The sequence below is a fragment of the Dipteris shenzhenensis genome, chromosome 33 (assembly GCF_047967505.1).
Source record: "Dipteris shenzhenensis isolate YYH24624 ecotype China chromosome 33, Dip_SZ_1.0, whole genome shotgun sequence".
NCBI classification, from domain to species: Eukaryota; Viridiplantae; Streptophyta; class Polypodiopsida; order Gleicheniales; family Dipteridaceae; genus Dipteris; species Dipteris shenzhenensis.
The window spans coordinates 12,816,715-12,922,067 of NC_141628.1; the positions used below are offsets into that span (position 1 = coordinate 12,816,715).

The following is a 105,353-nucleotide window of genomic DNA, read 5'->3' on the forward strand; positions in this document are numbered from 1 at the left end:
TTCTACTTCTCGACTTTGAGAAGGCCTACGATCGCGTGGACTGGGCCTTTTTGGAGGGGACTCTGGAGCGGCTAGGTTTCCCCGCAGGATGGATTCAGAGTATCTCAGCTTTGTACAGGACAGCGTCTAGCAGGGTCATCATTGGAGGCAGGATGGGTGAGCGCTTTAGCCTGGAGAGATCAGTGCGTCAGGGTTGCCCCCTTGCTCCTTACCTGTTTCTTTTCTTCGCCGAGGCCATGACTTACTACCTTCGGGCGAGGTCTACCGGGATCCGGGGGGTTCGCCTTCCACTTCGGGAGGACACGGAGCTTCTGGACTCGGAGTACGCAGATGATACAGCCCTTTATGTCCAGGATGATGAGAGGATGCTAGAGAGGGTGCGGATGGCCTTGGAGGTCTTCTGCTCGGCCGCTGGTGCGAAAATCAACTGGAACAAGTCAGTTGGTTTTCTCACAGACCCTGGGGCATGTTCTCAGTGGGGGCGATTTCTGGGTTTCAGATGGATTCCACGAGGACAGACAACTAGATACCTTGGCTTCCAGGTTGGCCTAGACATCACGCCAGCTCAGCAGTTTCTCCCGGTGCTAGACTCCATCCGACGGAAGCTGGCTTTCTGGAGTACTGCTAAGCTGTCTCTTGCAGGTCGTGCCCTGGTAGTTAACCAGGTCCTTCTAGCCACGGCTTGGTATGTGGCTTCATGCTGGTGCTTCTCGAGATCCAGCGTGGCACAGCTCAGGAGGTTGGTTCGGAACTTCCTTTGGTCTGGGGAGGATGGTCTTAGAGATACCAGAGCCAGGGTTGCTTGGCAGACAGTCATTCTTCCGCAGGCAGAGGGTGGCCTGGGGGTTATCGATCCAGAGCTTCAGAGTCAGGCCTTGTTAGGCAAGCTTGTCATCCGCGGTTTGACCCCGGGGGGGCAGACGTGGAAGATGTTGCTTCAGCAGGGAATAGGCTCTTGTGTCCCGCGCCGAGGTGGAGAGTGGCCACCGTCCCTCAGGTGGATCTTCACTTCTGCCCCGCTCACTCAGCCCCGTTCTCCACTCGTTCGTAGCCTCCTCATGGTGTGGAGGCGGCTTTGTCTCAGTCTCATACAGTCCCAGCCCAGCTGTCAGGAGGAGATCGATCGCCAGCCGCTCGTCTGGAATGGGCAGGTCAGAGACGCCGAGGGCCTTCAGTTGGGGGAGAGATCACATATCAGGTGGGACGGCTGGATGAGGGGCCCAGCCCGGTCCCTTCTGGTTTGGAGGGATACGCACAGACATCTGGAGATGACCGATCTTGCAGTCGCAGCTGGAGGTGCACGTGGAGTCCAGGCGAGATGCACGGAGATTGACGGAGCGATCCCAGCCGCTTGGTTGGCTCCACCTGAGCCTCAGGTCCTCATGCCTGGACACACCCGTTGGCTGGGACAGTTCACCCCCCGTGGCATCCCACTGGTGGTCGCAGGACGTTTGGATGACTCCTCTATCGCCTTCTTTGCGGTTTCAGGGGATGGACGACTCAGGAGAGAGGATGCGCTCATCGACCCCCTACTCCCGTGGCAGAGGGTTAGGGTCGTAGGCCTTCTGGGGAAGGTCTGGCGTACCGACCCTAGTATCGAGCAGGACCAGTTGCAGCTTTGGCGTCTTTGGCTATGGGAGGGGCGGGCCTTGTCAGAGCTTGAGTGGGACCCAGGAGAGTGGTGGTGGCCAGAGATTGTGACAGGACAGGGGCCGACTTCCTTCTTCGCTTACAGCACGACTCTGGGCAGGCGAGTTCTTGGGAGGATGCAGAGCCGCCCCCCCACCCAGCGACCTAGCTGGTACGCACAGGGTATTTCCAGGTTCTTTTTGCAGGCATTCTGGAAGGCCTTGTGGGAGAGCTGGCGGCCGCAGAAGATCTCATACTTCCTGTGGCTTCTTGCCCACAAAGGTCTTCCAGTGGGGAGCTGGTTGAGGCAGATAGGCCAGGACGGTTGCTGTCAGATTTGCCATGCGGACGAGGAGTCACCAAAACACTGCCTGTGGAGCTGCACGCGCGCCCAGGAAGTGTGGAGGTGGACCTTCGGGCTTCTTACCCGCGCAGCACCAGAGCTAGGAGTGATCACTTGGGGCGCGTTCTGTTGGTGCAGCACCGCACCTGGTCTTCATCACTTGTTCGAGGCATGCCAGCAGGACCCCACCTTCCTTATCACACAGGGGACGTGGGGGCCGCTCGAGGGTATCCCACAGCACCTAGCAGAGGCTGATACAAGAGTTCGGGAGAGCCAGCCAGTCTGGGAGATTATCAGCAGCATTACAGGATGGCACATCTGGACCTCGCGCTGCTCGCAGATCCTCGGTGGTACTTCCTTATCGATTGCCCAGATCATGGCGGAGATTTGGAGTGAGATTATTCATACCCTCAGAGGCCAGTGGGACCAGATTCAGGGAGACTCCCGGGCTGGTCAGGAGAAGCGGAGACGCTTCCTCCAGGCTTGGGACACACAGAGCCTCTTCTTCGAGCAGACTACGCAGGGCCTTCGGTGGCACTACTCACCACCCCGATGGCTGTTCATTCACACTCAGCATATCCCTCCGTGAGAGTATGATTTATTATGCTACCTTTTAGGGCTGCGTCCGGTTTGTGAACGCAGCCCGTCAGCTATAAGCTGACCTCTTGTATTTTGTTCTCGAAGTAATATAATAAGCACTGTTTTTTCGGAAAAAAAAATATAATTTTCATTCAAAGTGTGTACACCACATGCAAAGAACCTTCCCACTAATAGAGGATGGAGGTGAGGACCTAAATATCATGTATAAGCTAAGAGCACTCACATGCGAGCCAAAAGTCTACAAGCTGTGTAGGCTTACAATCTATGCTATGAGCCAAGGGAGGCAGGTAAATTCGATATTACCACCATCAAGAATTAAGTTAAAATTCTATGATTTTCGTGGGTAAGTATCCTTTTCATCACAAATGTATACAAGGACAAGGATCAGTGAGGAGGATTTTTAAGACATCATGGTTGCTGAGTGGTCTTTTGATGGATCTAATGGAAATCCATCAACTTGACCTAGAAATACAATGAATACTAAACTGAGCAATAGCTATCAAGAAGGGAAATCTAGTTAAGCCAAAATGAAAAGGAAGTCAGTAGAGATAACAATGATGAAGAAGAAGTTGAAGTTTCCTTGAGACCCAAAAAATAGATAACAATGAAGAGGAAGAGGTGAAACTATCTTCGGGATAAAAGGCTTGCTAATGATTGAGTTCAAGATATTTATCCAAAAGCTAGGGATCCAAGGAAGATACAGACCCAATGGAAAATGGTGTAGCAAGTGCCACAATCCAAGGCAGATAGTGATAAAGCACCATTGAAAGTATGTGACATTTGTGTGAACGCATGACATGCCATCAAAGAGTCTTGGATAAGAACAAGAGAGCAATTGGAAATTGACTGCTAGGCATGGAAGAAGCTGGTTAATCTTTTGAAGAACATTCATGAAATAAGAAAGTAGACCTAGATGTGGAGTGTTGGGCCATCCTAACTAACATAGTGGAGACCCTAAATACCCAAGTAGTCACTAAATCTCAGAAGAAGGCTCCCCAATATCCCAAAGGAAACCTAGCAAGAATGATGCACTAGTTGGAAAGAGTAGCTACCAAGGTTCTTAAGGTGATAAAAGGCAAGGCTACTCCAATTGTGAAACTGCTTGAAGATATTCCTAAGGTGAGTCCAAAGATATTTGGGTTACGTAACCTTCATTCGATGGCAATCACCACGTAACCTATGTGGGAATAACCACATAGTATAGGTGAGCTTGAGAATGAGGAAGATGCAAGCAAGAACACAATGGCTCAGAACTCTTGAGAAGAGTTTAAAGCTTAAATGTTAGCTTCAACATTGATAATTGTTTTAGCTTGTCCTTGACTATCTAGATTTGTTCATTGCTACTTGAGAACAGCTCAAGGAGCAATTGCAGGTAGTGTCAGCCAACATGATTGATAGTTTCGTCACCATGCCTATTACCCAAACCCCACTAGTAGATGAGGCCATTCTAGTCATCTCAAAAGATACCAATGTTTGAGGAGTTGTTGTAGATGGAGGATTATGAATAAATATAATCTCCAGGTACTTGATGAAGAAACCATCTTCCCATTCCAAGTTGTTAGATTAGCGACTAGTCGATCCCAAGGGCATGCTCCAAGACATATGTCTCAGTGTTGATAGACTATACTACACAATCAATCTCATCATTATAGCTATGGAAGAGAATTCTTATCGCCTTCTACTTGGGAGGCTATGGTTGAAGAGACCAAAGTTCCAGATGATTGGGGAGCTTAGAGGATGACCATTTGGGTTGAGGACACTGCAATGTCAAGATACCTACTAACTCAAGAAGGATTTTGACTAGCAAATCAACCATTGCTAAACAAAAGGAGTTATATACTACCCTTTTTCTTTTAGGACTAGGAGAGTGGGAGGTAAAGGAAATCCCAAGTACTAGGGAGTTACAACCTACCCATTTCCCTTAAGGACTAGGAGGGTGAGAGCTAAAGAAGATTCCAACCACTACTAACTAAGGATTTGACACTCAAGTCGTCTTAGGAACTGAATATGGGAGCCAAGGAGGACCTTCACCCAACTAAGCTCAGCCAAGCACCTGAGCAAGTACTATAGCACTAAGCATGATATTTGTTCATTGCATATAAGATCTGTTATTGAAACCAAACAAACCTATGAGAAGCACCCCCAAGATTTCCTAATAATGAAAAAAAGAATCTATTCTCAAAATTGCTAGAAGCTTCTCCTAGAGTTGCACTCACCTAAAGTAGGAAACCGATAAAGCTATAAGATGCATGATGAATACTAACTATGCCAAGCAAGTAAATGTGGAATTAGACCAGCTCTTGCAAGCAGGGCTCATCTAGACAATCCATTAAAGCAATTGGTTATTTCCAATCCTTCCTATATCAAAAAAAGAACAGTATGTGGGGTTAAAGGTCACTGTGCCTTAACCCCAGTTATGTACAATACTCAAACACATATATAAATGAATGAAAAAGAAGATTAGGGTGGTTCTGCACCCACCAAACTTGTCTGGCTCTCTGTCTCTCTCTCTCCTTCCGTTCTTACTTCTGTTGAGAGCACTCTCAACTGGTATCAGAGCCCGAGTGATCTAGCTGAGCGTGCGTGAATGCTTTGAAGTTCAGCAGCTCTGTGGGAGGAAGGAGAAGCTCTGTGGGAAGCTTTGTGGGTGACTTTACTTGCATCCGAGTATGCAGAGACCTTGGAGAAACCTTTGGAAAAGTCACTTTGGCTTTACGAAGTGGTTTTGAGAGCGTGTTAAGAGCTTTCAAAGAAAAAGTCGTTTTTTGAGCTTTTCCCTGTTCCGTTCGATGATAGAGACTCCATATTGACTTGTAGAGGTAACTATTGCTTGCTTTTGGTGTCCACTTCACTTCAGAAGCTTGGAAACACCTTCATTCTTGAATCTGGGATCATTTCATTGGATTTCTGACTCACTATGTCAGTTCCTGCGTTTTTTGCCCGGGTGTTGGAACTCAAGTTTGGAGTAACCATTTGCAGATCTGTCAGTTCCGATGGACTCAGGAGGTCCTAAAACTTCTATGTTGCTCATCATTCGCACTCTGGTGGAGTTTACAAACAGCTCTGTTTCAAAAAACGTTTTTCAGTCCGTTGGACCCAGTGATTGAGACCACGGTTTCCAAAACCGTCTGTCCCATTGCGTTCCGGATGCCCAAAAACCCCTACCTATCAGTTCTTAAGTGATTCGATGGAGGATTTTCAGAGTTATAAATCTCTTTGTATTCGATTTCGTCTCTCTGTTATGCATTTTTCATACTAAGGTTTTGAAACCTTAGATTTATGCCACATGGCAGTGGATAAGTGTTGACTCCCATTTCTCACTCATCAGTTGGGATTTTGGAGTTCTGGCAGAAGAGAGATATTTGCAGATTTTCTTGCTGAGTCCGATTATGCAATGGCGCCCATGTTTTGAGGCATCTCAGGTTCTATTTTCAGTAGCGCTCATTACCGTGGGACTATGATTTCTTGAGCATACCTTATGCAGATCACTCTGGTTGCAGTTTGAGCAGTGTGCGCTCATTCGTGGTATGCATTGGGTTGCAGTGGATGATTTATAAGCCATTTGGATGCATTGCGGTCCTTGTTGGATGCGCTAATAGGCCCAAATTGCCTTGTGGGATGCTATTTTTTATGGACGCTTTGCACATGGATGCTATTTTATGCTGAGGGACAGCTTTGAAACATTGCAGGTGATGCACTGATAGTGCTATGCTCTCTTGGATGAGACATTATTGATGCATATGCCAGTGGACAGTGTTTATGCTTGAGTCATTTGGCACTTATTGGCATTTTCTTTTGGGCCAGATTTGCTCATATGGATGCATAGTATATGCACATGAGTCAGATGCATCTTTTGATGCTTTGAGCTTTGAGTTTTGGTGATATTTCACACTATTGTGGCATACACATTTGGGTGCACCTGGTATTTGGTGTGATTCTCTCTTGCAGGCACTAGCATTTGGGATTTTGTTTCATTTGTATCATGGCATCCTCTTCCATGTCTGAAAAGGAGTTTTTCAGCATTAAAAAGTTTGATGGGACAAACTTTTCTTTGTGGAAAGAACAAATAAGAGATGTGCTTATTCACAAGAAGCAGATTAAACCCTTGGCAGGTATTGAAGCTAAGCCTACGGATATGTCTGAGGATGATTGGAATGAGTTGGATGCATTAGCAAAGTCTACTATTAGACTTCATCTTGCAGAGTCAGTTTATTTCACAGTAGTAAATGAGCAGACTACAGAAGATTTGTGGAAGAAACTATGTGCCACTTATGAGAAGGAAACTGCCTCTAATAAAGTTTACCTCATGAAGAGGTTGTTTGAGCTACATATGAAGGAAGGGGTCTCCATTGCTTCTCACTTGAATGAATTCAATATTATTTTCAGCCAGCTTCACGCTCAGAAAATGAATTTTGATGCGGAGACTAAGGCAATATTTTTCTTATGTTCATTGCCATCCTCATGGGATACCTTCTGTACAGCTGTCAGTAACTTTGCACCTGGTGGAGTGCTGAAATTTGATGATGTTGTGGGTAGCTTGTTGGCCGAGAAGATTAGACGGAAGTCTATGGATGGCAACAAGCAGGATGCAGCCTTAAATGTGCAAAGGGGCAGATCACAGTTCAGGGGGAAATCCCAAGAAAGAGGGAAGTCTCGTAGCAAATCCAGGGCACGAAACATTGAGTGTTACCACTGTGGCAAGAAGGGCCATATGAAAAAGGATTGCTACAAGCTGAAAAGAGAGCAAAAGGATAAGAAAAAGAATGCAAATTGGGGTGCAAATCAAAAGGAAGAGAGTCCAAGGGAGGACAAAGGAAAAGTGAAGATCGAGGAGATCAATGCAGTCACACGTGATAGTGACAATGATGTTCTCTTCATGTCTATTTTATCTGCAGAGTTGCTTACCACTTCAGATGATGCATATTCCTAGGATTGGATTTTGGATTCTGGTGCTTCATTCCATGTTACTCCCCATAGGGAATGGTTCTCCACTTATGATAGTGGAAAGACAGGTTGTGTGCATCTTGGAAATGACTATGCATGTGACATAGTGGGAGCAGGTGACATAAAGTTTTCTTTTGCAAATGGGTCTGCATTTGTTTTGAAACATGTGAGACATGTGCCTAAGCTGACCAAGAGTCTTATTTCAGTGGGTCAGCTAGATGATGCTGGTTTTCACACCACTTTTGGCTTTCAAAGTTGGAAAATTCAAAAGGGCTCTATGCTTTTGGCCAGGGGTGCCAAGTGTGGGACTTTGTATCCCTTACATGTATCAGGGGTATTTGATCATGTTGTTGCAATAACCGAGCAGCCAAGCACTTCTTTATGGCATTGTAGGTTGGGGCACATGAGCCAGAATGGAATGAAACTCTTATGCCATTTGGGTTATGTACCGCATTTGAGTTTCTCTGATTTTGAATTTTGTGAGCATTGTCTCTATGGGAAGCAGACTAAATCAGCCCATAAAAGAAGGGGAAAGAAAGAGTTTGAAATGCTTGATTTGGTGCATTCAGACGTATGTGGTCCCATGCCTACACGGTCATTAGGCGAGGCTGAATACTATGTGACATTCATTGATGATGCAACTAGGAAAGTGTGGGCTTATGCTATAGCTCGAAAGAGTGATGTGTTCCAGGTATTTCAGAAATGGCTGGCCTTGGTTGAGAATCAGTCAGGTAGAACGCTTAAATGCCTACGGACTGACAATGGTGGAGAGTATCTCTCTCATGACTTTCAGCATTTCTGTGATACACATGGGATTAAGAGGGAGCTCACATCCCCTCGTACTCTTGAGCAAAATCCAGTTGCAGAAAAGATGAACCGTACCATTCAAGAAAGGTTGCAATGCATGCTTTCCAATGCAAGTCTTTCTGGTGGTTTTTGGGCTGAGGCAATGAAGACTACAGTGCATGTGATCAATAGATCACCTAGTAAGAGTTTGGATGGTGGTATTCCTGAAGAGGCATGGAGTGGCAAGAAGCCCTCTTACTCTCATTTGCGTATATTTGGGTGTGAGGCATATGCACATGTGCCAAAAGAGCTTCGAAAGAAGCTAGATCCTAAGTCTAGGAAATGCATCTTTCTGGGTTATGGTGAAAGTGGAGAGATGGGCTATCATCTCTGGGATCCAGAAGCAAAGAAGATCATACGCAGCCATGATGTGGTCTTCAATGAGAAGAAGATGCATAAGGCACCCATGAGGGATGTGGAAATGAGGAGAATCACTTTCCAGGATGTGAATCCACCTGCATATGTTGATAGGCAGCAAGCTGTCCATGCACCAAATGTGCAAGAAATTGTACCACCAAGTACTCCCACAGGTATACAATCAAGGGTAGATGATGGATCATCTATTGGTGGAAATGATGAGCCAAATGTGGCTGATATGCAAGTGGGACAGCAAGCTAAAATGCCCTTGAGAAGATCATCTAGAGTGTCTAGAGTGCCTGATAGGTTTGTTCCAGGGGTAGACTATGTGATGCTTACTGATTGCGGGGAGCCTTCTTGCTACAGAGAGGCTATGATGCATGAGGATCAACGCAAGTGGGAGTATGCTATGCAATCAGAGATGAGTTCACTTATGAAGAATAAGACTTGGGACTTGGTTTCTTTGCCACATGGAAAGAAAGCATTGCCATGTAAATGGGTCTACAAAATGAAGGTCACAGGTGATGATGTGCCTAGGTACAAGGATCGTTTGGTTGCTAAAGGGTTCAAGCAAGAGAAGGGTGTGGACTTTGATGAGATATTCTCTCCAGTTGTGAAGATGACCACACTTAGATGCATCCTTGGACTAGTGGCAGTAGAGGATATGGAGCTTATGCAAATGGATGTCAAGACAGCTTTCTTGCATGGGGATTTGCATGAGGAAATTTACATGGTGCAACCGGTAGGCTTTGAAGAAAAGGGCAAAGAGCATTTAGTTTGCAAGCTGAAGAAGAGTCTCTATGGTCTTAAGCAAGCGCCTAGAGAATGGTATCAGAAGTTTGATGCTTTCATTCGGTCCCAGGGTTTCAGAAGGAGTGAAATTGATCACTGCCTCTACACTAAAAGGGCTAAGGATAATAGCCTGATAATCTTGGCACTATATGTGGATGATATGCTATTGGCTAGCAAGAATACTTATGAGCTAGATGCATTAAAGGCCAAGTTGCATGAGGCCTTTGATATGAAGGATTTGGGACTTGCAGGTCATATTCTTGGTATGCGCATCACGCGTGATCGGAGTAGGAAACTCCTTTGGCTTTCACAAAAAGAGTATGTTACAAAAGTATTACAGCGTTTCAATATGGAGGGGGGGAAGGTAGTGAGTACTCCATTGCCTCCATATGTGAAACTGAGTCATACAGATAGTCCCAAATCAGATGAGGAAAGGGCCATGATGGCCAAGGTTCCTTATGCATCAGCAGTTGGGAGTCTTATGTATGCTATGATAGCTACTAGACCAGACATTGCATTTGCAGTGGGAGTTGTTAGCCGGTATATGGCTAATCCAGGAAAGAGGCATTGGGAGGCAGTTAAGTGCATCATGAGGTACATGAAGGGTACCAAGGAGATGTGCATTTGCTTTGGTAAAGGAGACATGCGTGTACTTGGGTACACAGATTCAGACTATGCAGGGCATGTGGATAGGGCATGTGGATAGTAGGAGATCCACTTCTGGTTATGTGTTCACCTTTGCACGTGGTGCAGTGTCGTGGATGTCTCGCGCACAGAAGTGCGTTGCTTTGTCTACCACAGAGGCTGAGTATGTTGCAGCCACAGAGGGTTGCAAGGAGGCTATATGGCTTGATCGGCTAGTGGGAGATTTGGGGATTCATACAGGTGTACCGACATTGCATAATGATTCCATGAGTGCTATTCAGCTAGCACGGAATCCGGTCTTTCATGCAAAGACCAAACACATTGAGGTCAGGTACCATTTCATCAGGGAGGTACTTGAGGACAAGCGCATAGAGCTTGTCAAGGTTCATACAGATGATAACCCTGCAGATATGCTGACGAAGAGTCTACCTAGTCAGCGGTTTGAGTATTGTCGTGTATTGATGGGCATTGGATAGTATGCTCACTGGTTGTTCTCCCTTAAAGGCACATTGTCCTTTAAGTGGGAGGTTGTGGGGTTAAAGGTCACTGTGCCTTAAACCCAGTTATGTACAATACTCAAACACATATATAAATGAATGAAAAAGAAGATTAGGGTGGTTCTGCACCCACCAAACTTGTCTGGCTCTCTGTCTCTCTCTCTCCTTCTTCCGTTCTTGCTTCCGTTGAGAGTACTCTCACAGTAAGCTTCAAGTCTATATAGATTATCAAAAGATTAATGTTGTGCTTGGCTCATTTCCAATACCCTCCATAGGTCAAATATTGGATGAGGTGGTAGGACACAATATATATTAGATGTCCATCATCATAGAAAACCAAGAAAATAGCATTTATGCCTAAATGGAAAGCCTAAACATGAAACATGATGTTTGTTGAGCTCAAACATGCGCATTAACCTTTCAACACTTCATGGTGGAAACTTTTCAAGAGTACCAACACCACAAAATCTGTTATCTTATTAGGGCACTATATATATATATATATAGAGAGAGAGAGAGAGAGAGAGTTGTGCCTTTTAGGAAAGTTTAGTTTTCCCTTTTGAGGGACCCAAAATCATGTAATGTGGATGCATATGCGATGGTAACTTATTTGTGTTTAAAGTGAAAGAAGGCCTTGCTAGGGGAAGTTAATAAATGTGAAATGGGGAGAAGAGGAGGTTGAGCAAGTGTTTGGTGAAGTATGTTTAAGGGCTGTTTGGTAAAGAGTAGGTGGTGAATTGTGTTTTAGGGAAGGGGTTGTGCCATTTATTAAATTAGGTAAAGGCATGTTTTTGTGAATGAGTTTAAAGATTTTAAGTGAAGCGCTTGCTAACAACATCAACAATGTGAACCCTAACCAATGTGCCAAATTTATGATTACCCAAAAGCATCAAGTTTCACAAGGTAGCTTTGACTTTATGTCCACGTAACAAACATGGCATGTGAAAGTCACATATCACGAAGATTGTTAAGCAATAGGCTCTATCGCATCTTTCCAACACATGTTGAGCCATATATGAGGACCACATTGGTGCATACGCTTATGCACAAGGATGTGATGGGTTGAGGGAATGGCAACTTGATTGTCTATGCCATGCATGCATTATGTTAAGATGGGATGGGGTAAGAGGGCAGCCACATGCTTGGCTACATGGATGATTGAAAGCCAAATGGTCGAATGGAGGCATGGCTTCATGGTCCTCTGCGATGGAGGGTCTTTTGAATATAAATAGAGGGTTAATCCCTTTGTTCCAATAATGGAGGGTTAATCCCTTTGTTGCAATGGTCCTCTACGATGGAGGGTCTTGTGAATATAAATAGAGGGTTAATCCCTTTGTTCCAATAATGGATAGAGCACACATAAGTGACAGTGCAAATCCTCCATTTGACCTCCATTGTTCCATTCTAGACATCCTCGAAGGTGTGGGTAGCTATTCACATTTTGGTGGGCAGTGTGTGCAACCACATGGCAAACATAGGCAACTGCCTTCCTTGCTTTGGTCCCTATGCATAGCTAAATCACCACATGGCAACTGCATGTTCATTCCCTCTCCTCCCACTTGCCAAGCAACTTGCACGTTCTCTCCTTTTTTTTAACCTCATTTTTGGGAGCTTTTAAATGTGGCATGCATAGAGAGTTCTAGAGAGAGAACAACATCGATCAATTATACTAGTAGGAGTCCCGCATGTTGCTGTGGCACAACATGATTGTACCTATTGGTAGGTTCTTAGCAAGTGGTGAAGGATGTACAAATTGAAGGAACAGTCTTAAATTATAGTTCACGTTATCTGGTAGAGGAAAGTATCACTATTGGCTTGTTAACTTAGTGGGCAATGCTCTTGAGTGTGATGGAAGTGGTCTTGGAAATCCCTAACGACACGCATGGTGATTCACTAGCGGGCGGTGTGTAGCCACGTGGCATGTGCATGTGGTCACCGTCCCTGTGCCACATCTAAATTGCCACATGGTAGCTGCGTGCTCATTCGCCTCTCCTTAAAAACCTCAGCTTTGTGAAGGTGACATGTATCGAGAGAGAGCGTTGAGTTCTAGAGCATAATGTCAACCAATTACCGTAGTGGGGACTCACACGTTGTTGCTTTCAATGAATCTTCACGAACCGAGGCTGCTCCGGATTGATCCTCAGGGCAGATGTGGAACAAAGCACGACGCTAGAAACTCTTGCCATCATGGTTCTCATCAAAGGTATGAAATACTCGTTGTAGAGTGTGTCGATTGGTTTTCGAGATGGGGAGGGAGGGGGAGATGGTGGGACGTGGGGAGGGGGCATGATTTAGCAAGGGGGGCGATAATGCTCTTTTTTTTTTTGTCAAGCAATTTTTGTAGACCTCAAACTGGGAGCTTTGTGAAGGTGACAAATGGAGAGAGGGAGCCAAGAGAGGGTGTAGTTCTAGAAAGAGAACAATGCCAAGTTACATATAATACAGATATAGAGATATAGTAAGTTGAGGATGTACCAAGGGTAAAGGGGCCGTGATTAATTAAAGTTAAGCAAGGAGGTTAGGAAGTAATGCAATAGGCCAAGGAGTCGGTAAAATAAAAGCAGACCACACAGAGGTTGAGGATGTACCAAGGTTGAAGGGGACAATGCGGGCCGTGATTAATTAAGAGTTAAGCACGGAGATTAGGAAGTAATGCAATCGGCCAAGCAGTCGGTAAAATAAAAGCAGACCACGTCCAAGCTCTCCTCCCTTTAAATTCACGCCACTTCAATCTCTTCTTCCTCACAAATCCTTGCAATCGGCCATCATCCTTTCGCTCATCGGTCCTCGCATCCACCATGGTATGTTTTTTTTTGCTTCTCACGGATTTCTCAGCTTCGAATTCCATCCTTCCTTTGCAGAATTTGGTTCATTCCATTTTTTTTCCTGTGCAGACCACCTCCAAACGCCTCGCCGATCGTAAGAGTGCCAAATTCCAGAAAAATGTCCTCAAACGTGGCTCCGTACCCGAGACTAGCATCAAGAAGAGCAACCCCTACCCCGTCGGGCCGATCGTGCTCGGTTTCTTCATCTTTGTGGTCATTGGTTCAGGTAAACATTCCACCGATCGGTCGCACCTTAACGAAATTGTGAAGATCTTTTACGTTTGATAAAGATTCTTCTCACGATACGACGCGATTCCTAGATTCGTGCACAACTTTCATGCAATATCCGGAAATGATGTCTTTCTTTGAAATTTGCAGCTCTACTGCAGATAATCAGGACAGCTTCCAGCGGAGGAATGGCATAAGAAGTTGCTCCCTCGGATGCTTTTGGAGAGGGATCCCTTTAACAGGGCAGACCGAAGCAAAGCTCTGGTTCTTGCACGAGTAGTGGTTTCATATCTCATGGAGGTGTTTACATTTTATCGGGAAAGATATCAAATGTATGATTTGGTCAAGCCATGTATAAGGCTTGATTCCTTATCCCTACTTTAGCGGGTTCCATGAAGCACAAGTCTAGTCGTTTAAATGTTCAGATCTTAACATATTATTTAGCTGTGGGAATCAACTTGTGCAGTGATATGGTTATAATGAAGGCTTTTTGGCTTTTGCCATGATTTGTTAACTTCCAGAGTTTACTGCATCTGGCATCACCTCATTTTGATGTAGACTGTATTTGAAGATGGATGGTAGATCGATAGATGGATGGATGGATAATTGTTTTGTGGGGCGGGAGAGGGGGGATACGTGCAGGTTGACGACAATTTTCTCCAAATGAGCTATATCTATTGTGGATGCAAAATGAGGTTTGAAATGGTCATTGTAGATTCTGATTCAGCTTTTAACGCCAGAATAAAATGTGCTGACTTTCTTTCAGTTATTAGTTTTTTCCTTGCAAGATGATGTAATCTTCACTGAGGATGTCTCTTAATGTTAACGCATCTCTTAATGTTAATGCAACGATGTGGATTGAAAGGAATTCTCGTTTGTAAATTGTAGCACAAGTTCTATGTGCTGCCCGTTTTACAGTTCATAAGGCTTTTTACTTGCAGCATCATTCAGCAGGGCGTCCTAGTTCCTGATTGCAAAACACCGGTCATATAACCAGAGGTTTTTCTTGGGGTCAATCGTATAACTTGAAGTGGTGCTGGGTCCATAGCTTGCTATCAAACACAGGCTACCTCAATCTATTGTGTAACTTGCAATAGCGTGGGAACATTGGACAAATTGTTGCAATGGATGACACCTTGGAAGTTGCAGGTCTTCTTTTGTGTATTGCCTGTTCTTTTAAATAGGTTTGTGCTGAAAACGCCCCATAACATCGTACATCCATGCAATATCAGCAATTGGCCTGGCCACTTAAGCATCAGTTGTGGCCTATTGGCTTTTCTGTATGTGAGCCCTTAACTTGATTTCCAATTTGCATTTCACTATGACTCTTGTTTGGTCTTAATATTCTTGTGCCCTCTAAGGTGCACTATTTGGGTTTTAATATGGTATTAGAAATTTGATAGCGAGCTTCTTGTGAAGAGATTATCGATTACGGAGATGCAGCATTCATGTGCATCCTTGCCAGGACCATATGGCATGACTGCAGCCATGCAAATTCTGGCGTGCCAACAGCAAGAGTCGCCAAGCATAAGGCTGCACCTGAAGGCAGCATGAAAGCGACCAGTGCGGCATTTGTAGCATCAGTTCAGAGCTACAGGAGCTGAGCTGCCACATCAGGTGGCAAGTTGACTAGCTCAGCAGCAGCCATTCACCGTTAGACTGGCAAAGTCAGCTGGTCTGCATACAAGGTCAGCTAGGCGCAGGCCTAGAAGATGGGCACATCTTGAGCCCATTCTACATCATCAGCCTTTGCAGCATTGATTAGAGGAGTTGCAGCCTTTAAGCCTTCCAGTCAGTTGGGCAGTGACTTTTGACTCAGCCATCTATGCAGTCTACGCTTGGCTTGAATTTCACAATGCATAAGATTCATCTATAACATTTTTGCCTTCGTCTCCTTCGACAATTAAATTCATGAACCATCATAGGGATGCATAGACACCACCAATCCGTGTCTTCAAAGTAAAAAGAAGCATTGTGGGCTCCAAGCTTCTATTGCAAGTTCTTTGACATATATGCACCATAGGGCTGCATGCGACTAAATGGGCTTTGCTCTTATAGCATCGCAAGCTTACAAACACACCTTTAAACCAACCTTGGATCTATGTGTAGTATGAACTAGGCCGACTAGCTACAATGTCTCTTTCATGGATGTGTCTGCCTCTAGTAGAAGCAAAAAATTTGCATGCATAAGCATACAACATCAAATGACAGACGACACATGCAAGAGTTAGAGCCACCGCACTCTAGTACTCAACCTTGGGCATGAGCGATTGCACCTAATTGAATACAACAACTCAGCAGTAGACACGTCAGATAGACATGCATGTTAGAACACATTTCCTAAGGAAGGTAAGCCACATGATGGACGGAGGCATTTATTCAAGGTATAAGGTGCAAGCATCAAAGGTAGACATTACAATTCCTTCTCTAAGGAGCATCAATATTTAAGGTTAGTGCATGTGACTTTTGATAACCAATGAAGATTGTGTGCACATGCGTGCATACACACTAATGGTTTCCTCAAGGGGACTTGCTGATTTTTTGCTAAAAGCAGGATTGAAAAGCCTTAGGGAGAGACTTAGGATGAAAAATGAAGTACTCTTCATTAGAGCACATTTGATAATTGTAGCTATGTTAGACACCTAGGATCACAAGGTAGCTTACTAAAATGTCATGCACAAATGGTGTTGCAAAAATTCCAATATATGAGCATTATAGGCATTTCCACAAAAAGAAACTTAAGATCAAGAATCGCTCAGTGTAATTGGGCAAAAGAAGTCATAGAGAAATGCAATAATGTGATTTTGAAAGAGTGCCTAGATGGCAACTTGCGATTTGTGCACCAAGGAAGAAGTCATATGGAAATGGTGTGGGATTTGGAGAGAATTTCAATTGGATTTAAAGTTTCAAACCAAAACATCTCAAGAGGATAGTGCTTGTTTTATTTGCTTCTCTGCTGTTGCCTATACGTGATGCATTCTCTTCCTATTAACCTGGTTGGATTTTGCTAATTTTTCGTTTAGCAAATCAATATCTCCCTTCATTGTGCCATGGAGAATACCTCCTTTGTTTCTTTCTGGTTTTATTTTCTTCGCATCTAATGTAAAACACTTGGATCCATGTCATCCTTTGTTGTCTCTAGCCCAAACTCCATTAAGCCAAGGGATTGGAAATTCTCCATCACATGGGCCATGACATTCACAACCCATAGTGGTATGCATTGTTGTATTGCTTAAGGTCTTTTATTGTGGCCCTTTTGAGGTTAGTTCATGGAATGGGTGGTATCCCATCTTCCTTGTATTGCTTAAGGTCTTTTGGTGTGGTCCTTTTGAGGTTATTTCATGGAATGGGTGGTATCCCATATTCATGATTGGGGATCCACGCTATCCATTAAATGCCTAGTGTAGTAGCTAGATGTTTCAATCTTGCTAAAGGGGATCCTACTAAATTGTGTCTACAACATACCTCAAAAACATTGAAGGAGAGGGGTAAGCTTAACCCACTAGGGTTTAAAATCCTTCAACTTAGAAGTTTGAAAAGCTCTCACTCGGCTTTCCTTGTTACCCTTCTTGGATTGGTTGCTTCCCCTTCCTATTGCTACACCTACACCTATCTTTCCTTTGTTTCTTTGGTTGCTTCTTATTCAAGTGCTGGATGTGTTGTAACTTTCTTGGATGGGTGTTCGCTAGGAAGGTCTTTGTGGTGATTTGGAAAACAATTCATCTAGGAGGTTTGGCATGTCAAGCATGTGCTTTGGTTTAATTCCTTCGTTTCCTCTTACAGGTGTTCTTCTACTCAACATGTCATCTACTTGTCCTTTTGTGGCTTCTTGACCTAGTCATTGATGTTTGCCATGACTAGCTTTGCCCAATTCACCCTTGCTCCTCGAATGCCTTAATTGCTTTTTGGATGAGTTGTCTCATGATGCAAGTGTCTAATGTTCGAAACTAAATTCATTGCTATCAATCTTGATTTCCTTACTCATGATGTAGCCTTAGCTTGCAGCTAAGATCCTTCAAGAAAAAATTGGTCGCACTCAACACTAGGTGGTTTTGCGAATTGTCATCTCTGTTTGAGAGCTTGAACATGCCACCACCTAGTCTTGTTCACCAAATTTTGCTTGCCTGCAACTTTGAATGATTTTGTGCCCGTGTAGATTGAGACCTTTCCAGGTTTAAGAGGTTATACATCTAGCGGGAACTCCGACTTCATATATATTGGCATTGCCTACTAGCTGGAGGATGAAGAATGGTTTCCATGTTAGCATCTTGAAGCCATTTAAAGGTGAACCGCCAGTGAGGCCTATTGAAGAAGAAGAACCAGAACTTGAAGACGGGGTAGAATTACTTGTTCTGGAACGAATACTATTCCATGAGGTCGAGATTACCAGGAATAGACAGAGATCTCGATATTTGGTAAAGTTTAAAGGATATCCTATGGAAGATGGTCAATGGTTCAACGAAGATCACTTGAAGGATTACCCTGCACTTGTTGAAGATTATTTGAAGAGGCACACAGATGAGGACATCTGCTTCTTTAAGCAAGAGGGCATGTCATGATACGATTATTTGTATTAGATCTTAGTGGATCATTCTAGGGAATCTCGTGATTACCCTATGGTTGTAACACTATAAATTGGCCAATTGGATATCATAAAATATGCAAGATGGTTCAGTCAAACACCTATTTCCAAGGCAATTCTTTGAACACCTTCAATCCCATTTCCTCCAGCTGTGGAATGGATGTTAGTGGCTAATTATATTCCAAAGAGGGCTATATGTCGATCCCTTTTGAGCCACAATTACCTCCCTATGACTACACATTAACTACCAGCTCATTGCCAATTAAGCTTGTGATCCTCCTCTCATGGTATCATGGCCATTTAATGTTCCTAGCTTTTAAGAATCTTGGCTAGATTTAGCACCTTCGTCCTTCATGATTGCTTCCCTTTGTCCCACTGAAATAGGTGCTCGTTAGTTGTGCCAATGCAGTTGATTCCTCAACCATAATGTACTGTGCTTCAAGCCAACACTCTTTAATCTTCATGCCATTCACTAGTTGTTTCAATTCCTTCCCCCCTAGATCTCTAAGAATGACTATCCTATTATTTTGACAATGCTTGATCTTGCATGTCTTGACACACACATTCAATGAAGATTTTGTTTCTTTGCCCCTAGCATGGTATTATAATTTAAGGCCAATATGCTTTCTACAAAGTTTTTCTTTTGATGTGTCAAAGAATAGCTCTGCAATTTGTCAATCTTTGTCAGTTCATCTAGCCTACTCCTCAATGCTTCCTTGTAACCATTTGTATGTTGAATAGATACCCTTAGGCTTTTGGTATGAGAAATTCCATTGGCACGACCGCCTCCTATCTAAATGCTAATTGAAAGATTGTATCCTTCATGGTGACCTTGAATGTTGTGTGATAACCTCATAAGGCAGTTTACATCTTATGATCCCAGTCATTGTGTTTTTTGTTCATGGCCTTTTGAAGGATTTTCTTAAGCATTTTGTTTAGACATGTGATGTATGCCAATAAGCGAGCAAACCAAAGTTTTAAGATCAGATGCCACTCAATCTCACATACCCACAAAAATCTTTTATGAATTTTGGCCACCCTCCCACTTGATGTGCCAACTCCACCATTCTCAAGGCTCTACCACAATTTCAATCCACATGATTTAAAATCTGGGCCATGGCTTAGTCTCTCCTTTGTTATGCACTTCCTCTTAGCCTTTGTTTTGCTCCTCACATCATCATTAGACACCTTTATTTTGGGGTTCAATATTAGGCTTTTCACGCACGTTCTCTCATCGCAAAAAAAATTCATCCTGGTAACCATGTGATGGAACAGGGTCAACACTCCTTGTTGAGAAATTATGGGAGAGAGGAAAATTGCACACAATATATACTACTTCTATAATGAACATGATAAAGGATATACATTGTTACCCGTTAGGGTTAGGGTTAGGTTTTGTCTCTATGCCCTTATAGTCCAATATTTTCAGCACCCCCTCTTCAATTGCACTACATTATAAGTAGAGGGAGCATATACAAGATATAATTTTGAATATTTTGGTGCATATGGTAGCAACCAAAAATGAAAATTAGAAAAGTTGAAAAGATTATAGTAGTATGTGTTGAGCACACATGACTATACAGTGATAGTCTTTACATTGAATACATCTTGTATAAATTATCCTTCACTTCCCCCCTCTTAAGTTGCAAATGGCAAAGACCAAGCTAATGTCAAAAGTGTGAGGATTTATCGAGGGAAAGTGGCTTGGTAAAGCTAAGTGTGATCTATACTTGTGTTGGATAGTCAACCGGGTCTTGCTAAGTACTTTTTCAGGAATGAATTGATAATGCAATTCAGAGTGTTTTGTTTTAGCATGAAGCACATCGTTCTTGACCGTTTGAATGCTTCACATATTGTTAGAATATATCACTATAGGTTCTCTAGAAAGAATCTCAATCTCTGATAGGATTCTTTGATCCAAATTACTTCACATGTAGCATTTGGTGGATATTCTATGCTCTTCTTCAGTGGTGGAAGACAAGGCCATTGTTGGTCGCTTCTTATTTTGCCATGAAAAAGTTGTAGAGCCAAGACTAAACCTACATCCAAACTAGTGGATCTTTTGTCATTTACACTACCTACCTAATCAACATTAGTGCATCCATAGAAGTGTAACTTAGACAAGGCAATCCTTAATCCATGTACCATGTAGGTGTCTATGTACTTTTTGTTGCAATGAGGTAAGGATTCTTGGGATTGTTTGGGATGATGGTAGTCAAATAGATCAAACTGCCAATGTGTTGTCTATATTGATGAGTATTAAAAGCCGGACAATTGTCAAGCTAAAAATTTGATGTTGCTTTCCATAGGAATTGGAAGTTGCTTGTAGTCATGTATGTGAAATGACCTAAGTGCCCTCTGTGTGTACTTGCCATGAGAAAGTATGATGCCTATTTCTATCCCAAGAAATCATGGATTTCTACCATATCCTTCATGTCAAACTCCAAGGTGACTTGACCTTTTTCTTTAAGATAAGATATCCATTGGACCAAGTGATAATTATATCATCAACATAAAATACTATAATAAATGTTTCTTTTATAGCTTATTTGATGTAGAGGGCAAGATCTGAATTTGATGCTTGAAAGAAAGATGCAAGAAAATGATGTTGAATCATTGCATTCCATGCACGGTATAATTGTTTCAAACCATAAAGAGATTTTTGTAGCTACTAACATCATACCCTAAAGGCTGTAGAGCTATGGCTAGCCTAACAATAGTCATCAAAAAATTGGTCCAAAGGCCTCTTCATAATCTGTTCCATTTGCTAGGCATATCCCTTGGCAAACAATCTAGCTTTCTACTTTTCAACTTCTCCCTCTGAGTTGTGCTTGAATATCCAAAGCAGTTTGCAACAATATGGGCTTTTTTCTCCATACAGAGGTCTGTCAAAGTACAACTCTGGATCTTGATAAGGGCATTACTCTCTTCATCCATTTGTATGTTTCCATTCTGGAGCTCGCACTATTTCTTAGAATGAGATCGGCTCGTCAAATACCATCACTTTGTCCATGAATGCAAAATTGCTTTTATAGGTCCATCTTTCAGATTCCTTTCAAGCATGAGTATCTCTTCAGAGATTTGTAATGGAACTCTTTTGGGGATATTAGTGATGACAATGGAAGTGGCTATATCCACCATACCGAGGACACCTTTGTTTTGAGTTATTACACTAGATTGCTCACTATCTGATAGCATAGGCAAGGAAATCCTTTGTATCATTGGAACTAATCACTGAGTGGGTACACAAACTAGTAGATTAATCAAAATATGATAAAGCCCCATCAACATCTCTAGAGCTAATCAATCTTTGCTTGGTCCATGTAACCTATATGTCTTGGATGCTTTAGCATACCCTATAAGGACACTCTTGATTGCCTTCACACATCAAGCTTGTGCCTAAGTTCATCTAGAACATGTGCATAGGAAAGATGCCCAAAGACTTTCAAGTGATTAACTAAGGGCTTAATTGTTGTGAATGCCTCTTCTTATGTCTTGTTCTACAACATAGTTGGGGGAATTCTTAAACAGTTGTATCTAATCAGGCAGTCTAGTCCTATTGTAGTTTGTAACTTTTCAATTGATTCTCCAATAACATTCTTGGACAAATTATTTGCATTAAAATGGCTCTCAAGAGCTCTCCATGCATTTAGATAGACATTTAACATTTGAGAATGGGTCTCAAATGGGTATTATAAGATCTTTAACATTGAAATTGGTAATATTCAATGGTAACTATGTCTTCTCATCCCAATCTATCTGTTTCTTTGCTATTTCTTGAAGCTAATCAAGTGTGCATGTAGTATTCAAGGCTGATGATGTGTCCTTTTGTGCTATGTGTCATGCTATATTTTTGTGTACTAATCTTTGCTATTGTTTGTGGGATACTGTGGTTGTTGCCTAATGAGCTATTTGCTACTGCTATTGTCTATGTTGCATCAATCTATCTACATGAGTTGCTTATGGGTATGTGCTACATGTTGCACTTGTCGTGCTATCTATTGTGTGCTGTGTGTCACACTTGTTATGCTATGTGTGTTTAACTCTCTTTCCATGTGTCAAATCTATGTCATCTATCCAGTCTATCCAAGGTAGGAGGTCTAGTTTAAGATATAATACATGTTCATGTAGGCAATAGGGATAGAGGGGATAGAATGATGGTAGCTTGAGGTGGGAAATGGGGGAACCTCACTATGGTTTGGATGTGGCTAGATATAGGTAGAGTAGCTAAGTGTGAAGGTTCTAGAGTGTGGTTAGCAGGTTGAGCTACGTAGATGAGGGTGACAAATATGGGCAAGCTCTATGAGAGATACAGATAAGGGGAAAGTAGCTAGAGAAGCATAAACAAGAATAGTAGTAGAGAGAGCTGCGAAACATAGGAGGCAAGCTTAGAGGCAAAGCTAGGAGCTTATTTGTGAAAGTTTGGGCACAGGGTCAACTGGCAAAGATTTCAAGACAACAATATGACAAAGAGTGGAGAAAAGGTGCTAAACATGAAATTTGTAGCGTTGGGTGATGTGGACATGACCAATTTGATAGGAATCAAGAGACCAAGTAGGTAGGAACCAAGATATAGAGATAGCTAGAGCCATGGAATGCATGACACGAAAATCTCAATGTATAAACCCAACAGATTGGAGGGGCACAAGGCAGATAAATTAGGAGGAACTCCTCCCATTCAATGTTGATGTAGACTATGAGAGCTTTCTACAACTCTGATGCGATATTGTTCCATTCCCTTCCCCTGAAAGACCATATTGTTCGATTCCCTTCAATGTGATCTAGACTATGAGAGCTTTCAGCAACTCTGATACCATATTGTTCCATTCCCTTCCCCTAGAAGACTTTGTCAAGTGACAGGACTTCAATACTCTCTTGGGTACGTTGACCAATAGTACACAAGAAACAAATGCACCTGTAAAACTTTGTGAGATTTATTATAAAAGATCACACTTACTTGTACAGCTCATCAAAGAGCTTCAAAGACTTTGATATTAACTGGCTATAAACTGGCTACTCAGTACACAAGAAACAAATGCACATGTAAAACTTTGCGAGATTTATTATAAAAGATCACACTTACTTGTACAGCTCATCAAAGAGCTTCAAAGACTTTGATATTAACTGGCTATAAACTGGCTACTCAAGGGATGGGTGTAGATATTGCATGCTTCCAATGATGGGGTTCATGTGCGTGCTTGACTTATAGTTCTCTCATTGCTCTAACTTGCCTTATGACTTTCCCTCACTATGTGACTATTTCACATTGCTACAACCTTGGGCTTCTCAACCTTGCTCTCACTACAATTCCTCCTCATTGCTTCAGTGTCTGTTGTATAAGCACTTCACCTTGTTGTGCAATTCATCCTCCTTGTCTAGCCTCCTAAGCACTTCGCATCTTGTCTCTTTGCTCTAAGCACCATCCCCAATTAGCACCAATTGTCCCATAGCCATGCCTACTTATCAAAAGCAAGAGCCCTCTCTGCATTATCCGAAGATTTGGTGGTCATTCCATGAGTTGGATTTAGCCCTTGGCTTAGAGCTACAGAATCATCCTAGAATCATATCCTGATTCATTGCTAGATTTGTCCATGATGCCTATAGAAATACTTGCCCTCTAGATCTAATCTAAGAATCCTTTTCTTTTGGATCAAATTTGGTCCCTATCTGGAATCTAATTTCAAACTACCTATCCACAATCTAGTCCTGGCTAGATCTCGCTTCATAGTGGAGTCCAAAATTGGCCTCTTGTTCATATTTGTACATCACGATGATATGTAAATATGGTTGTGGATCATGGATAGGATTTGGATTAGGAGAAGAGGACTTGGTTTCCTAATTAATGGTCGGTCACCCCCCTTGTATGGTATGGATCATCTTCGCCTTCTTTGATAAGGTTGGTCGCTAATACCAATCATTTGTCCGCTACTATCTTGTGGTCCTCGATCTCTTCTCTCCTTCCCTTCACCGTGATTATTCTCCTCACTCTTCACATGGTTTCTAACATGGTATCAGAGCCTAGTTGCTCTTCTCGATCCTTTACTTTATCTTGCCATTTGGTTCTTTAAAGGTTTACTTCAAGGCAGTTGTCTTGCTTGCAATAATTGACTGTTGGAGGTCATTTTTTAAGCTATTCTGGGAGGATACATTCATTCATTGCCACTATTCACCTTGTTCTTGAGTCTTTATATTGTTGCCGGATGAGTTTCAGAGAGTTTCTTAAGGAGTAACTAGTTGGTTGTAAATAAGCAATAGAATCTTGTCGATTAGTTACTCCACTGAAGAATTTGTAACTATAGGCATTATGCGACTCTTGCCTCTGAAGACTAGAATGTTGAAGGAGTTGTTTCTGTCACGGTCCTTTATTTCTAAATGTTGTTTATCGTCGGGCAAACGCTTTTTGGGAGTCTCTTCTCCATGACTTTGAGGTGCAAATGTCTGGGTTTTTTTTTGAATCAAGACTTGTTGTATCAAGACCTGAAGAGGCCTCTTTTTCTACTTATCAGTCAGAAGGATATTGTCTTACAAGGGATTCTCACTACTGTTGTGATCTAAGGACATCAATGGGAGGAGTTACATCATCGATATGTATTAGTTGAGGTGGTTTCTTATGTTGGGTTGCCGTCTCTAAAGGAGTCATCCCATTGTTTTCAATCTGTTGCACTAGTAGTCTTTTCCCTTCTTTGGGCACTTATTCTCTCTTAAGTATAACCGTTCTTGTGATTTCTTGGCACCGGGATCGAAAATTGCTCGTGTAGCAATAATACCACAGAGGGAAACTATGTATATTCTACTCTGGCAACAAGCCAGATGGCTTTGATTGGGATTCTTTGCTTAGGGCCAATGCACACGCACTAGAAAATGCATGGCTCACTCAAAAAACAACGCAAAGTGAAGTGCCTCCAATGTGCAAAATGGCACCTTCACTCTTGAAGATGCAATTTTCAACACTAGCACGCCTCTTTGGCCTTGGCCAACATTAGAAAAAAACAGATCTCATTTTGGGGCCTTTCAGGTTAGACAAAAAATAGAGATCCTCCAATGAGAGAGAGGCCAACGTTACATTTGACATGTTTTTCTTTTTTCTAAAAAATAAACTCTCTCTCTAGAGAAGCTCAACACACTGACATTTTGAAGTTCTCGCTCTTGTTTTCTAGTGTTATAAATGCTATACCAAATCCTGAAAGAGATTAACTGACATTTTGAAGTTCCCGCTCGAGCATTTTTTAGTGTCATAAATGTCTCTCCAGAGAAATCAAAATGACCAAAATAGGCACCTAACAGAAATATGCTTAAGAAAGCTATTTGGACACTTGGCCCCAGACCAAGTGTCCAAATCGCTTTCTTAAGCACACTCATGTCATGCACCTCACTTCCCAAATCGCTTTCTTAAGCACACTCATGTCATGCACCTATTCTGGTCGTTCTGAAACTTTAGGAGGCCAAATTTATTGATTCAAAGTTGTTTTGGGGGTTTTCGCCTGCTCTGAACACAATGGTGATGCCAAAACCACCAAATTCCACACCAAAATAGTAGAAAGCCATTTGGGTCCTTGGACATAGCATTTATGACACAATAAAAAATGCTCGAGTGAAAATTTCAAAATGTCAGTTTATTCTATGCTCACACAAAGCTCCCTATGAATTATTAAATGTTCACACTTTGATTTACGTCATTCATTAAGGTGGAGCTTCAACATCGCACCAAGGGAGCATTTCTAACCTCGTGTGCACTGCCCCTTATAGCAAGCCAAGATGGGTTTGCTTCCTCCATCCTATTTTGTGACATGGACGCCAATTCATTTTTTCTCTGCAGAAATTTGCCAAAGTTTGTGATAAGGTCTTAAAACCTTCCAATCATGGCAAACAGATTGATAACCCTAGATTAAAGTTTTTACTAATGTTTCCACCAAGGCTCCAATTTTTGTCAACCCTTAGGTTGACCAACCTAACTTTTTTGGCAACAACTAAAGAGTTGTTCTACCACTTAATTTTTTCTGACCTTTGCATTGTTTTCTCTAATTCTTTGGGACTTTATACCCTTTTCTAAGGTGTTTTTTAAAAGGGGTACTTTTTTCATTCTTTGGGCCCCTATGGCTCAAGGCTTTTCTATTGGCGGCTCAAGGCTTTTCTATTGGCGAGTGGTTTACATATGGCATGGAGGGGATGGGGGATAAGGTGAAAAAAAAGGGGGGGTTCCACCTATTCTATCGTGTCTTTGTGCTGCCCTACATCTAGGGAGATTCAGAGGTAGAGGGGCTTCCAAAGGTCCAGGGTGGACAGCGGTCACTGGATGCACCTGTGTCGCCTTTCGCCATCTCAATCGATGAGACTCTTTTCCCCTTCTCCCCCTTTCAAAAATACGGAGCAAGATTATCCAAATGTGGAAAAAACACCAACAATAGATCCACTTGATGTGACGGTTCTTCCCTTCATGACTGCCCATGACTAAAAGCAAAATTTTCTTGCTTGATAAGTAAATCAAACTGCTCAGGAAAAGGCTATAAATCAACTGAAACTTGGCCTTGTTGTACGCTTCAGTAACACAATTAACATCCTAAAAACTATCGCAATCCTTCACCTTTGTGTATCCTTTCCTCCTCTTTATCTGGCTTAGGATATTCCCTGGAAACTCTCTCAAAAGCTCTTACATGAACTTTACCAAGAAAATGAACTTTGGAGTTATAATAAGCTTAGTTGCAAGAAACGTCCAAAAAAGTTAGGAAACCCCGTTTCCTAACGTTTCCAAAATTGCAGCGTTTCCGAAACTTGGAAACGTTTTGGAAACGCCTAATCTACAAGTGTGGCAAAAGAAAGCCAACAAGGGCAAGTATTGACAAGAGATGATGGCAGGCTCTTGCATTATCATGGTGGGTTTAGAAGTAACACAAGACATGACTAATTTGTCAATGCACTATACGAATCGCATCTTCAAGGATCATCTGCTCCATGCCCTCCAAGAATCCAATTGCTCGCCTTGCGCACACGTCTAGCTTATATGGTGCATGTTTTGTTTGATTGCTAGTTTCTATATGTGAGCAGAAATATACTTTATTCAGCCTACCCTTGCCATTTCCTATTAAATCATGTGGCGTTTCAGAAACGTTTCAAAACTATCGCCTTTCCTGCATGGAAACCTTTTGTGCAACATAGATAATAAGAAACAGCAACGGAGTTAGCAGCAACACCATTCATGGACAGCATGTAGAGGATACAGAGCTTTTTCTCCCATACAACACAGGTTTAGCATGTCATTATGACGATAGGATACTTTCACTGCACTTTGTGCATTGTCCTTCAGATGAGAAGCACAGGAGTAGCTTACTCTGATTGAATTCCTGAGCCGATCAATGCCTCATCAAACATATTTATGAGAAGATATGCAGGCACCCTGTGCCCTTCCCTTATGGGTTCAACAGAGACAAAGATAATAACACTTCAAAGAATCCTGTTACATGCTGAACATACTTCCAGTACCATAGTCACTATGGAGTTTCGAGCAATCACTAGGTTCATTCTCCTCTCCCAAGGAAGTGACAATCGTACAAACAATTAAATCACCATGTACAGTAAATCAAAAGATTTCCTCAGAACCCACAGATACTAGACATGCTTACACATACTCCTAAGCTCTAAAAGTAGATTAGAACAGCCATCAAATTCTTTGACACAACGACACTCTTCTTCAGAAAATCTGCTGCGATTCGTAGAAAGCTGACAAATTCATCCTTTGAAATGGTATGATGAAGTGGTCATCTTCCCATAGAAAGGCTATGTCACAGTTTTGATTGACGAGTAGCTGACCAGGAACCCACTGTGGATTAAAAAAGTTGCGTTCTGCAATGCGTCCATAGCCCCTAAACCTGGAAAAATGTTGATGGGTGGAAAAAGATTATTAGGAAGTCATAGTTTTGCCTTTGACCAATATTTCTGCAGTCTGCTTGAGGTTGCATATTATAAATTTGCCTATCAAAATTTCAATAAATCATCAGATACCTCACAATGATGAACTACTAATGATAATCAATGTGACGTAAGAAAAGGAAGAAAATTTTCACTTACGTCTTAACAACTGTGAATTGCTCATATTCAGATCTCACATGGATATCCACTAATCTTTGCAACTCGGTTGGAACCTGTGCACTTTCTGTAGAGAACTTGGCTTTGAAAGTCAGTTGTCCGCAAGGAACGTTAGGATCACCTATAAAGGATGGTGTCAGATGCTTTACAAAGATCATACCAACTAGCTCAGTGCTCTCAATAGTAATTCCAAAAAGATTGGCATGCAACTTCTTCCCTACGAGAAGCACAGGAATACAATACAGAAGAAAACAGGACAGCATCACTCCCCCAAAGACTTGAGGTAATGAGCAGCATACCCAGAACCTTGGTACCAATTATTTCTTCATCTGTGTATGAAACATTGATAATTTCAACCCCATGGGGACCATAGACCCCACTCCAAAGCCCTACAAGCTCCTTCCCCCAAACAGGCTCTTCAACTGTCAGCCTCCGATACAAAGACCTTGCCATACGTCCTATTCTTGCAGCCATGTTCTCTTTTCGACTGTTGCCTTCAGGGACATGTTCTGTATATAGCATACAATTAAAACCTTCTCTCTCTCTCTCTCTCTCTCTCTCTCTCTCCCTCTCTCTTCATGAACTTTACACATGTTGCAGCATGCACGCTCATACTTTCACCATGTATCAAGGTGGACTTCCCTTTTGTGTCAGATGCTTTACAAAGATCATACCAACTAGTTCAGTGCTCTCAATAGTAATTCCAAAAAGATTGGCATGCAACTTCTTCCCTACGAGAAGCACAGGAATACAATACAGAAGAAAACAGGACAGCATCACTCCCCCAAAGACTTGAGGTAATGAGCAACATACCCAGAACCTTGGTACCAATTATTTCTTCACCTGTGTATGAAACATTGATAATTTCAACCCCATGGGGACCATAGACCCCACTCCAAAGCCCTACAAGCTCCTTCCCCCAAACAGGCTCTTCAACTGTCAGCCTCCGATACAAAGACCTTGCCATAAGTCCTATTCTTGCAGTCATGTCATAGTTGCCAGGGAACGCCGTTCCATAGCTATGGAACGTTGGAATGGTGTTCTCTTCACTGAGCTTGAAGAGAACGTCTGTGGAACGTCTGGTCTATGGAACGGCTATGGAACGTTCCACATCCCTTGTGGAACGTCTAGGGAATGTTCCCTAAGCCGTTCCCTGCATGCAGATCATCCAGATGATGGGGATGATGAAGAGGATGAAGAGGGCAACAACCACAATGCTGCAGATTTAGATTGATAATTGATGTTGACAATGTTGAGTGGATCATGCATGTAGCAGCTAGTTTTTAAAATTCTAGGTAGTAGTAGGTCTCACTCTCCTTACATAATCTCATATGCTTGTGCCTTATCTATAATGGACTTTGCTTTTGTATGCCATTGGTAAGCTACAATGATTTATCTAGATTCTATTATCAATGATTATGCATGAATCATGAGTCTCGAGTCCTTACTCCAAAAGCAATTGCAACGTTTTTGAGTCTTGGATTCTAAGTTTAAGCTTTCTAATGTATAGAATAGTATGTTTGTTTATGGGTATGGTGACGTGGCGTTCCCTTCCCATTCACGTTCCCTAGGATTTGGGCGTTCCCGTTCCCCAGGGGGTCGACGTTCCGTTGCTGTTCACGTTCCCTAGTAAGTCATGTTCTCTTTTCGACTGTTGCCTTCAGGGACATGTTATGTATATAGCATACAATTAAAACCTTCTCTCTCTCTCTCTCTCTCCCTCTCTCTCTTCATGAACTTTAGCATGCACGCTCATACTTTCACCATGTATCAAGGTGGACTTTCCTTTTGTGGAAAGTTTAAGCAAGTACTCTGGCTTGCGCTTGAAAGACATTGGCAAATTTTAGTTCCTATAATGATTAATCTAATGTCATGCTCGAGCTGTAATGGGGTCCCTGAGAGTGGTTACTAGGTCAGTTGTATTTATGAGGCATAATGCGTAGACATCCTTGTTGACTCAAGCAATTGCAATCTCTAAATCCCAATGTTTCTATTGATTTAGTTTTTCAAGTTCATTGGGAGAGTTGTGAACAACGTTAATGTCACAACATCTTTTTAAACTGGATGATACAAGAGAACCCATTAAAATATTTGCCAGAAACAAAGATCAAATGAAAAGCTAATACCTGAAAGGACGGTCAGCCTTCATTTGACCTGAAACATTTGCACAGGGTATGAGTGAATTCACATTACGTCATCAAGGGGAGTGCCTCAATAGAAAAACTCTTATTTGGCTCAAAACCATCCCAAAGGACTTGAACTCTAGATGTCTTGGATATAAAATCCCTAAGCTAGCCACTTGACGTTCATATGGGTCTCTTGACCCTAGGGTTGAGGGTAAGAGAAAAAAAAAGAAAAAAACAACCGAGTAGCAAAGCTATGATTTTGTTTTCATCAGCACTCACGTACAAGCCGCCATCCGGGTTTCAAAAAACACCCAATCACATTGATTGGACTAAGTCCCTAATTGTAGTTTACATGTTGTCATTCACACCATTGAATGACATGCTATTAAAGCCTTTTCCATGATCCTCAATGAATTGTTTGGCTGCTTGCACTTTGTCATGTGTAACAGCAAATAGAGGGGGTGGACCCATAAATAAGTTCAATTGGAGCTTGCGTTATAGAATATATATGTTGTTGTGAGTGTTAGAAAAGATCACCGACCCACCTGTGAGTCCCGCACATGAGGAGACACCAGGGCAGTGAATCTGTAGGCAGGGAAGGGTAGGCTGAGCTGAACACTTCTCAACAGATTAGAGTTTCTGTCTGAAACCTCCGGATCCTTTCTTCGCATGTACACCTCAGCTCTGTTTAGTCTTCCTTGACTGTTTTTTGCCCAGCACTTTGCTGGATGCTTGTGGCTTCATCCTGAAGCAGTCCAGCCAGTCTTGCGGTGACTTAAACTGAGTATATTTTGGAAGTATCTCTGCTGCTCTATCTCTCCGTTTCATCTACAGTTTGTGGCTTCAGATTTTCTGTTGTGTATTGGAAAGCATTGTCTTTGTTATACACTGTGTGCACAGGTGCATGCTTCAGCACTTGAAATTCTGACATGGTATCAGAGCCTCGTCAGCAACTTTTCTGATACCCCTCTCACAAGAAAGGCGACCCTGACCTTTGTAAAATCTCTTGTGAAAATAGCTACACGTAAAGATAAGGTGTTAACAAATCTCTTGTACGTCCCTGACCTTTGTAAAAATCTACTTTCTGTCAGCCAATCGGCTAAGAACAAGATGAGAGTCATCTTTGATGTGGACGAAGTGATCATCACATCTAAAGCAACGGATAAAGTGACTGCTCGAGGCCTTGAGGAAGAGGAACTCAACAATCTAAGTGCTATGATGGTACAAGGGGAAGCAGGGATGTCTCAACTATGGCACGAGAGGTTCTAGATGAGATGCGAAAGGCAAGACTGGTGGAAGGACTTCCATAACTGTCAAACAAGCAAAAAGTTACATGGAAGGAAGCAACACCGGGCACCATTCCCGATGGAGAACACAAATCGAGCCACTGAGCCAGTTGAGGTGGTTCACTCAGACATCTGTGGGCCCATACGTAGCAGATCACTTTCACGGTCAGAGTATTTTTTCACCTTTATAGCTGATTTTAGTGGAATGACTTGGGTATATTGCCTCTAAAAGGAGAATTCACATCAGATGAATTCAATGCTTACTACAAGAAGAATGGCATCAAAAATGAAATTCTTTAGTTTTAGTTTGTTCATAGTTAATTCTCGGTAATCGTAATGATAGGGGATGGCTATCAGAAGCACGGACAAGGTCATGATGATGATGGGGAATGAAGTGGTTGGAATTGGTGTAGCATGTGCAATAGATCTAGAGGCCTACTGTAGTGGTGTGAATATTGGGGCAGAAAATGTATCGGTGGTGATAGTCGAGAAGTCTATCAACATTGACATGCTCTTGCCATTTCCCACTATGTATGTAGTGCTTATTGGTGAGGCACTTTAGAGCATTGTCAAGTGGCCTAAGGGCTCTCTAAAACATGTTGGTGATTCTTTAGATGATCCGATAACTAAAGCCTACCGCAACAAGTGAGCCTAAGCAACCTTACGTTGAGGCAATACCAGTTTCTTCATTGGAAACTCACAATTTCATTTTTGAATCTTACAAAGATAAAAAGGTTGTCTTGTGGGATGAGAGCAAAACAAAGACTGTGGGGGAAGGTGTGATCTTGTATGTTTTCCCGGGTGACTCTGTAAACTTTGACCTATTTGATAATGATTGCATTGGTGTGGGTATTGAAAAGAAAGAACAAATTATTACATGAAGTGACTTAGGGTCTTCTATGCAAGATGTTGGCTCTCTTAGCCTAGTTAAGTGGCCCATCAAGACCTTACTTGAAGGAAGCCCATTGCAATAATATGTGCCCGTGGACCACGTTGCTGGCATAGATGAGGTGGTCAACGATCAAATGTTGAAAAGGAAGGATACAACTTCAAAGAGAAGAAGGTACACTTTCATTAACAGGGTGCCTAAACAAAGAGAGCCTCCAACACCAATGTACAAAATGTCACTAGATTCGGTGCAGCAGGTTTCTTCCATTGATTGTTGTGGGAGCAGGTGCTGCCAACATGCTGGGCGAGACCTCTTAATGAATATAGGGAAGAAATTTTGGGGCAGCTCCTTGGAGTCTCGTACAAACTTTATATACGATGTGTTGTCAACGGCTCGGCATCGTGACTACACTGAGAGGATACACTACATTTTCAAGGTAAATGGTCGCGATGTGTGTTGCAAAGCATGGTACGAGATGCATGGAATTCCAAGGACATCTTTTTATCGATACAAGGAGCAATTCGAGAGTGGTGTGCAACGATATGTGCATGGGAATTCATGGATTGTGAGAAGAAGCAGGGATCACACAAGTATGGGAAGGGCTCTCATTCAACACTTTGAGGATAATAGCACATAGCATGTGCCGCACAAGAGTAGAACCATGCAGGATGGTTCTAGAGAGACACATCAAGTGACACCTAAAGTGTATAAGAAGATCATAGATGTCTTGCATGAGGTCAACACTTCACTTAATCAACGTGGTTATCAGAGCCTATCCACATCCACATTTGGCAGCATTTGGAAATCAGACTTAAAAAATGTAGCCCTTGCTAAGATGAGTGAATTCTCTAAATGTAGCTTGTGTGGTCAGATCAAGGCTCAATTGGCATCCACAAAAAGTCAAGATGAGCACAATTCGCTGATGGAGCCGGAGAGAAAGATGCATATGATACAACAACAAAGTTGTAGGAACTTATACTATGCATGGCGTAGGTACACTGAGATGGATGCCAAAAACTATGTATGCATAATCCATGATAAGATGCACCAAGCATGGAACGAGAACTCTGAGCGTCTCTGGGTGATCTCCTCTAACATGGCTCGGGCTCTAACCTCCTATCGCATGAGCTCCTCCGAGCCTAGAGAAGACTGCTACATCCGTTGTATCGAGGCAAGGTCTCGTCTGAGGCCCCTCTCCTTCGCCCACCACTGCTGCCTGACCAGGGTCGCCTCCTGCTGACAGATGAGACTAGACTCGGCAAGAACCTGAACTACCTGAGCTGCCATATCCCCCATGGGGTCCCAATCCTGCTCCCACAGGTCCACTATCCTGCTGCGAACCTCTGCTCTGGAGTAGATGGAATCTGGGATCCAGCACATGCAGGGAGGTAAGGAATGAGAGGCCGAGTCCAGGACTAGGATGACTGGGGCATGGTCAGAAAGGGTCGTCCCTGGAACCACCCCTGACTCTCCACCTCTGCCTATCGCCCAATCACTGACATAGAAACGGTCCAACCGCTCCAGAAGTCTGCCTCCCTCCCTCCTGTAACCCCAAGAGAAGTCCAAGCTCCCTGACCACCTGCAAAAGGAAGGCTCTCTCCAACTGTCCTGACCTCCCACAGCGAACAAGGAGTAGTCCCATTCCGATCTCCATTGTACTATTAGTATCATGAGTCTGCTCTGCTGTAGTGATTGTGAAGTGGCCTCCTTGATGGCTGATGCTTCCCATGCCATGTGTCAACATTGAACCTAGCTCTTGAGGGTTGGTGCTATGCATGTCGTGTGTCAACATTGGACCTAGCTCTTCAGGGTTGGTGCTGTGCATGTCGTGTGTCAACCTTTGACCTTCCTCCTCATCAGCTCTGGTAACGCTAGTGATCGCAGCATCAACCTCCCCTTTAGTTGCACACACCATCCGTTGATACATGTGAGGATTGTTGTAGAGACCAAAGGGCATCGTGTGATAGGTGAGCTCACCTAGACCAGGGGTCACCGATGTAGTAGGGCTTGTTGCTTGTTGTTCCCTCTCACTTGGAGGCTGGTCACCATGATCTGGAGAACTAAGTTCCACCATGTTAACAGATAAGGAGTCCAAGGCACCCATCCAATCTAAGATGACACCTTCACCCTCATCTTGGTCAGCATGGTCCAACAAGTAGGTCAAGCTTTCAAAACCCTCCACCATTTGTGCTTCCTCTCCTCCATCTTGTTTATCTACAATGGGCCAGTCCCCAAGAGCCCAACGCTCCTCTTCCATTCCAGCTTGCTCTTCAAAATCCTCTTCACCTAGTTCGACGGATCAGTGCCATGCTTTTCCCATGACCATATCTATTTCCAAGGATGTGGATCCTAAGGGCAACCGAACTTCATCTGTGGACCAATCTTGAATGGCCTTCGCTGACCGCAACCATGGTCGACCAAGAAGTAAAGGGTAGGTTTGTGCATCCTCGGTCATGTCCAAAACAACGAAGTTGGACAAGAATGTCACACCGCCAATCTGCATGTTAACACCCTTGACTACCCCCATAGGTTTCACTCTGCGTTGATCAGCCATGCGGACTTGGAAAGAGACGTCACTGGTCAACTTCAAACCCAGTTGCTGTAGTGTACCTTTGGGCATGATATTCACAGCTGCACCCCCATCCAAGAATACATCCTTCAGCTCCAAGCCATTGATATCCACAGTAAGCCTAGGCCTAGGACTTTGTTCACATGTTAGGGCATAAGCCGAGCATTAATCTCCATCCTGAATGGGTCCTGTCTCTAGTGTGGGCCCGCGTTGAACAGGTCCCTTGTGTCGACCCCTTGGCATGCCGTTCAGGAGCGCAATGGTCTGGTCCTTGATTTGTGGGGACAACAAACAAAGTTGACGTAGGGTAATGTTGGGCCTAAACCCATCAAGTCCTGGATCAAGGAGTAGGGTTGGGTCGTTGCCTTTTGTAACCTCATTCTCCTAGCTTCACTCCGAGGGGTCAAAGCTCACGCGAGGTGAAGGGTGCAAATGTGAATGTCCAGCCATTGACTCATGTGATGTCCCTTCCATCATCTGCTTCCCTTTGTGTTGTGCCGTAACGTGTCTCAAATGTCCAGCCTATGACTCATGTAATGTTTCTTCTATCACCTGCTTGCCTTTGTCTTGTGCCATACTATGTCTCAATGGCCCTCTTTCTTGGAGAAGATTGGAAGGTCCTGGTTGCTCCTCCGTACCCTTGTTTTGTCCTAGGGTTTTCACTCCCTTTGCAAACTGCACTGTTCTGAACTGTCAGGAAGGAAACTGAGGTGTGCTTCCCTCCTCCTCGGAACTACTAGTTTGAAGATCGTTGATGACGCTCTTGACCACCGCCTGATACCTTGAAGGCATAGATTGGTCGTCGGAAGGTCCGCCACTTTTGGAGCTATTGATGGGCCTGGATGGTTGTGAGGACTTTGATGATTTTTATGATCGACTAACAGGAGAGGACGAGGAAGCTATATTCCTTGGCCCACTGTCCACCCTGGAGGGAGGAGGTGACCTTAACCTAGAAGGAGGGGGTGACTTTGGAGGGGATGCACTGCTAGGAACAGAGTTGATACTGGTCAGTGACGAGGCCGATGGTGTTGAGACAGAGTCGTGCATAACATCACCATCCTTTGTTTGTGACCTTGTCACAGCTCCCCACACTGCACCAATCGAATGGGGTTTGTCGCCCTCCCCCGCCACTACCACATCAACCATGTTGACTTGGGATGCTAGTTCACCTCTAACATTGGGACAGTCTCTATTGTAGTGATCATTTGTGTTGCACTACGTGCAAGAGGGTCCTCCAAACGGCTATGGAAATCATCTTGGTAGTGGCCGTACTCTCCGCATCGATAACACATGATAGGTCTTCTAAGGTTGGTGCCTCGACCAACGCCTCTCCGACCTCCTCGAAAACCACCCCGTCGACCACGTTGATAGTATTGTCCATACCCACCTCCGGGAGTAGGTGGTTGGTACGGTGCATAATAGGGCTGAGGATAAAAGTATGGTGCCCCAACCGGATTGTGTGCAAGGGCTTGGCAAAGGGGATTAGGAAGCAATGGGGGTGGAATGATAGGAAGGGAAGGTGGCTCAGATGCTTTTCCAGGAGCAGGAGGTCCAAGTGCCGGGCTAGAAGCTACCAGTGTAGCTTTGTTGATTGCAGCCACTAGGGGTTCCCCTAATGAATACTCTGGTAGAAGCTTCCTTAAACCTTTGAGATACCTACACTCGCAAGCATCATGTCATGGATTTCACAAAATGTACAGGAGGAGGTAGAAGTAGGTACCTTGCACTTAGAGGGACACTCCCAATGTCCATGGCCTTCTCCCTTGCATTCTGTACACCAAAGACCACTTCTGATCTGGGCATCATAGGATGGTTGTTCATCCATCCTTGTTTTGTCTTTTAGACCTTCTTTGATTTCTTCTAATTCCTTGCTACCATGATGATGATCCCTCCTCTCTGAGGGGCTGAGTGGTCGGCGATGAGGCAAAACTTAAATGTGACCGTTCCATCTTCACTACCTACAATATTTATACATTAGAAATCACTAGGCACCCTGCACAATAATATACTTGTAGAGTCTGTTGTGAGACCTCACACAGAGGCCTCGTTTTAGGCCAGGCTAGACAGTATGGCCTGATTGATGAGGGCAGACAATAGGTTATTAGAGAGGGTCATAGTCTATGCACATTTTAAAAAGTCTATGCATGTTGCAGTTGAGGGACATGAGTAGTCTTGTTATGCTCGTGTTATCAAATATTTGATGCACATGGCACATCTATTGATCATCTATACACAGCAGACATGGTTATCACCACCATAGCCACCTGCTATTACAATTGCCTTCAGGCACCAAAGTTCCTATAGATCTCTGCCGCATAGTGCAGATCGCTAGATGCAAGACACAATATTGCAGCCACATGATACCGTAAAGATTTGAGACTATGCACCGTTTGTGACATGTATAAGGTGGTCGAAGGAGCACTCATTAATGAGATACCCGAGTCTCGAGATACTACAAAATTTGAGAGGATACCATTGCTTATTTATGAGGTCACTAATTTATGATTCAATCTTGTGAGACCTGATGCTGGAGGTCGTTGAGTTTGGGACTTTGAGCTTGCCCGGCAAAGACGTAAGATCAGCAGGAGATTGAACATAGGTCCTACAAGCCCATTTGAGGCTCCTCATTGCCCCAGTCACACTAGCAGATCTTGGACATATTTCAAAGGCACCAGGACAGCTATTTAGATCCATTTGGTCCTTCGCAAGGCTCATATTACTCATCGATAATGATGAGAGGTTTCAACTTTTACTTTCAGTTTCAGTTTCAACATTAGCTCTTAGGGGTGTCCTAGCACCCAAGTGATAGCTATAACGAAGATCCACAGTTTGGGAGATTTTGACAGCATTAAGTGGAGGTCAAGCCCATATTATTATATTATTTAAGATAGATACCCTTGGGTTCAACACCAAATGTGTGTTACCTGTAATCACCATGTGAAAGTACTTGAAGAATGCCAAAATTTATTTAATGTGAGTATGTATGGTTTGTCTTGTATCTTAAGACAGCTTGAAATGTTTTTCTATTGGCCCTAGATGCACAAGCTATGTACGCATATGCTTCATCGTGCATTATTTATTAGAAAGCTTGAGTGTGGCAAAGGTAAGAAACCGGGATTGTTGGGATAAGTGTGATCAAGGGCTTGCTCTATGGTGCATGTGTGCATCTAGGGGAGTCACATGTGTGTGTGTGTGTGTTGTAGAGGCACATTTAGTGCTATGATGTGTCTAGTGTGTGACCTAAGTGATGATGTAAGCCAAAGGCCCCCACATGGGAGGTTCCTTTGATTTAGGCCAGTCCCACTGATGTAGGGGCTGATTGCCACTGATGTAGGGAAGGTGCCTTTGATCTAGGCCACCTTCTCCCCATTTCTATAAGAGAGAGTCACCTCTCTCACAATCAATAGAGAACAACATTTTTGGTACATCTTGTGCTCTCATTCCTCTTCCAAGATGCATCTATTCTATCCCACGCGTTTCTACATTTGGTATCAAAGCTTTAGGTTCTAGATCTAGCCTAGCCTAGCATTAGATGCTCTCTCTAGCATGAACTACTAGTTTTTTCAAAGATTCCTCATCATCTCCATTTTCCTCTTTCCTTTCAAAATTTTGTGTGAGCTTGTTCTCTACCTACAAGCAACCATTCTCCACGCCCTTTGTGCTGTAAAACAATCTTTGTTGGGCGCACCTTCAGCTCGAAGCTTGTCGCGAAATTGTGCCTCCATCGCCTGTGCCAACAAGAAAACAGTCCGCCGATGTGTCGCGTAATTCCGCCTCTGTGGTCACTCATTTCTAAATTCCTCTGAGCATGAGTTGGGCGACACTACAAGCAAGCTGTTGATGAAGTTTGAGCTCGTTTGGTTAAGCATTTGAGGAGAAACAGACAAAAGACGAGTCGATTTTGCTAAGCTTCTATATGGCGACCTAGCGCAACATTGTGCCTCTTCTTGCTGGTAGCCCTGGTGTGGTATACTAGTGTTATTTCTGCATAAAAATCCCCTTGAATAGAGCTACGGGCTATGCGAATTGTGGCCTCCAATCTACCTTGGTCTCTGCTGACAGAATTCTTCATATTTTGGTCAAAGGGTATTGAGCAATCACCATAAGTTTGGGGCTTCCATTATTTACTGCAAACTTTCATTATTTTGATTGTACTTGAGTTGTAGAACTCAGTCATGGAGCTCATAAGTGTCCTTATACTTTGCATTTAGAATGATGACTATGTGATTCTCATGATTTATGAGTACTTGAATTGTAAACATGACTAAGCCCGAGCAAGTAGAGAAGTTTGATGTAACTAGTTTCCATACTTGGCAAACAAAAGCTAAGTTTGTGCTTATGTAAAAGGGGATATGGAATGTTGTGAATGGAAAGGAAAAGAAGTCTACAAAAGAAGAAGCTAATTGGTTGATCAAAGACAAGAAGGCTCTTGCTATCATTGCTTTGGGATTAAGTGACTCATACATTCACCACATTGATGGCTTTGAAACTTCACATGAAGCTTGGGATCATCTTCACACAGTATTTGGTGCACAAGGGAAATGCTTCAAATATATCTTGCTTATTAAGTTCCTTTGGCTACAATTGAAAAAGGGAGTGTGTTATTCCATGAAGAAGAACAACTCCAAAGAGAATGAAGCATTTCTTGTGAAGAAGGGCTACTTCAACAACAAAGCAAATCTGGCTGAAGGAAGAACTCCATCAGCAAATGAAGAATCAAATTTTGTGGTAGAAGATAAAGACTATGCTTTTTGAGCACTTTGTCTTTTGAATTTTTGTTTATCATCACTTGGTCAAATTTTGAGGTTCTCTGCCTGGAGTAGTAGTCCAAAAAGAATGTCATATGTTTTGTCTTTTGTAAATCACCTCTGGTCACCATATGATGTAGGCCACGTGATATGTGTTTTGTCTATCCCATTTTTGTGAACCTCACACCCTTGGAAACCCTTGCTAGCATGAGATCCTAGCCATAGATTTATCCTTGACCACCATGAGATGGCATGAGAAACTATGAGACTAGATGTATCCTTGACATTGCAAGAGGCAAACCCTTGAGGGGGGGTATGTTGGGATAAGTGTGATCAAGGGCTTGCTCTATGGTGCATGTGTGCATCTAGGGGAGTCACATGTGTGTGTGTGTGTGTGTGTTGTAGAGGCACATCTAGTGCTAAGATGTGTCTAGTGTGTGACCTAAGTGATGATGTAAGCCAAAGGCCCCCACATGATGGGAGGTTCCTTTGATTTAGGCCAGTCCCACTGATGTAGGGGCTGATTGCCACTGATGTAGGAAAGGTGCCTTTGATCTAGGCCACCTTCTCCCCATTTCTATAAGAGAGAGTCACCTCTCTCACAATCAATAGAGAACAACATTTTTGGTTACATCTTGTGCTCTCACTCCTCTTCCAAGATGCATCTATTCTATCCCACGTGTTTCTACAGGGATTACTTGAGATTACTTGAGCCTTAGACCCTAACGGCACATTGCTATGGATGCATTTCTCAAATCTTACAAGGTGATGACATGATTTGGGATGCTATAGGAGATTTATCAACAAAGAGGCTTATTGGTGTTGAGGTAACAAAAGCAGTTGCTTTGTTCACTAAAACACCTTTTGTTCATAATGGCATTCCAACGGGATGAAAGTTTGCAATAAATTATTGAGAGCTGCATTCGACTATCTGAGAACAAAGTTTCAGTTTTCTACAGTCCTTTCATCTTAAGCAAGATGAACAAATTGAGGTCTTATTTTTTGAGCTTCTTAGAAGCTATGTTATGACCATGAAATGTGGTAAAGTATTTGCCTTTTCCTACTGTGAAAATTTCAAGTGCTGAAGTATGTACCTTTGCACGGCGGACAACAAAGACAACCCGTTCCAGTAAACAACAGCAAATCTGAACCCACAAACTGTGAATGAAACAGAGAGATAGAGAAGCAAAAATATACTCAGTTTAGGTCACCACAAGAGTGGGTGAACTGCTTCAGGATGAGCCACAAGTATCCAGCAAAATGCTGGGTTAAATACAGTGAAGGAAGACCGAACAAAACGGAGGTATAAATGCGAAGGAAGGCTGCAGACTGTCTGCTCCTGTGTGCCTTAAAAGAAGGGCTTCAGTGGGATGTAGAGGGCCACACTGATATAGGGCCAACCTGCCCTAGAACTGGCCGACTAGACCTCACCATCTGGTTTGTCCAACCAACTAATTTGCTGACCTGATGCATCCCGACTTCGATTTAACCCTAAACACAGGCCAAACACAATCAACAAAACATGATAAAGACCAGTGATGACACCTCTGTGAGCCACCCCCAAGCATGTAGGCTTGAGATCAGACACTCACAAGTCTACGCCCATAACTCTGTTATTCCATACCACCAGAACCGTCCAGACTCCATAAGGAACCTTCAGCATAGATCTGCCACATAGAAGGCATGGGTTTAGGCTCTTAATCTAGACGAGACCATCTAGCGCTATCGACACATTGAATACCAACACAATAGCCTTGGCCACTCAGAGCGTCCCACTTTCAAGTCTGTCATTCCAGGAGATGGGACTGCTGGACTGAAGTCCACATCCTTTAAGGAGGTTTGTTATACCAAGATCATGCAAGACCAGCTATGTCCAGTCACTTAGTGAGGGGATGACATGGTCACAAGGATGACACAAGTCAGGGGATGACATGGTCACAAGGATGACACAAGTCATGGTCACAAGGATGACACAAGTCATGGCGATGACATGGTTGCAAGATGACACAAGTACATGGTCACCAGGATGGCATAGTCACATGGGGACATAGTCATTAGGAGGACATAGCACCCAAGCGCATGGTCATGCGTCAAGGGTCTTCATGTCGCGCAGTCACGCTCTGCCAACCTCTGCAGACCTGACTCATGGGTGGCATAGATGTTCATCTGGCGGTGCCTTGTTAGATACAGGGTGGCTGCAGGCAGTGCACATGGAGTAGTTACAACGCACCGACTCGGCGCAAGCTGGCCGTTGCAGGAGACATGAAGAGCCTCAACGGCGGGATGGCTAAGGATGAGGGAATAACCAATAGGAGAGAGGGAGGGGATTTCCCATTCGGAATGCGAGGGTGAAGAGGGGAGATGAGGGGGATGGGGATTCATTTAGCATTGTACAGGGATTGAGAGGGAGGAGAGAGGCTAGAGCTACGAGCTCGCCTGTTGCATTGTTGTGGATGAGTGATCTCTGATCTCTGTTCAGAGAGGCTAGTGTATGAGGATCTCTTCCTTCTATGATACGCACTTGTTCGCGTTGTGTTCTTGTCTACTGCTTTCTCCGTTATCTGTGATTAGCATTGCTCCTTCTTATCTCCTTTCTGGGTTTGTTCTTTCTGTTCTTCGACTAGTGTTGTGTCATAGGTTCATGCATCACGTAGTGTAGTGCAACTGAGGTAGAGTTGTGTCATAGGTCTACGTATCACCCACTTCACGCTCCTAACATCAGTGGCCTTAGGCCTCCGGTAACACCACCGGAAGTGAGCGGACCTCCCCCTCAGACAGTTTATGGCGATCATGGTGGGACACCGCTGGTGTTGAGTAGCACGAGTGAAGTGGTATTTGAGGATCCTTGAGGGGGGAGTTCTTATGCCGAGTAGTTGCCAAGTAGTTCTGATACCCTTGAAGGAGCTAGTCAGAGAACTAGGAGGTACTTGAGGAGAGTGGAGAGAAGACTTCCTGCCGACCAAACTTGATACAAAAACCATTATGTGAGACGGAAGTTGGCGAAGTCCTCAGGGCGAGCACAAAGTGAACCCATTGGAGCAGTGGCAAGAGCAAGCAACTTCATCGAAACTCTCATTCTCATCGATCTAGACCAACAAGATCCCTGGTGGTCAGATCGGGACTCTGGAGAAGAGGAAGTACAAAGCGGAGAGCAAGTAAAGGAGGAAAGTACGAAGGACCAAAGCTCCTCAAGAGCTCTTCAAGGTCCAGACAACACCTCTTCTCCTGTTGCAACGATGTCTTCATCAATAGTCACTTCAACGGGAGTAGTGCCCACTTCAGCACCAAACTTGACATCTAGTGGTCAAGCTACTATTTCGTCTATTATGCATAACCCCACTCAGTTGAGTCTAGTTTCTACACCCACGACGCCTGTGGGTTCTCACTTTGCTCCAGTCATGTCCCTACCCTCTACGTTGCCATTACCACTGTCTATATCCTTTCCTACCACTTATCCATCATACATGGCTTCGACCCCATCCTTCTCTTTCCCAACTGCCCTTGCATCCTCTTCGACCCCCATGTTTTCTATGTCCTCACCATCTACTTTTGCAACGGCAACACCTACGACATATGCAGTACCATCTAATTCCGCTATGGCTACATCAATAGTGAGTTCACCACCAATGTGGTCCTCTGCACGGGGTATCACTTTATCAGCCTCTCCACCGTATGTCACCTTGGTAGCCACAATTAGTACTGTTCCATCAAGAGGTCCTTCATCTATTTCACCCGTTTTAGCTTCTGGGGTGGGGATGGTGGTTCTTAATCCTGCAGAAAAAGCTCGACTTCTTGAGTTGCTCAACAAGGTCCATGTGAAGACTCAGAAGTTCAAAGGTCACCTTCATGAGGATGCGGAAGCTCATGTGAGGAAATTCCTCATGGCATGCAAAGCTAAAGGTGTGGAGAACGAGCATGCCTTCCTAGACATCTTTCCGTCGTCATTGGAGGATGCAGCTGATGTAAGGTATAGTCAATTTCCCCCTGATCATTTTCAAACTTGGACATCCCTAAGGGAGGAATTCTTATGACTTTCAAATTGGAGAAGTTCGAACATATGATTGTTGACCAGGAGTTGTTGTCCACTGACACTATGAAGCTTGGGGAAAGCATCTTTGAGATGTACACAAGGATGAGGGTCTTGGCTGCCAAGATGTCTGTGCCACCTAATGACGCTATCATGAAAAGGATGGTTTTTGAAAGCATTGCCTCCCACCATTGCTATTAGGCTGGTTAACAAACTCCCTGAACATGCCTCACTACAAGATTTCTTGAGGGAAAACAAAGAGGGCCTTTGCAATGGCTGTTTGGACCACAATTTGAAACGCAAATAGCCTTGTGGTCCATTATCAGTGAATTCTTTTGTTAAGCAACGAAGGCCTTCGCCTACCCAGAATCCTCTAATCACAACATGATTCCATATGTACTTAATACATTTCAATTTCCACTTGTGGGATGAGACCATCCCGAGGTCTAATCCTCAAAAAACAGATTCGTTCTACCCTTTCACCTTAATTTATGTCTTGCATGCACCTCCATAGGCCAATTTTTATATAGCCTTCAGGTGCCTTTGTCACTTGGCTTCTCTTGATAAGAGCAGTAACTATTGTCTTCAAAAGATCTGAAGGGTCTATTAGGTCAGACAAACTGCAGTAAATAAGGTCCCTATAGATGCTTCTCCAAGACTATTATATCATCTTTATGGACGATCCAGAAGGGCTGTCCCCAATACTTCTACTGCTGACTAACAAAAGAACCAACTTCTACACATCTCCAGTAAGGTGGCTAAATTATTTCACTTTCCTCCCTGGTCTAAAGATTGTATAACCTCATATACAAAATTGTGCTGCGAAGGAATGCAAATCTAAGTTAGCTTACAGTATGATCATAACTGCCAAACACACAAATTTAAAGCAGCAGCAGGTCTTACCAATAGAAACTCCTCTGGAAATACCCGAATATCCCAAGTGAATAAGATACTGCTGCAACGTCCCGTGCTGAGAAATGGACCCTATGTCCTGGAAATCAATTGAGTCTCATTTAATCAGAGTTATTAAATGTAAATTAAAACTATTTTACAAAATGTGCATATGTCCATACAGATCCTAGCTGCAAGGGTGCATACAAATTTCAATCATCATTGTTAAATACTAAAAATGTTCACATGCCCCAACAAAAAGTCAGAATATATCTGAAACGTAACAAAAATATCATCTTAGGCTTTATGAAAATCCACCGTGACATTTCCTAAATATCCAGCAGTCTATTAATAAAGCAAAGTAAAGATCAAAGACTTTGACTCGTGTACCTACCTTCAACAAGCAAAGACTACCATAGTTGAGATGTCCCAATCTCTCATGCCATAGGTGTGTATGCGAAATTACAGATTCAGCTGCTGCATTTGCCTCTACAACAGCCCCTTTCTCATGAGCATCAAAGATGATACAGCCCTCAGGAAAGTGTTCCACTAAGTACTAATCATGCCAGTAGTCATAAACAGCACAACGGTAACCATTAAAAATGACTCTGAAGCCATTTGTAGAGATGGCTGAAATAGAGATCATATTCTTTTCTATACCTAGAACATACAAAACTTCCAAGAGACTGTATCTCCCGAAACTGAAGTGACTTCAACTTGACCAATCCCTCTCGCGGAATAAGATGCATTATTGGCACGTGCATCATCCAAGGACAGAAATAGAGGTAATGTGATTCAAAGTACCACTATCATCAAAGTACCGATCAGACATAGAATCAGAAACTGCTAACGCTGCATCATGTTTCGACGAATTGTAGTGGCATGTGACAACAAATGCCGACTCATCATGAGGCATATTTGCTGCCTCATGGCTGTGATCATGTGCAGCTGGAGCAGCTGATCTGCAAGTCCTTGCTGCTGCTTCTTTTTCTCTAAAGCAATGCACTTTCAACAATGTCATGCCCGAGCTTCTTGCAATAGTTGCATCTTTTTTTCTTCTTGTCATCACCCTAGCCAGAAGAAGATGGGGTACCAAAGCTCTGCCTTTGTGATCTGTGGCAAAGGTTTGATTTGCATTGATGGAGGCAGCCTGTTTGTATGGCTCTGCTCATCCTACAAGAGCTGATCAAAGGTGTAGTGGTTGGGTCACCCATGGCCACTAACCTAAACATCGTAGAAGCTGTGATAAGAATCAAGAAGGCCACTCACTGTAGTGGACACAACTTGAGAATCTGGCACAATCTCATCAACATTTATGAGCTGCTCTGTAAAGCCTTCACTTTTGTGAGATAGACATCCATGCTGTCCCCTTTTTCCATCTCAACATTGTCTAGCTGCCTACGCAGAAAGGCAACTCTTGCCTCATTCTGAATCTGATAGAGGTTACTCAATATATTGCATGCAACTGCAAGACCCAATATGTGGTATAATGAGCCTCTTGCAAGATAAGGCAATCAAGGCATGTGCATATGCATCTCTCTCACCCCATCAGATCTGATCCTGCGTGGGAGGCACTGCGGCAGCAGTGTGGATGATCCAATCGTCGCAACGGTAGCACCACCCGTGGTGGTGGGGAGGCATGGTAGACTGAAACCAGATGGATGAACCACGGCACCCTTGCTACAATGAATCTGCTCACTAAGCGCAACTACAGTAGCTGTGGTGTCCAGGATTCCCTTGCTGGCAATCCTCCAACCCACGGACTTTCAACAGCTCATCATCAAACCACTATAGCAGAACAACAGGAACCCCCCTCCAGGTCTGTTAGTCCTCTGCGTCCGAAAAAAATTTGTCTCTGCATAGGTCCACCAGAGTCAGTGTGAACTACTTCTCTGGTCTCAAAGACCTGCCGGGAAGCCAACCTTGAACAATACTCCTATGCTACTACCCACTTGCAGGTATTGCTGCCTTCAACAAACGAAAAGATGGGTAGAATGGGAATCTTGACCTGTTTCTCAACCATATCGAACAAAGTCATCACCTCAAAGAACTAGCTCTATTGAAAGGGAGGGGAGAGAGAGAGAGAGAGAGAGAGGAGGCTGGCGAAAGAAAGAAAGAAAGATATATTAACGTCCGCGGGAGGCCTTGCAGGCCTATGGGACAAAGTACAAAGTACACCAAAATTAAAAAACTCATACAAGCCACAAAAGGCTGAAGCAAAGGGCGCGCTAAGGCCCATGCTGAGTACTATGCAGGGAGAGAGAGAGAGAGAGAGAGAGAGAGAGGCTGGCAAAAGAAAGAAAGAAAGAAAGATATATTAACGTCCGTGGGAGGCCTCACACGCCTATGGGACGAAGTGCAAAGTACACCAAAAGTAAAAAATTATACAAGCCACTAAAGGCTGAAGCAAAGGGCACGCTAAGGCCCTTTCTGAGTATTATGCTATGCTGAAGTAAAGAGCTCAATAGCTCAAGAAAAATCAAAATCAAAATCAAGTACAAAACATATCATATCATATTATGTGCTATCTGAAGTAGGCTGAGAGCTAGAGTTGGAACTCAGAATCTGAAACCCGGCACTGTGGTGGCTCGTCTATGAGCGGTGAAAATGTATCGAATCTGTGTCTCTCTCGCTGTCTCATGCTGTTGTTGCGGAGGGGAGCATGGTCTCCTTAATCTCTGAACCCACTGAGCTATGTTTAAAGTGACCCCTCGTCTCGGGTGGTTTCCTCTGAGAAAAGATGTGATACGTCGAACCTCAATCGAGTGTGCTCTGGTCGCTCTCCGTGTCGAGGGTGGCCTATGCAATCCTCTCTCGGTAATCCAGACTGCCAGCATATTAGCTAGCTGCTGCTCCTCCACTCCACTATGTCCTGGAGCTGACTCAAATGCATAGAAATATGTGACATGCCGCTGTGTCTAGTCAGCCTTTGTATCCTGTGGTTTGGTCGCCTCCTGTTGCACTCTAATCTATCGTAGCAGGGTCTCCCTGTGTCGGCGCATCTCAAGCAGATAAAGCCCAATGCAGACATGGTCATCGAAGTGGATCAATAGTGATAGTGGGCCGAAGCCACTCCCATCCTAATAGAGATAATGGTATCGCCCCCGGATCTCGTAGTAGGCTGGCCAGGCGTAGAGAAAGTGCTCCTCTATCTCAATCTGTTGGCCCTTGGTTGGAGCAGATGCGGGTGGATGGCAACGGCCATAGATGCACGATTGGGACTTTGGAGACAATCCCCCACTGCCTTTGGAGCTGCCCAACAGCACAGAGGATATGGCGAGGAGCGCTTTGGATCGTGGCGAGGCTTCAGGGCACACAGAGGGACTTCACGTGAAGCATGGCTGCTTGGTTGTCAAAGGGTGGCCATGCCTTTCCCATTGACGTGGTCTCTCCAGCATACAGGGTACAGGGCCTGTGCATTCACAGCATACAGGATACAGGGCCTGTGCGTTCACAGCATTGAGTTTCATGAGGCGACCCCTCCCACTAGTCATCGACCTCTTCCTTCGTCGGAGGACAACGTGTGGGAGACAGTAGCCAGCATTACAACATGGAACATCTGGGTTGCTCGTTGTAGCTGGGTTATGGGCCAGCACCATGTTCCACCATCGGCCACCTTGGTAGCCATCTGGTAGGACATCATCTTCACGCTTCGCGCCATTTGGGAGTGAGGCTTTCTAGGTTCTCGAGCTACCGTCACACGACAGGAACATTTCTGCAAGGCTTGGCCTGCAGGTGTTTTCCACAACATCACCCCGAGAGGGATCAAATGGTTGTATAGTCCGCCACCCTGGTTGTTAGCCCCTGTTACAGAGAATACCTAGGCAGTGAGTTGGGATCTCTGGCAGCAGGAGTGTCTTTCTAACAACCAGCATTTAATTTTTCGTTGATTTTCATGGTTGGCACCTTTATGGTATTTGCCAACTTGTATGATCGTTTTTTACAAGCATCAATAGAAGTTCTTTTCTCTGGAAAAAAAAAAGGTACAAGATTATGTGGACCACGAGGAGATTTATGTTTCACCCCTCAAGCATTATGATGCTATCTTGGGTATGCCGTGGTTCCACAAAAAAGAGGTGCGCATTGATATCAAAGCAAGAACTCTCAGCTTCAAGCACAGGGATAAGGAGCACAAGATTTGGCCAAAGGAAGAGGCGAGACAATTCCAGTTGTATCCAATATTTCCATTTCTAAAGTACAAAATCTGCAATTTATGCGTACATGGTTTTTGTCAAAGAGAGAGAGGATGAACCTCAAGTGGAGGTAAGTCCTATGGATAAAAAAAATTTTCAGTTTCTAGAAACTTTCAAAGATTTTTTTTTCAGATTCTCTTCTAGGAGAGCTTCCTCTAGAGCGGCCAGAAGATCATATCATAGAGCTCCTTCCAGGCAGTGCGCCTCCAAATCACCCGCCTTATGAGGTGAGCGCAGCCCAGGCCAAGGAAATCATTGGCTGAGGTACAAGATTTGCTCTCTAAAGGACTTATCAGGCCCAGCTCCCCACCCTTTTTTTCTCTTGTGCTCTTAGTCCAAAAGGACGGCTCCTACCATATGTGTGTGGATTACAGAGCTCTTGACAAGATGACGGTTAAGAACGGGTTTCCAATTCCACGCATAGATGATATCTTGGACAGATTAAGAGGGACTACGATTTTCAATCGTATTGACTTGAAGAGTGGGTACCACCAGATAAGGATTCATCCTCAAGATGTGCATAAGGCAGCTCTCCCGACCACTTTTGGGCTTTATGAGTTTTTGGTGATGCCCTTTGGGTTAACCAATGCCCCAGCCACTTTCAATCGTATGATGGTGTCTACGGGGGAGGTCCACTCACTTCCAGAGGTGTTACCGGAGGCCTAAGGCCACGGATGTGAGGAGGGTGAAGTGGGTGATACATAGACCTATCACACAACTCTACCTCAGTTGCACTACACTACGTGATGCGTGAACCTATGACACAACACTAGTCGAAGATGCTATGGAGTGCTGAGTACTGCGGAGTACTAGAACAGAAAGAACAAACCTAGAAAGGAAATAAGAAGGAACAACACTAATAATAGATAACGGAGAAAGCGGTAGACAAGAACACAACGCGAACGAGTGCGTATGATAGAAGGAAGAGATCCTCATACACTAGCCTCTCTGAACAGAGATTAGAGATGACTCATCCACAACAATGCAACAATAGCAATACACCATAACAGTGCAACAGGCGAGCTCGTAGCTCTAGCCTCCCTCCTTCTCCCTCTCAATCCCCGTACAATGCTGAATGAATCCCCCTACCCCTCATCTCCCCTCTTCACCCTCGCCTTCCGGATGGGAAATCCCCTCCCTCTCTCCATGGTCTCGCCTGAAACCGGCCTGACCCTCTGCTCTGAGCCCTCTCATCTCTGTGAACAGGCTGACCGATGCATCCAATACAGCTGCATAGATCTTGGACATCACATGTCCAATCATGATAGTCCTGTAGTTACTCGAGTCCATGGGATCCCCTGCCTTGTGGATGGGGGTGATGGTGTTGAGTGTCCAAGTGCGGGGGAAGCCAAGGCAAACAGCGTCATTGAATAGCTTTGCTAGGATCGGGGCTAACGTGTCGATCCCATATGCGATAAACTCAATGCATAGCCCCTTGTGATCCTTCGCTCGGCCATTGTGCAGTTTCAATGTCGCATCCTTGACTCCCCCTCTGGTGAACAACGTGCAAGTGGTGGGGCGAGGTGTGTGTATGAGATCTGGAGTAGGCTAGTGTGGGACATCATAAAGATGGTGTGCATACGTGTGCCAGACTCTCGTGTCTATGAGGGGTGATGGGGACCTACGCTCAAGGAATCTCTACCAAAAGTTGCTGCTGTACAAGATGTGCAGTAGCTCCTCCTCATTTCGACGAAGAAATGCCTACTTCTTCCGACGTACGAGACGTCAATACTTGCGTACCATGTCTGGTGTGTTTGGGAGGTGACATCTGGTTTCAAATCGGAGCTGTCGACGATAAGCCTTGCACTCCGCATCGTACCAGTTGTTGCACGGTACAGAACCAAGAGGTGGTGGTCTAGTGCACCGTGTGGTGTGGGGAAAAAGATTTGGAGGGCAGCCTCGTGGAGTGTGCAACTAATCAGGGCAGCACAGTCCTCTATGAGTGGTATGTGATTGATGTAGGTTAGGAGTCTGTTTAGACGTCCAGAGTAGGCCGGTGAGAGGCTGTGATCAAAGTGTATGTCGTGGTAGGTGTCGTGCTTCCTATGTGGTGTGTGTGGTGTGGCTAAGCGTGGGGTGGCGATAGTGAAGAATAGGTATGTGTGATCAACTCCTGGAGGGAGTGGTGCTACGGTGAAGTCGGTGATACATGAAGTGAAGGTAGGGGATCCCATGATGTAATCTACTACACTAGTGCCCCCCCCGTGTGGGAAGCAAGTAAAACCACCTGAGGAGGGCCACAGGTCGAGCCCGTTGTAGATGATGAGATCATGCATCTTGCCCAGATCAAGGAGCGCGTGTCCATATGGTGTAATAGGCCCATGTCGGTCCGATGAGGTCCTGGTCATACTTGCTCCGTCTAGGTCCATGTCTGGTAGCATGATAGAGTCGTCTCGGAAGTCCACGAGTGGTTCCTGGCGCGTGCTCGTCCTGGCGTTGAAGTCCCCAACAAGGAGAACTTCCCCATGGGCTGAAAGGTCTGGGATATCCTGATGTAAGGGTGCATATGGCGATGTCTTACCCTCCTCTCGTGCCACTCTGGCAAAGTGGGATGTGTCTGGCGGGAAGTAGCATATTGCTATGAAAAGGTCACGGGTGTCTATGCGTCGGATTCGGATCCACATAAATCGGGAGTGTGTGTCCTTCCTCTCAATGGAGATGGCTCCAACGAGGGAAGACCTCTACAATACTGCAACCCCGCCTGATCCTCGGAGTCCTCCTGTATCCCTCGTCTCATCCCTGAAGGCTGACTCCCATGTGTAGCCACTGACTATCAGTAGTGGACGCTCACAGTTGGCCTTGATGGTACTTCGGATGCTACCACGGAGTTTCAAGAGCTTTGCGATGACAATCACAGCGAGACAGAGGGCCAAACCTCTGACTTTTGAGGAATTGGGTTTGTTACTGCTATAGGAAGAGGGTCAGGAGAAGCTCTATAATAAAGATAACAACGTCAAGGCGTTGCTGGCAAAGGACAAAGCCGGCAAAGGACAGGGCAAGCCTAGTGGTGGCAAGCCCAAGAAGGATGATCCTGGAGATGAGGAGGACACGTCCAGTAATAAGAGGAAGTAGAAGAAGAAGTGCTTCTATTGTGACCAGCCAAGCCATTTTGCGAAGGATTGCAGAAAGAAAAAGGCGGATTAAAAGAATAAGGAGTTGTCGTCTGACTCAGATTCAGATAGTGAGACAAAAGCTACGACTAATGTGGTAGAGATTCATCACTTCATCTAGGCTATACCTCAGATAGAGGTTTCCTACAGCCTATTTCTACAGAATAACACTTTTCACGCAAACCCTAAGGACTATTCTAATATACAATTTCACATATAAATGAATATTCTCTAATTTGTGGCAATCTTGTACATACCATAATTTCTGGAGGAATTGGAAAAATAATCAGAACAATGCTGCAAACTAGTTTTAAGACTCCTTGCTAGGGCTCCCTATAGCGGGTTGTGGAGTCAGAGACCTTTGGAACAAGGAGTGCTTGGACTCTTCCAGGTGCATGGCTGTTGATACTAACATGAGGGTGGATTCCATGGAGTGCCCTAGGGTTTCAAGTGATGGATGCTGTAATTCAGAAGGGGTCATTGGTATGTGCCTCCTTGAGGTGCAATGTTTGCTTTCAGAGCAAGCAGACAGGCAGTACGATGTTCTGGTATGTACTTGATGTCATTTTGTGCCTTTATAGCACGCTGTTGTTGAGAGAATCTTCTCTTCATGTGTCTCAAGAAATGTAAGATTGGAAGGAATGCGCCTTCTTTGAAGGCAGAAGGGGAAGTGTGGGTGCTTCTTCAAATCTCGGAAGCAGATTACTAGAAGGTGATTATGGACAAGGTGCATTGAAGCCAGAAGAGTACTTGCTTGAGAGCTCAGTGAGAGTTCATGGTCCAGGTAATCTGGAGATATTCTTGGGATTTTGGGATTTGATTTCTCAAGATGGTTCTTTTGTTGCGAACCCTACCAAAGGGAGGACGGGTTGAAATAGACCCTGAGAGCATGGTGCCTGGAAGACTCCAAGTTGTTCACTCATTATGAGGGAGATAGCTAGAAGATGGTGGCATCTGGATTGCTTGAGTTCGAAGGTGGGAATGTGATTGAAGGTGGTGGTGCCATCTAGTGCTACCTTGGATGGACCTGTGTACGAGGACAATTTGCTCGTGCAAGACCGGACTTGGAGAAGCAGGAGCCACTTGTTGAAAAGCCACGAACCGGAATCGACACCGGATTGTTCCAGAAGGTTTCATCATGGGAGCTGCTAGGGCAACTTCATTGACGAGTTGGCATTGGGCCAAGATGTGTGGGTGAGAGGGGGTGTTAGAAAGGTCACCTCCCAATCTGTAAGCCCCCAAATGAGGACAGCATGGGGGAGGGAGACCTAGGGCAAGATATGCCCAGAGAAATTCACATGTAGACCAGCAGCCAAGCCATACAATGACAGAGCATGCATAAGGGAAGCAAGATCTCTCTCGGTATTCTTTGGAGTAAAAAAAGAATCATCAACATATGCTTGAGCAACCATAGTGTGATTCTTATGAATATCCAATGCATGCAACATGTCTGTAGCCACAAGATGATCCATGTATTGAAGCATTGGATGCGTGGCTATCGCATACAAAAGCGCACTAAGTGGACAGCCCTCTCTCTCTCTCTTCCATTCTGTGCACTTTCTATATTTGTATTTTACGCATTCTGTTTCTTAAGATGGCAGGGCTTCTAGCCTTGGCTCTGGCCTAGCAGGAGGCGATTGAAGAGCAGCAAGATGGTGCTGATGGATGGCGACATGGTGGGGTGCTGCAGCAGAAAGGGCCTACCTATGGACAGGTTTGTGGGCAGATCTATCGCCTGCAATAGGCCTTGGAGGAGGGAAGGTATGCAGGGCACCTAGGTGGGCAAGTGGAGCAGCAAAGGGGGCTGCAAGTGGGCAGTGCCCTGCCCTTATATAGGGCTGGGCTGGCTGGTCGGCTGGCCAACTAGGTCGGCCAGCACACAGCCCTAGAAAGTGTGCCCACAGCCCCATAAACAAGGGCTGGTGGCATCGATTGAAGGGGCCAGCAGTCGGCCATAAGGGCCCCTGCTGATCGATCGTTTTGGAGCCCCTTGGGGCCTATAAAAAGAGCAGATCAGCAAGCATAGGAGCAGCAGGAGCAGCAGGTGCCTCATCTTTGGGCCTACATCCAAGAGGCAAAGGAGGGCCAGAGTTTCTGCAGACTAAGCTCACTTGAGGCTGAAGCCTAGGTTGTCTACTAGGGCAGGAAGGTGTTGAGATCTTTGGATGGAGAGTCTACATATGCTTGAGGTGGAGCATGCGGGCTCGGAGATCTTGAGGTACTGGCAGATTCTAGAAGAACTGATTGGTAAGATCAGAGGACTACATCCTGGTGGGACTCTGGATCTATCTTTTGTACTGTCCATAGATTTGGATGGAAATATATTCTTTTGGTGGATTCTACATCTTGCTTGGTTCAGTGTCTATTTGCTAGTATGCAAAACACATCTATGTGAAGCACATTAAGTAAAGAAGTTTGTGATTCCACCCACACCACACACTGTGTGAGCTCCTTGGCTATTCTACCAGTCTTCAGCTGCTGTGCATACCCTCTATTGGTCATTTTCTAACAGGATGGTTTCCAATGAAGGCCATTGTCCCTGAACTCTCCGTCTCTGAGTAGTAGGGGCAACTCTACAAATGAAAACCACTCTCCCAATTTGCCATGGTTAGAGCAAAACCTCCCTATAAGAGGTTGGGTATCTTGCCAATGGTGTGTCCGGTCACCGATCCAATAAGGTCGTTGAAAAGGAGGGGCTGCTCCTCCTCTCTTCAAGCCTCTGAAAAAGTGTCCGTCACACCGTATCCCAAGCCCTGAGAATAGCTGTTGCTAATGTCACCTTTGAGCTCCTACCCAAGCGAGTAGCCCTCTACTTATCCACCTAGTACTGGGCTCCCAAGGGTCTTCCAACGCTGGCTGGATCTCATGAAGTCTGTGAAGGAATAGTGACAGCATTGCTCTCACAATTAACTTCGTGAGCAATGCTTTGCTTTGGCACTCTTTGGCACTCTGGGTCAATAGTGCATAGCCCTCCTTTGTACTGTGGCTGAATAATGACGTCGAGATGAAGTTTTCTGATAAGTCGCTTCACCTGGCCAATGCAAGATCTACAAGAGGTTATGTACCACAGCGTGGCAAACAAAGCTTGGTTGGCAACCACTACTCTACCTGCCAAGGATAGCTTGGCCGAGCTCCAATGCTAGGGCTTCCTCCGAAGTTGTGGTGCCATCTGCTGCTCCAATGTAATGGCCAGCCCTACGTGACATCCCAAGTATGGCACGACAGTCCCTCTAGGCACCCAAGTAAAATCTTTGTGCAGTCGAATGTGGTCTATCATTGACCCAATTCCCGTAGGACTTCTGCTAGTAGATAAGAGCTCCCAAATTGAGGCAAAACACCTCCATGGCTGAAACAAATGCCCTGAAGTTGTCTACCACTCCATCAAGATACATTGCCGTATCATCTGCAAACTCTGCATCAAGGAGCTCCTCCAAAGCTGGAGTGGGCATCCTGATGCCATGAATAGCTGTGCCTCTAACTCTCAGAAAACTACTCATCACCTCAGCAATAAATAGAAAAAGTAGAGGTGCCAAGGACATCCTTGTTTCACTGATTTGGCTCTATGAAATTTGTTGCCTTGGGCTCCCTCGACTAAAACTTGGCTATGTGCCGAGGAGTAGAGTGCGGACACCCCTAATCCACACTATCGTAAGCCTCTCAAAATCAAGAAGCAAGACCAATAAAGTCTTCTGGCAGAAGTGTGCCAATGCTGTGGCCTCCTAAAAAGTAAAGATGTTATCTAAAATGCTCACCCAAGCAAGGTAATGGGGCTTCAATGTGAAATCTCAAGCATGTCTCCGGCACTCTCCGCTACCCTTGGGAATAAGGTGAATCAGCCCCTCTGAAATTCTGTTTGGCATATCCTCGGTCTCCATGACGTCTTGAAAAGCTGTGAAACTGAAAAAGGATTAGCAATAAACCGTCCTGTCTTGGACACTTGCAAAGTTATAATCTCTCTCTCAAGCTCATGGTTAGTGAAAGGCCCCATAAGACTAGTACTCATCTCCTCCATGAGCAGTCTCCCTGTGCTCCTCCATACCTCCTCCTTGGCTGCCAAGTATCCCAAAGGTCATGAAGTATTGCCAAGAAGCGGCCTGTAAAAGTCCATGGCCATATGTCCCACATCCAATGGTGCCATCCAGCCTCCTCAATCTCCCGATGTCCTCCCTCGAATGTCTAGGGTCTACAGTCTGAAATGAATCTATGGTAACTCGGTCTCTGGCTCTGAGTCCATAATGCAGCCCTCACATGAAAGTTGTACTCTGATTTGGCCTCCTGTATGGCTTGAACCTCTGCTCTAGCAAGATACATCCTCTTTACCATCTAGGACTCCCTGGCGCCCCCCCCTCCAATTTATGGAGAGCTACCAAGCTTGCATGTGAGGTCGCTGCTGATCCCGTTTGAAAAGGTCTCAATCTCCGGATGTCGGCGATGCGCTTAGTGAGAGAAACCTCCTAGCATTAGATGTCAAGTATTATGATAGTTGACGCTTTCCTCTCCGCTGCTCCAAAAGAATGATCTGTGTGGGAGATGACTGCAAAAGTAGTACCCAAAACAATGCCAGCTATCCCTTTGTTGCGTGCCCTCTCATCCATATAGAACCGGTCTAGCATCCATAACCTACAGCATTAACTTGTATGTCCCGTCTAGAGAAGAGGAGGGATCCCGGTGAGCGGCCAAACTCAGCTAGGTGCTAGGGATTTTGTCCTCTCACATCGAAAATGAGCCCCTCCCAAGCCGCTTGCTTCTTTCTTCTAAGCATTTTTACATCTGCTCCTCCCCACCTGTTGTTTAGATTCTCTAGCATATGGTAGTGATCAACAACTAGAAGAGTTTGTCGGATGGTGGTCCAAAATTTGGTCCTACTTGCTGCCCCATTAGTCACATACATGGACAAAAGTCCTATTGTAACCTCTACAATAATCATTGTAACCCAGAGTGTTATGCTTGGCACAAGGCCTACCAACCAAAACTCTATGAAACTCGTGTTTGATGATGCTCCTCCCATAGCAAAAACCAGCATCGCCTAGTCTTTAAACATTCCAAGAGACAATCCTCATGAGCACTGCCTGTCTATGTGGGCTTTGGGCCTTTGTTAGGGACATGCCAATTAAGAAGCGTCCATGGCGGATAGAGTGTCCTGAATGGATATAAGTGTTAGAAATGACCCAACAGAGGGTACGCACAGCGGAAGACTGATAGTAATGCCCAGGAGCTCACACAGTGTGCGTGTGGGGTGTGGAATCACAGACTCCTTAACTTAAGGTGCAACGTGCAAGCTAGTAAATAGACAATGCTCAGAAACAAATATAGAAGCAACTCTTTATATTGCCGTCCGTCCTACACCGAGGTATTTGGACCGCAGTTTGAGCCAAAAATATTGGGCATAGGAATGGGTGGTGCAGAAGATGCAACAGAGCGAGAGAAGATATCCCACACTTGTTCCTCAACTGTCCCTATTCCAAGGAACTGTGGGATTTGATACACCGACACATAGCCCCCTTCCCTTTTAGCTGCTCGGTGCAAGCTGAAAGGGACTAACTTCTCAATTGCTCAGTCAAGTATAGGAGAAATCTTGTTGACTTTATTCCGTGGTATGATACATTTTCAATAAAAGAGGTTTTGCTCACGTGCTCCACCTCGAGCAAATGTAGACTCTCTGTCTAGAGTCATCCTCTCCACCTTGCTGTCTGGAAACAAGCCTAGGTGGGCAGCCCTCTGAGTGAGCTAAGTCTGCAGGCCTTCAGCCGAGTTCACCTCCAAGATGAGGCCCCACTGTTGCTGCTGGTGCTGCTCCTTTCTGCTCCTCGAAAGCTGCTCCAGATGATGTGGAATGAGGGCATGGAAGCCCTCCTTTTATAGGGCACAAGGCCCCCTTGAATGGACCGACCAGCCAGCCTCATCCTGGCCGACCAGTCTGCTTGCTGGCCGACCTGGTTGGCTGGTCCAACCAGCCCTATATAAGGGCCCTATCCAGGCCCTTTTGGGCTGCTGCTAGACGGCCCTCTTGCAGGCTTCATACCTGCTCACAGACCCCCCCCATGTAGCCGTACTGCAGCTGTACAGTTGCGCCACCTGTTCCAGCCCGTACAGACAGCCCTTGAGGCGCCTTTGACAGGCTTCTGTGCTGCCCACATGACAGCTCATGTGCTGCCCATGTGGCAGCCCCTTATGGCTGTCCTTTCCCTGTGAGGTGCTGTCCATGTGGCAGCCCCCTCCCTTATCTTTTCTGCCTAGGTTCACCCCCCCCATGCTCTCCTCATATGGGGGCTTACAGATGGGGAGGTGACCATTCCAACAATAAGGGTGGCATGGGAAAGAAGAATACCGAGAACCAAACCAATGGGGTGAGGTTGAGTGATTGCAACGGAGTCCTCGGGTTGGTGTAGACTTGGGTTGGGCTGGTTCTCTCTCCCCTACAAACTGCTGATACCTATTGGGGGTGTAGTCGAAGAAGAGGGAAAGGCTGACATCACGGGATCTAAGGTTTGAGCATATCAGGGCTGATGAAGCAGGAGGATGGCCAACTCTGCAAGTGTTGCTTGAAGCCACAAAATGTTGAGCGAAGTTGGGAAGAGCTCTGAAGTTGTCATTGGTAGCTTGTGGAGGCACTATTGCAGAAATACAGCAACTAGAAGCTGAAAAACGAGCTGTGTTATTCTAGCAGCACTTAAACGTGCAAGAAGAAGTACAATTGAAGTGATGGTACATTAGTTTTGGGTCTAACCCTTAAGTCTTGGCCCGGTCAACCCATAGTGCAAATTTGAAGTTAGTGCACTTTATGCTAATGAGCTAATAGTGCACAATAGGCACACGAACACACAAACTAGCCTACAAGGCCATACTAGTGGCTAAAACCTATGAAACTAACACGACCCCAGCACTCCTAAGAATCCCGACCTGCAAGCAAGCACAAGATAACAACCATAGAACAACGAAGATGGGTGCAGGCATGCTCACCACCCAACCATGACATCCTGAAGTGGGATCTCCCCTCCGAGCCACGACCTGAGCTACTGGCACACTAGCACGTCTCCCAACACGAGCCTGGAGTCCCATACCACTAGGTGGCGCCTCAAGGGCCCTGGATCTACTATTGGGTCTTGGGCTTACGCTAAGAAGCAGATGTGCGTCTGCAATAGATCCAGGATCCAACCCAGCAATTCGAACTCTCATCCATCCGTGCCCTTGCAACCCAACCTCGAGAATAGCCCCAAGCCTCCCCAAGCTTCTTGAGCTACTCTTGTGTGCCCAAAGCACATGTCAGATACGTACCATGACATACTCCCCTTCCTCTAAGAACTCACTCTTGAGTTCATAAGAAAGTGTGGGCAAGCATGCTTTCGACGTGACCATGGGACCATGGACCACATACAGACACTCAGGAGTGTCATAGGGCACGGAGACAGAGCGTCTATTGCTTCTTTGTGGATTTTGGCAAAGCCTTCAATACAGTACCACGGGCATGTCTCATTAGGCGGTTGCAGGAGCTGGGCTATGGGCTTGAGATAATTTGGGCTGTTATGGCACTTTACGAGACGGTTTCCGCTAGAGTTCGAACAGGGGGTGGTTCGACAGATGAGATCATGAGCACCATTGGGTCAAACAAAGTTGTCCACTTTCACTGACCTTGTTTGGCCTTTATATAGACGAGCTTGAGTCTTTGTGAGGACCCTGGAAGCACTGTCTCTCCAATCGGGCCAGGAAGGCGTAACCTCTATTCAGGCAGGCCTGCACCAGGTAGGTCTATGATGAGACAATCTCATTGCCCCATCCAATGTAAACTGCTCTCTGTGTTCAATTGCTTTGGAGGTGTTGAAGACCATAACCTTGGTTTTACCTAGGTTGACCTTCAAGTCATGGGACGCGCAAAAAGCCAATAGTGCATCTAGATGTCTCTGGAGCCCGAGGATAGGAGTACCACATCATCAGTGTACAAAAGAATCTGGAGCAAGTGGCCGGCGATAGAACAACCATCCATTTTCAGGACCCACGGACCAAGGTTCTCCTTTGTGACTACTTGGTCCGACCTGCGGGCATGTACGGTAGCACTTGCTGGGGACCAGATCTCTTCAACACAGAGTGGACTTGAGTGGAGAGATTACAGGTTCTTTTGTTATCACGGATGATACACAGCAAGCCATCTGTACCTCATCAGATCATTCAGGCTGAGTTCGGGGCCTCCCCACTGCAGCTAGATGCGGCATTTCAAACTATCACTTATCTATACTGCGTGCGTGCTTATGGCTCTTGTACCACAAGGTGACGCAAGCTATTTTGGTTGGCATTAGCATTCTCTATAGCATAAGCAGCTCAGGGTGATCAGAGATGCTGGTATGCATGTACATGCAGATGGTTTGAGAGATTGGGTTTCCATGTAGACACGTTGCCACCCTTCCAGTACAGCATTGATGCTCTTCAGCTGTCCTGTGTACTATGAGATCCGAGGACGTTTCCACTGCCTCTTCAGAGATAGTTATGGGATTTTAGCCCATTTCCTCTCCTACCCAGGCCAGCAGTGTTTGGCAGGTTTCATTCATGAGGCACTTAGATATCGCGAGAGGATACTCCGAGCACGGAGACAGGAGCAGACTTCTTCCTCGGTTGATCCCTCTCAGAGCTCTATCACGGAGTTCTTTCAGCTAGATCACATGGACCCCAACGAGACGAGGCCTCGACATGACCGTGACCCGGAGCCCGTGACCCGACAGCTCAGACAGAGGGTCGACACACAAATCACACTTGGAGACATCCCCTCCTTTTTTAGAGTTGGAGCTCGACCGACGGGGGTCACAGTAGCCCTGGTTAGACGTAGAGCTACGACCAAGAGACGTGCCAGGACCGCACCTCTGAGTGGCCGACAGCACTCTATTGCCAACTTCATGCCTCCACTGCCTCATCCATCCTGATATCTTGCTGTTGCTGGGGATGATGATGATATTGATGATGATGCTGAGATTGATATATAGTCGACCACCGACATGACTATGTTGTACTTAGGACTTAGTACTGCCATTCTGCATTTTTGGCATTTTGCATTTTGCATTGGTATGGACGCACGTTTAGTAGCTCCACTACCACAGCTCGTTGTATCAGGATTTTCACAGTCTCATAGACCCATCGGTCTTCCGAAGACTTTAATAAACTTTCTTTCTTTCTTTCTTTCTTTCTCTCTCTTTCTCACATTTGGTATCAGAGCAGCAGCTCTTGGACTTGCCTCTGTTTCTTGCTCATCCCTTGCCCCAAACCGGATTTCCTACCTACAGCTTGCCGTATAGCTTGCTCGCCTTTCGTCAGTATAGTCCGTACGACTATACGGAACTGCCGCACGCATATCATTTCGTACAGCCATCGCCCGTTGGTCGTACAAGCTCGTCGTTGTTGATGTTGTTCCATACTGTTCCTGTACAAGCCACCGTACAGTTGCAGGCGTCCGTCCGTACAGTAGGCGTCCTGTGCAAACATTCCATATAACCCCGTCCGTACTTGGCCGTATGTCTTGTCAGTCTTGCGCCGTTGTACAAGCTCGACGTCCGTACAGTGTACGGCGCCCGTACTGCAATCACCCTCAAGCCGTAAGTAGTACGGTTTTCTGTGCATGTTCTCCTTGCAGGATCATTTTGCAGGTGCTTTCCTTTGCAAGTGTTTCTTTTTGTAGAGAAATTTGGGCTTTCGAGTCCTTTGAAGGCACATTATGCATTCTTGGACAGACATTGCAAAGCAAATTGCAGATTTGTCCAAAAATTGGGGCTTTTGCTCTTGCATTCCAATTTTGCAGACAAATTTGGGGCTTTTGCAAATAATTGCAAATTTTCGGGGTTTTGAACAATTTGCCCTCTTTTAGTTGCAATTTCTTGCAGAAATTTGGGGCTTTTGCATTTCAGATGCAATTTGGCAGGCACACTCCCTTTGGGAGTTTTGCATACAATTTAGGACTCAGATTGAGTCACATTGTAGACATTTGCCATTTTTTGCAGACAGATTTGGCAGTCACCTGCTACAGACCTCTTGCGAAGCTTGAAAGGGAACCCTCCGACACCCCATGACATTCCATGAAGGGAAGAAATGCCTTTAAAAATGTAGTGAGATAGGATAGAGTGAAACCTAAAGAAAGCCAAAGTGAATAGCCAACTTGTTTTTGTTTTTTTTTTTGAAAAAGGTATATACAAGGTATATACAAACTCCTCCAGAAGAGTTTACGAAGGCCGATATTTCTTCACCCTGGAACCGTTCACTGGGGCTGGTAGCACCATACCGGTCAAAGTGGCCAAATACACACCACCACTAGGCAGAAGTTTGGAGATGAAGTAAGGTCCAGTCCACCTGCTAACAAATTTAGGTTTATGCTTCAAAGACTTGCTAGAATACAAGAGAACCAAATCACCCACTTTAAACTCACGACAACTGAGGTTCCTATCATGCCATTCCCGTTGTCTATTCTGCCAAACTTCCTATGCAAGGACGGCCTCTCGTTGGTGCTCTTGTAAGGCTTCAAGATCCCATAGCCGTTCAAGGGTGCAGGCCTCCAAGTTGTCATCCATCTCAGCAATGACCCTAGTAGTCTTCATATGAAATTCATAAGGCATAACCACCTCCAGGCCATAAACCAATTGAAATCGGGAACAACCAGTGCTGGCCTTATATGCAGTCCTGTAAGCAAAAAGAGCTGCAGGGAGCAAAATATCCCAATCCTCCAGAGAATTAAGACCCAACCGGGTCATGATAAGACACATGGTCTTATTGGAGCTCTCAGCCAAGCCATTAGCGCGAGGGTGATATGAACTAGATGTCTTGTGAATTATTTGCATTTTGGTGGTGATGTCAGCAATGACATTATTTTAGGAAGTGGGTGCCTCGATCGCTCCATCAATTCCACAGGACAGCCAAACCTTGAGATGATTTGATCATAAAGAAAAGTAGCTACCACTTGAGCGGTGCATGCCTTTGCAGCCTTGGCCTCAACCCATTTGGTGCCACAGTCTGTGGCAATCAAGGCGTACGTGTTCCCTCTTCGAGTGGCAGGAGAGATGGGTCCAACAAAGTCCAAACCCCATCTATAGAAAGGGGGCACAGGGCTGAATGGCTTCGGAGGGAGGTACTCATGTCGGGAGGCTTGGGACCAGCTCATTGACATGAGTCACAACCACGCACATGAGCATAGCAGTTTTGAAACAACTTCAGCCACCACAATCCTGTGTGCATTATCTTCCGAGCAGTGGCCTCCGGGGCCATATGACCACCCCCCATGCCTGAGTGAGCCTCATCAAGAATGGCCTATGTTTCATCAAGGAGCACGCACTACCGAAGGATATGGTCTTTACCTAGCTTGTACAACTGTCCAGCAATCAATTTGAAGGGGGCAGCTTGAATGATATGTTCTCTTTTGGGCTGGGGTTAGCATTTTAGGAAACTCACCCGTGGACAACAACTGTACAATGCTGGCATACCACGGTGGAATGGAGTCCATTGCAAACAAGCAATCATCCTTTGTCACTGTCACTCCGAAGAGGCCCGCATCTGGCAATTCATCCTCCACCCCTGTTGGTGCTTCACTTGAAGATATCCGTGACAAATGATCTGCAAGTTGGTGCAAACGTCTTGCCCTCACGACAATGTCAAAGTCGCATTCTTGAAAAAGAAGTATCCACCTGCTTAGTCTACCCCCAAGTGTGGGTTTGTTCAGCAAGTACTTGAGAGCTTGATGATCAGTGATGATAATAAACTTACTGCCCAAGAGGTAGTGCTGGTACTTTGTCATGGCATAAACCATGCCTAGGCCCTCGCTCTCCGTGGTACTACAGTTGTAATCTGCACAGTTGAGTTGTCTACTGGCAAAGTAAACAGGCCAATTTGTGCTCTGCATCCGCACCAATGGCCGCCCCACTTGCATCGACATGGACATGAAAAATGATATCCCATTGGGATTGCCGTAGGATGGGTGCCTTCACTAAACAATCCTCGAGATTTTCGAATGCCAAATGCTGAGGTGTGGACCATAGGAAGGATTATTCCTGGCGGAGGAGTTCTGTCAGTGCTGCTGCTATGTCGGCATAGAACCGGATGAATCTGCGATAATAACCCACGTCCTAAAAAGGACTTGACCTTGCGAGGTGTGCGTGGAATGGGCAATGTCAGAATCACCTCCACCTTAGCTGGGTCAGTGGTCATACCTTCGGCCGACACAATGTGACCTAAGAGAACCCCTCTCAATGCTAGGAAAAAGCATTTGTCAGGATTCAAGCACAAACGGGCTTCCCTGCACTTGTCAAAAACCCATCTCAACTTATTGATGTGATCAGTTTGCACAGCAGGGTCTAGGTGAGAGGCGTTCTTACCATTGAAAGCCGAAAATTTGTCCAAGAATACCTCAAGAAACCTTCCAATATTCTCTTGGAAGAGTTTGTTGACGAGCCGCTGAAATGTTGCCGGGGCATTGCAAAGACCAAAAGGCATCATCCTGTAGGCATACGTCCCCCATTGGGTGATAAAGGTGGTCTTCAACTGATCTTGTTCTCGGACCCGAACTTGGTTGTACCCACTGTACCCATCCATGAAGGAGTACAAAGCATGACCAGCCACAGTCTCCAGCACCCTATCAGTGAAGGGGAGGGGAAACCTATCTCGCCTTGTTGCGGCATTCAAACTGCGATAGTCCACACAGACCTGAAGCTTGCCCGTCTCCCTTTTGAGCACGATTACAATTCCACTGACCCACTCAGAGTAGTACACAGGATATATTAACCCAGCTTGTTCCATTTTGTGGATGTCAGCTTGGACCGCCTTGCCATAATTAGGATTCATATGGTAAGGTCCTTTGATCACGGGGTCTGCCTCTGAGTATAGGTTGATGCGGTGCTCCATGAACTCAGCGGGGACTCCTTTTAAATCTTTGTAGGACCAAGCAAATACGTCGACATATTCCTTGAAAAAATCAGTTAAAGCAGCAAGAGGATACTCATACTCCCAGACCCATCTTGCTACCTTCAAATGTCGTGGGTCATCCTCAGTCCCGATGTTGAGGTACCGCCAATCACGTGCCTGATCCACCTGGGGAAGTCTTGTGAATGTGGGGTGGCTGGTTGCTCCTTCCCCCAACCCTACATGTGCGGGAGTGTCTTCGAGAGAGAAGTCCCCGCTTACTTCCCTGAACCAGGATGGAGGGAATGATGCTGATGTGGTCTCCGAGACTGGTTGAGCTGTAGAAGAGGCATTAGTAGAGGACTTCTTTTTACCCTTTTGTGCCTGCTTGAGCATCCCACGGTATGGTAAGCCTTCCACCTCATACGTGGTTCCTAGAACATCTTCTATCATATTGAGCTCGGCTTCAGAAAGGTACAGGTCAAGCAAGGTAAGGTCTCTAACATCTTCTTCTTCGGGTGCAAGGTGTGCCTACTGGGTACTCGAGAAAGCTTTGCCTCCAATGCGTATGTGAACTACTCCCTGTAGGTGCTCTCCTTGCTCTGGGCTCCGGCTATTTTCATCATCAACATCATGCCTGAAAGCACTGTGTGTACTTGGAGGAGGGAGTGGCCCCACCATTGGTCTCGGTTCGACATTAGTCATGGTGTTGGCAGGCTCGGCTTCTCGATCAGACTTATCTGAATAATCATCCACCCAACTAGTACTCTCTAGGTCATCTGTCTCACTGTCACTGATCTCCATTGTACTATTAGTATCATGAGTCTCCTCTGCTGTAGTGATTGTGAAGTGGCCTCCCTGATGGCTGGTGCTTCCTATGTCATGCGTCAACCTTAGACCTAGCTCTTAAAGGTTGGTGCTGTGCATGTCGTGTGCCAACCTTTGACCTTCCTGCTCATCAGCTCTCGGGACAGCATCAACCTCCCCTGTAGTTGCACGAACCATCCGCTGGTACATGTGAGGATTGTTGCAGAGACCAAAGGGCATCGTGTGATAGGCGAGATCACCTAGACCAGGCATCAAAGATGTAGTTGGGCCCGCTCCTTCCTGGTCCCTCTCACTTAAGGCTAGTCACCACCATAATCTGGAGAACTGAGTTCCACCATGTTAACAGATAAGGAGCCCAAGGCGCCCATCCAATCTAAGATGACAACTTCACCCTCATCTTGCTCAGCATGATCCAACAAGTAGGTCAAGCTTTCAAAACCCTCCACCATTTGTGCTTCCTCTCCTCCATCTTGTTCATCTGCAATGGGCCAATCCCCAAGAGCCCAACGCCCCTCTTCCATTCCAGCTTGCTCTTCAAGATCCTCTTCACCTAGTTCAATGGGTCGGTGCAATGCTTTTCCCGTGACCATATCTATTTCCAAGGATGTGGATCCTAAGGGCAACCGAACTTTATCTGTGGACCAATCTTGAATGGCCTTCGCTGACCGCAACCATGGTCGACCAAGAAGTAAAGGGTAGGTTTGTGCATCCTCGGTCATGTCCAAAACAACGAAGTTGGACAAGCATGTCACACCGCCAATCTTCATGTTAACACCCTTGACTGCCCCCATAGGTTTCACTCTGCGTTAATCAACCATGCAGAGTTGGAAAGAGACGTCACTGGTCAACTTCAAACCCAGTTGTTGTAGTGTACCCTTGATCATGATATTCACAGCTGCACCCCCATCCAAGAATACATCCTTCAGCTCCAAGCCATTGATATCCACAGTGAGCCTAGGACTTTGTTCACATGTTAGGGCAGCATAAGCCAAGCATTGATCTCCATCATGAACTCGGCCTGTCTCTAGTGCGGGCCCGCGTTGAACAGGTCCCTTGTGTCGACCTCCTGGCATGCGGTTCAAGAACGCCATGGTCTGGTCCTTGATTTGTGGGGACACCAAACAAAGTTGACGTAGGGTAATGTTGGGCCTGAATTCCATCAAGTCCTGGATCAAGGAGTAGGGTTGGGTCGTTGCCTTTTGTAACCTCATTCTCCTAGCTTCTGTCCGAGGGTCAAAGCTCACGTGAGGTGAAGGGTGCAAATGTGAATGTCCAGCCATTGACTCATGTGATCTCCCTTCCATCATCTGCTTCCCTTTGTGTTGTGCCGTACCATGTCTCAAATGTCCAGCCTGTGACTCATGTAATGTTTCTTCTATCACCTGCTTCCCTTTGCCTTGTGCCCTACTATGTCTCAATGGCCCTCTTTCTTGGAGAAGATTGGAAGGTCCCGGTTGCTCCTCCGTACCCTTGTTTTGTCCTAGGCTTGTCACTTCCTTTGCGAACTGCACTATTCTGAACTTTCGGGAAGGAAACTGAGGTGTGCCTCCCTCCTTCTCGGAACTACTAGTTTGAAGATCATTGATGACGCGCTTGACCACCGCCTCATACCTTGAAGGCATAGATTGGTCGTCGGAAGGTCGGCCACTTTTGGAGCTACTGACGGGCATGGATGGTTGTGAGGGCTTTGGTAATTTTTATGATCGACTAACAGGAGAGGATGAGGAAGCTGTATTCCTTGGCCCACTATCCACCCTGGAGGGAGGAGGCGACCTTAACCTGGAAGGAGGGGGTGACTTCGGAGGGGATGCACTGCTAGGGACGGAGTTGATACTGATGGTGTTGAGACAGAGTCGTGCATAACATCACCATCTTTTGTTTGTGACCTTGTCACAGCTCCCAACACTGCACCAATCAAATGAGGTTTGTCACCCTCCCCTGCCACTACCACATCAACCATGTTGACTTGGGATGCTGGTTCACCTCTGGCACTGGGACAATCTCTACTGTAGTGATCATTTATGTTGCACTGTGTACAAGAGGGTCCTCCAAACGACTGTGGACAATCATCTTGGTAGTGGCCGTACTCTCTGCATCGATAACACATGATAGGTCTTCTAAGGTTGGTGCCTCGACCAACGCCTCTCCGACCTCCTCGAAAACCACCCCGTCGACCGCGTTGATAGTATTCTCCATACCCACCTCCGGAAGTAGGTGGTTGGTACAGTGCATAATAGGGTTGAGGATAAAAGTATGGTGCCCCAAACGGATTGTGTGCAGGGGCTTGAAGCAAAGGGGGACTAGGAAGCAATGGGGGTGGAATGATAGGAAGGGAAGGTGGCTCAGATGCTTTTCCAGGAGCAGGAGGTCCAAGTGCCAGGCTAGAAGCTACCGATGTAGCTTTGTTGATTGCAGCCACTAGGGGTTCCCTTGATGAATACTTTGGTAGAAGCTTCCTTAACCCTTTGAGGTACCTACACTTAGAAGCATCATGTCCATGGATTTCACAAAATGTACAGGAGGAGGTAGAAAGAGGTACCTTGCGCTTAGAGGGAAACTCCCAATGACCATGGCCGGAACCCTTGCATTCGGTACACCAAAGACCACTTCTGATCTGGGCCTCATAGGATGGTTGTCCATCCATCCTTGCTCTGTCTTTTAGACCTTCTTTGATTTCTTCTAATTCCTTCTTGAGTTGCTGCCATGATGATGATCCCTCCTCTCTGAGGGGCTGGGTGGTCGGCGATGAGGCAAAACTTAACTATGACCGTTCCATCTTCACTGCCTCCCTCAAGAAATCTTGTAGTGAGGCATGTTCAGGGAGTTTGTCAACCAGCCTAATAGCGCAATGGTGGAAGGCAGTGCTTTCAAAAACCATCCTTTCATGACAGCGTCATTAGGTGGCACAGACATCTTGGCAACCAAGACCCTCATCCTTGTGTACATCTCAAAGATGCTTTCCCTAGGCTTCATAGTGTCATTGGACAACTCCTAGACAATCATATCTTCGAACTTCTCAAATTTGAAAGCCCGTAAGAATTCCTCCCTTAGAGATGTCCAAGTTTGAAAATGATCAGGGGGAAATTGACTATACCACACATCAGTTGCATCCTCCAATGACGACAGAAAGATGTGTAGGAAGGCATGCTCGTTCTCCACGCCTTTAGCTTTGCATGTCGTGAGGAATTTCCTCACATGAGCTTCCGCATCCTCATGAAGGTGACCTTTGAACTTCTGAGTCTTCACATGGACCTTGTTGAGCAACTCAAGAAGTCGAGCTTTTTCTGCAGGATTAAGAACCACCATCCCCACCCCATAAGCTGAAATGGGTGAAGTAGTTGAAGGGCCTCCCAATGGAACAGTACTAATTGTGGGTACCAAGGAGACATACGGTGGAGAGGCTGATGAAGCGATAACCCGTGCAGAGGACCACATTTGCAGAGGACCACACTAGTGGTGAACTCACTACTGATGTAGCCATAGATGTTACATAGTACTGCTTATGTCGCAGGTGCTACCGTTGCAAAAGTAGATGGTGAGGACATAGGAAACATGGGGGTCGAAGAGGATGCAAGGGCAGTTGGGAAGGAGAAGGATGGGGTCGAAGCCATGTACGATGGATAAAAGATAGGAAAGGACATAGACAATGGTAATGGCAACGTAGAGGGTAGGGACATGAACGAAGCGTGAGAACCCACAGGCGTCATGGATGTAGAAACTAGACTCAACTGAGTGGGGATATGCATAATAGACGAAATAGTAGGTTGACCACTAGATGTCAACTTCGGTGCTGAAGTGGGCACTACTCCCGTTGAAGTGGCTGTTGATGAAGACATCGTTGCAAGAGGAGAAGAGGTGTCGTCTTGACCTTGAAGAGCTCCTGAGGAGCTTTCATTCTTCGTACTTTCCTCCTTCACTTGCTCTCCGCTTTGTGCTTCCTCTTCTCCAGAGTCCCGATCTGACCACCAGGGATCTTGTTGGTCTAGATCGATGAGAGTTTCGATGAAGTTGCTTGCTCTTGGCACTGCTCCAATGGGTTCACTTTGTGCTCGCCCTGAGGACGCTACCAACTTCCATCTCACATAATGTTTTTTGTATCGAGTCTGGTCGGCAGGAAGTCTTCTCTCCACTCTCCTCAAGTACCTCCTAGTTCTCTCACTAGCTCCTTCAACGGTATCAGAACTACTCGGCATAAGAACTCTCCCCTCAAGGATCCTCAAATGCCACTTCACTCTTGCTACTCAACACCAACAGTGTCCCACCGTGATCGCCATAAACTCTCTGCGCGGGAGGTCCGCTCACTTCCAGTGTTATCGAAGGCCTAAGGCCACTGATGTGAGGAGCGTGAAGTGGGTGATACGTAGACCTATGATACAACTCTACCTCCATTGCACTACACTACGTGATGCGTGAACCTATGACACAACACTAGTCGAAGATGCTATGGAGTGTTGAGTACTGCAGAGTACTAGAACAGAAAGAACAAACCCAGAAAGGAAATAAGAAGGAACAACGCTAATAACAGATAACGAAGAAAGCAATAGACAAGAACACAACGCGAACAAGTGTGTATGATAGAAGAAAGAGATCCTCATACACTGGCCTCTCTGAACAGAGATCAGAGATGACTCATCCACAACAATGCAACTGTAGCAATACACCATAACAATGCAACAGGCGAGCTCATAGCTCTAGCGTCTCTCCTTCTCCCTCTCAATCCCCGTACAATGCTGAATGAATCCCCATACCTCTCATCTCCCCTCTTCACACTCGCCTTCCGGATGAGAAATCCCCTCCCTCTCTCCTATTGGTTGTCCCCTCCTCCTTAGCCATTCCGCCACTGAGCCTCTTCATGTCTCCTGCAATGGCTAGCTTGCGCCCAAGTCGTTGCCTTGTAACTACTCCATGTGCACCGCTGCAGCCACCCTGTATCTAACAAGGCACCGCCAGATGAACGTCTATGCCACCAATGAGTCAGGTCTGCAAAGGTTGGCAGAGCGAGACTGCGCAACATGAAGACCCTTGACACATGACCATGTGCTTGGGTGATATGTCCTCCTCATGACTATGTCTCCATGTGACTATGTCATCCTGATGACTATGTCCCCATGTGACTATGCCATCTTGGTGACCATGTACTTGTGTATCTTGCAACCATGTCATCGCCATGACTTGTGTCATCCTTGTGACCATGTCATCCCCTGACTTGTGTCATCCTTGTGACCATGTCATCCCCTGACTAATTGCTGGACATAGCTGGTCATGCATGATGTCTATATAACAAATGGACAAGGTCTTTAGACCTTACAAGCACTTTACAGGTACTTTCCTTGATGACATCTTAGTCTTTTCAAAGATGGAGGAGGAGCATAAAGAGCATTTGGCCACCGTGTTCCAAGGACTCGGAAATCATAAGCTCTACATCAATGCTAAAAAGAGTGAATTCTTTCTAGATGAGATTCACAATCTAGGACACATAATTTCTAAGGAAGGGATTCTGATGGATCCAGCCAAGATAAAAGCTATTTAGGAATGGCCAGAACTCACCTCAGTACATGAAGTACGCAGTTTTCTTGGGTTTGCTCCTATTACAGACACTTTATCAGACACTTTGCTGATATAGCAGCCCCCTTGCATGATTTGACCAAGAAATCGGTAGTCTTCAAGTGGGGAGAACGGCAAAGGACAGCCTTCAACACTCTCAAAGAAAACAACCGAGACGATTCTTATTGTTCCAGATATGCACAAGGACTGTGATGCATGTGGAGAGTGAGTGGGAGCTGTCCTTCACCAAGAAGGACGAGTCATAGCTTATGAAAGCAGGAGGCTGCGTGATGTAGAGAGATTTTTGGGAGTTTATGAAAAAGAGATGCTAGCAGTTATCCATGCCTTAGCTATCTGGAAGCATTATCTTATTGGAGCTGATTTTACAGTCAATATAGACCATCAGAGCCTCACGTATTTCTTGACACAGACAAAGATCTATGAAAAGCAGATCAAATGGGCAAATTTCTTGTCCATGTTTCACTTTCAGATTGTCTACACTCCAGAAGCTCGGAACAGGGTAGCAGATGCCTTATCCAGAAGGCCCAAAGTGAATAATGTTACCATAGCATATCATCAGGATTTAGAGGTCATGAAAGAGCTATATTTACAGGATCTAGATTTCGGAGAAGTGGGGAATCATCCAGTCAGTATTCATTAAAGGATGGTTTTCTCATGAAAGATGATCATTTGTGTGTGACCCAAGACATGCGCCAAAGTTTTGGAAGAATGTCATGCTCCTCTTTATGCAGGGCATCGAGGTATTTTGTCTACTACATAGGCCATTGAGTATATATTTCTTTTGGACAGGGATGGAAAGACATTCACAAGTATGTAATTGAATGTCTTACGCGCCAAAAGGTAAAGTATGATAGGCACAAGACCCCACGACTTCTCATGCCGCTGCCCATACCGCAGGGACCATGGGAAAGCATCACCATGGATTTCATCTTTGATCTTCCTAGATCCAGATATGGGAATGATGGGATATGGACCATCATTCACAGATTCAGCAAGCAGACCCATTTCGTTCCAGTAAGAAAAACTATTAAGGCAGACCACATGGCCAGATTGTTTTTGGCACAAATCTTCAAGCACCATGGGATGCCTAAGTCGATTGTTAGTGATCGACCCCCCAGTATGACTAGTTTATTCTGGAGAGCATTATTTGATGATATGGGGATGAAGCTGGACTTTTCATCTTCTTTTCATCCTCAGTCAAACGGACAAAGTGAGAACACCAATTCCACGGTATTAGATCTTCTCAAGTGTTATGCATCCAAGCAGAAAGTCAAATGGGAAAAGTGTCTTCCACTCGTGGAATTTGCATACAATAATATTGTTCATAGCTCCACAGGAAAAGCCCCATTCGAAGTTATTTATGGAAAGGTGATTCTACCACCGAAGAGATATTTGCAGCCGACCAGCTCCAACCACGGGCAGATGGGCAAGCCTCCGTGGGCGACCAGCCAAAAGCAGTAGGAGATCTTCCTTGGCCGCAAACTGAACCTTAACTGCATCCAAAACCTCGAACGGACCTCCCGGGGAACTCTCTGGGCCACCCAATGCCTCTCCCTCGAAGGGGTCCACATCGAGGAGTCCATCTGAAGCCTCCTGCCAATCCGTGTGGTGTAGAAAAAGAAGGGCACCTCGTCCACCTGCTCAACAAGGCCGCCCCTGGAGGGCCAGAACCACTCTCCCGGATCCCACTGGACCTCCCTCAAGGGCCTACCCTCCCAAAGCCAGAGGTGCCATCTGGGAGCATCCTGCTCTGAGATACTGGGAGGATCAATGTGCCACTCCTTCCCCAAACATCCCACTACTCTGATCATCTGCCAATGAATCCCATCCATCTCTGGGTCTCTCTCAGTGAGTGCTTAGAGTAGGCCTCCCGGTCCTACACGGAAAAAATCGCGCGGCATGCTACCTCACTGCATCATCATCCTCAAGGGGACGCATGTCCGAGAAAACTGGCCCATTTGTTGTCCATCCATACACGAAGTCCCTCCCACCAGGATTCAGGGATGGCTAGGTCAATCTCTCTCATCCCCTGCCCTGCCCCTCGCAAATGCGCTAAAGCGTCCAGCCTCGCCTCTGCCTCCATGGGTAACATCTGCCAAAGGAGCAGGCCGGTCCACTGCCCCACTGTGCCCAACCAATGTGAGTCTATTGCCCAAGCATACACCACTCCTGATCTCTGATCTCTGGGTGCCAAACAAGGGGCTGACGCTCGAACTCCTCTCTGCATCTGGGCTGAGCACAAATGAGGCCCCCTGCTAATCTCTGCCAGACCCTATGGATGCTCCTCATCAAGGAGGAACCCTTCCCCATAAGGGGGGCCTCTGAGAAGATCCATCTATGTGAATGTTGCCACTGCCCCCCAGTGAGAGGAGCTTCCAAGGCTCTACACCTGGGGTGAGGCCGCGAACAACCAACTTGCCCAAAAGGGCTCTGCTCTGCATCTCCGGATCAACGATACCCAAGCCTCCTAGTGCCTACAGCATGATCACCATCTGCCAAGCGACCCGGGCTCTAGTATTCCGCATGCCGTCTAATCCTACCCAAAGGAAGTTCTGAACAAACCGTCGGAGCTGACCAATGCACCCTCCGTGGAAATACCAGCAGGAGGTGATATACCAAGCCGTGGCAAGAAGGACCTGGATTGCCACTAAGGCACGGCCCGCTAGGGAGAGTTTGGCTGAGCTCCAGTAGAGAAGCTTGCGCCAAACACTCTCAAGGACCAAGGCGATCTGTTGCTCCCATCCAAACTGCACGTCCTCGCCCTAATCATAAACCTCTGGAGCCATTGTCGGCGAGATCGAGATGCAGATCCCTCCGCTCCATCCTACTGCGAGGGACCACACCTCCAAGCCTCTCCCTAGGAGGAGATGGTGTCGCTGCCTAATGTCTAATGCTAAGAACATATGCTCCTGAATCAAAAGAATGTCCACTGCCCTCTGTAGCTCCTACCGAAGGATCAGGTACTGCGGTTGACTACGAGCATGGTCATGGAGCCCGTGCATGCTCCAACTCACTAAGGTCCAGCTCATGAGGACGGGGATGCAGCAAACAAGGCTCTCCTGTGAGTGGGTGCCTGTTCCAAAAAGATTGCCTTATGCGATTTTGCCGGGGGTTTGGAGGGCGAGTGGTCCGTGTCTGTATGTCGGAGTACGAGGGTGGACACCGGCTCAATGTCAATCTTCCATGCCCACTTCATCATGAAGGAGACTTCTACCCCGAACAACTCCACACACTTCTGAAGCGGCCAGTAATATGCCTAGTCAACCTTTGCCCCAAGTGGCAATCTAATCACTCCTACCGCCAAATCACACAATGGAATCTCCCGCGTGAAGCCCAACTGAAAGTTCACCTCAGCACCATGGGCGTGCCAAAGGTCCAATCCCTATGGCCCCATCCACTCGTCCATCATGCGTGAGATCTTATCTCCCAGTATAGCATCAAACACCACTGGGGACCACTTCTCCACTCCTATGGAAGCGAACTGGAATCTCCAAACTGGGTGTGTCTAGTAGCCCACTACGTTGATCAAACCCCCTTTCCGAGGCTGCAAGATCACAAGTGTTACCTCCAGGGGTAGAGGGTAAGAGTCCGGAATCTCTAGATAATTCCAGGGTCCCAATCTCCAAAAGTCCCGCAGGGATGCCCAGGCTGGAAAATGGGAGCAGCTGACCGGGAGGACGAGCCCCTTCCCTCTAGCTCCCCCCTCGAATGGAAGGAGGGGATGGGATGATGCGAAGAGGAAGCGGAAGGGAACGTTGTCTTACCCTTGCCCGCTAGCAAGGGTGTCGAGGCAGGGGAGGGGAGGGTGGCTGAAGAACCTGCTAAGGAGGTGGAGAGGGGGGCAGAGCGGGAGGGGGAGGGGGAGGGGGAGGAGGGGGATGGCTGGTGAGGATGACCATAGCAGGAGGGGCGAGGGGGGGGGGAGGAGGCAGAGGGAACCTAGGAGGGAGGGGGGGGAGTGGAGAGGGAGGGAGAGGGATATTGGGGGGGGGGGGGAGGAGCGACCACCGGCCCCCCTTGCTGATCAGGCTTGCAGGGGCTCTGAATCCGCTCCCCCTCAGCCGCTGTCGACGGGCTAACCTCCGTGCAGCTTCCGCCATCACAGCATCAGGAGCTCCTAGGGCTCGCTGCCGATGCAAAGGTGAAAGCAGACTCTGGGCCTCCATCACAAGAGGATCACCTGGCTGAGCAATGGCCCCTACCACTTGGGGGGGTGGGTCTCCACATATGGCCTTCTGCTGCTACTGCTCCTCAGGTGCCTCTCGAGGAACTCTGTCCCTCTCTCTGCGTCTAGCCCTCTGTCTGCGGTGCTTTCGGCTTGTTTGCTTGGTTTCTTTTTCCTTTTAACCTAGGTCCAGTCCCCTTCTGAAGGGGTCACCCACGGTGTCTAGGACTCATGATGCTCCTGCCTAGGAGGGTGCTGGACTCTGGCCAGCTAACTCTACCTACTCTACGGGGAGGGGGGGGGGAGGCACTCAGCCTTGGCCGCGGAGGCAATCTCTAGCTAAGTGACCCATCTGTCTACAACGAAGATAGTGGCCTAGTAACCCAGAAATCTCCACTCACTAGCAAAGTGTACCCCCTTTTAGGGTCTTAAGGAGGATCAACTCTGGGAGGGTCTCTGGGCTCTCAACCACCAGTCTAATCTTGGGGACCCCGTCATCTGCTACCACTGATGCTATTACGTACAATTTCTAATCTCTCTTATCTCGTTTCGTCAATCACGGGTAAGACGAATCACAGGCGCTAGCATCACAAATTTCCTCCCAGTCTTTCTCATGGATAGCATACACACAAAAGATAAGTAACTTTTCATTCCTCATGCCTATCCACAAGCCCACAGTTCCCTAGATGGTTCCCCCTGCCACATGTCATCATTTTAGGCCTTTAGCTTGGTACACCATTTACCCCTCTCTTAGGACACAATTAAAACATTTGCCCCTTGGCATTATTACACATTTAGGTGCACCTAGGCCTTAGCACTCAGAACCACCTAGTCGATGCCAATACACCCTCACCTACGACCTTGGTAGTTACTTCCCTTGACCGTTTAATTTACGCACATAACATATTACAAAAGTCGGTCATCTAAGAAAATGCCCACCGATCTTTCCGAGGTCATGCTATCTCGACTAGAGTATAACATTCCTTCCCTCTTCAAGCATCAGCATCCTCGATGATGAAATCTGGGAACACTCTCCGTAACTGGTATACGGATTCCCAGGTAGCTTCTGATAGAGGTAGACCATGCCATGCAACCAACACCGTGGGTATCTTCCGATTGCGCACTTGCATTGTTCCTCGGTCCAGGATTCTTGCCGGTTTGCGTCTTGCATTATCCTCTATCTCCTGAAACAAAACCACACCTTCGATTAGTGAGTCACCAGTATGCAAAAATTTCTTTAAACGAGAAACATGAAACACTGGGTGCACCTTACACCCCGGTGGTAATTCTAATTTATAGGCTACCTTGCCTATTCTTTTTAGAATTAACCATGGCCCACAATATCGAGGTGATAACTTAGCACACTCTCCTGCAGTCAAAGACTTGGAGTGCGAAGGAACTCTGAGAAAAACTTTTTCTCCTTCCTTAAATTCTCTAGTGGATTGGTTTTCATCCGCATACACCTTAGCTCTATCCATAGCTTGGCGGATGTTAGCTCTCGCAAGTGCCAGCATCTCCCGCATCTGAACCACAAAGTTCGCGGCACTAGGCACTCTCTGAGGTACTCCAACTATAGTTGGCTTCGCTGGTCTATAACCATAGTTCGGTTCAAACGGACTGAACCCTGTAGAGGAATGTTTTCTATCATTGTAGGCAAACTCCAACAATGGCAACCACTTGTCCCATGTATGTTGCCTCATTGACACATATGCTCTAAGCATATCCTCTAAAATTTGGTTGATTCTTTCTGTCTGACCATCCATTTCTGGATGATCCCCACTACTCATTCCCAACTCAGTCCTTAGTGTCTCAAATACCGCAGTCCAAAAATGACCGGTAAATTTGACATCTCTGTTTGACACTATGGATTTGGGTAATCCATGCAGACGAAATATATGTCTAATAAACAAATCCGCCACTTACGGGGCACTAACAGACTCCCTAGTTGGAATGAAGTGAGCCATCTTGGTAAGACGATCAACCACCACAAGGATAGAATCGTATCCACCTTGTGTCGTAGGCAGCCCTACAATAAAGTCCATGGAAATGCTCTCCCACTTACTTAGTGGTATCTCCAAGGGCTGTAAAAGTCCGGGTGGCTTCACCCGCTCGGCCTTACTTACCTGACACGAAAAACAACGTGTCACATATTCATGAATATGCTTTTTCATCTTTGGCCAAAAGAAATCTCGCTTCACGAGATCATATGTCTTCTCGACTCCTGGATGTCCCGCACATGGGCTATCATGGCACTGTCGAATGACTCTCTGCCTGAGATCATTCTGACTAGGTACTACTACCTTGCCATTTCTTTTCAGCATACCATCCCTTATGGCATATCTTGCATAAGTTTGGCCTTTTCTGGATGCCAGGTCATCCTTTTCCCCGGGTTTTAACATATGAGCCTTAGGCCATAGACTCTGGACAAACTCGTCCACCTTTTAAGTTTCTCTAATCTCGGTCATTAGAGCACTCTCTAACACCGTGAAACTCATGTTATGCATAATGCGTGACAACGCATCAGCAACTTTATTATCTTTTCCTCTTCGGTACCAAATCGTCAAGTTAAACTCCTGCATGAATTCTGCCCACCTAGCTTAGCGGCCTCTCAAGTCAGGTTGTTTACAAAAATGTTTCAGAGTATCATGATCAACATCCACATAAAACTCTGATCCATACAAATAATGTCTCCATGTTTTCAAAGCATGGACAACAGCATACAACTCCAATTCATGAGTTGGCCAATTCCTTTGAGAGGGAGAAAGCTTTTTGCTTTCAAAGGCTACTGGCCTTCCCTCTTGGAGGAAAACTGCTCCTACCGCAATGCCACTTGCATCAGTTTCAAGGAACAATGGTTTCTGGGGATCAACTATTTTTAACACCGGTCCTGTGACCACAGCTTGTTTTATGGTGTTAAAACTTTCCTGTTGATTATGTCCCCATATAAAAGGTACTTTATCTGAGGTCAGATCAATCAATGGCGATACTATTTCGGAATATCCTTTGATATGCCTTCGATAAAATTGAACAAATCCCAAGAATGATCGCAAAGCGGTCAGACTCTGAGAGATTGGCCAAGTTAGTATCGCAGCCACTTTCTTTGGATCTATTTCTACCCCCTCTGGAGTAATTATGAATCCTAAGTATTCAAGTCTAACCATACACAGTATAGTTTTCTTCTTATTTACATAAAGACTGGCTTTCCTCAAAGTACTGAACACTATTTTAAGTGTTCGTGATGCTCAGTAATACTTTTAATGAATACCAGAATATCGTCAATAAAATGTACTACAAACTTTCCGATATACGGACGTAGTAAATCGTTCATAAGCATGACGAATGTAGCCACACTTAAGATCTATCTTACTGAAAATTACGGCTCTATGCAATGCATCTAGCAAATCATCGATCCGAGCCATCGGATACCTGTGCTTAGCAGTGATATTATTCAATGCTCTGTAATCTATACAGAGGCGAAAAGTATCATCTTTCTTCCTCTTTAATATCACTGGGGAAGAAAAATGTGAAAAACTGGGCTGAATCTGCCCCAACTTGAGGTATTCTTCCAGTTGTCTTCGCACCTCCGCTTCTTCTGTAAAGCTTAATCTATAGGGAGGTCTATTTACAGGTTCTGCCCCCGGGATAAGCTCAATTTTATGTTGAACATTCCGCTCTAGAGGTAATCTTCTCCGATCTCTCTTTAGCCAACTCGGCCATTTCCCCATCTTGGGTAGCCTCAGTGCTAGTCGACGCATCATCAATCGACTCTACCGATGCTATACACAGACACAGAAACTCTTTCGGAGTCTTCCGAATTTCCATGGCTGAAATCAATGGTCCTCAAGGTAAATCCTTTTCACCTCGCAAAGCATATTCTACCCCGTTCATGTTGAACTGGTAAATATGCTTTTTCCAATCAATGGCTGGATTTTTTCAAAAATGCCAAGCCATACCTAGGGCTATATCTGCGTGAGCAAGCCTAGTCAACTCAAAGTCCAGCTTCTCAACATAGTCTTGAATTCGAAGTTCTAACTGGGTAACCCTTTGGTCCCATACTTCAGTTGAACTTCCGTCCACCATCCTGACCGTATAAGCATAGTCAGACGGACTAGTTTTCAGCTTGAGCCTCTTAATAAGCTTCAAGTTAATTACATTGTGCGTTGACGCTGAGTCAAACAACACAATCACATCATGATTGGCTACTTGCCCTTTCATTTTAATCAACTCGGGCTCATCGAAAACCGTATACCCCGTTGCTGCGGGCTTTGAAAGGATATTATCATGTGCACCGCTTACTAACTTAGTAACACACACACTTAACAACACAGGTACTAACCTCTGAGAAGGTCCCGCCAATTGCCTCTGCATATGTTCCGCATTAGGACTCTCCTGCATTTCTGTGTCGCATTCAGATATTATCATATTGGCCGTGCGACGGCCTTTGTTCAGCGGATAATCTTTCCACTGATGTCGTTGAACGCAGCCGAAGCACAATCCTTCTTTTCTAGCTTTTTCTTTTTGTTCAGGGGTCAACGAGGACTTTGACCAAGCCCGGGCTGCCATTGGAGTTACTTTCCTTTTCACCCCAACGGTGGTACTTGTCTTTGCTGGTCCCTCAACCGGCTTCACCTGCTTGGTTTGGCCACTTGGCTGCGAGACACTTGTCTTTGAAGTCCATTTCCTCTGAAATCCCCCTTTTCTCGAGTACTCATGCTGAGTCCCTGCCTGCACAAACCCACTAGGTCTGCCTCTGGCATCCTCATAGTTCAGGGCTACTGCAATAGATTCATCTAATGTAGTCACATATTTAGCCCGAACTTCCATTTTAATCTTGTCGTTCAGTCCATAAATATAGTCTTTCAACTGAACCGATATAGGGAGAGGGTCTGTTATTTTCATAATACATTCCCTGAATTTGTCAGTGTACTCTGCCACCGACAAATTCCTCTGGCGAAGGTTTCTATACGCATCCCAAGCTCGGGACTCTTCGTCAGGTGGAAGAAAGTGTTTCTTGAATTCAGCTTTAAACCCTTCCCAGGTGGTAGGGGCAACTTGATCTTTCTGTTGCTTAATCCACCATCTATCCGCTGCCTCAATAAACAGGTGAGTGGTCTCGCGGATTTTCTTTAGATCAGATCTGATTTCACAAATGGCGAAGGCTTCTTCCCACTTGTGTAACCAAACCTCGATCACATCAGAACTGCGCTCGGTCATCCAACCAGCGTACTTTTCCGGTCTATAGTTTGCAATATTAGGTACCTTGACCTTTGCACGTTCTGATGAGTGTATACTAGGCTCTGGCTCTGCTGGAGCTTTGCCCTTATCATTCCTAGATGGTCTAGCCGACAAGGCTTGCACCATCTCCCTAATTTCATTTTGACCAGCATTCACTTGAAGCTGCTGGTTCATGATCTGCTGTAAAGCATCTTCTAATAAAGAAATCCTACCCACCAAAGTAGGCGTTGTGTGATGGGACACTTCTTGCGTAGATCGCGCTCTAGATTCACCAGGATTTACCCTGGAATCTTGTCCCTCTGCCTCCATTGTTTCAAAAGGGAAAATAGTTTTTTTTTTTTCACTTCAGATTCCCCTTTGCTGTACAGGAATAAATCGACTGCAAACTCTGCTGTACAGGAATAAATCGACTGCAAATTGAAAATTAAAAATTTGTATAGAAGAAATAAAATGCCCCCTGGAGTCTTCACGTAGCACAGATATCCCGCTTTCTTTATGAGCAACGATGCTACCAGTCATGGAGCGGCTGAGTCAATCCAAAATAGGAGCAGGGTTCCCGTAAGCAAGACGGACGTTCCTTTCTCTATCCTTACTATTTATTCGAATTACAGGCCATATAATATCACAGGTAGGTCCTCGCTATTGGCCACCTCTTCAGAATAGTCACGACGCGATACCAGCGTGACTACGAAGTTGCGCCATCACCACGAACTCCTGTGCTGAAACGTGCCTTCAAAAGAGAAAGCTTCGTCGATGAAGCCACTGATACGCTTGACACCACCGCCTCGCTCACGGGCTATTCGCGTCGAAGGGCCTCCCCGTTCATGAGCCACTGTTAAGCCCACGAACAGTCACCTAACACACACGTCGTTCGCCTTCCTTCTCGTTGGTAGAGTGTAGCGCAACGGGATATTCCAACAGAGCGCAGGGAAGAGAAATCGATGGGGCAGGAGTCCATCCTCTGGAAACCCGTCGGCATGAGAGTACTTAATTATTACGAGCTCATATTCTGCACAAATGTTTTCAAGCGGGTGCTCCGAATGATACGCTCCCACAGCGTAATCTTGCGCTGAAGCCTTGCTTCTAGTTCCCTGTCGAGCCACTAATAAAGATGAATAGGAGATTTGGAGGATCTGTCTTCTACATAGATGAGATAGAGACACCACACGATGTGGCAGACAGACCTGTCAAAAATTATTATGCAATCAAAATACATAGATAAAACAGACATTTACTTTGAGGCCATTATGGAAAGTTTTATAAACATTAATAGCTCCAATTGTAGATAATCCTGATGGTCATAGGTGGAACCAAAGTTTACAATGCTGCGGAGCATGATAGCTTGTTGCCTTTCTGCCTCCGTTTGCAAAGGCATCCCACCAAACTCTGATGACCAACGCAAGCACATCATCTACAGACCTTTGCATCATATACAGTGATTGCACCAGACTTCCAGTATTTTCTGCCGCATGAGAATGGTTCTCTAGTATGGTACTTAAATCTGACAATTGCTGTTTGAACAGATCAAATTCTCAAATACAGAATAAGAAACATCAAGTTTAGATTGGATATTAAAAGAAACGAAAAAGAAATTTCTGGCAATGCACTGATCAGAAAAGCCAAACCCTTAAATTAATATACCCGTTCTGCTGACACTGGACTAGCATAAGACTGGAAAGAGCTGGAATACAAAAGGGCTGCTTAATTGCACAATAAAAAATACTGGACTATACCACAGTTGTCTAAGAGAAAGAAAAGAGACCCCAATAACCTGATCCAGATAAAAATTTGTACCTCTACAAATTCTGGAATCAAGATCTATATCCAAGATAATATGTCCAACCAGTCTTTTCCGCATCACTGTCCTTTTTTAGCACAAGCGTGATAGAAAATGTGCAAATCTTACCCTATTAGAGGACTCTGGAGCCTCACTCGATCCTGTTAATTCCAAGTAGAATTCAGGCTCCATACTAGAACACCAAACAAGAGCTCCAGGCACGTGACTTCCGTTTGATGATTTGCTGAAGATAGTTGCATAGAGCTCAACCTTTGCAGAACCATCCTGTGAACCAACCACCTCAAATAAGCGTCGCAGCCTTGACTCACCTGCAAAGTAAAGGTTTATGTCTCCCAGAGAACACAATATGCAGCATGTACAACAATATTAAAAAAGTTATCTCATCTAAGATTATTCTCTGTGATAACATCATAAGCAAAAGTCAAGTACCTGGTCGCATACTCAAGAATCTACAAGCAACCAAAGATAATGACCCCTGCAATTCCATTCAAGAGTAAGCATGAGCAGGCAGTGCATAAAGCTCTATCTCAAAAACAAAACCAAGATTATCATGGCAGTAGCTGTGACCTGTAAATAGCTTAATTATTTTGATATAGAGTCTACCACTCACATTTAAGGCCTTTACTGTAACCTTTGTACACATTAGAAGGATTTTGTCTCTTTTATACCCGAAAACGGAAGGCCAAACATAAGAGGCCAAACGGAAAAGGAGATAAGTTCAGAGCACTGCGAAATGCCTTAAACTTCTCACATGAAAGTGCTTTGGTGAAGATGTCTGCAACATTGTCATGTGTTGACACATAGATCATACTGATCTCCCCTGCATGCAACTTCTCTCTGGCATAATGATAATGAACCTCAATGTGCTTCGTGCGAGCATGAAACACAGGATTCTTTGCCACTGCTATAGCACTCTGACTATCAGTGAGAATTGAAGAAGGTCCATCTAATAAGAGATCAAGATCAGCAAACAAACGACGCAGCCAAACACATTCAACTGTCACTGTGAAAGCTGCCCTATACTCAGCTTCACATGAGGAAGTAGCCACTGTAGATTGTTTCTTTCTTAGACAAGAAATGCAAGCTTTGCCCAAAAAGAAACAATTACCACTAGTGGACTGCCTGGTATCATAGTCTCCAACCCAATCTGAATCACTGTAAGCATGCATATGCAAGTCACCCCGCCGGGAAGCATCAAGCCAAAAGACTTTGTGCCTTGCAAATAACGGAAGATGCGTTTTACAGCCTGCCAATATGTAGTCTTTGGGCTGTGCATATATCTGCTCACCTAAGGTACTGCATACCGAATATCGAGCCTTTTATTGCACAAATGGATCAGGCATCCAACAGCCTGACTGTAAAGTGTGACATCCACTAATTCACCTGCATCATTCATAGCAAGCTTCAACCCTGGCTCCATGGGAGTGGCTGTAGGCTTACAATCTTGCATGTTGAATCTATCCAAGAGCTTTTGCACATACTTGGATTGAGACATAACAATGCCACGCTTGTCTTGTATGAACCGGATCCCCAAATAGAAATTTAACATGCCCAAATCTGTCATGTCAAATTCAACTTTCAATTCAGCCTTGAATCTGCAATTATTTCCTCATTTGACCCTGTGAGAAGCATGTCATCTACATAAAGAATGATGACTAAAATATCCCCCCCATCCTTCTTGATGTAGAGGGTGCTTTCAGTGGGACTATTATGTAGCCCCTTGCTGGCTTGTTTCAACCCATATAAAGCTTTATTCAGCTTGCAAACTTGAAGTGCATTGCCCGAGAGTTCAAAGCCAGGAGGTTGTTTGACATAAACCTTTTCCCTGCAAGTCCCCATTTAGGAAAACTGTTTTTATGTCCAATTGATGAACATTCCAAACAAAAGTTGCAGCCATGGCAATAACTGATCTGATAGTTGTCATCCGAGATGTAGGAGCAAAAGTCTCCTCATAATCTAAGCCCTTTTTCTGAGCATGGCCTTTGGCAACCAGCCATGCCTTGTACCTATCAATGGACCCATCTAGCTTCCTTTTCACTTTGAAAACCCATTTGGTACCAATGGCATGTTTTCTTGGTGGTAAATCCACAACATCCCAAGTCTGATTTTTCTCAATGGACTACAATTCACTGTGCATGGCATTCATCCAATGCACATTATCCTTGGCTTCTTTGAAAGTATCATGTTCTTCTTCATCAAGAAGAGTACCTGCATAAGCTGATTAAACAGAAAGAGCCCCCCCTACGTGCCTTGCTGCACTACGAGTCCTGCCAGGCAAAGGTGCCTCAAGTCTACTCTCCCTGAGAGTCTATAGCAACCAGTTCGGAACTGTTTTTGCTGCATGTATCTCTTGAATCTCTTGCCTGACAACATCATCCACTGCTTGTGGAGGAACAAAATCAGCAAGTGGCTGAATCGGGGCATGCGGATCAAGAAGAGGCTGCTGTAAATGCTGATTTTCAGCTTGAGTATCAGCTGGGGAACCAAAAGCAATAGGAAGGAACCCCTCAAAAACATCATCTGAAGAAGCTGGAATAGTGAATCCAGCATGTGTATGAGCTGAATTCTCTGAAAAATTTACATCTCTACTCACAAAACTCGTTGTGGCAGGATTGTAGAGACGATAGCCTTTGCTTTCTGTACTACATCCAACAAAGATACACTTTAGTGCCTTATCTGACAACTTATGTCGAAACTCCACAGGCACGTGGGCATATGCAACACATCCAAAGACACAAAAATCATCCACTGAAGGCTTTCTCCCATACTAAGCCTCGTAGGGAGTGATTGTCTTCAAAGCCTTTGTGGGAGCCCAATTCAAAACATAGAGCCCAATTTAAAACATACATGAGCCCTTCGAGCCAGAATCTGTGAGGCAACTTCTTACTAGTGAGCATGCATCTATCTATCTCCATGAGAGTTCTATTTTTCCGCTCAGCTTTGCCATTTTGCTGAGGGGTAAGCCTCACTGTAAGCTGATGTGTGATGCCTTTCTCCTTTAAAAATGCCTCAAATTCATGAGACATATATTCCCCCCCTCTGTCAGTGCGAAGTGTCTGCACCTTGAGTCCTGTCTCATTTTCAACCTTGGCCACAAATTGTTTGAAATGCATAAACACATCTGGTTTTTTCTTCAAGCCATAGACCCAAGTGTAATGTGTGTAGTCATCTATAAATGTGACATAATACAGATAACCACCCAAAGCAGGTGTCCTCATGGGACCACAAACATCACTATGTATAAGCTGCAATTTTCAGACAACTCGTACTACACCATCCTTTTTAAAGGGAGATCTATGCATCTTACCGAGGATGCACCCTTCACAGGCATGAGGAGGAGGTGACTCCAAAGGAGGCAATGCATCAACCATAGCATGCTTCTGAAGTGTCATCAAGCTGCCATAGCTCATGTGTCCATATCTGGCATGCCATAACTCCGCATTCTGCATGGCAACAGTGGGAGTGTTCACTTCAAGCGCAAGATCGTATCTTTTCTCATAAACATCAAGCTGAAAAAGACCCCGATACAAAGTGCCAGACAACATCAAAGCATAATCATTTTCTTTGTCTCGGACTGCACACTTGGCATATTCAAAGATGACCTGAAATCCTCCTCGATTGAGCAAGGACACTGAAAGTAAATTCTTCTTGATAGGCACATAAAGAACATCTGAAATTCTGAAATATGTGCCATCCGTGGAGGGGTAAGTATAATGTCACCCACTCTAAACACTGAATAAGAAGAATTGTTTGCACAAGTCACCCTCTTTCCAGCGGGTGGTGCATGTAGAGATGCAAAAAGACTCTTCCTTGAAGTTATGTGCTTGGATGCACCACTATCAAAATACCATGTGTTCAATGTCTCATTGACACTGAAAGTGCATGCATCCTTCAAAGGGTCATAGCCGCGAGTCAGAAAAGCATAAGAGTCATCCTAGAGTGGCTGTAGTATCTCAACCAGCCACTTGAAAATCTAAAATACAAGACAAAAAGGCATAATCTTCTTCCACAAAGTTGGCTGTAGCATCCGCTCCTTCATGTGCACTAGGGGCTGATGCATCTGAGACAACCATACCCGAATCCTTTTTCTTTTCCTTTGCTATTCTCTTCTTGCATTCACCAATATAGTGACCCGGCTTCTTGCAGTAGTGACAAATACCCTTCCTCTTTCGCTTCTCTGCATCACCTTTAGCCTTGTGAGAGGGCTGTCCGGAATCAGCTTTATGCCGATGTGTAGGCTGATTAGCATGTTGCTTTTGCTGTCCTTTCCCTTTAGGCTTGAATTTTGAAAGCATGGCATGCTCGCCGGCCCGTGTGGCCATGTTCTTCTTGGTTTGCTCCTCCTGCAACAAAAGTCCTACCAACTCATGAAAAGAGAGAGGATTGGCACCCCCCCTCAATGACAAATTCAGCGAGGTATGCAAACTGAGATACGACTAAGGAAGAGAATTCAGAATGGTGGTGATCGTCTCTGAATCAGGAATGATCTCATCTATATTCAGCAATTGTTCCCTCAAATCCTGAAGCTTGGTGAGGTGAGCATTCATGGAATCACCCTCATTCATATGTGTGTGAGATAGCTCTCTCTTCAGGCAAGAGACGCGGGCATCATTTTTAGCTGCAAACATGCTCTCTAAAACATCCCAAGCTGCCTTCGAGGTCTTGCATGACCGAATGTGTGGAATGATAAACCCTAGTTGGCCAAATTTTGTACATAGGTCCGGTTTTAGTAGGGCTGACCACCCTCCTAATATAAATTTGACAGAAAGTGAAATAACTGAAAGAGCTTGTGCATCACGTGAATCCCACCTTTTCTATTCTTGTGTGGGATGCACCAAAGCAACAGCTGCTGCACCTAACACTTGTCCTGCACCTTGTGCTTGACCTCTACCCCTTCCTCCACTTTGTTGAGGAGGAGTGGCAGGTGCAACCACGGTCTCTAGCCTTGTCTCATCTCCGTTGGCATGATCCCATAGATGTTTGCCACCTAAGATATTGCGAACCATAAAGCTCCATAAGGAGTAGTTGGTGCCATTCGACTTATCCTCCTATGTGAGGACACCAAAAACCTCTTTGGGGTTGTTTTGAGCCATAACTGCTAGATAAAACAAAAATGCAGCAAATTTGACAAGTGAAATCCCATCCTGGGATCAAAGTCACAACCAAAGTCTACAAAAAATCTGCCCAAACTGACAGCTTGCTGTCACAGCCTATCAAAGGCTTAAACCGCACCAGAATGCTCTGCAAATACCAAAAATCTCAGCCCCAAGTGAGTGCAGTCTGCAGCAACTCTGGCCCGCCTTTGCCTCCTGGATCTATGCCCAAAGATGAGGCACCTGCTGCTCCTGCTGCTCCTATGATTGCTGATCTGCTCCTTTTATAGGCCCCAAGGGGCTCCAAAATGACCGACCAGCAGGGCCCCTTATGGCCGACTGCTGGCCCCTTCATCCGACCCCACCAGCCCTTGTTTATGGGGCTGTGGGTACACTTTCTAGGGCTGTGTGCTGGCCGACCAGCCAGCCCAGCCCTATTGTAAGGACAGGGCACTGCCCACTTGCAGCCCCCTTTGCTGCTCCATCTGGCCACCTGGGTGCCCTGCCCTCCTGCCAGGCTTATTGCAGGCCATTGATCTGCCCACAAACCTGTCCATAGGTACGTGCTTTTTCTGCTGCAGCACCCCACCATGTGTTGCCATCCATCAGCGCCATCTTGCTGCTCTTGATGCAGCCTCTGTTTGCTGTAAGGTGCTAGCAGCCCATGTGGCAGCCCCCCCTCTCTCTCTCTTCTCTGGGTGCACATACATATATGTGTATATGTATACATCTATATATATCCCTGATTCTTGCGAACAAAATTCTGTAATATTGAACTTCTCTATAAGGCTGCTAAGTTTCAGCCATAAAATTTTGTATGTTATGTATATGTATGTATATATATATACATAAATATGTATATATATACATACTACATACATACATACATATATATATATATATATATATATATATATATAAAACACACTTTTTTTTGTGAAATTTCTCTCTCTCACACACACACACATATGTATATGTATATGTATATGTATATATGTATACATCTATATATATCCCTGATTCTTGCGAACAAAATTCTGTAATATTGAACTTTTCTATAAGGCTTCTAAGTTTCAGCCATAAAATTTTGCAAGATTTCACATCTAGTGTGGATACAGAAGTTCAGATTACACGCCCGGGAAGGGCTAAAGTTGCCTTCTTGAAGTAAATTACCTCAGGATGCCAAGTTTCGCAATTCTACTCAATAATCAAAGTGTAAGGTCTGGTAAGTATATATCACATATACGAGACCAAAGATAGCCAATAGGAAGGAAAGGAATGCGTAACTGATTTACGAATGTGTTTGCCAATCCAGAATTGTGCGCAATTCAAGAATTGACTGTACTAGTAAGACGTTACGAGCCCTGTTTGTGATTAAGCTAAAGCTTGTCAAAATGGTTAGGATATCTACCCATGTCACGTACAACAGGCCACCTCTAGGTGATAGCTCCTTCGCAGTCCAAGTGCCAACGATCTTGTCAAATGACTTGAGCAGTCGAAACAAAGCCATCCCAGAAACCACACCCGCCCGCCACTCCTTCAGATTCACTTCTTTGTCCCACCGACTGCAAAATGACATCCACAGACACTCGGAAGAAGCCATTTTGCGAAGCGAACGGCAAGTGGTTGCGACTCTAAGGACGTCCTGATAATCCAAGTTCAGCAACACGCAGGTAACAGCGTCCTCTGGAAGGTTGAGGAGGTCCATGAGGAAGAAGTGAATTATTTTGGAAAGCAGAGCAGAACCAGAAACGAGGAACGAAAGCTGCAGCGCAGATGATCGCAAAGACGGCTTCTTTTCCTTCTCTCCCTATTCGTGCTGTAGCTGATCATTCAAAGGCTCGCGATGCTGCTGAGAGCTGATCTTTCACACTCTCCCACAGATTGCTGTTCATGGCGGTGCAGAATTCTTGCACACTCCTTTCTTGTCTCCTCTTTGCAGCAATCTCCTCCTCTTCTTCCCGCTCCCCACAATTGCTACAACCTTCCGCCTTGATGGGCTTCTCCTCTATCCTCTCCTCTGTTTAGTATACTTCCTCCTGAATGGGTGTTTCCTAAACACTTCCTCCTCGTCAATGGGTGTTCTTGGAGGAGGAGATTGCTCACTTTCAGAACGAGATCTCTCTTCTCCCCGCTCCCCACAATTGCTACGAGCTTCACCCTCGATGACGTCCTCTATCGTCTCCTCTGTATAGCATACTTCCTCCTCCTCAATGGGTCTTCTGAGAGATATTGAGTTGCGATCAATGGGAACTCTTCGTGATATCGTGTCTTCTGTATAGAATACTTCCTCCTCCTCCTCCTCCTCCTCAATGGGTGTTCTGAGGGATCTCGTTGTGAAATTGAGCTGCGATCGTTGGTAACTCTTCGTGATATCGTCTCTTCTGTAACCTCCTCCTCCTCGATGGAAATTGAGCTGCGATCGATGGGAACTCTTCGTGATCTCGATGCTTGTTCTATGAGATTGCTAACTGCACACCTGTCGCCCTGCTTTGGTACGAGACTCTAGAGCTCTACGACATGGGCCGTCTTCACACCACGTGGCTTTCAGGGATTCGTCGGACCAACTGCGTCTGATTGTTGGCTGTCAGCAACCCACATCAGGGGGTGCCGGACAGTGTTCACAGAAAACATTTTTCCCAACAAATCACAAAACTAGGGGTTTCAAAATTTGGAATTTGCTGTTTTTAAAGATAAAATATGACTAAATGGCCTAAAATTTTACAGATATTGCAAAATTGAGAAAAAAAAATTTGCGAGTGAATGAAAATGTTATAGGTTCAATGTATATAGTTTGCAGGTTTTCTGTAAACACTACTGCCGGATACCCTTTGTCAAACGTCAAACTCTTCAACGCATGCATTCATTCCACATCGTCAGATGCCCCTCTTGCAAGCTGGGTGTCCGGCGGTGTGAACCCAACGTTAATGAGCGCTAAGTTGAGCTGACTTGGCGAACATGTCCATCACCCAAACTAGAACTCGACGCTCTCTTTCTACATGTGTCACCTTCACAAGGCTCTTAAAAAAAACAAAAAGTGACACCTTCAAAATAAGGGGCACACACGTGCCTAGAGCACTGCCCCCAAGTGGGGGAGTATAACTCCAATTGATCCGCTTTCAAAGGGCCTCTAAATAGGAACTTTGTAGTAGCTAGAGCTCTGCCCTAACGGAGTGCTAACAAAGGTTTTGAGGAGAGCTCCTTGGGTACCTCCATCCATGGCTTCCCTCCCATCACAACCTTGCATCTTCTCTTTGCCTCCCATGAATCCCTCCTTTGGATTCCATCTTCCCCCTCCTCTGAACTTGGATTCCATCTTCCCCCTCCTCACAACTTGGATTCCATCCTCCCCCTCCTTGCAACTTGGATTGGGCCTATGTTCCCATGGAACACAATAGAGAAGGTCGAAGAGGCAGAGGAACTCGAGCAGCAACAACAACAATTGCCGATGATTCTGCTGTCCCACGTAAACCCCACATCAACAACCTTAAGGATGCCTCAGGTGGACGACTCCTCTTTCTCTTCGTTGAGACCTGGCGGTTGTCAATCACTCACCCACCGTTGTGCTACAATTTGCTAAATTTCGCCTCTCTATTGAGGTCCCATCCCTTTCATTCGTGATTTCCTGTCTATAGGTCTGCCTCTCACAAAAGAATCCTCTATGCCTTGCCTTCAACTAGAGAGAGAGAGAGAGAGAGAGAGAGAGAATACTATGAAATTTTATACCATAGAATAATTTAAAATACAATAGGGGGAACGAAACCCGATTGAAAAGCCATTTAAATCAATAAATTATTAAGACTAAGAAAATATAAGAGCAAATCAAATGTGTGTGTGTGTGTGTGTGTAGTTATGTACAACACACTCTAGCACATCTTAGAGGATGAAGACGGCCAACTACAAAACGAATCTCCATTCATCTCATCACATCAAATTAAATAAAATTTTATAGATAGCTAATTATACATCTATAAAGAGCTACAAATAAAAAACTCAAGCCAACCTTATAATCCGAAGATGGCCAACTGAAAATGCAGAGACCTTAAGCTCTAGCCCTAATCATACACACAATCCTTTAATTTATATATAATTATATATATAAACACACACATAAAAATGAAAATTAACAGTAAAAGAGAAAGAACATAAAATTACCTAAATAATCTTTAAGAAGACAAATTAGAGGGAAAAAAATATTGTCATACATTAGATCTAAACCAAAATAAACAAATTAAATATCTAAACCTTACATATTAAAAAACTAAATTAAGAAACTATTTCTATACTTAAACTTAAACAAACTTATATATATATACTTTATATGTAAAACCTAAAACAAAGCTATTAAGAAGACACAACATTCAAACCTAGTAGACCAACACTAACCATAAATAGAACTTATAAATCAAAGCAACAAAAATCATCCTAAATAGCCCTAAATGGCCAAGAAGCACCTTAACATGGCTCTTCCACTAGATATAAATTTGTATATCTATATATAACTCTATCAAAATGTAACTCTATAAATATAAATCGTTCTATATAACGAACTTTTCATTAGTAACTCTATATAATTGGTTAATTTTATATATATATATATATATATATATATATATATATATATATATCCATGAGAACGTAACCATTGAAAATATATAATCAAGTAATAATAAATAACTAAGACTAACAAACTTATAAAGCACGAATCGGCCATCTACTTGACTACGCTATACAGTTCTCTCACTTACCTAGGTGACAAATTAAACAAGCATTATAGACTCACCTATCGAATCTGGATAATCCAAGGTGAAGAGAGATGATCACTATGACCCAATCCTGCCAGGAGCTGAGAACAGCACGAGCTACAAGAGCAGATGATTCAGAACGAGCACTACAACGTCCATAACTAGCTAGCACAAACCCAAGCTCAGTTACATAGCAACTCTACCACTAGCAAGTAGTAGGAGGAAACACAACAAGACAAGCTAGCTAGAGAAGAAGCCAATAGAGATAACCATAGAACCAAGAATCATAAGGATTCGTGAAACCGTGAGTAACCAATGCTGCCACATGACTCCTGAAAAAGGTGAGCTAAATCACCATACCATCACCACTTGCAAGATAAGCTCATGAGAACATAACCATATAGATCTAAAGCACCACCTTAGAGGAGGAACAAGATCTGGCTAGGAGAAAAAGCGTAGGCGTGGCTGAAGAATGGAGTGAGAACCAATGAAGTAATTGGACCACCTTGGCATGTGCCTTAGACCACTTTTTGAAGACGAACAACAACAATATCAATGTAGGAGTTAAGAAATGTGATGTGATGCTCGTTGAACACCACCACAGAAATTGGGCGACGAGTAGCCCATTGCTAGCTAGAGGATGCACTAAGGAGATAAACAATAAGATTCAGTAGTAGCAAGTGAGGGACAAGGGAAAAGGAAGCCTCATGAAGCATGCTAGCAGAGACTCCCCACCGGAAGAAGGGCACTATGACCCAATCCCACTAGGAGCTGAAAATAGCACAAGTTGCAAGAGCAGACAATTCAAAATGCTAGCACTGCGACGTCAATGACTAGGTAGCACAAACCTAGGCTCACCTGTTGAATCTGGATAATCCAAGATGAAGAGAGATGATCACTATGACCCAATCCTGCCACGAGCTGAGAATAGCACGAGCTACAACAATAGACGATTCAAAATGCTAGCACTACAACGTCCACAACTAGCCAACACAAACCCGGGCTCAGTTACATGGCAGTGCTGCCACCAGTAAGTAGTAGGAGGAAATACAACAGGACATGTGAGCTAGAGAAGAAGCCAACAGAGATGACTGTAGAGCCAAGAGTCACAAGGATTTATGGGACCATGAGCAATTGATGCCGCTACGGGACTCCACAAAAAGGTGATCTAAATCACCAAAAGAACATACCATCACCACTTGCCAGATAAGCTAATGAGAACAGAACCATGCAGAGCTAAAGCACCACCTCAGAGGAGGAACGGGATCCGGTCGAAAGAAGAAGGGTAGGCATAGTTGAAGAATGGAGTGAGAACCAATGAAGTAATCGAGCCACCCTAGCATGCACCTTAGACCACCTTTCCCAAATGGATGACAACAATATCAATGCATGAGTTAACGGATTTGATGTGATGAAGGCTGCTCATTGAACACCACCATAGAAATCAGGCAATGAGTAGCTTGTTGCTAGCTAGAGGATGCACTAAGGAGATAAACAATAAGATTCCGTAGTAGCAAGCGAGGGACGAGGGCAAACAAAGCCTCTTGAAGCACACTAGTAGAGACTCCCATTCGAAGCTCCAAAAGCCAATGACAAGAGAACCAACCTCCCACCGGAAGAGCTATGAGCAGAAGCCTTCCCTATTGACCTACCAGTCTCTTGTGAAATGATGATATAGCCAGAAAGAGCTCATGCAACAAAGGCACGCAGGAAAAGGAGGTCAAAATAGGCTATGCCAATTATTCAGGGTAGGGAGGCATTGTACCCGCAACTAAAGCCATCACTAGTAAGACCTATAAAAGTCAACGTCTCTCATATCTTCCTTAACTAACCCAACTTAAACTAGCCCAAGAGAATTCTCTAAACTCCATGAAGCCTCTTTGAACTAGTTCAGCATGACAAAACGAACTAATTAAAAAATCATATAATCAAGAGGAACCAGGCACTCACAATCCATCATTTAAAATCACAAAAATTAACTCTACACTAAATAAGGGATCAAAAGTGACAATCAACACGTAAATTAAATAAGGAATCAGAACATCTAATTAAGAAAACCACACTGATTTTAAATACCTAATGCCTTATCTAGAAAGGATATTAGAAGGTGAACGGAAAAAGAAACCAATCAACATTCAGCCCTAGATCAATTAACACTTACACACATGCATACACGTTTAAACCAAGCACACCAAACTCACACACACAGGAGCATGAGCATAAGTTCGATAAGACAATATGACTCAAATGACTAGGAGTATCATCTAAAGTTTAAGATTTGGACATAACCATGAAAGGCTACATGCTTTTGAAGCTTGGCAAGTTTCTATGCTTTGAAATGCTCAATGGGCTTTGATTTTTTTAATTTGGCAATTAAAAATTCAAAAAATGCCAAGAAATTAGATTTGATCATACTTGAGGTTAACTAGCTGCACGTAGGTTGCTATTAATCAAGAGTTGCTAACTCAAAACCTTGGGCATGGTTTTGGTTGAGCTAAAACCAAACTAGGCCTTAATGCCACTTTACAGTTTGATTTCATGCCACATGTCACCTTGGGTGATGTAAACTGAACATTTGTGTGTAGATTGATGCACCAATTTGGCTTGAGATCGTGTTTTCCTTCTCCCACATTGTACAGATAGATATGGCACGAAGGGAGTTTCCAAATTTGTATGCTTGGCCTATATAGTAGCCTCTCCCTTTTGCCTTGTCCCCACACTTTCACACTTGCTTGACTGGTAGCCTTTCTAAGGGATGCAAGTAAGAAGACCATAGAATTTGAAAGCAAAAGGGTCATTTTTTAAAGAATAATTGGGAAAGAGAGTGAGGACATCTGAAGATTAAATGCTTCTCCCTATATTAAGAAAAAAACATGATGAAATTTTGTTTCCTTAAAGTGACTTTTCCACAAGTAGGCAACTGATACACTAAGAGACACATGGGAGGGACACCTATCATGCATGGAGCTTGTCCCCATTGCCCACTTAACAAGGGAGCACCTTCGAGAGATGTGGAATATCTGGGTAACATTAATTAGTGGTTGTGTACCTATCCTAAAAGCAACTTCTCCACAAGTAGGCAGCCATATGCATGATCTCTTGAGCATTTTTGCTTTTGTAGGTTGCGAAATTCTTTATGGCCATTTGAGTAGTCATACATGATCCATGCTAAATTTCTTTTCACATTGAGTGACCTTTGTCACACACGGTGGGCTAACAAATGTCATAAACCCATTGGCTAGCCAAAAAATAATTCCAACTCTTTTGTCAACAAATTTAAGTGCAAATCCATGTTCTTACCTTATGCCTATGATACGATGAGTTCTGAACATGAGGTGCTCCTTCTTTATAGGTGAGCCACATTGGGATGATATAGTTTAGCACAACCACTAGCCACATTCAACATGAATATAGTGAGCTACAGTGGGATGTGGTTTAGTACAACCAATGGCCATGTTGAGCACGAGATGTGTTGTTGAACAAAATAGGTTCGCATTGTCCCATTGCCAACCCGCGTAAAACGTTGTCTTCTCTTGCCTAAACTCTAGACCATAACTCTCCTCATGCATCCGAGACCTTCCATCCACAAGTATTTGAAAATTTTCATCCATTGAGTAATTTTAAGCAAGCCAATACATAAGTTGAGCTAATGAGGGGCAACTGAACATGTGCTTTATCTTAGATACAATGGGCATGTGTGATAATACCTGTACATATGTTGCAACATCTTGCATTCAGAACCTTCTCTTGCATGCTTGTACTATTTTTTAATGTATTGTCTAAACTACAAGGTAGCTCCCAAACTAAGCTTTCAATTAGAAGCCTAGCACTTTGAACTGCATAATACAACATTGAACTAGTGCCAACGAGTTGTCTATTACAAAGCTGTAGCCTACCTCTTTGAACTACATAATACAAGATCAGATTGGTGCCAACGAGTTGTAGTCTACTGGAAAGTGTATCACAACCTTTAGAGAGAGGCAATGCGACCTATGAAGGGGTAGCTATGGTACCCGCGGCCACTCTTAGGTGCTCCCAAGTGAGCCACAAGTCAATAAACGATAGGCACAATCCCAAACAACTCCCCTTCATAGCAACGCGACCTGTGAAGGGGTAGCTATGATACCTGCGGCCACTCTTAGGTGCTCCCAAGTGAGCCACAAGTCAATAAACGATAGGCACAATCCCAAACAACTATTCACAAACCAAAAAACAAGGCTATTAAGAGGAAAAAGATAGCTTTAGAAAGGTGAATGGAAGGAGAAGGGAGGCAAGATTAGAGGCAAAAGGGGCAAAACAAAAGGGAGAGGGCAAGGAAGGCAACTAGGAGAGGTAGGGAGCTAGGTCCAAAGTGTATTTTTGTGAGATGAGTTGGGGCTACAAGGTTGGTAGATCTAGTATTCTTGCTTCGCAAGACAAACTTGGTCCCTTAGATGAACTTCAGCCCTTACTACTTGGGCCTCTTCCTCCACTTGCGCCTATTGATTTAACTACAAGATCTCCATCTCCATCGCCTACTTCTAATCCCATTGTTGAGCCTCCAAAAAATCTTGTTGGTCCTCTGCCGTGACAACTTGCAACCCTAAGTCCCTCTAATCCATTTACACAAGTGCCGCCCCTAATTCCACATATATCCCCGATTCTACTAAACAAGTGTCTACTTCTAGCTCCACTACTCATAATCCCACTACCAAGCTTGCTAAACAAGCTCAAACGGTGGAACTGCACACCCCAAATGATCCTCTCCCTAACAATGTTGACTAGCCAAACGATGAGATCCATGACGATGTAGGCACTTTTGGGCTGAGCAACAAGGTAAACGTTACTTTTGAGTAGCAACAATAGAAGTAATAGGGGGACTAAGGATAAGGCTCTAATTGAGAAACCTAATATGATTGAAAATTCAGATGTCAAAGGCAAGAGGATTATCACACTTAAAAGATTTTTGACAGTGTGCAGGGAAAGTGGTACCTAAGCTACCTGATGTCAAAGGCAAAAATATTTTCTCAAATGCACTTGAGCAAACCAATGTGAATGCGAGACCAACCAACCAAGATACAGGAACATCTCTGAGTGGCCTAATGAAGAGGATGAAGAGATGTTTGCTGAGCATCTTGCATGACCTCAATATGCAGAGCAATTACCACTATCCCCAAAGGTCTTAATGCACGAGGGCATAGATGGGTTGTTTTATTTTGATGACAATATCCCTTATGTTCTATTTTGATGACAATGTCCCTTATGTACAAATTGAGGCTAACTAGAAAATGCTGAGGGATGAGGTCAACATTGCCATACGAACCCTGCACATAGTTGCTTGGCAATGCATACCCCCTAAAACTATACAATTCAATAAGCGACAACACCAAGCATAGGGGAAGTAATTCAAAGACTATTTCCATGATGACCTCAATGTCCAAGATGCCAAGTATGACAACTTGCAAGCAAAGCACGATGCCTTGAAGGAGACTCACATAGAATTGCAAGCAGAATATTGGGAGATGTCCCAACAACTCCAAGAAACCTAGACAAGTCTATGACTTGCATAAGTAAAGATTACAAATGTATAGACCCAGATGGGTTGTGGCAATAGGTGATTCAACACCTCAAGCTACATGCATAAGGTGGCCCATCTACCACTGCTAATGCCAAAATCAATCACTTGCAATAGGAAAATGCATCGCTCTAAGCACAATTAGCAACCTTGGAGGGAGCAAATCTAGCCATTGATTAAAAACTTCTTAGTGCCCGATGAGCACCCATCTAAGAAGTCATGCCATGATCTACATGACAAGGATGGGGCATCTAGGTGGTGGTCTCTCAACCCATTTCCAAGCCTCACATGTTGCCCACCTCTATCAAAACAACAACCCAGTGCCAGGCAATAATGGAAGATACGGGCACCCCCAAGCTAGACCATGGACACCCTGCCTATTTACTACATGGAGCTATTGCAATTGGTTGAACAATTGATGGGTTTAGTCATTAGCAAGCCCATAAATATCTAGCATCATTTATTGGATGTCTATAGAAGTCCAATCATAAGTGGGCCAAGCCTCCCACGTAGTTCAAAGATATAGATTCAAATTTGAGGTGTTAAGCATTGTCGAGACCTTATGGCCAAGAAATGGGAAGAAGAGTGGTTATAGCACCTGGAACGAGAGCCTATTGACATCACCTCTCTATATCCATAGCCAAGGCACTGTCTCTGACTTCCTTCAATGGTTGGTCTTGCCAGCTTCGATAGAAGTTCCCTAATCATCTACTGCTCCTTCACTACATCAGCCTCCATTGTCCCTTCAATGCTAGTGACCAGTCCTGAAGCAATGCAAGGTTTCTTTCAAGCCCCATCGCTACAAACCTACTATTTGGCCATACAATTTTTAGCAATGGTTAGTCTTAGCTAGATTAAAGCCATGACAAAATGGTTGAAATAAGCTAAGGCAAATGTTGGCTTGTAGTTACTTGACCAATGGGACGCAAGTCCAAGTAACTAGGCATTGGTAACCCAAGTGGTGCTACCATCGACAAGCCAAGTGGTGTGACCTTGAGTAGCAAGGAGAGCTAGCATAGGCCACTATGGAACAATCACTGATAGGGTAGCACTTTGCAAGCTTTTAGGGTGCAAGGCTCCCTCTTGATGCCTTTATGTTAGTCATTCGGGAAGGAGAGGGTGGCTCACAGCCCTCCCTCCTTGTTGTTTGTAGTGCTACACGTGCAAGGAGGCCCCCTAGGGGACATTCGACTTAGTGGCAACCTTGAGAAAGGGTCCTGGCCTCTGGATAGACCTAGATTTGTGAGTTTGGATGGAGAGCTCGCACCTTGAGTTCAATTTAGTGTAACTAGCAGATTATTGGGTGACGGACACTTCAAGTCTAGGGAGGTGTTTCACCCTAAAGACAACAGGCTCTAGTGTCCATACCTTGCATTCCTCAAGCAGGCTGGTTTACTTTGGTTTTTTCTTCCTTCCCTCCTTGTGGCAACAGAGCGTTAGTGGTTGTTTTTTGGGGAGCAGAGTCTTGTCAAGGGAGCTCTCATGTCAGCATCCTACTCCCAAAGCTGTTAAGATTTGCCTCTCCTCCTCACACAAGCAACATGTTCAGCATGCAATGCAGTCTCTTGAGAACAGTGCAGTGGTAGGACAGATTGTTGGTCTGACACCCTTGAGGAGGCAAATTTGGGAGTGGCTTGAGGCAAGTTTGGCTCTTAGGGGTGACCATATTCAAGAGGTCACTATCTATGGGAGGGGTGTCTTTCTCCTTCAGCTGAGCTATCCAACCACTTCACAGGCCCTCATGGAGCAAAGTTCGATCTTCCTAGACCCACACTTGGTCTACCTTATGCCTTGGTACCACGGTTTCACAATGAAGGATATGGATTTGACACATCATCTCCCTCGCTTTTTGGGGCTACTGAGGGAGTACAGGTCCATTCTTTCTTCTTAATGGGGGATTTTGGCACTATGTTGGAGCCCCCTTCGGTAATAGTAGCTTCAGAGTAGCATACGATGGGGTTCCCAGGCTCAGGATAGTTGTGGAGAACCCAGAGTTCTTCCTGAAGGTGATTCTGCTAGAGACCTTGGCTGGAGAAACACTTCAATAGAGGGTGGAGTTATCTAGGCTCTCTAGATAGTGCCTACAGTGCAAATAGTTGGGGCACCTAGCCCGAGACTATCATAGAGGGCATGCATGACATCCACCTAAACTTCATAGGTTCGGCAGAGTCGGTAGCAAGAGAGACACAGGCAGAGAGGTCCCAACGCCCTTCGAGCCAGCTCTAGCATAATTCAAAAACACCTTGGGTGATGCCCTCTACGAGCAAGTGGATCCCAGTAAAAGGGAAGAAGAAGCTGACCAAGTGGACTCGAAAGAATCAAAGATGGAGAGCCAGATGCAGGGCGAGAGAGAGGATGGAGCGTGAGTCAGCCTCCTCCCCTCAGGAGGAGTAGGCAATGGACTCGCCTACAAGTCATTTCCCCCTACAGGTAGCGGGGGTTCCTGTTTTTGGGGTGGAGCCCGTGAGCATCGAGAGCCTAGGTAGACAATCCACACCGCAAAACATCAGGTACGAGATGTGCTGATGAAAAAGGCTCCCCTAGATAGATGCTCTCGAGAGATGGAGGAGTAATGATAGTACCAGTAGGCCCTGTTATAGTAGCAGGTGGGCATCCTCTTCTTCTTCGGTGGAGCCTTCACCCCCTATCCTCCCCCCTCCAGATCCTTCTCCCCTTACCCCTCCTTCTCCCCCCCCCCCTTAGTCGCCCTCTAGATCCCCTCGCTACCTCCCACTCTGCTCCCTCTTTCCCCCCTCGCCCAGCCCCCTTAGAGGTTATCACCCTCGTCACCCACCCCCCCGATCCCCTCCTGTCCCATCCTCTATAGCAAAGCTATCCACCCCTTCCTCCTCTCGAGCCCCTCCTGCCTCTCAACCCTCAGGTAAGGGCAAAGTACTGGCCTCTAATCCAGCCCTTCCCCTGAAGCAGCAGGCTGAAAACCCCCCTTAGAGGACCATGGCCTCACAACAAGAGTTAGGGGACAACATGTATCCTTCTCAGGTTCCAGACCCAAAGTTTTGACCTCGACATCCTATTGTCTCTCTGCTACCAACATGGACTTAGGTAGCATAGAATGAGCAGTGGCAAAGCTCTGCTTGTACTTGCATAAGGTTAGGAATAATCCCTCTTAGGAATCCAACTTGCATGTTCTACATGCAAGTTCTATGTACGATTCCTACGTGCAACATGCGAGTTCTACATGCAACATGCAACTTGCAACTCCTACATGCAACTTCTATATGCAAGTTGTAAAGAGAATGTTTTACAATTCCAACATGCAAAGAGAGAAGCTCTCCAACTTGTCTAAATATCCCATAATGGAATGAAGCCCACACTCTTTGGAGCATTGTGTTGAGTTCTACTTTGGTATTCCAAGCAATTGTCTCCAAGTTTCCATGCTTCCGTGCACTCCACGTCCAAAAGCATGTCCTAAGCTTGCAACTCCTCCTCCCCTCTCCTCCAACCTTACAACCCATCCTCTCTCTCTCCTCCTCCCCCCTTCTCCTCCTCCTCCTCCCTTCTCCTCCTCCTTTCTCCTCCTCCTCCTCCCTCCTCCTCCTCCTCCCTTCTTCTCCTCCCTTCTCCTCCTCCTCCTCCCTCCTTCTCCTCCTCCTACCCCCTTCTCCTCCTCCTCCTCCCTTCTCCTCTCTCTCCTTCCCCCCATGCTCTTACACCTTCTTCCTCTCCCACTCCTATGCTCCCCCTAAACCCTTAGTTCGTCAACCCTTAACCTCCATGATCAATGAGGGAGACGAGATCTCCACCAAGTACTCTACTCTGAACCTTTAATTTTCCTTCTAACCCTTGAACCTCTTCTAAACTTTGGAACCCCTCTCTAAACCTTGGAACCCCCTCTAAACCCTGAACCTCCCTCTAACCCTTAAACTCCTTCTAAACCCTTCAACCCCCAATGAAGGAGAAAGCCTTCATCACCCCAACCATGATGATGCATGTTCCTGTCACATGCATGCACGATGTTTGCTTACCACACTTAAGCCTACATCTTTCACAGGAGAGGGGTTCATTTAGTGTGATCAGATCTCGCACCCATCCATTCTGCAGGATAGAGTTTGCCTCGACAGGAGAGGAAAAGTGGATGTCGGATATGTTTGATGACATGATAGAGGATCAGTTGTCTCGTATGATAGACAAGTGGATGGGTCGTCTAGTTTGGACGTGTGGCTCATCTATGGCTTGTTGGATTTTTTCAAGCTTGGTTTCCTTCCAGGGTGTCTAGGTTCAAGTTTGGTAGTAGGAGTGATCCGATTGCCACCGAAAGTGAAGATTCATCTGACGAAGTAGCACTGGATGTTACAGTAGTGGACAAAGGTGTTTGGGGTAGACTTTTCCTTCATGATGCAGTGGGCTCAAAAGTTGCATGTCGAGCCAGTGGCTACTCTGGTCCATAGGTGCACGGACATGGACTACTCTCCCTCCATGCCCCCATCAAAATTACAGAAGTCGCACTTCCTGGAGCAAGCTCCCACACATAGGCAAGCTTTGTTCTCTGCAACATCTTCCTCATGAGCTGGATAGTGATGAGTTGGAATGTTCATAGGCTCCATGATTGTGCAGGTAGTCATCCTCAATATCTGATTCTTTGCCAAGAGCTGAAGAGAGCAGTGATCGAAAGGTCAATTGACCTCCTCTTGTTCCAAGAGTACATATTCACAACGGTTGATGTTGCACGTCGCCATCACCTCCTCCTCGAAAGGGGGCCTGATGTCTAGTCCCTAGCAGTGGGTAGGAGTGGATAGATTTGTATCTCAATTTTGCAGGTAGTGGCTTTTGAGGTCTTCGATCAAGGTGAGCTGATGGCAAGTAGGCAATGTGGATGGGCCTTCATGTGGGTGGCCTCAATATAGGGGTCCTAAACATTTATGCATCAGCATGTAGACATCACCGGCTAACCTTTTGGAGATGCCTAATAGAGTGCCTCCCAAATGTCAACTCGTGGATTGTTGGAGTGACTTCGATAACCTTGAGTTCATGGAGGACAAGTAGGGGGGACCTCTTTTTGTGAGATGCCAACAACAACAGAGGAGCACCTAGGAGGAGTTGTTTTTTGCAATTAGTGGCAAAAATCCATGGCGTGAGGCAAAGTTTACTAGGACTCCAGGTAGCCTATACTTTTCTTTTGGGAAAAGGAGGCAAGACAGGGTGCTGGAGTGCCTGGACCAATTCTATGTTGGGGATTGGGCTCTACATAGAGGGGGATCTCCCAAAAGGGGATCCACATTCCAAATAGCCTACTTCAGGAGGCAAAGGTCTAGCACTCCATAGTAGCAATCTAGCAGCAACTAGAGGGAGACCCCCCAGTAGGATGGGCAGCTTAGATAGCAGAGGTGATCCAAAGTAGTAGTGCAGAGCAAAAGTCCTAGGTACTTAGGAGGAGGATTGCTCTGCAAGAGAGGGAGAGAGCCCCAAGGCTTCCATCAACACCTTAGAGAGTAGGATCCTAGATCTCAATGGCTCAAGGAGAGATATGAGTCTGCAAGACTAATTTTGTAGGGCCTAGAGGTGTGGCAGGCCGAGTTCTCGTACCATTTTTCTCATGCAGCATGGGAGCAGGATGACTCGATAGTTTTTATAGGTCATCGGGTGTCAAAACTCACTATCAAGGGCTTTTTGCTTCAATTTGCCACTCAGCCGTGATTTCCTAGAGTGCTCCTTTCTTTCGTATACATGAACTTGCCTTGAGTTCCCTCTCATCCCACACCTTCTTTTGTGGAGCCTCTCTCTAGAAGTCTCCCCCAAGCCTAGCACTAGCCAAATGGCTTTCTCATAAGTGCCACGTGTCCCACCAGGGACCTTACCATTCTAGCCCTCTCATGGGCTCCCTTTTTACTTTTCTTCATTAATGCCTAGGCCTAGGAATAAACCTAGATGCAAACCCTCGAAGCCCCATTAATTGTAAGTGCTGTCAAGCCCTCTTGGTCTCCTACCTCACCATAACCAAGCCTTAGGATTCCATGATTATGGCTGACCTAACATTCCCTTTCCCTTAAGTATGATTTACGTCCTCGAAAACAAAATTGGGAGACCTCCTTTGGAGATTGTTTACCCTTTCCCATGTTGAACTCTCTTCATATTTATCTTTCCACTTAACTAGACATTCTTGCCATATTGTATGTCGTGTTCTTTTTTCTTGTCTATCTAAAATTCATTTTGGTTCATGTGGTAAAGATGCAGGTTCTATAAGTTCAACTATGACTTCATTTCCAATAAGATTATCATCATCTCCTAACTTCCTTTTTAGCCTACTAATATGAAAGACTGGATGTACTCTACATCCCTCGGGTAAGGCTAATTTGTAAGCAAGTTCTCTAATTCTTTTAAGTATTGTGAATGGTCCACAATACCTAGGAGATAACTTCAGACATTTACTTGGCTTCAGGGATTCTGAAGATTCAGGAACCTTGAGGTAGATTTTCTCATTTACTTCAAACTCCAACCTTCTACGGTGGTGGTTTGCATAACTTTGTGCTCTATCATGAGCTTTTCTTATGCTACCTTTAGCTAACTTAAGCATTTGATTCATATCTTCAAGAAGTCTTTGGCCACTTGAACCTTCTCTTTTTCGAGTTCCACTGCCATTGGGGCTCTTGGTTGAAATCCATACATCATCATGAATGGACTAAAACCTATAGCGGAATGTTTGGCACTGTTATATGCAAATTCTAATATGGGTAAATACCATTCCTAATTAGTTTCATGTTTACTTACATATGGTCAAAGCATATCCTTAATGATCTGATTGACCCTTTCACTTTGACCATCACTCTATGGATGCTCCACAAATAGCCTAGCTAATTCTAGAGTTTAATCTCTTCATTGACAGGAATAAAATAAGCCATCTTGGTCAACCAATCAACAATTACCCACACTGCGTTGTGCCCCCTCTGTGTCCTAGGTAATCCCATAATAGAATCCATGGAGATGCTTTCCCATTTGCTAGATGGAATCTCTAATGGGTGTAGGACACCTCCTAGCTTAAGGCATTTAGCCTTATTGATCTGGCATTTTTGGCACTTCAATACATAGTCTTCGACATCCTTACCTATTCCAGGGCAGAAGAATTGTCTTCTCAGAATTCCTGGGTGTCCAGCACTCGGGTTGTCATGACACTCAAGAAGAATTTGGGGCCTAATGTCATTATTATCTGTGACACATACTCTACCTTTGTAGAGCAGGTGGCCATCTTCAATGGTATATTTTTTTCACTTGAGTCCTTTATCACCAACCTATGGTGTGTCACCATTTCCATGTGATGCCTCAATGAAAGCCTCTTGATTAGTTGGATCC

The 105,353-nt window shown here is 45.0% G+C and overlaps 2 protein-coding genes across 3 annotated transcripts; one reads left to right on the forward strand and one right to left on the reverse strand.

Annotated features, from left to right (window-relative positions):
* The first annotated feature begins 13,309 nt into the window (after positions 1 to 13,309).
* Positions 13,310 to 14,220, forward strand: LOC147879712 (uncharacterized). Its single transcript, XM_087371775.1, has 3 exons — positions 13,310 to 13,454; positions 13,548 to 13,704; positions 13,857 to 14,220. The coding sequence occupies exons 1-3, from the start codon at positions 13,452 to 13,454 to the stop codon at positions 13,901 to 13,903; spliced, it is 207 nt and encodes a 68-aa protein (XP_087227901.1). The 5' UTR covers positions 13,310 to 13,451; the 3' UTR covers positions 13,904 to 14,220.
* Positions 14,221 to 27,522: 13,302 nt separating this feature from the next.
* LOC147879713 (uncharacterized) lies at positions 27,523 to 90,296 on the reverse strand. Of its 2 annotated transcripts, none has more exons than XM_087372166.1 (7): positions 89,161 to 90,296; positions 83,086 to 83,131; positions 82,765 to 82,964; positions 44,917 to 45,004; positions 28,668 to 28,877; positions 28,351 to 28,489; positions 27,523 to 28,151 (listed from the first exon to the last, which is right to left on the reverse strand). In XM_087372166.1, the coding sequence occupies exons 1-7, from the start codon at positions 89,455 to 89,457 to the stop codon at positions 27,974 to 27,976; spliced, it is 1,158 nt and encodes a 385-aa protein (XP_087228292.1). In that variant the 5' UTR covers positions 89,458 to 90,296; the 3' UTR covers positions 27,523 to 27,973. The 2 variants fall into 2 exon arrangements, with proteins under 2 accessions (XP_087228292.1, XP_087228293.1); XM_087372167.1 differs by having other exon boundaries at positions 28,052 to 28,151; positions 28,389 to 28,489.
* Positions 90,297 to 105,353: the final 15,057 nt, after the last annotated feature.

Coding starts and splice junctions, on each gene's coding strand:
- LOC147879712 (XM_087371775.1), top strand. Junction 13,705..13,856: donor CTTTGTGGTCATTGGTTCAG/GTAAACATTCCA, acceptor TGAAATTTGCAG/CTCTACTGCAGATAATCAGG.
- LOC147879713 (XM_087372166.1), bottom strand. CDS start 89,457: ATGGACCTCCTCAACCTTCCAGAGGACGCTGTTACCTGCGTGTTGCTG. Junction 45,005..82,764: donor CTCCAGAGTCCTCTAATAGG/GTAAGATTTGCA, acceptor ATTGATTTCCAG/GACATAGGGTCCATTTCTCA. Junction 28,152..28,350: donor CAATTCACAGTTGTTAAGAC/GTAAGTGAAAAT, acceptor ACATTTTTCCAG/GTTTAGGGGCTATGGACGCA.